Genomic DNA, 121,432 nt, shown 5'->3' on the forward strand with positions numbered 1-121,432 from the left:
CCTTACTAAGAAATTGAACCCTTGTGTAGCGGGTGGCTTCAAAAACTTTGAAGTCACATGCACAAAGACACCCAACACCAAGACTCAAGACGGGCATTCGTGGGTCACACAAACGCTTGTCCAGCGCGGGGGTCGAAGCCGCAACACGTTGCGCACTATGAGTTTTAGCTAAATTTGGTTATTTATACTTCTTCTATAAAATCTCATAAATCGAAAATAACATAATTCTTAAATAAGGCGATATTACACAAACAATCATATTCATTACTAACCTGTAACATAAGCAAAACAAATACATAAAGCAAAAAACATAAGATAGATCAATATCAGCAAGACTTGCCCAAATAAACAAGGCGAAACAAGTGTGGCTAGCAACGGGGAATCTTCCCTTAATATAATCGATTAAAGATGTTATTGCACAAGTTTCAGTTACCTTATTGATAGAGTTGCCAAAGTAATTCCAGCAGACAGCCGTATTCAATATTCTCAAGGAAAATAAATATTATTACAACGTTTCTTATTAAGTTAAGCTTACTTTACAGTTTGTTGTTTAAGTTATTGATTTGCTGTTATATGACTGAATTTAAGTTTTTTAAACAATAAACTTGTGACTCGTTTATTTTAGTACCCCTTCATAGCAATTAACAGCATTAATGATGTTTTGCCACATTATCTGTCATCTCTGTCTCCAGTCAGAAACTACTGCGACGTTATTTTCGAAAATTTCGAACAGCGTTAAGCAATATAGTCTAAAATCTATGAATTAAGTTAATATTTCAATCTAGATTCTAATTAAATAAAATATAAAGAACTACACATTGACTTTAAAAGATTTTAAAATTAACGTTGTATCTAGTTCGTCCTCTAAAAATACGTAAATCATTACTCAAACACACTCACTATCTTGCAAGACTTCACTTCAACTTTATTTACTTACAACATAATATTATCTTGAACAATTTCCCGTCCAGACATTCTTCAAAGTTTAACATTCTCTTCATACCGATAGAATCTTCAACAACCTGCACAAAAAATACTCACAGCGTTAATAAAGTTTTTACTCGAGTTTATTATGTTTACATAGAATATTATTACGCGATATAATATTGGCAGTCCTCTCACGACTGTAGTGAGGAGCATTGGCAAACAGCTTAGCTCTCGACACATAGCTCGGCAAACATAATTAATGGCGAGCCTTCACGTTATTACGTTAAGATAAACTTTGGGCAAATTCTGTAAAAAATTGATTCGTGAAATCAGTTTTGAAAAGAAATCGGGCCGAGACAAAGGGATTAGTCGCCAATAGTATTCCGGGTACTGTCGCCAATCATGACTGCCTAATCGTCTTGAAGGAAATGGCTTCGGTGCATTTCATCGGTCGCTCTAAAGAATTTCTCTTTTTAATATGAGCATCGATTCCAATTACAAAAGATCAAAGAATCGCCGCGCGCGGCCCACTTCGTCTTTGTTCAAACGAAAGATGAATTATTCAGAGACCTGGAAACGTTTCAATTGGCCAGCTATAAAAAAGGAAACGGTTCGTTGCCTCTTTCACTAAATTAAAATTCTTTATTTTCGTTTTTAATAAATGTTTTGTACGATTTGGGTCTGCGACGTTTTTAATTGCACTATAACTAATCATTATCGTAGCAATGCGAAAATGCTGGTCTTTATAACCAGTTAATATTTTAATCTTACATGATTGATAGATAACACTTAAAACCTTTATAAGTAATTTATAATTAATTTATTATCCACGTGGCGCTTTTATATTGACTAAAACTGTTTACATATCTGAAATTGGACTTAAAACGATGTAATTACACACCTAGCACGTGTATAGACGTAACGATTACTGTAGTAATTACCTGCTGTCTACAACAAGCGATATTAATTAGCATTTGTTATAGCTTAGTTTATAACACTACCAGTGAAGTCTTGTAATTTTTAAACAGCCTGGATTTATGGGTGCGACACCCGGCCAGCCTTATGATTGAGAGAGCTGGCAGGCCGTACGGGAAATTATTAAAGCGTAATTTATGCTCGCAATTTGTACGTTACTTGAATTTATTTCTTGTGTCATTCATCACTGCGAGCACCGAGATTAATTTTAACAATCATCTGTTAAAACCTTTTTGCCGACTACACACATTATTTGATTATGCGAACGGTTTTGATTAATGGCAACGATTGTCATGTAACTACGTGGTAACAATTTGATATAAAAAAAGACAGATTCTGCCTATAACATATACTAGCTGTTGCCCGCGACTTCGTCCCCGTGGGTAGAAGATATAAGTTATGATTTAGGTATACCTGCCTGTTTTTTTTTCACATTTTCCATTATATTTTAGCTCCTATTAGTCGCAGCGATGAGTGATGGTTTATAGCCTAAAGCCTTCCTCGATTAATGGTCTATTCAACACAAAAAGAATTTTTCAATTTGGACCAGTAGTTCCTGAGATTAGCGCGTTCAAACAAACAAACAAACAAACAAACTCTTCAGCTTTATATATTAGTAAGTATAGAGTATAGATTAGGCGCAATGTCATGTGAAAAACAACCTTACAAGGTTGCATTTATTTAATCTTCAATAAATACACTGCCATCCCCAAACAGCACAGTTACAAAAATATACCACACCCATATGAACATACTAAACAACTTTCAAAACAGCCTTATCGGATTCATACAACAGGAAAAGCAAGACCAATAAATATGCTGGCAGTGACTTGTAAACGTACCAAATTTAACGTGAAAACTTTATTAAGATTCGGCTGTAGATATAGATAAGTTTTCCGTCAGTGACGGCGCGTCCGCTTCCTGGCGACGCCTTCCGCCGGGGAAGCCCCCTCGTTAATTTTATTTTTGTAACGCTTCACTTAATCCATTACCGGTTACGGAATGCCCTCAAACTCGGAGCCAGTCGTACCCAATAGAATAAAAAGTATAAAAACTCATTTATTCCATAATACTGTCCTACAGTTACAAACATCTTTTATTAAATCCTCAGACTTTTTCGAATACACTTGCAACTTTAAGTACCTCGTTGCCATAACCTAGCACCGGCTTGTGTACAATAAAACCTAATTATAATTCAAATCAAGCCCCCTTTTGTTCATTCATGGACTGCAATAAAAATTAAATTATACCAAATTTTATTATCTTCCTCTTCGGACCCATAACTCAGCGAAAATATTCATGAAGAAACTTTTTAACTAGAGATTTGTAATTGTTCTGCAGTTTTTTGTGGGCGTAATTTCACATTGTTGAATAAAATTATAACGGTAAGCAAGAAGTCTTTGTATCTGTGTGAAGGTTTGTTTCAAGTCCTATTATAACTTTTATGCTACGGAACACGAGAAACATGATTATAATGTATGAAAAGTGGATACAATCTCTGTAGATCTCTAAAAATATAGATTTAATAATAGAAACAAACAGTGATTACACATGAAATTGGTTGTTGATCGGTTTGTCTGGAAACATCACTAAGTAGGATCACAATGGTTTTGACAGGTTAACGTCGAAAACGGCGCAGACTGTTGAGAAATTTTAACTCGAAGTTATCCCCTCGACATTAAATGGCGTAGGTACAACATCGGATAGGAATTAAGTATCTTCGAACGGTTCATTTATATTTGGACAAAATTACTATCAATCTGATTGTTTTCGAACCTTTTCGAACAAATGATAAGCAAGTAAAAGTAAAAATATATATTTCTAATGAATCCGATATTTTCCTTTACGTTTCTAAATCAAAAGTTGTATGTATGTACGAGTATGTATGCATGTATGCATGTAAAACATGTGCAAATAAAATACTGTGCGTGAGGTAAAATTGAACTGTGTTATGAATATTCCACCTACATACTCAATGAATAGAAACCATAGGCAAATGATGACATAATTACAGCTAATTAATCTAAATCATTTAATTACCTAGTAATCATGATGTCAACATAATACGACACCACTTTAAAACCGCAACTCGCGTATACCGCAGCAATTTGTGTAATTAATTTCTATTCAAGTTACTGATTAGCTGCTGTCTGTGTTTTGCTAGCAATGATGGTACAAATAGGTGTGTCGGATGTGTTACTACATTACTGGTACTCAATACTGACATTTTAGCATAAATAAATATATTTTTTTATCATGCTCCTGCCCTAGTCAAGAAGAAACTATTTTTAGAAAATAATGATAAAAACGAAAAGAGGTTTATTATAGGTACTAATAAAATCAAAAGGCAGGACGGATTTTTTTCCTACATAGATTTATTTTCTTAGACGAAATCATTTTGGACAGCAATTTTCACTTTCAATAGAGCGACTTCAAAAATCGACAAATCCGACTAAGTCCTTCCTAACTAACGGTTTTAATTTAGTTTAATCACATTTACGAAAGTCAACAATAACATAAACTTTACTCATTTTGCTAAATAATATCTCATCTCATCCGGATTCATATAATTCAGTTGTATTATCACTCTAATTAGCATTTCCCTAACAATAGGCGCGACATTACGCGTTGATTCAATTGGTAAATGAAGTCTCAATAGATACCAATCAGTATGTATTAGCCCAATTAAGTACGAAGACGCCTACGTCTACGCAGTCTAAGAACTTCTACCTAGATAGTGATAGGTAACAGGATTTCTATACTTAGGTACATTCGAAGTGTTTTTTAAGAAGGTCACCAATAAGGTTATGTTGAAAGAAGCTTGCGTAGATTATATCACCCGCTTACCGAAATGCTTAAGGGAGTTATAATAATAGTATATACCATTTTCGAAATCATGTAATAAGTTTTTAATTACGTGTAATTTCCATTTAAATATAAACAAATTGGTTGCATGCGAATCACTATAACTGTCTACGTCATAAGGTAGACAGCCTCTTTTTGTTCACGCGTTCTAAAAAGAAAGGAGTGATGTTGTTTATTTTATTCTAGACAATGAAATCTATTTTGCTTTAGCAATACGAAAACGAAACGGGACTGAGGCGTAGGCGTGATTTTAATCAACAATCGTCTGCAAAACCTTTGCTTCGCACATGCTTTGCCTGTAAAAGATTCCAAGAAGGTAGAAAACATGTAGGTTTTGTAACAGAGGTATACTAATAGCTCACTTATTGTAATATATTTAATTATTTCCTTTAAATTCCAGAACAGGATATGAATTGTTTCTTACTTCAGTTAATACAAACGGATCCGAAGTTCGGGAAGAAAAGTTATTGATTTTGCACTGAATGGTTAACTTTGTATTTGGTACATAAGATGTTACCGTTGAGTTTCAAAATTCATCTTAACACGTCACTTAATATGAATAGACCTGTCATTAGATTTATACTTTTAATTATCTTATATTGTGTCATCGCTACCTTTATTTACATGAATTAGCTTTAAGATAGTGTGAAAATTTAATAATTTGATTTTTGTAGTTTCAACTTGTGTACTTTTTTGTCCAATTACTTTGAAAGCTAATTTAATTAATTCAGAATGACAACTTCAGACAAACAAAGTCAAATATAATTAGTCTTGGCACTCCTTTAAATAAATAATTTTAATTAAGAGAAAATATTATGAATACAATTAAATAAATAAGGTAAACAAAGCAGTACTCACATCTACATCAACTATTTTCGCATCACGCATTAATGAAATGTAAATATAATTTTAATAAAAGCAGTCCTTTAAACAAACATGCAACATAGAAAAGACACCACGACTCATTGCGGTTAAGATACTAAAATGAAAAGCAAAAATATAAAATAATATTTTACAACATAATACAGAAAGTAAAATAAAAAATAAGCACATTAACGGCTAAATTAAGACTTAAATCTAACACTTTTAATTCGATTCAAAAGGCTAAGTTAAGTCAAGGTTCGGTTAACACCCCAAAACGGTGAAAATTTTCCAATCAGCCCCTGTAAATTGGAAAACTTTTATATGCGTTCAAAAGTCCAGGTGTATTTCTATCGTTCGCAAGTCCTCGCCAAGTTTTTGTTCGAATGCTGTCTAAAAAAACGGTTTAATTAGTCTCGATTGAAATTTGTAACTGTAAAACTGAAACTCATTTAGACGTTCACAAATTACATTTGGTTTTTGTTGAGATTTTCTATAAAAATTGAGTAGACTTGGTTTTCTTGAGATGTATTGTATAATTATTTTTCTTTGAACTGAGCAGTGTTTAGTCTCGTGTAGGCAGACTTCGTAGGTGTTTCGAGGGTTGAATGTAACATAGTAAGCAGGTTTATCCATTACGTCCCACTTAAGATTGTCGGTTGGAATCACTGATCTTTAACAAATTTTGCTGCTGTTCTGCACTTTAGTATTTAACTTTGTCTTATAATAATGGACCAAAGTTAAATCCGCTGAAACAAAATTGATTATAACATTTTATATGTTTTAATATATACCTATCCCTGTTTAATGCAAATATATAGGACAAAATACCTACAGTTCAACTGAACTACTTGGATACTAGAAGTACCAGGAGAGCAGTGTAACAGGGAGGTGTGACATCGTCCTGATGAACACAACAACGTTGTTATTAGTGTCGCAAATTGGTTTTTGGCTCAGTTCGGTCCGCGACCGCACCGACCTCGCGGTCATTAGCCATTTTGGCAGCTACATGAGGCTGACTTATGACTTTATGAGATTCCAACGCTTTCTAAATTGCTTTTCATATACGGTATTACGATATTAAATGTGATATTAAAACCGGATAATCTTGGATGTGCTTTTTTAGATTCGTATCATATTTTGCATTTTCTACAGAAAAAAATAGCTATTAAAACTTATTTCATCCTACGTAAGTATTTATTGTGAAATGATAATATATATGTATTAAAAAAAGTTTTATTACAAAGTGTTACCTTAGTACCTACATTAATAAAATATAATATAAGCCTAAATCTACCAGCTACAGGCAAAGGCCTTCGTCTTTTCACTCTTATTTTCCGATGGCTAAATGAAAATTGTATTTTAATATATTTTCTTTATAGTTACGACCGCAGAACTATGATATCCATAGCCATTTAGTTAGTTGATTGGCAGAGTACATTATTAATGGGCGCTCCGCAGTCGATCAAGCGCCACACTAACAACATTTACCCAAGTCGATTTACTTTAGATTGAAATGCACAGTTGGAATACATAACTATACCTAGCGACTGCTTGCCCAATAATTGATTTATTTAGTGATGGAGGAGCAAAATAAACCTTACATCCATTGCAATTACTATCAGGATATAAATAAATTTCAATGACTTTATACAATGTAGCCAGCACCGGAACAGTGTAACAAATGAACAGTTAAATATCTAAAAAAACTCTTATCGGATGTGAAACTTCGTTTAGTATCAATTAAAGAGGGATTTAAATATTACATTGCAATACTTTAAATGTAAAATTTTTATTTACCTACAAGTAATTGTAGCAAGCTCACATAAGCCACTCTCTCAGCAGACTTAAAAAAAACAAGCATTGATATCAATAAAATATATAGACCTGTGTCTGAAAACTGATTATTAAATAAATAAACGGGTAGCCTAGTGGTTATCACGCCAAATGCACTGAGCGCGACGTGTCGCGGGTTCGATCCTCACGTCTGACAAGCATTTGTGTGATCCACGAATGCTTGTTCTGAATTTGGGTATCTTTGTGCAGTTGAAATCCCGCGACACACAAGGCTTATTCCTAAATTCGGGGATCGTTCTGGAAAAAAACTGATTTTCACTTATTTACTTTAATGTGGATAGATGATATACTCCGAATACTCCTATTCATTTTAATTTAGGTATCAGTCTACTCTCAACTCCTCCAAAACCCTCGCGGCACTAGCTAGTAGCTACTCGTATAAATGCAATGCAAGGCTACACAATAAATACTAACGAAGCAAGTCTCAACTGCGGTTCGCACCTACGATGAGTATTTTTAGAGCTAATCAACATTCCCGGCACACTCAGCGCCATCTCTCATTAGCACACCTTTGTCTTTAATTAACAATGTGGCACTAATTGTTACACCCACAATAATTATAAGCCAGTATGCACGGATTATGCGGCTTCCGTATCAGTAATCTGAAACTCGAATAATGCAACATGGTTTACGCATCACCATTTTTGAAGTCAAGAAAAAAGTTCATAGTTTAGCTACACATTTAAATTGTAATAATTGTGTGTTGGTAAGAGTTAGAAGTACATACCTTAATAAGTTTCGTATAAAAACGTAGCTGAATTAAGTCGAGTATCAAATATCTTAATTACATTTGACACTTATAGCCGAAAAAAAATATATATAAGAAAATCTTAAAAGGATGGAGAAAAGAATAGAATGAACTGGTCGGAAAATAGAAAGCTGTAGCTTATGCCTGCTTTTATTATGAAAAAACATAATTCAAATTGTCTAAAATATTTTTTATTTATTGCAAACAGTATTGATGTGAACTGTTTACGCCGACTTCATTTTATAAACAGGTAAGTTACTCAACGTCATGTAGAGCACCGTTCAAGTCGCTGAGTAGTCCTTAAGCGTGCGGCTTTCACAACTTTTTCATTTATTTTTGCTTTCTTTAAAAAATGTCGTCAAGAGGTTCCTTAGCAATCCTCATTAGTAGAAAATAATGAGTTACCCATACATAAGTAGCTACGCTGACGGAAATAAATTTAAATTCTGTATTTTGACAAGCGTTGCGTTATTTTTAGGTCGCTATGTTAAGGACCGCAATTTGAACAAAGATTTAGTAAATTAAATACTAAACATACGGCTAAGGTTTGTAACTTCAGTTAAAAAATATATTAGCAAAATACTTTAAACATTTATTATTTAAATATCCCCTTGGATTTACTCCAAAACATTTCAAAGTGCAGGGCGTAGAGGATTATGCAGTTGAAGATCTCAATATAATTGATCCCACCTAAAACTGCAATCGATACAGTTCATGGAAGCACATTATAATAAGAATGGTCAATTAAAATCCCCTCTGGGTAGAATTCATTGCTACTCTAAGTCCACATCACTCGAAAGTGTAGAATATTTAGAGCAGTAATATTATAAATTCGGAATATAAGTGCTCTCACTGAATTCAGAGTGTGTACTTCAGAAAATTACGGGAAGGCGGTCTTATCCACTTCAACTGCCACTCCCAAAGGTTTGAACTCAAATTATTATCTGCATAGCTCTTGTACAAAATCGTGCTACAATCATATCAGCCACTGATTTCCTCTTTTAATACTTTAAGCCACCAGTAGGTACTTTAAGCGGCTTGTGTTTATTATTTACTGGGAAGAAATAATTCTGATGTTTTGATAAATATTGAAAATAATATACAACGTGTAAAGAAAGTAAGACACAAAACATGTGGAGCAAGACATAAGTCGAGGGTTTTAACTTAGTCTGTTGAGAACGACTGAATAAAGAATATGGTTAGCTAAGAGTAAGAGAACAATTATTCCAATGTAAAAATTCATTAAGATCATTAAACTTAAATAAACATTAAAAGAAGTGAAAACTTAGCGAAACCGAGAGCGGTGCGACATGGCGATAATTATTCAAATCGCCTCTCTCTATATTTTTATTCGGATGTTATAATAAAAATTTAATTTCGCGTAATTTAATTCTTATCTTCAACGGCAAGACCATATCTCTGAAGAAAATTCGTAAATTATTCATGAGGAAAGTTTTAACGGGGACATGATTTTAAAACCGACATTTGTAAGCTCCGCGAGGCAATAACTCGGTAGGATTTAAAACGTTTACGAACTATCACACGGTATTACTACATGTTATGTGATTTGATCTCTTTTATGTATAGCAACTTAAATCGTTACGCGTTCCTAGCGTTTTAGTCGTGATGGAGATTTTATAGGACTTCCTTCGTTTATTGATGGCATCATTACTTCAAAAATATATTTGTCCAAAATGAGTAACGTAACTAAATTTCCTATGCAAGAACTTCACGACAAAAGTTTAAGTTATTATTTAATTTCATCAAATGCCCTGATGAAACGTCTTGAAATATTTATTTAATAATAGCGAAGGTTTATAAATAAAGTATGAGGGTTTATAAACAAAAATATTTTTCGGTAATAAGGCTGGCAAATATTTTAACGTTACACGGCGCTATTTTTTTATGCAGCTGACTTAAGCCGCTAGACAGAGCTCTAGTGTAAAAAGTCAACTGTGACGTGCACGGAAACGGGGTTAGTAATTATTAAGGAAAATGTTTTTAGGTGAAATTTTGAGCTGCTTTTGTTTCCCTAAAACAATTTTTTTACGTTATTTATCATTTAATATAACAATATTTAATCATAAAAAATACTGTTAAGATAAAAAATTGAAATTGAAATTAAAAATAACTGCTTGAACAAACCTAGAACTAAAATAACCGACTACGAATTTGTTAGACCATCAAACTAAGTTACAGACGTAAACATTTGAGCAAAGACTTAACAATGCTTCCATAATAATAATGACTTAAGAAAACTTGAACACAGTTCTTAGTCACACAAAATCTTGAGAACTAAATATCATACGCTAGCAATCCGCTAAGACGTTCATCAAGAAATTAAGTCAGCTATGAGTCGGCTGAAACTTTAGCGTGTGCTTTGTTATAACAAATTTACAAAGCGAAATAAGAAAGCAAACAAGTAAATGGAGAGTTGGGAGTCATCGTTTACTTATACACGAACGTTGTAGTGTAAACAGTTAGCTGGAATACGCTTACAACGGCGTCGAGTTGAGAAGTTAGTTTTCAGTACAAATAGCTGCCAGCAAGCCCCTACCTACGTATTAGGATTTTCGCAATAATGCCTTATTATTACTTTTTAACTTTAATTTTGTTGTGCTTTAATTATTAATTTTGGGATTGGCACCATTTAGAGAATCGCTGCAAAAGTTGCACAGGTTTACTTTCATTTCAAAATACATGTTAAAGTCATACACGTAGTACAAGAGGACAAAATCCTGAACCAGAGGTAGTTTTTTTTTATAACAATCTCATAATAAGACTCAACATAAGCAAGTAAAACAAAAAGAAATGTATATTGAAATCCCACAATAAAAACAAAACAAAAGAAAAATGATTTAAAATTGACGCGAGATGAATACATGACACGGTTCCTAATCGCTGAAGCCAGAAATCACGCACAATTCATATGTGCGGTGATTTATATGCAAATGTGCTTATGGTACAAGCGATGCCTATTGGAGCAGCTGCCGGCGTCAATTGAAGACTAATTTGCGCGCCAATCAAATTTCTGTTAATTATGACGCTTTAATTACGTATGTCTCACTGTTTGTGCATTTCTAATCTAAAGACTAATTTACAATGGATGGGGTAATTTATTGAGTTCTTGTTCTTGTGGTAAGTTACCCGGTAGATAATAATGTTTATTCAATAATTGTGTTATTAATTTACATTTTAGATACTCTAACTGCTGTATTAAATATTACTTTAAAGTGTATATGTTAAATTATTTTGTACTGTAACGGCCACATTCACAGATTTATAGAGTTACATCTTTGTCAATGTCAACAATAGAGATTTAAGAAAAGCAAGTCGTTTGATAATCAGACAGATCAACACATTCATTTTTAAATTAGATTAATATTAAACTCAAAGAATATAAGTAAATTAATAATTATAATTTATGTCAGATAAACAACGAATTAATTGTTTAAGATACTTCATTAAAGAAAGTTCTGTTTTCTCGTAAACTTTTGGAGTAACGCAAACAGTGTCGAATATCCCCAATGTTATGTTTCTCTCTGTTCTATTTACATACCACTGAAGTTAGTGATCCTTTCGGATAACTTTAATAATACATCACAATTATAATGTAATAATACCAGCCTATAGTAACTGTGTGAATTGTTTGATATGCTGAAGAGAATATGTTATGGATTTGGTATTGATCTGGTAGGGAGTTGGTTTTTGGGTGTCATTCCATTTAAGCAGACAATCGACACTTCGCGCAACGATATTGTGTTCTTTTTTTTTTAATAATAACGAAAGCTTTATACTTTAGAAGTTATTAATTTATTTATTCATTTAAACACTATAGAAATACATGTTCCATGGCTATATCCCTATAACAGAATAATATGCAGTTTTGAAAAATTGTAGAGGTAAACAGATATGGCCTTTGAGTGGGACGACGGCACAGATTGAACGCTCCTGTCACTGTAATTTTCCGTGTCTCACACTTTCAGATCATGATGTTCGTCTTAAAACGTTTAACTAATAATATTAAATACCCATCTAGAAGAAGTGAATATTTCACTTTTTTTCATTTACATACGTGTGTATTTTACAACTACCTACGAAATTATACTTATTTAAAAATAACCACAATATGCAATTATTTACTAATGCTACAGTAAAAAGTTTAATCTCTGAACAAGACTCGAAGCTGAGACTTCTGTATTTACCCTGAATGATGTCACTTGCCTTTAAATTGGTATCTGTTCATGCATTGTGATACTTATTATGATATATTGTAATTAATTGCAAATATTATTTGCTGCATTTTGTATGTATTAAAATATTAAAAATATCATTCTAATGTCTTTATTTCTCCATGTAAATTGACTCCCATCACCAAAAACCATTTAATTATTTTCAACAAAACTATTTTTACCTACAACACGTTTTTTCTTAAGTTAAAATCAAATACGGCAGGTGTTAGTCATCGAATACGGTGTTTATTCAACAGCAAACGTAGAACTACAGACAGCAGTTGTATAAACGGCCGATTGGATTTGAAACAAAGCTAACGAACCGTTGAATCATGTAAACAGGGGCCAAGACAACCGTCTTGTTTATCCAAAGAGCCTTTGCTTCATTAGGATCCAATTTACTGTCAACAAATTAATCCCCTTTCAGTATTGTATAACCGATACCGTTTTGCTGTTATCTGACGATAAACAATCGAGGAGGCAGTTTAATTTCAGGTTATTTGAAATGAGAGAAGGATTTAGTCGGTTAGCTACGCGTGAACTCCTTTTTTTCTTTATTTTGTATGGGGTAAGAAGGACACGTATGAGATCAAAATCAAAGGCTCTATTTTAAGTGCGTTGTTTTAAGGGACTTTTAAAACGGTGTAGTAATGACTCTAGCTGCACGGTTCCAAAAATTTCATATTTATACCTTAATGATAGCGTGATCTTTAAGACCTGCTACACTAAATTAATGTATGTGTTACCTACATGGCGTATTTGCTTGTATTCGTTGAATGTTTTGAAGTAAATGTGTTGTCCGCGCCAATACTAAATATTTGTACATAGATTTGAGAATAAGCATGTAATTATTTATTGTTATTTGCTAAGGGCACAATTTCTTTTTCATTTAATGTAGTAATAATATAGTAAAAAATAAAAGTATATATATAGTAAAGAGCAAGGTTTGCTAGCAATCAATTTATGATTGCTAGCAAACCTTGCTAATCTCTTGAACAAAGGCGTCTTTCACCAGCTAAATACTAACAACACAAAATAGTTATATCTATTGTATTCAACAAAAACGAATCACCATTATAATTAAGTCGCGCGACTCTACGATTAAACTCCTTTAATATTCTCCACAGTAAAACAGCCTAAAGCCCTTTAAACTTAATGAATAACGACACGCCAAAATCTCAAAGAAACGGACTTCCAATAACAACTCCAACTTCAACATACTATGAGCAAATTAAATAAACAAAACTGAACAAGACCATTCTCGTTTTCAATAGTCGGCTAATAAAGGAAATCATTGAATAAGGCGAGTTCAAGAAAGCAACCGGCTAAAGCGAGACACAATGCATCACAACCGGGAACTTTTCTATTGTTGGCTTAAAATTAATTGCTTTTCACTGAATTTATAAATAGAAGTTAAGAAGGAATGTCTGCCTCACAAAGTGTGCAATCGGCAAAATGGAATTTCAAAACTACTGTGAAATTAATTACTTAAACATCTTTGTAGGGATGCTCCTGCTGTTCTTTGTTCGATTTTTTTTTTGTGTCTGGTCCAGGGTTTAAAAGCAAATGGTTTTTTTTAATTGCTGCTTTAATTCTAAATTAATGTTTGAGGTACACAGGTGAGATACACAAACTATTTTGCAACGGGCGCTATTGGTTAAACAATACACGAATAGTCAAATGTTTTCAGCATTTCTTAAAGGGTAAAAGGAGTTTGAAGAATTGTAAAATGAACTTAAATTTCAAATTTAATTACTTATATTGATAAAACTACTTAATTCTTATCCAAATAAAATGAGCGCGATATAAATACGTTTTCTTTAATACGAATACTTATCGTCAATGCAGCTCTGCAATACCATGTTTACCATTAAAAACGTTTTTAAACCAAATAGATATGGGCCATTCATGTAAAACATAAACAAAACCATAAAATTAATTTAAAGACCGTAAAACTGAAAGTCGACGCTGCCATAGATTAAAAAATCTTGAAGAATTTAGTACCAGAAAATCTGTTGATGTTATGTTAGATCACATTTAAATTTATCTTCTTTTTCGAGTTACACACCACTCACCAACGCACCGCTACTATGTATAATGTTCCTAAAACAACATTTTATTTTAATCTGGTGTTTACCTTTACGTTTATCATTACAATTGTTCCCCAGGCATGCAATAAACGGTGATAACTAATTAATTTAATAAATCAGGCGTTGTACGGTGATATTAAAGATGCTTTGCACGTACCTGGTCAGTGCAGGAGGATCTGTTTAGAAGCAATAATACGTGTATTCTTAAGGGATTTAACGCTCTAACTTATTCACCGATAATTGTGATATATTATAACCTATTAGGCATCATTTTGTTTGAATTATGATCATTGTATCATACTTTAGTATAAAACCGTGCAAGTACATAAGTCTATAAAATTAACACGGCTACTGTTTAGTCATCTGTCAGAGATGTTAGAAGCCACTGATAATAAATACAAAACACTCAAAACAGCGATTTAGCGCCTTGAAGTAGCGTTGAGCATATTTTTTAGTTAACATAATTTGTTAGCACTTTTTTCTAACTCTAAAGAAATTATAATACTTACCTTAAACTTGTTATAGAAAAAAATCTAGTTGCATTTAAAGATTCAACAAAAAGAAACCATTTAAAATTATAATCTCTACGAATTAAACTAATCAAACCGCTGTTGCTAAGCTAAAAAGATTTAAAAAGCGTTTACTTAACACTCGTAGAAAGATGTAATTACATTCTGTATTTACAAATTAATTTAAAATACGTGAGCGTTGAGTAAAACAGACTTGTTTGCAGTACCTGCAATAAATTGCAATTAGGAAAGCTGTTGTGTCTTGTTATCGAGTTAGCTTCAAGCATCTCGTCGCTTCAGGAACACTTCAGTATGGCAGCCCTGAACGAATTAATAGCTAACATTGTTATTACGTCGATTTCTATACGTAGAATAAATAATAACCTTCATTAGGCTTTGGTGTTTTGAGTTTTGGCTCCTAAGGGATCTAATGGTACCTTGTGTTATTTTGGGTTTTTGAGTTGAAAAGTTTCTGCTTTACTTCATGTTTAAAAAAATAATACCGATAGCCTCAGTGTGGAAACTTTAATACGAGATGAATTAATGGAGCTATCATTTTTTTTCGTCGGTGGTTGGAAAATTTATCAATATTATCAATTTTTCATTTCGGGTTGTCCATAGACTCGCGCACTAACATAAAACATTGTATTGTAGGACAACATGATTACAATCATTAATCGAATGTAATTAAATCATTACATTACCAATACTTTTGCGTGATTTAAATTTATTTTTTCCTCATAGAAATGTTTGACTCAGCGATTTTGTTTTCCTACTCATGACAACATAAATCAAAATAAATATAAACAAAAGAGATCGCGCAATATCATTTAAGGGCTCCTCAAAAAAAGAATGATGGGAATTGGTTAGCCCAAACATGACAAGTCCGTTATAAATCATAACATTCTTTGCGATATTAAATTTGTATTCAACGTTCCTGCAATCAAAGTTGCCTTCCTCAAGAATGGAAGAGTCACAGATAAAATAAACGCCGAATCTTTCGTCGTAAATCTGTCAGCAAAACAATTCGTACCCTTTCACGAGCAATAAAATGCTACCAAGAAGAGAGGCAAAGAAAAAAGTATCATAAATATAAGATTCATTTATATTCGTTCAGCCGACCCTTGAGGGGGAAACCGAGACCGCTAGTATCGAAAAACAATGTGATCAACACTTACGTCAATAGTATAAAAAAATACTACATATTCTTGCTGAATAGAGTGGAAAAGTCCAACGATAGAGGAAAGATTTAACTGAATTTCTAAATATAGTTGGGATATGGACATTTTTGTCAAGAGTTTCGTAAGCACTGGTTGTACTAATTCACTTGAATTGTAATTCTACTTACATCTCAACTCTGCACTAATTTTGACTTATAGTTACTTATTATAGTAGACTAGACTGCGAATACTTTTAGTTGGCATTTTAGTCTACCTAGATATATTTTAATAAAAAGCAGGTCTTACAAATCATATAACATACTCGTAAAACACGAATCCATTCGCATTGTTTCGCGTGTATGGAAATAAAGTCAGGAGTCATGAACAATTATTATTTAGGCAGCAACATTAATTAAAAGCTTCTGTCGATGCTTTCAAATCGAAACCGACGTAAAGGAAAGTAATTTTAAATTAAAATCCAACAAAAACCCCAATCCCTTTCTGACCACCGATCAATTGAATGTTTTCGGCTCTTTACCTCATTGATTTTTTATGTCCTTTGATCTTTTCTAATTCATCCGAGTGTTTTAAGTCGAGTTACATTGAACTATTTTAGGTATTGAAAGAAGGCTTAGTATAGAAAGACTAGTAAAGGTCTTCTAATGTTCTTTTAGTATTCATGAATACTAATAAAAAAAAAATTGAAAATGTTTTCAGATTCCGGACTACGGGAGAGCATGAATAAAAAGTTTTCGACTTTACTCTGATTTTAATTTCGATCTCTTGTACAAAACTACATTCAAATATGAGGCAGAATATTTTTTTACTTAGCTCTAATATGCATAGAATGCCTATGTGCTTTTTAGCAGAAAATTGATAGGTAAACTTGCATATGTTTAAATATTATAATACAAATCATATTTACGAACGTACGAATTACATTAACACGAATATTATATTCGTTTATATTTATTTTAATTTAAGTTCATTATAAAAAGGAAGTCGTCTGACTAGTTTCGAACCTAAAGTCCTCAATCGCGAGTTTTTCAGACTAATTTCAGTTAAAGCTTTTAATTTTTTAGGCAAATTTAATTTTTATAGTTTACTGTCAAAAAACAAACAGAAATTAATCAAGTTCATAATTAACAAGCCTATATTCCTAATAGAGTAGTATGCTACGAGGTAGGAATTCTACGCAGCAACAAGCTAGCAACCTCACTACCAGCGCTTATACTAAAACTTCAAATTGAGTAAGCGAGACAGCACACTGCAAGGGGTAGAGTGACGTCTCTTTTCCACACTTGCAATAATCTTACTTTAATTGGTAGAATGCCCGCAGGTACGCACGCAAGTCTACTAGCAACTCCTCGTATAAAATTACGTCCGCTACGGCGCTCCTGATGCGACAACATAACAGATGAGGGAACAAATCCGCTGTTAATTACCCATTCGTGTGTAATCTTTTAATTAACTAAGTGTAAACTTATTCGCGTCGCTGACAGCATTCCCTTTATGTTTCTTAGCTCCGGTTCTGTTGCCTACCGGCTTTAACTGGCTTTAACATCTGAGACTAGTAACTATATTTTTAAAATAATTATGTTTAAATTCTTCAGACGTTTAGCATTTTATCTGATTGTGACATGAAATTTATAAGTTTGATGTATTAATATTGAACGCAGCATTCAAATTTGTTTAGACAAATATATTACAACAATAACAAATGAATACTACACAAACAATTGCTCTCGACTCGTCGTCAGGAAACTGATACGTCTATTTTAATTTCCCTAACAACATGCTCTACAAACGAAATACAATCGTCTATTATTACATCCGTCTTGTGTGAATAGCAAACGTCGTTGGTTTATTGGCTTTCCGTACAATATAATGCTCTTTGCTAGGCCCGGTACGAATGCTAGGTACTATAGGTGCGGCAGGAGGTCCACACAAAGAGAATCCGCATGTCACAGCCCACGGTCAGGTGGTGCCAACAGATTCATGTGATAGCCTTTGCTCGTTGTCCGTCGTGTAAGTGCATAATTGACATTGGTATGTTCGGTAGCACTATAGATGAATAGCTGTTAAGGTAAAGGGTATTGATCTCGGATGTTTGAAATATGATCTAAGTCACATGGTATTGTTAGGGTACCTAATCAAATCATTTACTTGCATAAAACTTGGTAGGTAACAAGATGTTTAATAAAATATGTGTAGAGCATGTTTTGCCGTGACAATAAAAAATCCTAATTTCATATTTTTAAATTTTTTGAACGTCCATTGGTTACTCGTCACCTTATCTGGAACTAAAACTAGCCAACTCATGCAAGTATTCGTAAAAATTACAAAAAAAAACATCTAAGACATTTATTAAATATCGTCATAAAACTATTAGTCACTTTACAATGTCGCTTCGTTGTCGATAGCGATGTTTCGAAACTGACGTGTATTCGATATCTGAGCGGGGTCATTACCAACTGGCAATTTATAGCCGGGTCACGCTCGCCCCCATCGCCTCGCCTTACTTGCCGTCTAGACACACCCTCTTAATTTCATCAAAATAAATATCGCGAGTAATTATGAATGATCTGTTAACGAGCTGTATAGCTTTAGAGAGTTAAGTAGTCAGCACGTACTTGCTTTGGTGCATCAGTGTGTGTAATTGTACCGAAAATTACATTCGGAGTTTTTTGTGATAAGTTTTCTGAAGTTCGAGTTCAAATTTTCTTTATGTTTGTTTAGCAAGTATAACGATTGGATGTTAAGAATAGTTAACCAATTTTTTTGCAACAATTTGTCCGTCTTTTCTACTAAACTTTTAAGTATTTCCATTCTTAAACTTTCGTTATTCCCTGGTAATATAGGGACGACTCGGTGTAAACACAAACCATAAAGTAAAAATCCGATTTCATATTCATAAAAGATAAAGAAGTTCTGAACACAGTATTCAATAGCAAAAAAGTTTGAAATTGATTTTTATTCTACAAGACTTCCTTACTGAAATGAATTTTTATTTAAATTAGAAAAACTAAAGAATCTCCGTTTCCTCGTCTGAATAGAATAAAAAAGTGAGCGAAATGCATAAACGCGTTTAAGCTCAATTGGCTGGCCGAGGAGAGGAAATCGTGCCTCCGATGTTCATTTTAGTTTTATTGCTTTGACTACTAGGCATTTAAGACCAAAAGTTTTGCTCTTCATATGCGGGTAATTTTATAATGTAATCTTTTATTCATTCTCTCCTATTTTAGTTTCTTCTACAGAAGAATGCATAACACCGATGAGATTGGAAGCAAAATTGATTAGTCAGGCAAACTACACTCAACTGGTAAAATGTTTTTTTTTTACTTTTATTTATGTTTTTCATTTTACTTTGAAGTTTGAGACAGTATACCTTACACCTGTGGCACCTTACCAATGTGTTAGTATCATAAAGAGTAAAATTAAAATCATAAAATTTCACACTAAGATTCGATGTCATAAATTACCCCGATATTTCTCACGTTAATAAACCATATAACAGCATTAGATTAAGCACCGAAATCCAAATAAGAGCTTACAAAACATTCGCATTTCGCTTCACATGTTCACAGTAGAGTCCTAATTTGTCGGAGACTTGCAGAGATCCCGGGGTTCGCTTACCCGTTTTACTACCGACATCAGGGGGTCTACCACAATCTCTTGGAGTAAAACTGGTCCATACGTGGGAGTGAGACAGTGCATACACGTTATAGAGCGACGTTTCACTTCTATACCTGTGTTCTTAGTTTGAGAAGTCGTGGTATACCCCCAGACTACACGTCATCGGTTTATTGTCTTTGAACTACACTTTAAATACTACGAGCTATAAAGCTTTTAAGTATTCTGATCTGATTTAATATAGAGAGTAAAGCTATAAGAGATTATGTTCGGTATTAAAAAAAAATAGCTCTTTGTAAGATTATGAAAGTTGTGTTACTTTTTACAAATCATATTGTATAATATAGAAATAGTTTTCAAAAAACGCCATCTAGTTTATAATTAACCGAAACTTGTATTATGAGTACTAGAAAAGCGATAAGCATACTTAGATATTACGAAATACATCCATACTATACGTAAATAACACCCAGACACAGAGGAAATTATCCTACTCATCACATAAAAATGACATAGGAGCGAATCGAAGTCACGACCTCTGGTATAGCAGTCGGTCAGGGACCAACAGGTCTGTAAAAAAATCCTATAACATAACTAAATATAAACTTTTTTCTTAATTCTAAATTACGGTTGCGTGTCTTAGATCAATTACTTTGGATTACACAAAAACAAATTAAAGAAAAGGCTACAATAAAATTGATGAAAAAGTTATACGAGTCTAATTAGCTTCTAAGTAAATTATGCTACGATGCCCATTTATACGCACAACCTGCTAGATATAGATAGACAATACTGATCAATTTACATATTTAGGTAAATGAAATAAATGTCTCTATTGTCAAAACATAGTTGCATACTTTGATTTAAAATCTTACATAATTTCGCCTTCAAATAAACTCAACGTTAAAATACGTGGTTCTTCTAAATTGCAGTGAGTAATAAACTAAAGAGGTTTACATAAATACTAACTATCCTGTGGGGAACCTTCTCATTCAGAGAAAGAACTATACTTACATAGATACTGATAAATATTATTCACGCAAGAACCTTCTTGCAGTGTTAAAAGCTGTTTTGAACTTACAACCTCCCGCCTTCATGCCTTCGAGCAAAAAGCAACAGAGTTTTAAAAACAGGAAGCCAACACTTTAAAGAAGTTAAGTGGGAAGTTAGCGGTCTCGGTTTTATTTATAAACTGTTTAGTAGTAGCTGCGGTCACTACGGCACAACACAAACTTTTTATAATTGAGAAACGAGAATCATGGGTTTGAAATATGAACTGTAGTGTCGGTAGTGCGGCATGTATTTTGTGGAAACCATACGTTTAAAGAACACAACATCGTTAAAGAGTAAACTGCATTTAATAAATAAGTAAGTCATGTCTGATTCTTATTCCTAAGAGGTTGGTAATCCTGTGCTCTTTGCTCCAAATTTCAAAGTATTGTTTAAATCCGTTGACGACAAAAATCATCAAATATGCCCGGAACGTCGCACAAAATCTATAAGAAAAAACAATTTTCTTCATGATAAATTGAATATAATAATTTTATAGGCTCTTTAAACTCTGTGAGAACTGCTGTTAAAAGTAGGGCGAACACGTTTTATCGGAAAACGCAGAAGCGATGATAATGGTCGCTCATAAAGAACTGGCGAGCGATAGATTTCGCAAGTTACCAACTTTTCGGGCACCTACACCCATTAGAGGGGCACTAATGCGGTTGCCCTCTCAACTGCCCCAAGACCACATTGCCGATGTCATTACGATTTTGTAGCCGTATATACCTACCTACAATGTATACACTTTTTGCGGCGACTAAATGTGTTTCGTTTTAAGTGTAATTTGTTTGTAACTGTTCTTTTTACTGCTAGGGAGTGCCTGCGAACAGGCAAGATACATAAAACTTAACTACCAGCTTTTAATATCGATGAATAAATGGACAATTTACACATTAAAACAACAAAAGTCTACCTTTATTAAATTTATCTCATAAAGCTGTAATTCTAACAAACAAAGCAAACATCTTAATAAAACAAGATGTTCAATGTGAACTCAGAACAAGTGAAGTATTACAATAATACGACATAAAACTTTAGATAGCTAACATAAAACTCAGTTTTGCATTACTCAGTCGTTGCGAATAGTACCAACAAAATGTAACAATCTCATCTGATCCATTCAAATTTCCGTTTTCTAGCGACGCAAAGAAGAACATCCGTCCGCTTTGATTCTGTGAACGTATTAGCATTGGATTTGAATAGAACAAACAAAGGGTTTGCTCGAGACAGTGTGCTTTCGTAGGCGATTGTAAATTCAGCGTATCGTAAAAATCCCAGCTTCACTCACTACCCTTCTCCGTCTATGGCTAAATACATATTCGTTAGCATTTTGTTTTTATAACAGGACAGTCAGGCGTAAAAACATTTCAGCATTTTTTCAGCTTAATGGTTACAAATGAAAATGCTTAGAAATCTGCTCTAAAATTTGTCATCGCATTATGGCGTAAAGAAGCTGATTTATGAAATAAAAACCCCGCATCCAGCTGCAGCTTCACAAATAACAACAATGGAAAAAATGTGAAATAGGTGTTTGCCATCCCTAAATTGCGACATTTAGGAGACAAACTATACTGTGGATGGATGAGTTGTGAAATTAATTATTTTGACGTGCAGTACTTGCTTAAAAGAACGAAAAAGAATTTGTTACGTTTTATAATTAAGTAGACATCAAATAACTAGACTTGACAATAAAGATTTTTTGCTGGAAGCTTAATTACTATTTCTTAGAAAATGTTTCTTAGAATATAATGATTGGATGTTTTCTTAAAAGAAAATAACAAACTTATAAACATCTTTTTCATCCTTCAAAAACTCAGCAAGCTCCGAAATCTGATCTAAAATTTATCATTACATCACGAAGAAGTTTTCTTTAACCAGTCCTTTATCAAATTTTGCTAGTTGACCCACTTCTCTCTTTCCAATTTAGCTGAAATTGACAAGATCATTTATATTGCTTGACAATGCAATATAATAGTGATATGGAAGTGATCTGAAGCTGGAACTGGAAGGTGGCCATATGAGGTCCACAAAAATGGCACAACGATTTGTATGTATATACGTTCTAGTTGAGACGAATCGTATAATCATCGTGCCGTTGTGTCAGTTTCAAAATTTTGGATTTTTATTTAAGGTGAATTGCAAGTTCATTTGTTTTTTGATTTTCAGATAGTTTCTTAAAAATGAAGATCATTCAAACCTACTTCTAAATACATACATTCCTTTCTACTACCTAGGACTAAGTTTAAGATGAGAAGCAATCTTGTAATCAAAAACAAATATCCACAAATCTTCCCGGTGGTATCTATGCACATTTTACTAGTCGTAGTATTGGCGCAGCCGGATCCACCGCCCATATTGATAAATCCTCACGATCGTTCTGGCTTTGCGAATTGCACGCCGCCGGTGCAACTTCTGCCTTGTATTACATTCTCTTTCGTGCCTTCTATTGCCAATGTTGTGAAAGCAAATGTTAGGCTTCCTTGGCTTTGCATAAGACTTTATGTATTTATCGATGTTATTGAGTTTTGCTTGTTATTCCTCAGGACGAACCTTTTGAAAGGTTGTTGGTTACTATAATTAGCAAATCATAACTAAGTACTGTAATTAGATTACGTTCTAATGTAAGTAAGATGGAAACATTAAGGATAGTGCGATTTCTATTTCGAATTTTATTCATCGAATTTATTGAAAGCCTCATGACGAAATTGTTTGCTTTTCCCAATAAAAAAGGTACAATAGTTTCTTCAAACTAAAGGTAAATAAAGACAGAATCTGCCAGACGTTGGTTAAAAAAGAAATCTTCGGGTGAAGATCTTTACGTGATTATACCTCTGGTGACGGTTTCATAGTCCGGGAGTCAATGGGGAGTTTAACAAAAGTATCACGTACTAACGAAACGGGCATTCGGTCACACGCCCTCTCACCTTTCAAGTGCCTCCGGGGAACACCGGCGATCTTCACCAGACGCTTAAGATCTCAACTTATTTTCCTTTATAAAGGCATCAGGATTACTTGTAAACAATTAGTAGTTAGTAAGTTTGCCTGTCAAACACTGATCACCGCTTTTTTTTAATTCTGTCATGTATAATGTGCTCTTTGCTTTAAATAATGAAATACATTTACAAAAAAGTGATAGAGCTTTTGAAATTACTGAAAATCCCAAAATCCTAATCTGTTAAGGATATATTTTGTTTTGTACGTTAGAGCTACTGCAAACAAATAATGGAGGAAGTCCAAATGTATGTCAATGACAATATATTGAGTATAATCCCTTTGCCAAGTCACTCAGTCATAGTAATGTATTAGATCAGATACATTAAACTGTCCCACTGAGTTTTGGTTCTGTCAAATTTTTACTCCACTTTCAAGGTTCTTTAAGACTCTCCTGTATATTGACATACTGTTAATAATTACATTATAACTTTGAAAAAGTACTTGATCGTAATATAATCGGTTGAAATAAGTCTAATAGGTATCATATTTTATTTAAAAAGTATCTATTTAGGTACGTTCGGAAAGTTGTGCGACAGAACGGCAGGAGTTGGACAGTTTACACACATTAGAAGGCTTTGTGTCTCGCAAAATGGGTTACGTGACTCCAATGTCTCACTTGAGCAGGTTGCGTCTCGAGTTTTGTGCCTCTAAATTATAGGCAACCAGTACTAAGTACTTAATAGTTAGCAGTTACCGTTTATAATATTAATGACGTACCCGCAAGTTTAGATATAAGTGATTGGACGGGAAGGACATAATCTCAATATAGGTATCGTGGCAATAGTCCGTGAAATGATAGGCAGAAGTGGGGCCGGTGCTATGCTGACGTTAACTAATAGATGTATATCCCCTTCGGTTTAGATGAGATTTTATCGGTAATTTTAAGTCTAATTTTTTCATTAACCAACCATCCCATTTCCAACTAAATAGGTGAATAAAACATGTCCCGAAAAGATACGCACAACGTTTAGGTATAAAAAAATTGCGAAAATAGATTACTGACTTTTGTTACAGATATAAAAAGATTCCACATACGCCATCTAGATTCTTTCAGCTCTTACCATAGAATTAAATTAAAAACATGCTCTAATTAACTTTAGTACTGTATAGTGTCTGTCAAAACATGCCTCGAGAGATTAGCGGCATAGCTCGGATAGATGAAACCCAGCGGCCGACCGCTTGTCACTTCGGGTATCAAATTTACATTGCACGCATATTTGCGGCGTCTGCACTGAGCCCACTTCGCAAGCAATGTCTGACATCTCGGAACCTGCGTTGTATGATCCGGCCCGTAGTATTCCTACCTCACATTGTTAGGTGAATAACTATTTTGTTGGTTATCAAAATATGAAATGTTAGAACAATGGATTTGAGAATTTGAAATGCTGTTTCTTTATGTAAACTTTATGCTTTACTTTTTCAATTCCTCTCTCTTTTCCAAGATTTTATTTTGTTTCACCTGTCCCGTTGTCAGTTTCTATGTAAACTTGCAAGTTTTTTTTTTCGTTTTCCAGTATTTGGTAGAGCTGAAATTTTGACAGTATGTAAGTATATACCACCTGACAATACAATATTATGACATGACATTTAAAAGCTGATCTGTTGCTGGACCTGGAAGGCGGCTATGGGAGCTAACACAAAAAACGCTTAAATTACTTTGATTCCAAAATAGGAAGCTCGAGATCTTATTGATTTTTTCTAATATCAAAGTTGTTATTAAAAATCTTGTAACCAAACCAATGAAAATCTATTAAATATCCATCGTTTTCAGGCCTTTTGATTCTAAAATTAACATTTACAAAACTTAGGTTAACTAATTTAGAGTAGGTACTTAATTGAAGTCACCATCTGGTACTAATGTCACAACTAAAATGTGTATTATTGTATAAAATTAGTAATCAATCTATTCTTGATCAAACATAAACCTAATATAGACCGCTCAGCACGTGTCCCAAAGTTACGCTAACCTCCTTAACCCTAGTTCCCAAATCAAAACACGGCTTACGTGAACTAATTACACAATTAACCAATGTTTATTCAATTAGTCGTTTATGAACACATATGTACACAATATAATGTACTACTTATATAACAAACACGCGCTTATACACGAGTCTCACAGGGGAAGGCAATGTTAATGGAGATGCTGATTTGCATAAACACATTTGCTACGATTTTGACACCCGCACTATGCTTGACATTTGAAATCTCTGACATGAATATTGCTCGGAACTCCTAACGAATTACCATCACGTTTTGACATATACGTAACGACTGCCTTGTTCTTAACGTTTAAACATTAATAAGTTATCTCTCGTTTGTAAATTCACATGAAACCCTCGTGAGAAAACATCTCCGGGCGTTAATTTTGATGTATTTTCTTTTGAAGGGTTGCTTCGCGTCTTCCTGAGTTGTGCCAAACATGGCAAAAATAGTTAATTATTTTTTTATTAATATTCTATTTATGATTTTTTATTTTTACCATGAACAAAAAAAATGCCTGCAGTAGTTATAAAGTTCTATATACTCTATATATCTGATACACTACCTCTAATTCCCATGTTCGAACTCATCATCATCAATTCGGATTAAATAAATACGAAATTAAAAGCACCTACAAACGAAAGTAATATTCCTGTGGGCGACTTCATTAGAAAAGTTTGTTACCCTCAAAGCCTAAGTCCCCACCGGTATTAATAAAGTTTTGTTACCAAGTCCGTTGGAAAAGAAACGTGTTAATTATCTGTAGCGAGTGCGGCCCTGCCATCTGTCACGTTGCAACCCTACGGGACCAGGCCAGCCGTTTCATTGTGCTCACTATCCAGTTGCCTGCCACCTCCTATTAAAGTAAAACTGTTGCAATACCGTATTAAACAGAAAAAAAAACACAGTTTCAGATTTCCAAAATGATTGGATAAAATCTCGTGTGACGTCACTTGTTGTACTTACCAGTACAATTTTTAGTAGCAAGTGTTGTTTCTCGTTTCAAATATTTCATCGTCTTGAATGCTTTTAATCTTCCTAACTTTCTAACGATATGTAAAACGGAATATAATAAATATAAGAAATCTGTCTTACGGGATTATCGGATATTTTGTAGAAGGGAGACAATACTACAGTGCGAAGACTGACGTCTTACCCTCACAACCACAAGAGTCTTATTTTGGCGGTATCGTTAGAGCCACGATAATTTTAGAATGTAAGTAATTTATTTCTATTTACATCGGTGCGTACGTGAGTATGTGAGTTATTTCAGGAAAATACCTAATCAGTAGTTATTGTTCTGATCGGTTGATAGCAAATAATAATATATTTATCGATCTATTCCCGATTCATCCGGATAAATTTGATTAAATATTGAAATACCTATGATATTTTCCCCATTCATCCGAAGAGTAAATGGTATGTCCGATTCATCCGAGAGTTTTAAAGATAGTTATTAATAAAAAAAGTGATGGAGGGTTGACAAATAAAACAAATATTTTAATTATGTAAATATATATTATTTCTTTGTAAAACTTTAAATAGTAAGATGTAACATATAATATAACACCAGTAATACAGTACCATAAAAATCAACTTAAGGACTTATCTATTATTCTTCCTGTATAGGTTTGACACATATAAATCTGGATATACAACTATTTGTTAATTCTTTTTTAAGCTGTAAACAGTAACAAATACAATATTTAAATTACTACATTAGTAATAAAGTGTTACAAAATCAACTTTAATGCCTATTGCCCTTTTTGTAAGTATAGGTTTGATACATACAGATTTGGATAATAATATTTTTTAACTAATACACTCAAAAATCAACTTTAGGACTTATCTATTATTCTTCCTGTATAGGTTTGATACATATAAATCGAAAGCCTATGATGTATAAATTTCAGACTTTAATATTAATAACTACGTTAAGTTGCAAATTTTTTCTAAGCAATGACCCAAGGTAATTTCACAGTTTTGATGCTGCGTAATTATATGAGCGAGACGTTTATCAAAATCTATGACATTTTTGTTTCTATATGAAATTGGAATACCCTGTTCAAATTGTTTTATTTTGAGATCAAATTCTTTTATATTTTTCAATAGGAGATCTAAAAATTTAATAAATGACGGTTTTGCATTCGATATTCCTTTATTTAACTTTGAATGCCACCCTTCTAAATGATTTGTGGTCCTGAATCTTTCACCGTAGAATGACCATTTTCCGAAAAAACTAGATTCAATCCAGGCGTTCACAAAGTAGTCATTAAAAGCTAATATTTGCCCGTTATTGGAACAATCTTCCATTATATATAAATAACCATCACTGATTAAGTGTTGTGGCAGAAGTGATAAAGCGCCACAGATTGCAACGTGAGCTTTATGTACGGGATTTTTATTTAATTTTAATTCTTTTGCTTTTTTTCTTAGAGCACTTTTAAAATGAAAATAACAACCTACAATTTTACAATTAGGCATTATTTTTTGCATTGCGTTCATAGCTGCTGCCTCGTAATCAGATTGACATTTTTTTGGATTCCAATCCGGCACTTGCGACTTTATTATTTGAAAAAGGATTTCATAAGTAGCCTGTTTCTTATTTAATAATAACGCGTATACCAGCGGGACAACGTTAGATGTTTCTTCGGAACTACCCAAATCTCCATGGATTGTGTAAAGTTGGTAGAAGGGCTTAGGACATATTTTAAACGTACCATCTGCAAAAATATGTTCAACTGTTGCTAGTAAGTGCTTCGCATTATGTGTTCCAAATACTATGATTCTGTTCCTTTGGTCTGTATAGTCAGCCAGCAATATTTTGTCTTTATATGCATCTGGGATTTCAACGGCAGAAGCAGTTTGAAATGTGGTTCTTTTCACTCCCAGTGCTTTATTTCTGGAATGGTATAAACTGTTCTTTATTGATGTAAACTTCGGTATTGTTGCTACTAGGTCGAGGCCAAAATCAGCGAGCGAAGACATCTCATTGTTGAATAACGTTGGTATTGGGTCTGATTTCGTTGCAGCTAATTTTCGGCATTGGTTCAGTTGTTTCTTTATTATGTTGGCAGCAAAATTTGGTTGGCATGTATGAGGATCATCACTCACAACTAGATTGTTTTTTGTGACTACACGTCCACGACATTTCCGAGTTTGCCACTTCACACAACACCAAACAGTTGTACCGTTTTTGTTTTCGCGTTTTTTGTTATGCTGATAGCCACCACGCAATAAAAGAAGTCCTCCTCGTTCTGATTGCTCAAAAACTAATTGAGTCTGACTGGAACTACTAGGTTCACAAGTAGAATCCATGATAAACTAATCCAAATCGTAGGCAAAACAACAAATCCGATCACGAGCAAGGGTCAAATGTTCAGAAAGTGATTACAGTAAGTGATAGTAGAGATGTTTCCTGATCGCGAGCGAAAAGTCAACTAAATTTTCATTTATGCAAAATATGTGACATAATTTTTAAAAAGAAGGGTGGTTTTGCGTTATGATGCCGACAAAAGCAAAGTTAAAAACTTTTTACATTGTCTTTTTAAAATTAACAATTACATTTAAATAACAATATTTTAACAAATACTAATCCATTCCGAAAACTCTCACCAGTGTTATCTATCCCATCATAAAACCCCTTTTATGCAATATAGAGCTCGTATTTTTAAATACCTACCTGACGCTCTGTAGCCCTTTTGTTCGGTTGCCGACTGCAAAATTCTCGTAATAAGAACAATTGGTTAGGCACACTTATTAACATTTTTTTGTTAATATATAATGGAAGAAGGGAAAAGGTATTATAAAAATATGGTATCTACCTATATATATATATATATATATATATATATATATATTTTTTTTTTACAGGTTGGTCGTGTCACCTGACCGACGACAAATAAAAGATTTGAATATTAGAAGATATTATTTTTGTAGTAAGTAGGTAATGTTTTTCTTTTTAGTTTTTTTTTGGGCATTTTAGATAATGTAGGAATAGATTCGTACAGTTTATCTTATAAAAATAAATTTAAAAAAAACCGACTTCCAAAAGGTAAAAATAATAAACCTTCCCGACTTCTAATACGTACTTAGAAGTCGGACAGGTATATTCAATTCACTTTTTAGTGTTGTAAGAAGGGTACAACACGAAATTTCAAGCGAGAATTCGTTACGTATGTAGGTACTTCTTCTTCTTTTAAAAGTCGGTTAGTCTCTATCTACATTCGTATGCAAAGTTACAACACGATACGTGCAGTAGAAGTTAGTGTACATCGTCTCGCAAGTTCGAGAAATCGACCGATTGTCTCCGCCTGGAAACTACTGGATCGATTTCAAATATTCTTGAAATGGGCCCACTCGGAATATATTTCGGGTCGAATGTAAAAAGAATCACATCAATCGGTCAACGCGTTTGGGCGCTATCGATGTACAAACACACAAAAAAACACAACTCGGCAGTTGAGACCCTCCTCCTTTTTGGGAAGTCAGTTAAAAAGTGAAAAAATATTGTAAAAAAGTGAGTACTTGTATTTATACATACATATAATTTGTAATACCTAATACAGTATATTAAAAATATGAGTTAATATATTTTAAAATATTTTTTCTGCTATCTATACTTTTTCTTGTCTTATTTAAGGATATTTTCATGCCGGATGAAAAGGGAATATTTTTTCGGATGAATTGGTAATTATATAATTATAATTTGGATTTCGGATGAATCGGGAATATTTTTTCGGATGAATCGGGAACTAAAATAATTCGGATGAGTTTTGCGGATGAATCGGTAATAGATCTATTTATCAGCTACCTATCTGTACTCCCACGAATGCCCTCAATATCATAATACTAGCTGTTGCCCTCGGGCCTGCCTGATACAAATCGAAAATGATCTCACGGGAACATTAAATACGGGATAAAAACTGTAACTAAATCTTGTGTGTGAATCCTGATTATAAAGTTTCTTCTAAATCCGTTCAGTGGTTTTTTGCGTGAAAGAGGTACAAACATCCATACATATTAACTTTCGCGTTTATAATATTAGTAAGTAGTAGGATTATAATATTAGTAGAGTTCTCCTTTTGAAGTAAAATTACAATTCAATTAACTTGTTTCTATGTGAACCTTATACGGAAATAATGAACTATTAACGTTTGTATTTTGCAAAAGCATATGCGTACTTGAAATAGATTACAGTCAAGTTGTAACATCCTGAGTATAGGAATATCATTGTACAGAATAATATATAATACAATGTAATATACATTAAATTTGGAATGATTGTTTGTTATTTGGCTGATTGTTGGAGAGCTTTAATTGATTACCTACAGCCAGTAAACTTATCCCGACTAATCATCGCGTTTTTTGTGTGCACGGTTTTTGCTCTACCACGCTCAAACGGCTGGACCTATTTTGATAACATTTTACATCACGGACCTCAATTTCGGAGCGCAGCTAGTCATTCTATTAACGTAATTAATAATCTGAGTAATCATTCTCTGCCATACTCATTACCAACATGAAGAAATATATCATTCCGTTGAAAATGTAAGTATCAGGGTGTTAAATGACAACGGTAAGGTATTCACAGGTGATAAATTTCATTGTTAATACCGAGCCAAAAATGAAGCAATTTGTTTTCGAAATAAGAGGAGATGAAAAACATTATTTAACGGAACGTTTATTAAGTTAGTCAGAGAAGTCAAGGTAGGTACAAGAAGAACCGATGTGCTTTTGTCTTTTATGGTAAAGTTAAGCATGTCTGAAGCTGTTCATAGCCAGCTTTATGTTTGCAAGTGTCAAATTTAGAAATGAATATTTTTTTGCAGTTTTGCCTTGTTACTGGCAACTAAAGTTTGGTTAAAACTATCAAAATTTTGGTTATTCATTTTTTAATTATCTGTAAATTGGTAATTACACAATAAGGTTTAAAATTATAATTTTACCGTTCTTTTCTATTCAATAAATAAATTTAAACCATAATGGTTTCAATTATCCATTAATTTTACTAACAGAATATTAAACCATATTTCTTCTATTAAAAAAAACTGATTTAATTACAAAACAGATGTAACAAAATATCGTATAATTATAAAATACACTGCTCTCCCAAAACGGAATATAAGTAAGTTCAATCAATTAAAGACAGCAAGCTATGTTTGACAGGTAGCTTCGATTGCTTCGTAGAGAGATGAATACCCGCCGGCGTAGCTTTACAAACAACGGGAAATTACGGCCTGTTGTTTCTATTACAACAAACGTCAAACGAATTGATTTTGCACAGTCCACTGAGCCCGTGGACCATTTATAGACAGTTTAAGGGCTATTTCACATTTATAGGAATATATTATTTAGATGAGAAATATGATTTACGTAAAAGCTGTTTGAAGCAAATAAATATTGCCCAAGTTGACAAAACGAGTTATTTTGCAACGTCTTACTGTGAGGCACATTTAATTAGGTAAGATTCTTATACTACTAATATTATAAAATATTATAAATGCGAAAGTAACTCTGCCTGTCTGTCTGTCTATTACGCTTTCACGTCTAAACCACTGAACCGATTTTAATGAAATTTGATACAGAGATAGAGTTGACCTTGAGAAAGAAAATAGGATAGTTTTTATCCTGGACTTTTGAAGCGTTCTCTTGAAAACGCGATATAACAGACATCGACGCGAGCAAAGCCGCGGGTGAAAAGCTAGTGCTCTATAAAAACGACAAGTTTTTGACAAAACACACAACATTTTTATAGTTTTTCGGACCAAAAGTTTAAAAACGGAGCCCTATTGGTTTCGCTGTAAGTTCTTCCGTCACTACTCCTGTATCTCATGAAGCGTAGTACTAATTTTCACAAATGTTCGCTGTAGAACAGTTATAAAAAGTAAATTGAGGTTAACAAATGATTGGTATGGTCACAAATTCTGTTTTGTTCTACCTTATTGTATTGAACCTGCGTCGCAATTCGGACTCTCATACATTATGACCAGTTTTTTTAAAGCTAAACTTATAACGCTATCATTTATCCTACTTGCCCTACCGACATTTTAATTACTAGATCAAATACGTGGTCCTTAGTAATTTAAGAACATTATAAACAAATAGGCTTAATGCCAGATAGCAACAAAACAATACTGACGCAGTAAGGCCCTTACCGGTATCTACCTATTGTTTATTACCTTCTCTAGAACAGAGAGTAATATCTTTAATGTTAAATTAAATCAGTCAAATTAAGTTTCTGGAAACGTTTGAAACAAGGTTTTCGATTTCTTATAAAATTCAATTTTAAGTAGGTACTGGTACCTAATGTAAATTTATAAAAATCTTACATTTATACATAAACTAGCTGTTGCCTGCGACTTCGTCTGCGTGGTTAGAAGATATAAGTTATGACTTTTTCTTCGCTCGCGATTTTTAATTTCTCGCGCGGAGATTTTAATATTACGATAACTCATTACCTATTAACTTTGTGGGTGTAGTGTAATAGGCAATTTTGTTCTATATTACATGCATAATATATCTAACTTATTTATTTGGATAAGGATTATTACTGTATTGTTAAAAATAGGTTCGTAAATAACCCATAATTTTACTGTATTAAGAAAACACATAAAAATGGTTATTGTGGGTTATCCTTGGAAGATAGACATATACCACCGCGGATTTTTTTGTAGATCTATTAAAGAGGTACAAAACCGCCATACATTGTTTTGTTGTAACTCAAAAGGTTTTGGCAGCGTTCTCGAGGAAAGCTCTCGAATGGCTTAATTTTTTCCGACATGTTTAACTAATATCGTTGTAATATCGTCAGTTTACACAAAACCTAAACTTATTACACACTAAAACCTTCCTCAAGAATTGCTCTATCTATTGTTGAAAACCGCATAAAAATCCGTTCAGTACTTTTCTAGTTTATCGCGGGCAGACAGACAGACGCGGCGGGGGACTTTGTTTTATAATATGTAAGGATGTTAACAACGACTTAACAAATTAGTTTGATAAGCGCGATTTGTCAAAGTTATAACAAATATCATTTTAAGATGGTAATGACTATGTATTTATTGGCCGATTGAAATGCTTATTAAGTACTAGGTACTAAAACTCAGATAAGCGTAATTGCGGTATTTTATTTAACAGGGGCTTCAATATTATCTGGAGACAATAGATGCTTTGGCTTTGATATATACTTTTAGAAAATAAATCTGATTAAAAGAAACATTCTCTATGAATTAAATAAATCCTCGAATTTTTGCTGTTAACAATCAGTAAGTCCTTAATAAAATAAACGTAAAAATACGCTCAAATTTAGGTAAGTAGCTGAGGAATAGGAGCGCTACGTATAATTTTTACTAAGCTAGCAGGAACGAAAGAAATTGTTGTAATTTAGTTAAGCGTAACGCTGGCTCAGGTGAGCGAGGCATTTCGACCAGCCGGTGCACTGATGACTGTAATCAAAGAAAACACGCTAATTAAGTTTCGTACCTCGAAATATTTCTTACGGGACAACTGCGCGATCGTACCTTTACCTTTTTACGACAACACTGGAAGGTAAGTAACAAAGTAAGCGATTGTACGTTTCATTTTCAGAGGTGCGGTGTTTCGAGATTTCTGTCAACCTGTGTGTGTTATCGTAGCTCTCGAAAAGATGTACCGATTTCGATTATTTTTTTGTGTACACAGCTCTTTTATCAATGTTTTTTTTTAATATTTTAACTAAGTGTCTCCATTAACAATGTATGTAAATTTTTTTCAAATAAAGTCGTCCGTTCCAAAATATAGTTTAAAGCGTTACTTGAAAAAAACACCATAAATAAATTTCGTTAATCCGGTAAACTTTAAAGTATTTTAAAATAGAACAGCTTCAAAAACATTTGGTTTTAGAGCGCTATGCACCAATATATTGAGATGCGGGCTGCTCTCCGGCTACGGCAGTGTTTGCTCTCAAATCAGTCGTTTAAATAAAACTGTTTCTTTTTTTTCTCTCGCCTCTGCCAATTCAATTCCCGTAGCACCTGAAAGGACGTTCTACGTTTACATTACATTAGAATGATTTAAAATAATTGTCTTTAAATACGTTCTGTATTAAGGTGGACAGGATATTTTCAGAACTTTCGTTTTATGATTTATCCTCTTAAATATGGTTTTGAATAAAATGACTGATGACCTACTTGTAATCACAATATTTTTTGTTTGTGATATATAACTTAGTTCCCAAAGTTAAACTGTTCGACTTTTTATTTACAAATCACCGCATTTTATAATTATGAAAGCGTAAAAATAACTTTGCAATCAATACCTAAAACACGAACAGACAGTGATAATTAAAACACTAAAATGTCATATCACCTTGCCTGACACCGTTGTTAAATAAATTCATATTTGCATGTAATGAAACAGTGGAATATAATGACTTATTTCACCGCAGTCCTAAAAAAATTGAGACACTTACCATGCTAGTTCTTGGATAGATTTATTCATAGTTAATATCAGGTAAAAAATACGACATGTATTTTATCTGTTTATTATCAACAAAACAACAAATACCTGAATAAGACACCGTAATCCGCAAATATAAAATAATCACACAAAAAAATCTCAACCATACTTGCAAAGCAAAGAATTTCTTTTCCGCGTTTATTCACGTTTTTCGTAAAAGTAATCGTGTCAATCCGTTGTAATCCGTGAGAGATGGCTTGAGATTATTAAGGCGTCATTTGCAAACTCTCGTACAGAAGATTAACTTACGAAATCTCCGCACTTAATACTTGTTCATGTTGGCATGACATGGATTTATTTATCGATAATATTTGTCACATGTTTGGGTATTAAATTGTATGTTATGATTTACACGTGTTTTAGATAAAGCTTATAAACAAGCGCCAGTTATTTAGAACAACAGGAGATCTTTACTGATTTTGGTTCATTACTACGTAAATACACACATACTCATACTTAAATAGTGATAAAATTAAAGCACATTACAGACAAGCACAATACAAGATTCTGGGAAGATAACGTAAGGAATCCTTTAGAATATATTATATAAATTAATAATTAATATTAAAAAAATACATAAGTTCAGTGCGGCTTACCTACTTGCGACCGATAGCTCGAAAATCTGCACTTTAACATTTCTGTTAGCTAAGAAAGTCTTAAAAATATTCGTCATAGTAATCCAACTTAAAAATAATGTCATAACTTCTTGAACTCAATAACACACTATTTTTACGACACTACTTTCCAATTGAACCCCAATGGTAAAAAAAAGTGAAAGCATAGATCAGAAACCCTGATATTCCAACGAAAATTCATTACCTCAGCGTTGTATACACAGAAAATAATTCCGGTGCTACATAAATTAGGGCATATCTACATGATCAACATACGGCTGTGTAGCGTGCACATGATTGCATGTTGACGTGGCTTCGAAAGAGCCTGATATCAAAGCGCAGCGCTGCGAACGGCTTTAAAAACCGAGGCCCGGTCCCTTTGCCATGTCCACGGAAATAGACAGCCGCTACATAAACACATTTTGCTGCGAAATCCCTTTTAAAAAACATGTTGTATTTTAAAACAATTACGCAACCAAAACCTCTGTAGAGTGGACATTGATTTTAGACTTTGTTGAAATTAAATAATTCTATTATGATTATGATTAGATATTCCCATTTAGGGTGGTGCTGATTTGTTATTTATTTTTGAAATGCGCATGAAAAATCGTGACTGCTCACATTTTATGACAACAACAAATTGGTTAATACGGACCGACATTGTGAAAAATACACATCAATCTAAAAGCGACCCCACACTAGTAGCGTAAATTGCCAAAATAATAAAAAAATCCTATCAATCGAGGAACTAATTTCGTCTTGATAATCGTGATAAAGCAACAAAATAGCAATTTGCTCTACCATAAAAATAATTGAGTTCAAACTGCGTTCAGGCAATAAAAAGCGTGAAAGCAGGCCCAATAACCTTTAGCAGGGGAAACGTGGGAAAACAGGCAGCTGGCAAATAGTGAGGAATAGAGAGGAGGGCTATTAGGTGCTCACACCACGTGAGGCAATGTAACGACCTGCGCCGTTTCGGATGCTCCATTACTAGGATTTAAAAAAAGAATGATTGCCAGTCTCCCGTTTCTCTTTTCATGGGAATAATGAAATCCTGTTCAGAGAATTAAAGCAGAATGGGTTATTGAAAATGCGGACTGCTCAAGTGCTGAAATCAATTTTGTTATTGCGTCTATTTAAAGGATTGGAAAACTTTTCTGTGTGATATTTTAGGGTGTACAGAAATTCCCCGATCTGAACTAATAATAGTTTGTATGAAAAAAAAAGAACAAAAAAGGATCCTTAAAAGCTTACATCATTGCCAGCTCAGCAACATGCCTAATAAGTAAATTCTGGTGTCTATTAATTACAAATCGTAATAACTGCAAATAGCGACGTCAATCAATGTCTTCTAGCATTTAAACGACTCGCGTTCAACAGATAGCATTATGATATAAGCTTAAGTTCAAAATGACAGATTCATTACTTAGCTATTGTCTGCCTACGATTAACATACATTTATTATTGATGCGAAAATGCAAATCAATTAATTTGATTGTTTTAATTATTTAACCTAGTGCTTCATTTAAATATTAAGGGTTTACTGAATTAAATTATTGGAACCAAATATTCACTACTGAATAATAATACTTGAAAAACATAATGTTGACTGTCTTTTTAATTACCAATAATATTTTTTTATTTTATAAAAAAAATACATTACGCATATTTCTGCCAAGCTCTTGTTTCAGAAAAAAAGTGTTAACTAGTTCTTTGTTCCTCAATTGTCTCATCAGATTAATTTCGCATCGAGATCGGGATCGGGAAGTTACGCAAATCGATTCCCCAGGACACACCGAGCTTATTGCTTCGAGAGGTTTTTCTTTGTTTGTAGAGAGGTTCCCTGGATACAGCGATGCAGTGGATTTTTTGTCCTGAATTAACTGAGTCTTTCATGTCTACTATTCACATTGTCGGCTGTCTCGTTTTTAACGCGCGTACAAAAATGAATGTCTAGTATTATGATGCCTTAAAACACATTTACAATGACAATAGACAATGTAAATCATATTTTAAGTCTCTTCAGTATGCACAGTCAATCCCCTTGGGAATGAAGAGACTTAAAATATTATTGACATTAAAAATATAATTATCATTTCTGTTTTAAATATCACATAAAACATGCGGTATTTAAAGCGTCCACCAAGTGCATTACGTGTACAACGCTCCATTGTAGATGTTGTTGCAGATAAGGTCCATATTTTTAAGTGAACTGACTTTACAAAGCTTATTTCGACTATAAAATTCGAAGCAAAGACAAATGCAGCGCTCCCACTAGAAAATGAAGACTAGTGTTAAGGGCATCTTTACAGTACGCTAGGGAGACGGCTAACCGTGAATTATGACGGCATTTTCTCCTCCCTTATGAGGAAATACGACAGTTTCAACGCCGAGACGGCGAGGGTCGGACTATGATTGCCCAAAGTTAAGCTAGGTGACCGTACTCTATAAACATGCCTATTTTTGCGTTGCGTGCCCAAATTGGAAAATAATACGCGTGTCATCAATTGTAATTTCTTATCTCTTTTTCCCTTTTCGTTAGATGTTTGCCAGTTTTACCAAACCAAATGTAGATAAGAATTGTAGAAATACTTTACCTATATTATTATTAATTTGTAAAACTGAAAATGTTATTAATAGCCCTCCTCCAAATTCTTATTTTTGTTATACCCGACAGGGCCCACAATGCTCCAAAACTAATGTATCTTATGTACCTACCACCTAAGTTCACATTGTGGAATGCAATAAATGTATTGAGTATTGAGTATTGAGTTTTGGTTGTAGAGTTACTTATGCTCATAAACACTACTGAGATAATGTTTTGTTGTTTGCCGGGAAAATTTAGGATTATTGAGCATGTAGGAAGGCACTTACTGTCAGAGTAAATCCGAACATTAAGCGGATGAAATATTCAAACAAATTGTCGTTTCGTCGCACCCATCTCGATTGACTTTGTGTGCAAGCCAATTAAAGGGACCGTAAACAATGGAGTATTTATTGAAGAACCATCCTAGCATTTCGTCCTCCAGCAATATACCCCTACACTTTAGACGCGAGAGGTAGAGTCTGCAAAAAAGGTGTTTAAATTGAGAGGAGGCTACGATACGAGACGCGCTCGCTGTAGATACTCTCATTATGCGTCGTGTGTCGTCCGTACTTAACAACACTTCGCCGACACTTTTATTGTTACACTTAAAATGCAGACACGGATTACGAATCAATTTTCTACAGGAATACTTACACTTAGTTGTAAATATTAGGATGTAGTATTTAAAAAACTACCTTTTGATTCAATCCACGAAATGAAAAATTATAATAGTAGTCCAAATACGTCCCTAAACTGGGCATAGACCTCGTCCCGTATGGAAAGATTTGAGCTTTGATCACCACGCTAGGTACTGCAGACTGCAGAATTTCGGATTCTTCTGTGTCTAACGGTGGCATCCCAGCTCCTGAACGGATTAAGCGATTTTAATTTAGTTTGTTTTGCAAACAATTTTGTTGGAGAACAATCGGTCGAGCTATTTAAAAGTTTCCACTTTCGCGAGTTTTTTTTACATTTGTATAATGAGGCCTACACCTATAGTTGACAGCTTTAACTAATACCGAAACATAAGGCAACACTACAGACAGTGGTCTTATTTCTTACCGGTCTCAGAGGATCCCACCTTACGATAAACGTTAATGTTCGTAAGGAGCAACACTAGAAACTGTAGAAAGCAATTACTGAGGCGCGCATTGCTTCGGTTGCAATATCGAGGCGAGTATAGGCTGGACCATGATCTAATATTCATCGCCGACAGACGTGCCTGTCTACATGGCAAAGCATAATACGTAATTAGATACAGCAAATGCTCCCAGGGTCTGTGCCTGTACGCCAACATGCATTATGCACGAATCTAAATTGAATGTGCAGTTAGTTGCGTGGATTAGAGCCAGACATACGCCACATGACCATTGCATTTTAGTTAATGCTCTTTTTATAAACGGTTTGTTAATTTAAATTGTGACTCTTTGTTTTTATGCGAGAGGTCTGTAAATAAATTCTCTTAAAGCTGTCCGTTATAGAGTTTTCATGCAAATGTGTTAGATAAATGGTTTACGTAATAGTTCACAAAAGTGATAGCGCTTTGAATATTGTATTTCGACCAGAAACCTAAACAAAAGAGATACGATTTCAATGCCAAACACAAATCTGACAAAGATCACAATACTGACGTCATAATACTGAAAAATCCCAAATACATACAGTTAAGTAACTTCTTAGCTTCGGAAGCTAAACATATTATAAAACTCGTCCCAAACACAGGTTTATTTTGGATCGACTTAACGAACGTATAAAAATTCAATAACATGTAAATTGGTGTGTCTGTACGGAAACTTTTCAAAGGAAGTTCTTGACAAAAGCAAGTTGATTGAGCAGCTTAGGAGCACGGAAAGTCAATATAAACGTGTAAAAGTATTGAATCGGCCAATAACCTGCAGATATCCGATGTATTTATGATGTTAATCTTTTGTTATTTATTGTTCATTCAACAAACATTGTTTGTAACAATGTTATTTGTGTTTAGATAAATGTAATGGTGATTTTAATTGCAAATGTTTACGCAACTGAAGCATGGATGTATTAAATGATGCACATATTCGACAGTTAATAAAAAAAAGTGTTTGTGTCCGTATATCACTTTTGATGTTTCTAAATATGACCATTCTACCACTTCTCTGCATGGATAGAGGATACACATCCTTCTCCAAATTTAGAATCCAAAATTTTTTTAAATACTCCCGTACAAATTACATTAAAAATACTTTTAGTATGTCGGCCCGATTTATTTACATGATGAAAATTAAGTTTATTTAAGAATTTCATTTAAAGAATAAGGTCACCTAAAACATTTAGCAATTTACTAGGAAACCTTCATATAAACTAGTCTGTCTAAAAATAAAACTTTCTCCAGAACCTTTGACTAAATCAAAATACTTTTAAAAAACGTAATTTCTCAGAGTAAGGACGATGAAAGTATTTACAAAAGCGCGTTCGGTCAATAAAAGCATCAAAGCGTCCGTTCAGATTTACCTTGATGTCATTTTCCTGTTTCTGATATCGTCTACTTGGAATTGATTCTTTTGTTTTGTCTCATTGTTCACAATATAAAAGGCCATTTAATAAAGTTCTTAAGTTTCTGTAAATTTCGAGCTCTAAAAGCTTATAAGGTTTTAAATTTATTTAATATTATTTCGTGCTTCCTCCCAAGGCATGTAAACTTGTTAAAAAGCGGCGTGTGTCTTAAATGTTGCAGTTTTCATTTTTGTGATACCTATCACTCACATTAAATATTCTATACACTATCAATCAATCGCACTTATGATTCTATCTCAAGTAATCGTCGATGTAGATTCTCCTCTGATTACCTTCGTTGACGACCAACCGCATCAATTGATAACAAACTTATCGATAAAAAGTGTCCTTAAAATGAGGGTTCTCCGGCAAAAGTTATGTCATAATAAGCATTTGATTCAATCAGCTCGAGAGAGGTTACGATGAAAATTTTCACACTGATTTTTTGCTGTTTGCGACGAACAAGAAATGTTGTTAAGTACCTAACTAATTATTTAATTACATCATATTTTTGATATTTCAAAAGTTGAATGCTACTTTTTTAATTTAGTTATTGGCTTAAAAAGAAGAATTGGTCATCAATAACATTACACATACTACCAAAACAGTGCAAGACCGAAAATAAATAATTGATATCAACAATTTAGTGGTAACCGCGACCGGCCTCAGGCTTTCTAAATATCCGCAATCTTAGCATCCTCGCAGCGTAGTCGGTGCAGTATTTTCTCATAGACGCCAACAAGATTGAACCAGAGTAAAGCTATCATAACTCACGGTTAAACGTGGCCTGGTGTAATCTGGGAGCGTGGACGTCGTAATAATCCCAAGCCGTCCATTTTATAGGTGATCCTTGTAATTTTTATACGTTTACCAAACAACTATTTACAACGTCTAATGGGTTCGGGGATTCACGGGTTCCTGATAGTTACGACCTGTTAGAATTATGTCTTTTGTTTCTTCGGTACGGAAATATTGGGTATCCGTAGGTACCTATGTACGTGTGATTCATAAATATACCTACTGCTTAGGGAATTGGAATCTCGAATACTTCGCATTATGAAAGTGACTTAGGTCAAATAAAACGTGATTTAGAACATTTTTTTGCTTTCGTGCTTTGATTGCACATCGAACAAGAAAACTAACTAATGCTTACAAGAGTTAATTAAAAAAAAACAATTACTAAACAAAACTCAGAAATCGGAATGCAAATTTAAAAAAAAGTCTCGTTTCGTGATGTACGAAATTGAACTCCTCCGAATCGGCTTGACCAATTCTCAAGAGACTCTCTGTGCATGTTGCTTAGGTCTGACAATTGGACAACATCTCAATTTCAAACCCCTTTTTTTGGATCCGTAGAACCTCTTTTGTATGGCAAAACTGCCTTTAGACTTTCCTGTTGGAAAAGGAAAACACGTATAACATTATTACACGTATAGGTACCTCAATAATCAGTGGGTATCTCATTGTTATTGATTTGTGGTATTAACATGCCACTGCGTAACCATTAAATTGAGCACGTAACATTTATGAATATATTAATTGTAATTATGCCTCAGCAATTAAATACAATTTCGTGTATTATACAGAATTAAATAACCAGTCATGTTCGATTCAGGCTCGCGACGGCTTTGGCTCGGACGTTCGGCACAAATAGACTAAAGAAAACAAATCGGTGATGAATCAATTTGAAGGTTATTCCAAGAAATTTATGACCGTAACAACTATTGCTTAACCCAGCAATGCCTATCGTTTTTATACCCGCGTAATTTATTCACTCACTTTTCTTGTTAGTTTCTTTGTCGTTCCGGTTGGATTTTTTCAACTCAATTTTGAGGCACTTCCCGGTAAGCTAGCAGCCTAAAATTTTCAGAGTAGCTTCAAACCCGACGACAACGCAATTTATAACTATAAAAACGGCTTTACCGATTTTGATAGAATTTGAATGATGAATTTTAATCTATTAAAAAATCCCACCTTTTCTATGCACTCACTTTTTATGTCTGTTCTTATACCTAATTAAAACAGAAATACGGTAAAAAAAAGCAAAGATCTAGCTTTCTTGGTTCATATACAGATACAGACTGACGGACAAAGGGACAGATGAGGCAATCTCAGCAATAGGCATAACATTATTTTTACCACTCTGGTACGATATCCTCAAACTGTAACTATGTAAATAATATCTAGTAATTTCCATCAAATCATGTTTTGTATCTGGAAATTAAGTTTAAGCTTAAAAATAGATCTACAATAGGATATTCGACGAAATGGATTTAAAAACTTTTTGTAGTATCCTAAGAGATTGGTCAGCGCCGTAGGATACGTCGATAGCCCGATGCCTGCAATAATAATGAAAGCAAAGCAACATGTTCAGAATTTATTTTCCAATTCAAAGTTCATTCAGAATTAAGTTCCGTGCAAAAGAAGCCGCCTCCAGCTAAATGGAATTGCGTTCCTGCATCTAGACTGGCAGCCTGGCACCGTCTTACGAGAGTATCCGATTAACTGAATAATATCTTTGTGTAAATCTATATCCTTCAATCTCCGATTTACAAATAACGAATTATAGAACTAGATAAGTATTCACATTGATCATTGACATTGATTTACATGATCATAAAATTACGGCATGATCAATTTGAAATTATTTAATTAACTTAATCGTTTTATCTATAAATTAGTATGTAAAATTAAAAACGGACAGGCAAACTATTCAAAGAGAGAACAAACTGTTCTGCGTTATAAACCATACATATAGAAAATGTAAATATGTATTTACGATCATATCATTTACATAATTATTAAGTGACCAATATTTAAAATCAATATTTGATTCATGCAAACACTTCGTGTGAGAATCGAACCGTAAGTATCAAGCCTCCATGCAGTTAAAATATTCATATGCACTTGATTACACTATAAAGCCGACCCGGATATTCTGGGAAAGGCTATGCTAATGATAATACTATATCTGGGGCCTATTAATTAAGTTCACGACCACGTGCAGGCAGAGGAACATAAGCCCAATTTATGGATAAACACCTAATGATCGCCTCTTTGACGCAAATCTAACGACCCGTGTCTACAAAGTCATTGAACCTACAGCAGTACTATAACCAATTGTTAGACACCTCTCACATCTCTGACATCTAAAGTAAATGAAATTAATGTTTTTTAATAAACAAAGCAGCTGAAGATTTTAATCCCTGTATCGCACATCTAAGTTTTGCACTTATGCAAAGACAACCAACTCTGAAAAAACCTTCGTGGAACCCACGACCCGTCGAGCAAATGAGATCTGTATGGTGACCTAAGGTACTGGTTATACGTACAGGCAGGATTTTAGGAAAGTATTTTTAAACTGCACGTAAAATGTTCTAAAGATTTAACTGTGACGTGTGTTTGTTTCTAACAACTGATCTTACATAAATAAAACACTAGCTGCTACTGTAGGCATGCTTCCATTTGCGCGTCGAGGTTTTGTATTCACTGTGAAAAGTGCCCGTGAAAATACACTGTTCCTGTGTATCTGTTACAAATGTCATTTAAATCCGTGTAGACGGAGATACGTTTTTGTATTCGCTTTCTCCATTAAACACGAACGAATAAAGTGGTATTCTATCCTACAAGTGCCTAGATTACGATATAAACATACACTTGTATAAATTTATCTACAGATCCCTGATACACAATCAATTATTAATTGAAGTGGCTGTAGGTTTTATCGTCGACAACTTAGTGCGATAGTCGTTAATTATAGTCGAATAACACTCGGCACGGGATTTAAAACGCTGCTGCGATCGTCCGCACTCTTGGAACACTTTTATCTGGAGTAACGCTTAATGGTGCAACAATTTCGCTGGATTCTCGCGACGCGACGCCTTTGTTAAAATATGCAGCATGTCACCACCGGTGACGTCACTCTACTATACTCAAAATATTATAACGTTCGCCCGTTAGCATAATAAAACGAGCAACGCTACAGCGCCGCATTAAGCTGCACTAACGAGGTGTGCGAGGGAATCAAATGTCATTCACTTTGTTTTATAGTTTACCCTCAAATACCTTGCTTTTGTGCCAGCTTTGGTCATTTATGCTTTTAGTTTTTATGTTTAATACAATTTGCTGGACAATTAGACTGACGAGTTTTCCTTTTTGTTTTATCTTTCGAAGCAACTGTTTTTTCTTGCGATAAGAGTTTGGTAATTTAGTATAAAAAAAAAACAAATACACCATCATCAATATCATCACAACAGGTCTAAAGCAAAATTGCAACAAAAGTTGATTGTCTACAAACTAAAGAGAAACAAAAGTTTTGTTAGGAATCAATTCGCCGTCATCATTTCGGAAGTGACAGGATCATTGAGAAAAAATCGTCAGGAGATGTATTCGACCCGGCGGATGTGTTTGACAGTCGGGCCACATCGCGACCTGAACGATTTACATATTACGTGACACTTTTACGGAACTCGCCATTGACTCTAGCCTGATAGACTGAGACATGAAGGCGATATTGTTTTTCCAATGTAGCGCCCCATTCCGCCAGCCCTTCAGAACAGAACTGTTTTTTTATTGATACTGAAAATTCTATGAATGTCTTACACCCTTATGCTCACGAACGAATTACACTTTTACCTCTCGCGTTTTGTGAAATAAATTGAGTTACGTTAGTCAAAGATTATTGATTAAATTATGTGAAAACATGTTGCGCTCGACGCCAGCGGTGAGATTAAATTATTTAACATAAAACGAGCACAAGACGAGATTTGCACCTTTGAGACGGCGTGCGTATGTCATTACAAACATAATTTTATCCCAGCTATTCATCTCGAGCCTTTGATGTCATTATACAAGTATTATTAAACTATAAATAGGTATATGTCAGCAAATGTTTGATCTAATCGTGCCACCACTAACGACCTTTGAAAATATTTCCCTGGATATTCGCCTCAATACCCCACATAACCAAGTAAGTTTCGTTAATAAACATGCATTGTATAAGTAAACATAAAGTATCAATCAGACCGTTTCGTATAGGAAGCAGTATTCGATTTAAAACTTAATCTTATTAAAAGTTGCGAAGGCGAAGTCGGAGCGAGTGTATTACAACAAGCTACGGCTATGCATTCCGGCTGCATTTGCTTAAAACTTGTAAATATTAAGCGAAAATTCTAGCCTAATTGGCTAGCGGCTGTACTGCAACTGAGGAGAGTTTGTAGTCCCACTTGTTCGTAATACAATCGAGAGCTTATTGGCTGTTGATTTATAAAGGCATAAGTTTGAATAACATTTAAACAACCTTGTTGCTTTGTTATTCGAATAGTGTATCTTTTTAATTGGCTATAGTGATTAGAAATCCTTCCCTCAATTTTTAAAACATCCGTATATCTAATCATGATCGCAATAAATATTTTTAAGTTTGGAGATTGAAAAACTATTTTAATTCCTTGAAATACGTGTTAAACCTTTACACAATACTTCAACACTATTGCTTCTATTCTCAGTGAGTTTACAACTACATGTCTAAGGAGTATTGTGTCATACGTGCAAATAAAAGTAGGTAAGGCAGTAATTTAAAAAGCATAAAATACTTTAACACTCATTGACTGAGTCTTGACACCGGTGATTTTCTGAACATAAAATAAAGATTTATTCCTTAGAAGATCAAGTCTAGACTATTCTTTTGTTGTTTGTGTAATAACAACCTAACTATATTTTATTTAAATCTTATAAAAGCCTAACTGGTTCAAAGTTAAGTCCTAGTGATTATTAAGTAAATACAATAGACAAAATAAACATATCGCACAAAAATCGAAAACTATGTTGCCACAAAAGCAAACAAGAAAATTACCCATGCACACGTGTCACGCGTGTACGACAAAAACAAAACGACATCGGTGCAATATAAGTACAATTGATTGCGCCTATTCGATATATTTTAACTATGGCCAAAAAACATCACGGCCCGCAACCAATTTAGAACGTGACACCGTACCGATACGTGAACAGATGACTTGTCCATTTGTTGCAGTGATGTCCTGAACATATCGGCTTCGTTTAATTGAGCTATTTGTGTTAGTCCGCCGTGACAACGCCGCAATGTAACTTTATAACGTCCCGTTGTTTACCTGTGATTTATTCGCTTTACTCATTGGCCTGATGACGTGTCCTAGCTGCTTGCTTTCCATAAATTCAATCGCTTCTGCCGATGACGTCACGGGTCAATATTTAATGGTTTTTGTATGCGGTCTTACATAAATATCGCGCTTATTAATGAACAAGGTTAAGTACACACTCGCACACCTATTAATATCTACTTGAGTCGATACACAGACGGTATTCATTAACCATAATTAAAACATTTATCGGCAGACGGACTAATTACGTTCAGTTTATTTTCAAACAGTATTTACCTGTAACCTAATAACCTTCAAATCGATATGACACCCAGTTTCCTTCGAAACGATTGCTTCAGTAATTCTGTAGATAAAGTTAACTTCTATTTATAGCTTCTAAATGATAGCAGTTGCACCTTCATTTATTTCGTCTAGCGAAAGCCAACTATTTGAAGTTCGACGAAGGAAGACGTCGGGAGTCCTCTCCTGCTGTCTGAAACTTCCTGTTCATTTGCTCTGAGCTTCGATAGTTTTCCGCCTGATTTCGGATTGTTGCAAATTTAACACAGACTCAAAGCAAGCACTTCTGATCGCAAAGGCACTAAATTAGCTGTCAGTTCAGAAACTGTCCGGTGAGCTAGAATTATTTAGAATGTTATAACTAGTAATATTTAGATAGTAATACTTGGATACTTGTGGGGTTTGAAGATTCTTGGTCGTTGGACTAGAGCAACTTCTTGTTAATTATACCTCTCTTTTTAAGCGTGTTAATCAACTGCAATAAATTAAGTATATTTTTATATTTTTGTATCAGTGACAACACTTAAGTAGATAAGTGGATACAATGTCATTTTTTTCTTTATGACATTCGTGTATTTAAGCAGTTATAACTATTTTGGCACGTTCATATTATTGGGACAATTTTCTACCAATATGTACCTAAATCGAAATATCTTATACCGATAATTCACAAGTAGGTATTTAAATAAATATTAATGTTAACTGGTAGATTCTTACTATTTTACGGTTCAATGCAACTTTAGTTCAGTTTAATTACCAGTGATATAAAAAATTGTATTTTATTATTATTATTTATTTATCTTTAAACAAATAGGTAGGTAACTTATTAACTAAGCCCCACAAAACCGTTGCAATGGTTTGACTGTGGGGTCGATGAGTCTCTAGACATAGTTACTATCTTACTTAAATGTACTTATTACTAAATATATATAATAAAAACATAAATGAGTCACACACATGTGCACCACATACACATAGACACACACAAAATATAGACACATACATACATACGTACAAATATATGCGTGTACATACACATACACATACATACACGCATACGCATATGCACACGCATATATATACACACATATACACACATAAACATACAGTACACATATGTACGACTCATAATATTTCTAAATAATATAATTTTAATTTACGTTTAAATCTATTTGTGTTTGTTTCATTCCTTATGTCTGCTGGCAGATTGTTCAATAGATACGGTATTCTCTTATTTAGTGTTTGTATACATCCGCTAGACCAAAAAAAAAATTGTAATAATAATTAGTTTAAAATTATATTTACTTGTTATTCAATATGCATGAAGTGCTAGTGTTCGTTTTTAATTGCTATTGCGTATTATGTAATCTATTTTTTAACAGTATCAACATTTCTTAATAATCCTACAATACTACAATAAATAAATAAAAGTCAGATTTTATTTAAAGATCTTATGACACGTGAACAGATTTAATTGATGTTTAGCCTACTATAATGCTTATAGCCGGGTTCACACAAATCGTTTGTTGTTAAAGACAAGCGCTGTTCAATGAATATCCAAATACCGATCATGTTTACAAAGTGACTAATTTAATTTATTATATTCTGGTGATTAATCAAATACTCGTAATATTGAAAAAGCGGTGCCTTTATCACTAGTCGTATTCATATACTAATAAAAATGGTTAAGAGCGAGTTGGAGTCGCAACAGGATTCCTTACAATTTGGCTAAATAAAGGCTAAATAAATTGCAACGTAAACTGGTCACCCGTCAAATTTACAACCGTTTCAAAGGTTGATTAACCACGATTTTTTTGTTTCTTTGTTGGTATAGCCACAGCGGTAATACATAATATTAACTGTCTAGCCATGAGGCCAGGGTTCATGATATACAGCCTGTTGACAAACGTGCGGATAGACGGACAGACAGCGTAAATAAAAACATCAATATCGTAATTCTAAAGATTCTTTAATTAATTATATAATGTTTTGTTTTGTGGTATGTCACAATTCAGTTTAGTTTTCATAAGCATTTTATAAAACACGTCGTTGTAAACATAGCACTATTCAAGAGAGCAAAAGGTATGAAATAAATAATATGTTTGTAGTATTCAGTAGAAACGCGAAAGGGGCTATTACAGTGTCAAGGGTAGGCGACAGTGAGGTTTAGAACGGGGTTTTAGGCGCCCGTGTTCGGGGCACCGGGGAAAAGTGGACATGTTTATAATAAATATAATTAATTATAATAATATATTTCACATCTGATTTCGTTTTTTAGGTATCGTTTTGCAACATTAATATTGTCAAAATTAGGTCTTCCACAGAGTTAAAGTTTTTTATTCGATTTAATTTTTACCATCCATGAAATCGGGGTTTTACCTTAAAGTAAGTATTTTCACCACTGTTTTATATAATCGAACTCCTTTTGTAATAGATCTATGATTATTTAACGATACACTCCCGACTATTTTCGGAACCAACCAAAGGCCTTAACTTATCAAGGAACTAGTCGGGCAAACCCGATAAATACGCGTGAAACATCATTTAATGATTAGTCATCCTCACAAAAGTTACTACAAAAATATCTATAATGAAAAAAGAACGCTTGAGCGAAACATCTCGTCAAAACATTGCGGTTGGTGATTTCAGATATTGAATATTCATAAATACGAACTTAGTTATGTTTTTGATTAATGTCTGACTTTTCGTCTATAAACTTAAAACAGACAAAGATTCAAACATCTAATTTAGGGATAATCTAAAGATTACACAAGATAATCACTTTAATACAATCCCGAAAGATTTATCGGCACCCAACATAGTCTAGAAGCAATAATTCTCTTCTAAAGGGGAACTAACAAGGATTGTAAGGAGTGTTTCATTTAGTGTCGCTCCACCCTACGCAGGACAGGTGTCTCGCTCTCCGCCACAATAAATAGCTATTTACCAGCGAGTGCGGCCTGCGGTCCTTGGCGCCGGAAGGTGTTCTCAATTTGTCGCCCGGAATGAGATTGTCGCCGCTTTCAGTATTAGGTAAGTGGCTTTTACATTTCACTTTATACGACCAACATTGATTTTGATTTTCTGGACTAATGCCCACTGACGGCTGGAGTACAGGTGCAATTTAGGAAATGTGTATGTTATTCTATTTTGGAATTTAGATAAATTCTGGTAGAACTAACAACGATTTCACCTATTTAGAGTACTTTTGATGTCTTGAATTTATCAATAAAAGGTAGGCAATTTTTTACATTTTTGTGGGTACTTCCAAAATACCTTACATCTTTTATGAAAGTACTTCTCGGTGTTTTTGTAAAGGTTTTTCATAGTCGGTAAAACCTGCCTGTTGTTAGTAGGTAACAATACATTTAATTACAGAAATCTTAATTATGATTTAGTTAATGGCAATAAAAGGTATTTATAAAACTAAATAGTTACGCGGGACTTTTGTTTACGACCTCAGAAAATAAAACATTAACCCCAGTTTCACCTCCAGACTAAGTGCTTATTTTGAAAGATATCGACGTTGGCATTCTACGTAAACTAATACCTATTTTGTAAAGCGATGGGCCGCGACAGCCCTGGTAGCAATGACTTTTTAAATTATACCCTTCAACGTGCTTCAATCGTGTTTTGTTTTTGCGAGTATTACGTATGGAATATCCTGTTTTAACAGAACAACATGAACCGGTTTCGCGTCTGCCAATCATGATCATTTTCTGTGAAACAAATGATCAAAGATAGACGTTATGCGAGCTCTATAAAACATTAGTTTCATTGAATATGAATTTTAATGAAATGAAGTGTTTAGTGTTAGTGTTTTGTGCTATTTCCTTAATAAATATTGTGTGTTGTGCACCCGGATATCAAAATGTCAAAGGTTAGTTGTCAACTACTAATATTGACTGTTTCAATAAAGTGAGAGGTTTTTGAACTTTGTAAACGATGTCATGTTATTGATAATGGATGCTAAACGTTTGTCCTGTCGATAATTATAATTATGAAGTGAACATTCATGCATATTTATAAATTTGTAGCTCATAATGCATCTTTTATTTATAATTTAGCATATAACTAGCTGACCCAGCAAAAGTGGTTTTGCCGAATATATTTTTTCTAGTTGATTGTATTTTAATGCCACATGATAAAAAAAATCGGTCGAACCGTTTCGGAGGAGTACGGTAACTAACATCGTGACACGGGAACTTTATATATTAGAAGATAATTAATTATGCCTTGATTTAATGAGTTGATTTACTGATTATTTTTATTTGAATAAAAACATGTTAATGTGGTTTTTGGTTCATTTGTTTCAACGTTATTACTATACTAACGTTCATAACAAATATTGAACAATCTATGAGTTAATGACGGCTTTTAAGACGATTAGATTAGTTAGATGTTATTCTCAAGCGTACGAAATAATAATATATTGTTTTTTATCATTCCATGAGTACGTTCAATGTTATAATATAGTAGTAAATAAATATGAAAATAACTTTCAGATGTTCAATATAAGATTTACCTAATATTTTTTTGCGATAAACTTACTTATTCTTTGCTCACCAGAATCCGAAACAAATAGAGAAGGGGCAAACATTGGCAATAATGTTGTTCCGAAATCATCAGACGAACCACCTCACCAATTTCAACTAAACCCACAAGAAAATCAAGAACCTATTCCGTATCAGCACCATGGAGGGCCATATCCCAATGGGTATAATGGGGGTCTATACCTAGGAGGCCATCTGAGGCCTTTTGATAGACCACCGCCACCACCACACCATGATTTCTCACCACCACATTATGGCGTATCACCATCCCACGAGAGAAGAATTCGTCAAGATATTGGACCACAACCTTCTCCCCGTTACGGTAGACCTCCACGCTTTTACGGCAGACCTTATCCACCACCATTTCGTGGTGGACCCCAACCACCACATTTTGGTGGACCACCACCCCACCATGGTCGAGGTCCTCGCCAACGTGGGCCACCACACCGCAGGGGTGGACCGCCATGCCATGCAGGTCCCCCCTACGGCAGGCCTCCACACCATGGCGGGCCACCGTACAATGGCGGACTACCGTACCATGGCGGGCCACCACACCACGGAGGACCACCGCCCCACGGCGGCCCACCGCACCATGGCGGGCCACCACATCATGGTGGACCACCACACCATGGTGGACCACCACACAATGGTGAGACACCATACAGCAATGAAGAAGATACTTATGATAAAACAAATGACAATAACAATAATCAAGATAACGACAAGCAGCCGAATACAAATGGAAATCAAAATCAGACACAAAATAAACCAAGTACCACCACGACCAAACCTTCCACTTCTACTACTGAAAACGTGAAGGATGATGAATATGATCTGGACATAAGGTTTGGAGATACAACTCAGAAGCCTAAGACTAAGAACTTTATACGATCACTATCTCATGTTTATTTTCAAGCCAGTGCTGTTACACCCCAATACTGATGAGAAAAATTGAGGCAATTAAATTTGTAGTATGAAATATTTACTAGTTGAATTTTTACTAGGTAAATATATTTAAAATACAGACAGCAACTGGATATAGTTAAATTATTACAACAAAGATATTGCTAATGCATACTTTAAAGTAAAGAAGTTGTTGAATTCTATAATAATCATATGATCAAATTGTAACCATAACCACTTTGTGGTTACCTACTTAACTGAGAGACAAGTGTTGCTATAAATTCTTTCTAGAGTTTTTCTGTCTCGAACACTCGTATTATTTATATCCATTATTAATAATTATCTCAAAAAACTAATAATAAACGTTTCACATTTACGGATTTGTACTTATTTCAAGTTATTTTAAACCCAGTTACTGTTTAAATCTGTATGAGTCATCTTTATGTTCTGTACTTTACAAATGACGTCATTAGTAAATTTGCTTTAACTACTTATTATTGTTAATGTTTTTATAATATAATATGATCTCAAAAACAATACTAACTGTCTATCTAAGCATGAACAATAGATTTATATAATTATTTAAAATCTTTGATCGTTACATCTTTCCATAAAAGAAAGAACCTGATACATAGATAAATAAAGCAATGCCCAATACGTCTAATTTTATATTTTGACAGATTACACTTCTTATTAACACATATTATAGAACACTTAAACAGAAGAAGAAAATTCTAAACGTTAATGCTTAATAATTATAAACAGTTACAAACATGTCGTTAAACATTAAAAACACGTAAACATTATCCAAAGGTGGGTTTGCATCTTCCATCGGCAGTTCTCATGTAGCCGGCGAGACAGCCACCAGAAAAGTTTTCTCGGCCCTTGTCATCTTTGTCTACAGTCGTAGTGGCATTTTTGGCCTCAGTTGGTACACTAGCCTGAGTACTTGTATTAATTATAGATCCAGGAGTCACATCCACAGGTTTATTCCCCCGAGCCGCACCAGCTGTTTCACCATTATCTTCCACAAATACAATGTTTGATGACTCCTTATTCCCCGCAGATTTGTCACTCGGATTGAAAAAACTCTTCACATCTTGCCTAATTTTATTTGCCGATGAATTAATCGATCCTCGTACATTACTAAACAGTTCCTTTAGGTTTCCATTAGCACAGTTGTATTGAGAAATTAGAATCAAACAAAATAAAATATTAATTGCTAATTTCATTTTGTAATCCGGATTGTCTCACGTCTTCTAAGATAATTTTCTCGAAACTGAAGTCTTGAGGTTGACTATAGTACATAAGATAACTTCATTGACCTTATATTTATTATCTTCGCTGTAATATATTCCAAGTATCGATAAAAAAGCGACGTTAAAAACGTCCAATAAATTTAAATCATTAAATGTTGTTATTTTTCCTATATAGGTCTTGTTTTCATATTGAAGTTTCAAATTGCGTACATTGTGACACCACCTGAAAATAATTGGAATTAGCTAGCTATAGCTTTCAATAAAACTTTTACCTTTCTATATGTTATTTAAAATTAAAATTTATTTTAAAATCTAATCAATATGTTTTATTACTTTTTACATTTTTGATAAAATGCAAACATATCAAAATCAAGTTGGTAATAGAAATAGATCGTGAACTCATCTCACAGGTCATGGCCTACATCGTTATTGATAAGCAAATCACAAGGTATGAATAGACACATAAATAACTCATTGAACAAAATAATAAAACATAAATTACCTCTAAAGTCTCATTCTGCAGTTTCCTAGTAGATCACGTTTCTGGCCGTAGGGGCATCTCAGTTCCGGTACTCTTATAATTTGTCCTGCTTTTGTCAAGTTTTCAGGCTGCTCCGTAGACGTCGCCATTCGAATTTTTTCGTGAAAATTGAACACAACACGTGCTTCAGCTAGGAAACACATACTCAGCACAGTTACAGTAACAAGCAACACAAATTTCGCGTCCATTTTAATGTAATGCATTGAGCATACTACGTCGCAATTATACTTATATATAGTTTATACGACGGTCACCATGGTTGTCTACACACGCCGTTAATATCCATGACTGTACCGCTGCTACACCTCTCCGCGTTAGGCGGTACGTCAATCATTTTAGTGTCCGACTTGCCACCATCTGACTCGCCTGAATTTTTCTCCCGCTCACTTTTAACTGTTGTTGTTTCTGGTGAATGTATAAATGTGTCTTCAAGGTCTTTGATAGGGTTCCGGAATATCTCGAGTAAAGTCTGTCCCGTAAACGATTTGGTGGCAGCACAAGCCAACAAGTTGACCAGGAAACTAAACACAATAAAACGTGTCGACACCGAAGTCATTTTTCAATACTAAAACATATCGTTGCTCGCTGTGCGTTTATCAGCCAACAATTACCAGGCGGCTATTACCGATACGATAACGTCCGCAAACATGATTTTAATTATTATTTATCTCTATTGAATTCGTTTATTATATTTGTTTCCAAACTCATTGGCTCATTAGAATTCCGACGAACTTTTAGTCACTTGTAATTCCGTGTGCTTAAAACAGTTGCCACTATTTGCCGATCAAATAGAACTGATGTAACACGCACGATCCGCCAGCAGCGTACATGAACTGATCTGATTCTAGTCATCAATTGTCGGAATGTGGGCCATTTCTAAACTACCGCTTGGCCTTGGTGATTTTCATCACTGTAGAATAGAATAATTTAAATATATTACTTGATAATTATGTCTATGTAATTCTGTCACATTTTAGAATCTCCAGAAACGTATTGTATTGAATAAATTGTTTTTTTTTTGTATTTGCATATACGCACTATTTAACACCTTCGATCTACAGATTTAAGTATGGCCGTACTTTCTGTAATTCTTCATTTAACTTGCTGCTATCACAATCTGGATGCATTTCACAATACAGATGAAGCCATCGCACCATCTGCTTAGTCTTGTCGACGCGATGAATCAACAAATTAGAATCGATGTCAACCAACTTCGACTTTATTATCACATACTTGTGGTACTCGTCATTGTCAAGTAATGTTTCAAAGTACGAGGTATCTTTTGGCACGAGCAAGACATATACTAAATCTGTCTTTTCTTCGGATTTTTTCATGAAATCTAAATCTGGTTGCTTTTCAAATCCCTCAGTAGGATCAACTTTATACAAATTCATCACATCTTGGAAGCCTCTTCGTAAAACAAGCCCATGACTATGAGCAGCAAAATATAAAATTACAATCGTAAATAAAATTTTCTCCATCACTATTTCTTTAACGTCTGTCTAGCAACTGTGAGAGAACATGAATATCTGAGTCTGTTGACAATCAATACAATTCTCGCCGCAAAATATGTCCGTCGCAAATAGGCCACTTGATCTTATTGCGCCAATTGACTTCCATCAATTCTTCTATTACCAATTGAGTATAAAAAAGTATGGCTACAATTGTTGTTGTATAATAGCATACTGTCTGGTAGTTATTATATGACACGCGTATACGTTCCTATGTCTGATGATCAATCTTCTAGTCTATCAAGACAATTAACCCTAGTTTATACCCAAATTATGAAAAACAGACAGAGCATTCACGTCTCTTGTGAATATTCCACAACGATTACAGGTTATTCCAAAATGTGTAAATCCCGAAAGAGTCCTGATAAAGTTAAAGCATCAACATTATTATAAAACAAACAGGTCCGTGATTTGAGTAGCTATGTAATAACTACCTAATTGATGATTACGCTGGCCGAATAAAGGGCTCTCATAGTTCATCATGCTGAAATCCTCGTTAGCCGCTCCCGCAATACAAATTCGCTTCAGCGATTTCATTCGTTTTCGTTTCGTTTCGGTACAAGATAGACCTATTTTTTGCTGGGAAACTGACCATTTGTACTGTGAAGTTTGAGTCCTTTGATTTGAGTAAGACGACCTTTTTACTGTTCACAACAAAGCAGCTTTTAAAATTATTTTGCAGTTTTAAAACCTTTTTGTAACCCTGGAAGGATTGTATGAAGCTATTTGTTTAATTGTTTTTTTATATAAAAACGAGCTGTTTTTATTATATGTAGGTATTTGTTAACATTTCAAAAGGATTTTAACTTTTGTATATTATTCAAATTAAGATCTTTAATTATCAAACGTTGAAGTCCATTTCAAATATTGTCCTTAAAAATGCTTTGTAGAGTTGTTATATGAATATAGTTCGAGTCAATACATGAGTGTTTAACAAAGGCCCGTACAAACGCTAGCTGGCAACATCGGACACAATATAAAAGAATATGCCATGTCCTTTGTGCCATAACTGACGCCGTTGAGTGAAAAATGCCACTCACTGGTTTGCACATAAAGGCATTTCGTGATTAAAATACCTACCTCTGGGTATAATATTTTAATTAAACGTAACACGTTTACATTTATACAAAATCATACAAAAGTTAGTTTGACGCTAGCGATATTGTGACGTTGATAATAATAACGTTTACGTTGTTAATAAATTAATAATAAATTCAATGAATAGCAACAAAGAGAATGATAGCTAGTAATAGTACATTGTGTTGCATTTTGTAATACAAACAAAAGTGTATCTAATTTATAGAATACTGATAAACGGATCACAATTATCTATATTAATTAAATAAAGTACTTCTGTATTCTATTGAAATGCAAGTTTAGCAGTATCATAATTGATTTAACACAAATTTTATGCCAATAATTTAAAATGTTTTACTTTTTGACAAACCTTCTTACATATTTTTTTATATTCCCATGTAATTTCACAACAAAAAGAGGATTTTTTAATTGCTTATATAACCAGTGTGTGCTTAGACTAGCTTTAGATAAAGATTAGCAGGAAACAGGTTACACTATTTTGATGTATATTTATTACATAGATAATAAACTTTGTACACAAAACTTTTAATAATAAAAATGTAATTTAGCACCGAGGTTCGCTTAGAGAAGTCAATAAAACAATTAATAACCAACAATTTTTATTAATACATTTACATAGGTAATATCATTAATATGTCACAATGAATCTTGTTAACTAACACTTAGGGTCTACAATCGATGCACCTCATACAACACAGTGTTCAAATTTTAGTTCTTTACGCCGCTACAACCTCTCTTCAAGTGTTTGGACTTCTTACCCTGAAACAATAATAATTAAATGAATACAGTTATTTTGTTTGCAGGTAATGGTTCTAGGGTTCGGTACTAAAGGGGAAACACGGAATACTGTTACGGAAGCACGGCTGTCTGTCGGTTATCGGGTATCTCATAAACCGTGATAGCTTCAAGTTATATTTTTCTTAGTTCATGTATTCCTAATGCAACAAATACTCAAAATAAGATTTGTGTGGCGTCCAGTCTTGTATGCCAATTTGGTGATTGTCATATTTGTACAAAACTTTTTAAGTATACTGTGTGCGCTTACATAAATGTTTTGTAAGCAAACTAATTTTAAAACAAAATTACAAAATTTTAAGTTTTGTTTGACTTGTAATTCAAAAAAACAACTTATGTATTGTTTATAAACTAATGAGTAATTTAATATTTACTGCTTTCCCGCAATCATTGCTGTTGTCGTCTTCCGATGAAGATGATGATGATGATGACGACGAAGAAGAATCTTTATTCTTACTCTGAAACAAAAATGTTTGCTACAAAATCAATTCTAATAGAGAACCATTATAATACCTAATTCAGAAGCATCGCTATTAAATCACATTAAAAACATAAATCGATAAAAGTTTGTGTCGCAGTAAAACAAGACGAATTTAATACCTGTTAAAGTGTAAATAAAACGCGGTGAAAGTTAGGGAACAGTTTCATCATTATTGCTCATTAGAGCCGCAATTGAACCTCGCTCCAAGAAACTTATAACTGTAGCATTCTGCTAACAAATTGAAGTAGGTAGCTAATGTAGGTATTTCGTTCCCAAAGCTTAAAAGGATTAACATTAATACGTGTAAAGGCAAGATTTTATTACGTTCTAGCTGTTTTAATCCTCGCTATTTTTACGCTGCGTTTTTTAACGGTTTTGCCTAATTATTCATACTGCAAATTCTGATTTCCCCTAGGATGTAGCTTAGTATGTTGGCTTATACCACGGACTGAATACTTACGAAACTATGTCACCGCGCTATTTTCTTTTTGCCCGTAATGAGGAATATTGTCATGATTTTTACATTGTTGACTGTATACCCCATATTGAAAAAAAAACTTCGCCCGCTTTAAAGAATGTAATTTTTGTGTCACACAAATTCTTGTCCTACGCGGGGTTGACCGGAATGCATTACTTGCTAAACACAAAATGTAACCTGGACCTTTTTATACTATAAAAAATAATCGTATCAAATGCAATGTGTTCGAAACTGGTATTATTTCCATTAACATCTTACTTAATAATTCTAAAGATATGTCTGTACAACGCAACACGTCACAAATAGACAAGAAAATCATAAAGATGAAACCAAATTAAGGATATAGCTATGAGAATCAATAATTTACGTAGTTCATTTGTTTTCCCTATGCAATAAAACAGATATTACTTGCATAATAACAACATAAACATGTTATAACAACGTAGGTAATAATTGTGTTTACCATTTGACGTCACCTTGTGGTCAAACGTCATTGGGTCGTTAGACGCATAGTTCATTCATTGACATCGTAAAAAATACCCGTCATTATTTGACCTACTTCATTGAAATATATAAGAGTAATATAATTTACTTGGTTAATAAACTTCTGTTTATTTTGCTAAAGAAGCATATTTTTTGTCAGTACCCTCACTATGAGAGTAAGTTGCGTTTGATTTTTCTGGGTTAAAGTATCAAGCACTGTTCAATTTGGAAATCCTTCAACTAATACTAATCGGGTAAAATAGAATTAACCTTTTTGTGACTTTCACAGTCACTTTGAGCGAAATCATCTTTTTCAGGTTATGTAGCCAAAAATTCTTTTGAATTCATCATATCTGTCCGTCAGTCGGTACAACCACTTTTTTCCAAAACTATGCTATCGAAAATCAATAAAACTTATAACCGAAATCCCATTGTTTTCACCCATTCCCATTATTGTGGCTTATCTATAGATAGGTCTTCAAAAATTAGATTGAGGTTTCAAGAAGCACTTAGAATGTGGTAAAAGGTTCCTCGTATCTTTATAAAGGAGAGAATGAAAAACCACCATCCACCGAAAATTAGTTTTTTAAATTACAAAAATTACTTTATAAACCGTAACTACTTGCTTGCATCGTCGAATCTAATAAATAACTTATATGTAACTTACGTTGCCACATGTGTTGCTGTCTTCTTCTGATGATGATGATGATGATGATGAGGATGATGATGATGAACTGGAGTCACTGTCCTTACAACCTTTTTTTCTTTGCTAAAAATAAAAATACAAAATTGTTTTCAAATTACTTAGATTGGCCTTGTTGTCTAGTGGTACACCCAGGGTAATTGTAAGTTTATGTGAGCAAGACCGTGCCTGGATGTAATTTACATGCAATATGTACCTTTGTGTTTAGAAATATATTACTATGTCTAACAGTTATCTAATACTCATATTCAAAAGTTTTACGTAATTTAAAAGAAGAAGAGATAGTTGAGGAATGTGTTATATGTATTATTGAAGAGGTAGCATGCAAGCTACACTCTCTGTGGTCTCGTAAAGATACTCAAGTGTGCAGGGTTCGATCCACCACCTTATAAAGTAACATTCACAGACTAATGTGGAAGGAAGGGCCTTGCTTCAACCACGTTAAAAGTCTAAGACTCAAAGCGATACCGCACCCATATGGCTAAGATATGATGCAGCACTGGCATATATAACTGATTTTAATTATGTGATTAACTTACACTACTACACTTGTTGCCGTCTTCCTCAGATGATGATGATGACGATGATGAGGAACTGGAGTCATCGCCTCGACAACCTTTTCTTCTTTTCTGTAAGAATGAACAGACTAAACATTAAACAATATTAAGTTTACTCCCTACTTAATATTTGCAAGTCACACTTAACGATACTAGATTTATAATTATCTACTATAAATAATATTGATTATGATAATAACATACACTGCTACACTTTTTGCCACTCTCCTCAGATGATGAAGATGACGATGACGACGAAGAGCTGGAGTCATCACCACATTTCTGTGAAAATGAGTTTTATGTTCCGTTAGCTTTGTCCGTGCTTATGTATAATCTTTGGCTCTCGATACCAAAATAAATGGAACGAATGGAAAACAAGCTTCTTCTTGAAGTCGATTAAAAATTGCTATTAAACTCACATTGCCACAACGGTTGTCGTCTTCTTCTGATGACGATGATGATGATGATGAAGAGGAGCTGGAGTCATCACAATTGTTCTTTTTCTATAAAAAATAAAGTTAACTGAAGTACGTCTATGTATGTATGTGTGTTTCTGTAAAAGCTCGAACTACGGTAAATCCTTAGATTTTCTAGTAAATCCCAAGTGTTGGCAAATGTTAAAGGTCCAAACCGTTACATGATCATCGATTATTGCAGACTTTTGCCACCATTCAGTTGGCAAATTTTAGTATTTAACTCAAACCGTCACTGGTTACATATAACGACAATTTTATTGCTTTTTAACATGTACCAAATTAAATACTTTGCATGCTCACTCATGTTGGTAAACCCTAAGCCTTACTAGTAAAATCTAAGAAGTATTGTTTTTATACTTTACATACTTGTCAAATAGAAAACTAAACCAAAGCCATTCCGGATAAACCATAGTTTAAATTAATAACTATAATAGTTTGTGCAACTATATTAAAATTTTAATTAAACTTTAGACGGAAATCGCATTCTGAACCTCAAGTTTACAACTCTTTACGCGTGACTGAACGACATTATAATCTAGAGAGTAAATAAACAAAACATATTTATCCTTAAACTTAATTCATTTTTAAGTTTCATCGACACGTAGGATTTAAAAAAACTAACTAAAAATTAACATTTACTTAATCAGGCATCTTATCTAAATTCAAATAAAACATGTTCGTATGTCTAACGGTATATGCAAAAAATAACAGAATTATCCCTAAATTTCCGCGTGAATCTATCTGACTATTTGATGGATTCTGTATTATATTAAAACTATAAATATTGCATAAACATGATACCAACTCAGATGGTTTGTGGGTTACAATAACACGGTCGCGTAATTTAATGATAGCATACACTAACAAATCCTTCACCCGCGATCTGCTCTGAATATAACTCCTAAACATAACTTTTGATAACCGATTATTCATTACTGTTTATCACAAACTGCTTATTATTGAATAAATTATGGCTTGTATAACTGGCTAAAAAATAGAATGATTGAAATTCGCTTTTAAAGCAGAGTTTCTTATTGAAGGCTCACATTAGAGAAATCTTTTAGAATTGTGAATATAAATATGGCTTTAACTAAAAAGACGAACAATCTTAAGTGAATACAGAAGTATTGTTTTATCAAACTTATATTATAAATGTGAAAGTATTTGAGTGTGTTTGTACGTATGCGTCTCTTCACGCCCAAAAGGCTGGACCGAGTTCGATGAAATTTGCTATGGAAGTAGCTATAACTTTGTTTCAACACATGGGGTAGTTTTATCTGACTTCGTCAAATGAGGTAAATTTTTGAATCTATATAATCTATATATATACTAATATATAAAGCTGAAGAGTTTGTTTGAACGCGCTAATCTCAGGAACTACTGGTTCAAATTGAAAAATTGTTTTTGTGTTGAATGACCATTCACCGAGGAAAGTTTTAGGCTATAAACCATCTCGCTGCGACTAATAGGAGCGAAGATACAATGGAAAATGTAGAAAAAACAGGGCAGGTATAAATCATAACTTATTTCTTCTAACCCCGCTTACGAAGTCGCGAGCAACAGCTAGTATATAACCGAATAATCGAACCTGAAAATCGAATAAATATGTATAACCGAAATCCTAGCGAGTTGCTAGCGTCAGAGAGAAAGTAAAAAGTAATTAGTCTAATGGTCTATTAAATGTGTAAAGTGAGTCGGAATTGCGAAAAATGAGTAAGCAAACTTAAAAAATCATTACTATTTATTACAAAGGGGCAAACACGTACGATCATTTGGCGAGTTGGCGTCATAGACGTAATATTAGGTGTATTTTCTGGTTTCTATTTTCATTCAAATAACTATAAATGATTTAAATACATCTTTTCGTCCAAACGAGAAATGAAGGAATAAAAATATCGTAATTCGTAACTTTTTGCCTTATCTTTTAAAATTATTTGCTGTTTTCCAAGCTCGCTTTTATTTCACACTATTTTACTTAATTAAACATACATTTCAGTATTTAAATGAACTTACATCGTTGTCGCACCGCGAACGTTCGAGATTGCTGAAAAATAACACAATAATTTTAATATTTACAAACATCAAGTTTACTTATTCATAATTAGTTATTTATAAAATACAAAAATAAGATTGTACGCATGTACAAAAATAAGATTAAAAATAATAAGCAATAGATTACTCGGAAATGTCAATCTTTTCAGGTTAAGGTCACCATAGTGATAATTAATATAACAAACGTATTTTCCTTAAGATAACATCATCTGTTAGTATAAAAAGAACAGGGCTCTTCTACTTCACTTAAAAAACCTTAAGCCTTGTAAAAATCCAAATACATTAGGAAACAAGCACATCACCCATTATTAGGTACAATTCCAATTTGGATCGAAAACTTCGAAACAACACATAAAGAAACCCAATTACAGTTCGGTCGAAGTGGGAATTAGATCCAGACCTGTAGGATAGTGGGATAGCGCCTGTGTTAGACCCAGACGGTCGTACGGTCGGTCGGTAAACTCGGTCCTAAATACCGACCGTTAATAATGCGTGAAACACTTACCATGATCTGGCTTCGGTAATGGACAGTATGGCGAGCGAGACCAGAAGTGTAGACGCTAGGAGTAATAAGGTTTTATTCATCTTGATGCTTGAAGGTCTGCAAACATACGAATGTTGTTTAAAAAAATGATCAGTTTGATTTATTCCCTTCTTTACAGTTTGCGTCAATTAAATATTTAAGGGCTAACGTTATCCTTATCTTATTAATACAAAACTAAACACCGTTTTTTTTAAGACTGAACGTTTTCTCTTCTCACAATCTATTAAGGTATTATTGTTATTTAAACGAGGTAAGTACAAAAATAATAGACTTTTTATTTTACTCTAAAATATCATTTAAAACATCAGATCTGAAAGGATTCCTTACAAAATATGTTGGACAAATGGGTAAAAGTGAAACAGCGTAATGTTTTAATTATTGTCAAAACTGGGTATCGAAGAACGAAAGTTCGAGTCGAGGTAATGGACATAGAACCAAGTAGCTAAATGGTCCACAATAAAACTAGCATTCAATTCAGAAACCAACATTTCGTAGTCTGCAATTAACTGTTTTATGATTAATTTCTGATTATTTCAGATCACCAAACAAGGATCAAGTTTAAAAGTTTAATTAACATGATAAATGTACAAGGAATTAGAATACGAAATAAATTATCATCGTTGCATTCCTAAAATTTTTGAGAACAAATTTCAACATAGCAACATAGCTTTATCCTCATAAAGCTAGTTCGATAGCCTTTAAAGATTTCTATTGGAAGAGTTTTCAAAACAAAATGATTCGGTTCCTACTTAAAAAAATGTTGTTATTCAAGATACATAAATGTATTAATAACACATCGATACTTACTTTTTACTTCCTTAACTTGGATACGAACACTAGATTTAAGATTTGCACAAAACTTCACTTTGATTCCGAAACCTTTAGTTGTCGTATCTAGCTGATTGAACAGACTGAACTTTTGTATTTATCACTCGATATATTTTAAAATCAGGTCAAATTTACTTAACTTTAGGGCTAAGAACTAAGGTCAGTTCGATAACGCTGATCTTTGCTAAGTTACGCGCAATCAACAACTGTTTCAGGGGACAAAATATTATAATATTTATACTTAATTATATAAGACGTAGTAATATCTTAGTGATTTAAAGTCTTGCGTTATCGAATGATAGGTTATATTCGTAAATAATAATGTTTTTTTCCTTAATCATTCTTAATGTAAGGTCAAAATAAACAGAATCAAAATTGTGATAATGTTTTATTTTGTTCATCACAGAGTAATGTTTAAAACGAGTATTTTGTTACTGTATATATTAAAAGGATACAAAAAATGAATAGAAAAATAATGCAAAAATATATTTTATCAATTAACGAAATGGCCAATTTAACATAGCTTGCATACATACCCTTTGTTTGGAGATCAGAGAGATCAAAAATGCCGAAACATGAATGTTTATTATTTCATATCTTTGTACTTATTCTATGACAATGTATTGTGTCCGCTCAATTCACTCAGCTTTATCAGGATTATTCGATAAACATTCCACAGTCAGCGAGAAAACAAGCTTCTTACACAAATAGGGGATTTTAATATCCTTAAGTAGTGATGATACTGGCCTCTCGTAGAAAAGACTTGCAAAGTAATCCGCGGCGGGCGCAGATATCGTGAATCTGCTTGAGTCATCGCATCCTTTTCAGATAAATAGGGTCCGAGAGACGTCTGAAAGCAAGCTTTTATTTTTTATCCATAATTCAATTGGGGAATAGAATTTTACGTGTTATGTTGATGTCTTCCTAATGTTGTTTATAAGATAAGTGATGTGGCGGTTAAGAGATTTGAGTCATCGGTTTAAAGAAAAATGGTACAATAAGAGGATTACCGAAAACTGTAATAAAACGATAGTTTTGTTTACTAGCAACCTAATAGAGTAAAACATTAAATTATTGTTATTGAATAAAATCAGTTGCGGGTTTTACTCAATAGCCCTTGAAATATCAGCTTCGATACGGTTCTGTAAAAAATTGCATAAATAAAGGGAGATGGTGTGATATTTCCACCAGGATAAATCATTTCAACCCCTTCCAACGATTCAGATACGGAAACAGTCATTTGGAAAATTCAGCAAAACAGGAAGCTCATTCGTCACATTAGCCGCGGCTTTCACAAAGAAGAATGCCACGGTTTGTTCTTTTTGCCGCCGCTCCATGGAAACCAATATAAACGTAACCAACAAACTTCATAAATCGTTCTCATATACGTAAAGTTTTATTGAATTTATTCATACCTTACCGAATGCTAAACGTTACGTACTTCCAAGTAAAATTATGAACCGGTTTAAAACTTCTCGATGAAGTGGAGTTCGAAAATAGCATTATAAATTCACCGGTTTACAATCACAGCGCTACTTGGCAAAGGCAAAAAACCTTGGCGGGAAACTCGTTCTAACTTTTCCTATTTTTCTGCGTTAATTTCACCTGAACCCATTACACTTTGCAACAATTCTTAGTGAGAACGTTTCTATTAGGCTGTTCAAATTGCATTTTAAATGACTTCGGAAGACTTTGGAAATGACATCTTGGATCACTTTCATACCTGATAATGTCATCTCGGTTGGAAAGAAAACGAAACTTTTTATCCAATTCTGTTATAGTCGAAAGAAAAGTTTGGGTTCCAAAAAAATCGACTTCTTTAACTACCAATCTCAATAAGATGTTAAATAAAAAAATCATGTGAAAAAGCCTTGTCTGTAATGCCACCCATCTTAAAACTTTTAGAAAACAAAAAAAGCATTGGTAAAATAAAAATAAAAGCTAATAAAACGGAATCAACTCAAAGCGCGGGTTCAACTTTATTAGCGAACCGAAGTCAATACCAAGATAAGAAAGAGGTGCAGGTCGCAAAGTATTTATAATGCAAATTCAAGGGTAGGACTTAACGACAGGTAATCATACCGTACCCATAAGGATGAGACGTGGAAAGTACCTAAAGCGTAAAAGTAGTATCCAAGTTGAGCAATGAAATGTTAAGGATGAATAAGTTAATTGGCCCCCGGGGCGTATCGGCGGGCCCTCCTGTGGCACAGAGGAATGCATTTAAATTGGATTTTAAGAGTAGAAATCACCGGCGTTCTCTCCGCCTCTCCCAGCCTTGTTAGAGCCAATCTCAAAGTTTACGTAAACGAATAAACCTCCACCGTGAAACCGAATTTATCGGTATCCATTCAAACTATATTTATCTATAATCGTTTCCCCATTTAAACGAATTGCTAAACGTTGCGGTTTTCGAGAGGCTATTAAATAATACAGCAGAATAATTTTGAATTTGCATCCAATAAGTTTCCACTAACGAATGGAAAGTTTATATACCTAAGTGGGTTCATTTAAAATCTGGGAGGTTTATTTTGTTGGGCTTCTGTTAGTTCAGAGTTAATTATATTATCCGTAGTCCATTCTATATTATTTTGTCCTGTGTGACGAAGTTCCAGGTAACTTACAGGATAACGTTAGCCAACACAAAACTGTTTTTGAAATACTATCCAAGTCTGTTTAATTAAAACGCTTAATTGGGAGTCATTCCTAAAATTTAAACTATGTTCGTTGATACCAAGAATACAGATTTCGTTTGCTAAATGATTAAACTTCTTAGTTAACACTGCTTTACGAACAACATTTAAATGAGTTAATAAACGTGGAGTTAGCAAAAAACCTTCAACGAAGTTGGATAAAAACCGTAATTCAAAAGCCATTTATACACGAGCGATAATTGTATAATTTTGCCAACATTTAATTACTTCTGCAGCAAATATTGAAATAGTTAAGCGTTGAGAAAATTAAACGAGCTCTCGTCACACAGCGTTTTGTGTGGAGGACTGTGCGAGCTTGTATTTACTCTTAATCAGGACAAATCAGGTTAAGTGGCTTAATATATTGTAGATACAACCTTAAAATACGTTTTATACTTTTACCCTTGCTTTTTAAAATACTAACATTTGCATTCCTTAGAAATGACAATACCTTGTATCGAAAGAAACATTACGTTGCACAAATTATCTTAACTCATTGCATTTAGGTCGTGATCAAAACCCTATAAAATAAAAATAAATATTCTTATTTATGTTTAACATATACATTTAAAGACGTTTTGTTAACTATTGTCGTTTGTATGTATATACAAATACGGGTACACGTCTTGAAGGAGCTTTAAGTCGAATTAATGAACGTATCCCCATTCTACATAATTAACATTTGCGAGACATTATTCAAGTGACCTCGCCGTCTATAAATCTCGGCAAGGTTCTATCTCTCAGTTAGAGAAATAGTATTTTTAAGTATTTTGTGTTGTTTTACAAACCTTTATTATGCAATAAGTATGTTTCTTTCTCTGGTGAATTTGTATGATTTTTTTTTACAAATTAATAGTTTTTGTTCTATTTCCGTTTAAAAGGTGATCAAGTGCGAGTTGGTCTCGCAAAACGAAGTTTATTGATTAGCAGATAAAACAGTATTAAATATAGAACCTATGCCTACTATACTATTCATATTTTCCGTTATAAGAGTACATGTTAAATAATGGTAACGAGGAGTGTATTAGGTTACGGATCAATGCGATGCTTTTGGAAAGTGGCTAAAACTAAACAGGATTTCAATAACTTAATGATAACTAACGAACGTTATCGTATTCTGCGCGAAACATAAAGTACCTCAAATAGACATTTTGAATGATTGCGGATCCATCAGCAAAGCCGCCTGGGATATTGCGTCAGTTAAGAAAAAAACATGTAGTAATAATATCTGTTCATTTATTTAATGCTTATAAGTTAATTACACGATCACATCGCTGGCCATCTCTCAGTCGCGGGCACATTACGTTAACGACCGACATCGGCCTTACGTTAGCTGTACCTATTACACATTTGCCCGATTCGCACCTCACCCGCCTATTATGTTTAATTAGCAATTATTTTTCGGAGATAATATCGTTGGACAGGTAATCTGTTCGATGTTTTGCCGGATGTTTTTGATTGGTCCCATTTGGGTTATCGATTTCTGGACCTTGACTACTTTCATATACATATAAACATATAGGTATACATGCAATAAATGATCAAGCTTATTCTATACAAGAATTCAATTTTCGTTCATAACTTCGTCATTTTGAGTCAGAAGAAAAGGGTCATACAATTTAAGAAGAAAATATCTTACATGGAGGAATACTTGTTCCGTTTCAACAGTTTTTGTTAGTAACGTACTGTCAATAATTCAATACAACTATTGATCACGGATCGACGTATCCAGTCGACATCTGTTTAGCTTATTATGGAGACGGCTGAGGAGCGGTCTCAGGAGAAATTCAATGGTATTGTTGAATTTTCGCAAATGGCCTGCGCCATCCACGGCGCACGCCACACTGTGACAGCCAAGGGATCTGGGACACTATTACTTGTCTCATGAATACTTGCTGCGCTAGATATGTACTCCGGCTGGTTCCTCGTCTAAATGTACATATTTTTGATGTGTGAGCTTTTGGAGGTGTTTGAAGTTGTATGCTTCAAAGGGTGAATTTTATCTCATGGTATTGACTTATTGTGGAGATTAACTCATTGCAAAAGTGTATATCAACCATTTCAAAAAACAGAAGTTAAATAAAACTATGCTAAAATTATGTTGAGTAAATCCAAATCTCACTAACAATCCTCGTTACACATAAATAACTTGTAACCCATTATTCTGCATCAATCTCAAAGCATAATAAGAGATTCTACCCCACACATGTGTCTGACCTTTCATGATACGATATTCCGATTTGTGTTCAACCCCCTGAATTTTTGTTACTCATCCACTAACCTGACCGGGGCCTGTCCACTTAACTTGAATAATGATGTGCGAGGAAAAAGGATCGGTGAGTCGAACCGGGAAAATGCGAACCTTGGTACAATCCGGGCGCACCGCGCGCCGTCCGCCCGCCGCCGGCCGCTACCGAAAGGACCGCCGATTGAAAAACTACTTAATGCACAACTTTCCTTTTAATCTTTGATAGTGTTTTTATGTAAACTGCTTTCAATATTCCTTCCAACCCTGTTTATTTACATGGCGTGTTTCGCCTGCACACCTAATTAAAAATGAAATCTCGTATGACATAAAATCTGGATGAGGCCTAATAATAAAATGTAAGCAGAAGGCGGTGATGTAGTTGCGGTGCGTAACCCCGTGGAAAGAAAACGGCTTTCTTTACGAGCTATTCCGCTGAGCCAATATTTCTCCGCGACAGTGCTCGGCATCATAAAATAAAACGAAAAATTCCAGCGCAGTGCCTCGGGCAGCCATGAAATCATAAGAGGCGAGATTTTATGCCCTATCGGCGGGCAACATACTTTGTCAGGTGATTAATATCATAAATAATACATGTGTTTCTATTGTTCCCGTTATTTTTCTACTTTTATCACTTGTTGGTCATTCATGGACGACATTTCATGCCACACACATTATTTGACAAGGAAAATCTTCCAATATCACAACGGTATGTTTGGAAAAGGAAATAATTAGGGTAAAGTAGAGTAGAGTTGATGTGTGTAAGTAATACAGCCTCCTGTTGTTCTTTCGACTAAGCAAATGGGCGTGTGGAGTGCACTTATTATGTTGTGCGCTCGAGTCTCGTACGACAACCGCTTGACAAAATACTCTGCCAATTGTGTCGGAGTACCGCCCTCAATTGTTCCACATGAAAAATGGCCTATTCGGATTGTTCCCGAACAAATGCGTGCCGTGCGGGTCATTACGCTTTGTTTTAGGTATAAGTACGACAAAAAATTCACGGTGAAAAGCTGAAATTTTCGCTTCCGCCCTCTTCAGTTGCGAGCGAGCAGTGTTTAAACTAAGGCCAATTGTTTTGTCTTGAAAAATTATTTCCACACCACAGGGCAAACATACACTCGCTTTTATTTAAAGAGGAATGGAAGTTTCATAAACACATGTCCATTAGGATTGTAGTTGAAGTTTTTATTACGAGAAGACGTTTGTGAAATTGGAAAAATAATATTTAAAGATGAAAGTCGGCGATGGGAATCATAACAGAGATTTTACTGCCCGACGAGCGATCGGAACGAGAATGCCAAAGATTGTTTCAGAGCAGGGGCAGGATTGAGGCGATAATAACAATGTCGTCACTTCCTCAATCTAACTTCTTCAATATTTCCTGTCGAACCGATTCGCTATAAATTTTTATCCGTCTGGAATATTTCGTCGCCCTTTGACTTTCGTTTAAGTTTGAAAATGTAATTTTGTTTGGTTATAAAATTTTGAAAATCGTCTTATCACATAGTGAATAATGTCTATGCTAGTGAAGGTTGTTTTACAACTAGTAAACAATTGATTATTTACTTTGGATATAACTCCATTTTAGTACATACAGTAGCAGTACAGTGGATAAGTTAAATATGTAAAAAAATTATAACATGGAAAGCAATTTCATTTAAAAATATTAAAGTGTCTTTATTCCTTATTAATGTGAAAATTTAGGTTGTTAAATATAATGTGAATTTGTTCAAATTCTTTGTTTTCACTTTGTAGTTATTTTTATTAATATATTTATAAAAATATATAGAATATAGTAAACATAGAGCACTACTTTTATTTATGAACGTTTTGAAACGAAGAAAGTTGAAAATAATATTCATTTATTTAATAATTTCTAAAACCAAATAATACTCAAGTTACGATAGTAATTGTGATTAATTAAACACTTTTAATTAGGCCCTATCAAATACAACAGTCGTGACATACTTACAACGCAATTAAGTTTATGAATCTAATCGTATTTGTAAATATTATGTCAAATTAAATTAACGTATATATACATAATACTTAACTGGAAGCAAAAATCTATATATCTATATGTTACCCCAAAACAAAGTACGGTGATTTTAAAAACCTTGACAAGCTAAAATGTATGAAATAGTTACTATATTAGATTTCCAAAATAATTTATAAGTAAGAACTTTTGAAGCTAGAAAACCTGATAAAGGTCCAAACGTTTCTAAAGTTTAACGTGAACTCTGGGAACTTAATCGAATACTCACTTAACTTTATCTCAAACTTGAACACCCCACTCGTAACCAGTGCAATAATATCATCAAATGAAACACTTTTTTTATATTTAATTTAATTCCAAAATGAGATCGCTCAAATGTGCATCGGACCCGCGAAACAGAGGGCGTAAAAAAAAAGCAAATTGCAAAATAAACATGCCATCCATCATATATTTTATGTCCTTAGCATCGTTGCTAACGTCGATTTTTTTTAAGAAAAAGAAATCTTTGTCTTCTTGGTAGTGTATACTATTTAGCTTTCATGAGACATGACCCAGTGACAACCAGACGAACAGCCAGCAGAGCTTTAATAATGTTATCGCGGTTTTCGTTTCCGATACGGAACCCTAAGAACATAATAAACGAGAACATAATTCCAGCGACGAGTCCGAAGATATCGAACCGATAAGCGCAGTTCTTCTCAACTTACTTAACACCTGTAAGGATTACAAACATGTTAATTAACAGAACATCGGATACAAGTGAAACAAGTTTAAATTTATCGCTTCAGACTTATCGGCGGAATGAATGGTCATTAATTAATTAATGTGAACCCTTTGCGATGTGTCCCTGTGGAGCCATTACTTAATTAGCATCAGGCTGGTCTCGTGCTTCAGGACTAGATAAGATAAATTACTGTTAACCTTTATACCTGTTTCGGAAGGGTATGGTAGGCTATCCGCTTTGTTTTACTCGTTTTTTTTCACTGACGGAGATTAATTTTGGTCAAAATTTGACGCCTGAAGACTTAGCCATTACTTTAACACGCATTTAAAGTAGAAAATTGTTTGTACGAATCGTACCTGTAGCACATCACGCACGGATATTGGTGTGAAGACCACTCTGCTGAGCACGATGCTTGAGACTCCAATTATGTCTGTAACTAGTCGATTCCGATTAAAACTGCGAGTGAACTGTCATCATAATAAACTTATATGACTTCTCCTAAACTTACGAAAGACCGTTCGAATTTTTAGGAAGAGTGGAGAAAAAATAGCAGACCATTGAACAATTACTACTGTGAACAAAAACTTACCTCTTTCGTAGCTTACCCCAAATTTTCACCAAGAACCAAGAATAACAGTAATACTACAAGCTACAAACTTTTTAAATAATAAATAGGTTCACAGTAAGTCCAAGAAAACTTTTTAGTATTGTATCTAAGGATAAAAGACATTAAGACGTAGAGCGGACACTATCATAACGGTTTATGCGAAGCTCTACATGCTTACGTGCTCATCGAGTATTTATTTTTAAACTTCAGGGGACCGTAACTGGTAACGTATGACCTTGCTTTATACTGCTATTTCCCTCACAGGAAAGAACGGCGCAGGCATTATTCAAAGCCAGACTTTACTAATGCATTTTATGGTCGTGGGTAATATTTACGAGGCCCAGGTGAACGCAAAAAACGTAGGTAAGCACCTCATCGGGGCCGATTTTATTAGTTTAACAGAATATTACCACAGAACTCATCCCCAGCTTAAAATTAAACTTAAACCTATGAATAAACAAAAATAAATAAATTTGAATTTAAGACCCGGACTAACGCAAAAAGAGGAAAGCCAAGTAGTTATATATCGTTATCACCGCATCCTAATTGCTTGTTATCTTTCTTTTAGCACCCAGGACTTAAGAAGCCATTCTATAATCCCAGTATTAAGAGTTATACGTGGCGTGGGATTTGAAACGTGTTTTTCCCTATTTTCTGAGGCCAAGTCGCGTCCCGCTTTCCCTAGGGATTTCATTCCGAAAAACCTCCATAAATATTTCTTACAGTATTTGTATCTTCCTTGGAGTATCGTTAGCACAATGTTCCCTTTTTTTCCTTGGAATACAGTAAGCATCTGCTCCCACAAACTAGATTGTCTACACACCACCTACACACGGTGCGGGGCGAACTCGGTCGAGTAATAAACTGAAACTATTATTAGCACCACCGACGAAAACACCAACATTTTGTATCAATTAGTCCGCTGTCAGGGAAAAATATAAAACAATTTATATCTATAACAAAAGAAGTCATTTGTTTTGGTTACCACCTACTCTAATAAACAGTGTAGGCACAGAGACAAACGATTCGTAAATATAAAAATACATACAAAAGAAACTGATAAGGGAATGTTATTATTTTGTTTGCATGGCCAAGATAATAAGTAACTTGGAATTTTAAATACAGATTACTTAGAAAACGAGTACCGGAGCACTTATGATACGTCGCAAGGACTTAACCTGACAAACAAAAACACTTTAATACATTTGCTCCAACATCATTACAGTTTATCGGTACTTGGGCGCGAACCCGAAATAAATAGCCGCTATCAAACAGCGATTACACAAACTGTTCACAAGCTCATAAAAAGACAAACATTACGAAATCTCTGATGTCAAAGAAAAATAAATCGGTAATAAAGTTTAACAGCTCAACAATAACCTTATAATGGTTGTAACTTAACCAATATTTTATAATATTGACCCTTAAATTTATGCGTAAAGTAAAACTGTTTTAATATTTTGTGATGCCGTGACTCCTTGTTGTTATTTTTCAGATCTCAACATGATATATATTGCCTATGTGTGCCGTGCAATTTGACTTTGAATACACTATCTAACCCTCCCGTGGGTATCGTAAAAGAAAACTTAGAAAATGTATCAAAAGACCAACTAGGTACAGTATTCTTTTATTAATAACGTACAGTTGCGGAGAACAAAATACTCCGTATGTAGTTTGGGTTTTTTGGCTATCGACATGAAGAAAACTCAGCATCATTTTCTTTTGTACATAATTATTTCTTTCTACATCTAGAAACTACAGTTTTTTAGTAATCTATTTAAAATACAAGTGAGGATGTCAAATGAACTCTGCGGACCACTGCATCATCGCAATCTGTGAAGACAGCCATCTTTTCTCTAATCAATGCAGTAAGTAGGTAATACTACGACCCTCTACTCATAGCCCAATGATCAGCCTAGTACGTTCTAATAAGCAAACAGAACGTCTGTATAATTCAACGTAATTCTCCCTTTAATCAGTAATGCGAAATTGTAACAAGGTTAGGTTTGAGTTAAATCAGAGGCGGTTCTTGTACAATCGATGTTAATCACATTAGGCGGCCATTGTCATATTATTATGGACCTCTCTGGGGTGAATGTTTGGACTCCGCAGGTTTTTGTTGCAATTGAGCTTAGACCTCAAAAAAATGTTTAAAACTCGTCAGCGTTAGATACTTAAATAAACGTTTATGTTTGTTTTACGTGTCACATATCTGAGTGACGTCATTTATCTACTTTCACAATAGGTTTTGTTCCGAAGTGGTAATATAAATTTTATTGCATATATTTTGAAGGTATCGAAACTCAAGCTTAATTGCAATTCACGCCATTCCCGTTTATGTGCTTGGCAAAAACATCTGGCCCCTTGATTGCTTACGTTTTTATGTGCACTTAGGAACTCAAACACCACTCCCGGGGAAAATGTATCCAGGTACCTAAATAATGCAATCACAAAGCTCACATTTATTGCCATATCGTAACTTATATTTAAATTGCGAGTTAAACCTTTTTGAATGAAATGATGACGTAAACAGGAAACGTGACAATTTTTAAGCTTCAATCTCATGATCTCGATTGTTCAGAGGTTCGGTCACCGAGTTCCAGATTGCGATCTTGGTAGACTCCGCGCCGCCTTACCTAACTCCATTAGCAAATTACCTGTATTTCGGATTACATTAATGTCCCAGCCCAATAGCTTTTCATCATGTTTGCGGCGGTAATTTTGAGACCTGATGTATGTTTTCAAAATAATTTAATTAGGATAAAATCCTTGCTGAAAAGTGGCAACTGCTACCTCTTTTTATTTCCGAGCTCATTTATACTTTTGTCTATAACGTATATGTTAAAAGTTAGTATTTCTGATAATGCTCTCGTGAAAGCGAAACCGTGTTATTCGATCCTTTGGGGATTTTAAGTAACCACATCGTAAGGGTCAACTGAAAGGTTTGACCATACTACAAGCATTTGGATTTGGAACAATGGTTGTAGACAGAGACCCCACTCGCAAAGGGGAAAACGCCACGGTGAATGAAATGGAGAAAGCTTAATTGATATATTATTATGTTCCCTTCGTATATCCTTTTATTTTTTCTCATATGGGAAGTCAGAGAAAAGGCGACGCAGTGGAAATAAATCCAAAATATCCGGTCTCTGACATTGAGATAACTCTTTGCATTTCAGTTTCAGCAGACAAACAGTATGACATATAAATTTTTGGAGTGAGGACAAAAAGTTAGTGAGACTATAAATTCATTTTTACGACATCCACTAAATAAGTTAGCTGTACAATATGCCGTTAGTTATAAACAGAATGCAGACAGATGGTCACTCGCTGCGCCTATGTGTATGTGGCGACTGTTTTACCACAAAAAAATGGTTTCACTCTTTTCAGTTATGATGTCAACATGTATATGGGATAGAACACGCAAAAGCAGTAATGCTATAACTTATTTATTATTTGTTATAAACTCTATTATACCTTTAACAGACTTTACTGAGCTTCAAATGTTCAACCGTTCTATGAATTCAACCAAATAACTCAAACAAATTTTGGCTACATTACGCAAATAGTTCCCCAAACTAAAATAATAAGATGTTGAAGTGTAACAACAGCCGGACACGGGATAAGGGCATTTGAATAGCCCCTAGGTGCGTTAGTTATTCAGCCCGTGACGCGCTGGGCCGCCGCCGCGCGCTCGTAAATCAAACTCGCCATTCGCTTATGCATTATACAGTTTTATTTGTGCGAGTCCGCTGAATAGGTAATAAACTATGGCAGGTGAAACGTTCTGCGTGTTCGAATGCGCCGAGAATTTGAAACGTAGGCAAATATACGTCTGTTTACTACGCCCACGCCGGAACAACATATAGTCTATGGTAATTGGATTACCTACGTTTGTGTTTTGGGTGACATTTCGATTTTTCGCTATCAAAACAAGAACGATGTGTGGTCGTAATTGATTGGCCGATTTTAGAGGTTCCAGGAACGAATTTATGTATGTAGTTTCCAGTAAGTTTTAGGCGTAGTGTTTAGTGGAAAGTTACTTACTGGAATTTACATTTACTGTTCTTATAATTAACTTTGAAAAGCCACGTGAAAAATCAACAAAAACGTTAACAAAGACAAAAGTGTACGGGACGAAAAATGTAATACACGTACGAGTACACAACCTGGTCTAAACTGCGACGTAAAATTCAACACGGTCCATAAACTGTCAGCCTACTAATTAAAAGCACCATCTCATTTGCTGGTAAACAGGCCACGTTATTAGGCGTTTTCCGAAGGCCCATCTCGTGGCGCGACGGAGCAGAAAATACACTGCGGTCCTCATTCCACACGGGGCTGCATACATCTGAGGCCAAACCTCGACCGCTCGCTCTAATCCTCTTACTAATTTCATTATTTTAGCATCAACTTTTTGCATTTTTTATTCATTCAATTTAAAGCTTTTTACCCACTGCGAAATGAAATGATAAATTTGTAACATAACAATAATTTAATTAAACTTTGTCTCATGTGATCTTTATTGTTTCTGCTGTTTAGGAAATTATGATACATGCTATAATAGGAACTTTTATATTTCATCAAGGACTTAGAATAGCACAGATGACAACCATAAATCCAAAGATAATACCTACCAGAAGTCAGAACAAATAACTGTCAGAATCTGATGTGCTTAGCAAAAACTTTGCGATTCTGAAAAATTCTTAGCAATTCTGAAAAACAAACAGAATAAACGAAATGAAAACATTAATGTTGGCTATATTGATTTTATTATCATTACACAACAAATACAATCCCGGACGCCGATCAGCGTTCATGTTAATGAAATGGCAAGTAAAATGATCGTAATTACGGCAACGTTTTTACAGCATTATTGGGTGGCCCGTCGCCGAATCACCTGGCATTACCGTTGTGACAATATTTCCTACAAATGGCCCATTTATTCGAGTACCAGACATAATAACTTTTGTAATTACAATATCAACATTTACAACGCTGCATACCCTCGTTTGTCATGTCAAACCACCCTTCAAGGAGGGGATGTCTGGCATACATTTTTGCAGCAAACATATCACGATTATAAAGACAGAACATGAATCAACTTCGTGTGTATCAATTTTACGAAAGCAGCGTTTCTTTTCTGTTGACATTGTTTTAATTATAAAATAAAAAAATAACATAAAAAATGGGTCTTAAATTGACAAGTGAAATGTTTTGCTGGTTTTGCTTCTGTGTTCTGGAAAATTCCGATTAAAGCAGCAAAACCGCTATTGCATGCGCTTTCAGAACACTGACAAACCTCAAACAATTACAATCAGCAGATGACAATGCGATGAAACCTGAAATCTTCAAACAAGAGAAATGAATATACAAACAAGTCTACCAACTGCGGTTTACTGATGGACCCTCATCCTTCATTTTCTGATTTTCCGATCCGATCTTTCCCTAAATCATTAGTGGAAAATGTGATGATGAGTGATGAAAAAACCTCTTCACAAAACTACAGCCTTCTCTCGGTTCACGCCTTTACACAACCAATACAAGTATAAGTTGATACTAGATTGAAAATAATTATAAATGGTTTAATATCAGATTATCAAAAGATCACATTAATTAGCAACCGATTTGCCGGTAGTTATATTCAACTTGCGTTTTCTGATATGCCTTTTGGCATCAATTATAATTATCATGTACAGTCAAATGCACAGTATTGCTATCGGCAGCACCTTAACTTTAAAGCCATTAGGTTGATTATCGCAGTCACTAGGTTTTGACTGGTTTACTCTACTAAGCAAGCATTATCAGGAAGATATCATTATGATCAATGCCGTTGACAGGTAGACAGATCAAAAGGATTTAATTGAATTTCACTTGGATGCCTACATGCTAATACACACCCGAATTAGACTAATTTTGAGAATAAGCGATGCTTTGTGTGTTGTCTCTGTCATATTGGTAAATGTTAAGTCAAATTGGTATTGATACAAATAACAAAGCCAGAAATTGTTAAAATTGAGAATCGTATGATGTTATTATGTGGTATTTTATAAAAGTTTGTTTCGATAGTTTAACTCGTATGGCTACTCGTAGTGAAATATTATATTTATATACGTATTTAAACGACTGTCGTTTATCTAGAGAACTTTGTTGAATTTCTATTGTAAAGTATTTTGAGGGTTAAGAACTCAAGAATTAAAACGGAACCCAATTAACCAATAAGGCTCCGCTGTCTGTCCATCCATCAGCCACTAGGCTGTATCCTATGAACCTCGATAGCTGGGCACATAATTTCCACAGATGATATATTTCTAGGGCCACTAAAACCACAAACACAAAAAAATTAAACTGAGGCAAAGCGATGTTTATAACCCAAACGATTTTTTTTCTTTAGCCGCTTTGCACGGAAAGTTTGAAAGAAAGTAAGAAATATTTTTAATAATTAATTTCACTTCTATTGCAACGCATGTTTTCTAAACTTCTCCGTAACTTATCTATGGTACAGACACGAATAGTCATTACGTAATCATTACTTCGTTCACAGGTAACATGTATCGACTATCACCAAACATTCGTGTAACTGGCAGTAAATAACTATTTACATTATTCAGACCCTCATATTTTCCAAGATAGTCCTACGATTACGTGCCTTAACAAAAAAGCAAACAATTTAACATGGATAAAGCGTGTACACATTTCATAAAACAAGCTTGGGCCCAGTCAGCCCCAGTCGGTATATTGAGTGAGGTTTATATTGAAAGTTTGCACCGGCACGCCACGCGCGCGCCCTAAGGACACACATTCTACTTTGTTCTTACACCAAACTTTAAGAAGTTGCTTAACAGATGTTCCGCCTGACTTTTGTCTCCGAGTAAGTCATGTCTTGTATCTGTAACATACGTTTTATGTGCGAGGGAAATATTGCCCTCTGCCGATGTTGTGTCTGTGCAAATCAATATTTATTGCTTTCGTAAGTACTAAATACTATTTATTACATTTAAACAGAGAATTTTACGATGTTCGTTATGCACACAAGTCAAATTAAAGTTCCTTTTTATACATTCTGTAGAAAATTGATATATCTTAAAGATACAGATCATTGCCAGCTTATCTATACTTCTGTTGAAAAACATAAGAAGGTTACTGAGATTAAAGTAAGATTGAAAGAACGCACCGCGCATTTTAATGTCTCATTAAAAACGTAGTGAATAGGGGTTGAGCCCTCCTTAGCATAAAATAATATTTGTTATACTTTTAAACGATATAATAAAAAATATCTACTACCTCAAAAACTTACACAAAAAATTATAGCTTTCTGCTCTATTCTACAGCTGACCTCTTGAGGGTAATTACGTTATAACACATGTCATCACGGATGTCACATATAATTATTAATTTGTGAGCCCTAGTTCTAAGCTTTCCACAAAACCTTTGATAATGTCTGCCTAGCCATTGAGCTTTTTCATCATCAGAAGGAATCAACAATGTCTGTTTTTAATTTTTCTTGCAATATTTCTCCTTTCTTCGCCCTATCTTCCCACACGCTAAGTTAGAAGGTGACTGCCCCACGCAGTCATGCCCAGCACATAAGTTCGTGTGTTCTGATCTTCCAAAATCCAGCTAATACACTTATAACATTATTGCAAAAGTTTCCTTCATAAAAGCCAGTTGGTAATCGCTTCACATGAAACAAAATGAAACATTGTCTAGCGATATTATAACTGAGCATTTTTTTTTATAAAATAATGTTTATATTCTCCATAGCGACAGTATAGTAATGGTTGGTAAGGACAACTCATCTCGAAGATCGACATGAAGTTAAAAATAAAATTTCTTAATACAAGTTTCTTGGTGTTGCTTGACAAAGTATATTCTTAGACAAAACCACCTCATTGAGTACAGACGAGAGCAACGTAGGAGCTCAAAATACTAGCTAAACGTGACTTGGCGATATTGCATCATTTGTACCACATCCGACAACATGTGCACGTTCCCCTGATCTTGAACGCCGCCGCACAGTATTGTTCGCAACACATGTACGTACACTACAATACTTTGTCATTCCTCCTCCACAATGGAACTGAATGGAGAACGGAATTAATTATGTTATTGAATTGACTAGTCGGACCTAATGACAATAAAGGCCAATAAATAGACCGTCAGACGCTGCCGACTGTAATTGATTATTGTGCTAGGCTAGGACATTATGTAGGATAGGACCGCTGGAATAATCTAAGAGATCAAGGTTAGGAATTTAGTTCATTCAGTTATTTTTAAGGAAAAATCAACACTTGCCAAATTAAGAACTTTATTTAACCGTTTCAGATAATTTATCAAGCCATTTCCTTAGCCCAACATACTTTAATCTAGTGTAAAGTCTCAAATTTTCGGAAAGCAAAGACCTCTTCGAAAAACTCTCTCGTGTAATGGAAATCGTGCCCCTCGGCCCCCAGGGCATCGCGGATTCTCTGCACAAAAGGCCCAACAAAAAGGTCCTGCCGTCACATGAACATTGTAAAACTCGGCCTCGTATTCACGTTCTCACTTACAAACCAATAGCGTCTTAAAAACTTTGCATGTAAGATTCAATTTTGTTCCACCAGGATTGTTTTGTAACAGTTTTTTCCAATCCGATAATGCGACCTTAGCGCCGGGATCATGGTTTACTACAAATTGTATTAGAGTAGTAGATTTAACTATTTACGCGGTGTACGGTCCGGTCGCGTGACTCGCCCGTACCTTGTGGAATGCTGATTCTTTTGTTATCATACACATTGCATACATTCTTAAGACAACTTTGTGCCCGAGAAGCTAAAAATAATTTTCATTTACCATGACATGATATGAAAATTTCAGAACATAAATAGAGTCCTACATAAATTATAATGCACTCTGATAGGAGTTCATGCAGTGAATTGAATAAATATATTTATATCAAAGTCCAAAATATCAAATACAGACAGACTCTGTGAAACTCCTTGAAATATTAGTATCAAGGCTATCACGCTACATGCATGGTGAAATAGTACATGAGCACAGGATACTCAGCGTAGCTTCATCTGAAGTGCACCTCTCACGATCACGGGAGCTTTTGCCTCTAAGGAATCGATTATCTGTAGCCGTCTCGCATTCCTCAGATATCGTCTTCATCTCGACGCGGACTATATGACGAGCTGCATTAAAGTATCGATAAATCTAGAATCGAGAAGCAATAATGATCCAATGTTTTTAAGAATACGAAAAGAATTGTGTATTTGTTGTAGATTAGAAATAAACTAATAATAATATATAATTAATATTCCGACTTTGTTTATGATAAACATAGTAAGTTCAAAATATGGCACGTAATCGCGAGAAACAGAACTAATATTTAAGTTAACCACGTTTTTTTATTGTCACCAGCACATACATACCTATTTTCATGTCAATAAGGAAATTAACTAGTACTACTAGTTAATTTAATAACTGTATTTGTTTTTGTACATGATTATATAATTGTGACATGAATATAAATGTGTGCTTTAGGTCATTTTTTTGCTGTGTAAATATTTATTTCCAATGCAGCTAGTGTCGAAAAGAAAAGTCCGTTTTTTGGAAATTCAATCAGCGGATAACATTACTTTTATGATCAGACAATTTCCTTCTATGAAAATTACTTTTTTTAGTTATTTTTCTGCATGCACTTAAGCTATAGTCAAAATATAACTACAAAAATTAAGCAATTTATAGATTTTCTCCAAGTTCTTTTTTTTGTAAAGCTAACAAATTGACCTAATGTTCACCAAAAAAATTTGCGCTTGAATAGTTGATCCTCATAAGCCAAACAATAATTATTGTTACAGAAACACCTTCCTGATCTTTTTAGATTTCATTTACCACACACTTAATTTTCAAAATCAGAAGCAAGAAACTAACTGTACGTACAACAGTACAGTAACATATGTATAGCGCTTAGTTTTCTGTATATGTTGGGACAATACGACCTCGCAAACTGAGTGCGTACAAGATGCTTTGAGTCTAGTAAACATAAAGCCATGGAAAACACAACAACAAGCATTATCTCACCAAAATCCTTGTATCGAGTTTTGGAATCGTTTCGCATTGTTGTCTTTTGTGTTCGCGTTCGCATTCGTTTTCCATCGTACACCATTATTCACATTAAGTGGACAGATCTCGGGTCAGATCCAGGCACAAGAAAAGCACAAAAAGTGCCCGCTTTATCCGAGCATGATAAATCTACTTCAAATCCGAGAATAGCGTCTTTTATGAACGAAATTGAAATAAACCGACCGTGCGGATAACGGCTAAGTAAGAAGATCGAGATCCTTTTAGAATATATTGGTGAATCATTTTCATTCATCAAGCCTACTTAGAATGCCGGCTATCTGCGTTGGTGGGCCTTTAAAAGTAGTTTTCCTAAACGGGTTTAATTAATTGGACGAGTAGGTACCTACTGTTTTATTTAGAGTATAGAAAATCCTTTAATTTAAATTTATTTCACAAACAATTTATAATCGCTGATTTTAGTTGGACTAAAATTTATTTTTTCATGGACAGAAAGAATTGATATCCTTGTGCAAGGACAGGCATCAGTTCAAATGAATAAATGTAAGATGTTTTTTTTATCTTCTTTCAAAAAGTTAGATGAACACAAGTGTATGTTAATGCTATAACAAAACTATCAGGAGTTCGTCAGATAGATAATTAAAAATATTATACACGTATTTTTGCCTATATTATATTTAAATTAATTTAAACATAGTTTTAGACTGCTTTTTTTCTTTATACGAAATGTTATTAGGAAAAATCCAGCATTATTGTGAGAATAAAAGTAAATAAATTAAATTCTTAAATAAATTTTCAAACTCAAATCTAAAGAATCTTTAAAATGCGATTAGTTGCATAAAGTGTAGTCTTGGTAATATCGACTCGATTTCATTTCTAATCTTGTTCGACACTATTCCGTATAACATTTATTTTCGTTTTCTCTTATTCCACATAATAGATCGTTCGGAAGATATGTCCCTATTTTTAGTGGTGGAGATGAAATCGAGCGTGAAATGGTTACCACACGAAGCGGTTGTCTCGCGAACAAACGAATACCGGATCGCCGTTTGCCGCCGGGGCGTTTGCCGGAAAATTGGCTGGCGCACCACTATGCTCCAGCTTAATAATAACAATGTATTGAATGTCTGCCCGTGATAGGTAACTATGTTATACACTGTTCCGACAAGAGTGCGACAGAGATCTATTTTGTTGTTCACATAACTTAAATTGGATTTCCAACACTAAAAAATTGGTAACATCTTGTAAGGCTTTTTTTGAATGAGGATGAGGTATTTGTATGAACCTATTTAGGTACACTGATACAAAAAGGACATGTAATAAACAACATATACTAAATATATCACCTACTTTTTACATCTGTTGCTACGAGATCGTCTCTGCCTCCAAGAAAAGTCAACTTAGCCTTTATATGACTTATCAGTTGACGTTTGAATTTTGATAAATGTATACTTTTACATTTTTTATCGATTTTTATAACTGTAAACTAACTTTTAGGATTCACGATTAAATTTAAATGTATCACAAATACGTCAAAATTTTAACGTTTAGTATTTTTAACGGTTAATAGCGAAGTTTACAAAGATGAGTGACGATGAAACTGGCACTGAGGAAATGCGTGATGCTTTAAGTGCTATCGCACAAGAAATGCAGAAGTACGTACGAAGTTTTTTTTATTTGATTACATTGAGAGGCACTGCCCTTACACTCTTGAAATGGATAAATTATTATAAGTAGGTACCTACCATAAACTTTGGCATCGACCGTAGTACTTTCTTAACGACAGGCTCAGCGTTTAGTTTGCAATTGAAGCTCAAAATTAAGTGGCATACGCTTCAATCGATTAAAATAATATGTATATAAAATATGTTGCTATCTAATATAATAATGATTCATACAAAAAAATATATATTCCAACCTGTGAACCTGACAGCATGCTGAGAGATGTCACCCGTTCAAACAAAAATATACAATTTGTTTTCAGTTTTCACAGCGAACCCTTGTCTTCCAGTCCAACCAAAACATGCGAAAGTGCAGAAATGTTGGGTAAACTAATAAAATATAAAAGTACACTAGGCTTGAGGAGAGTACAAGTAAAAAAATTACGACAAAATCTAAAAACTGCATGCCGTAAGTACCTCTTCCAAATATGTTATTATTTTTTTATGTTTTATTTACTTTATTTATCATTTCAGAAGTTGCCAGAACGATGTCCACAGCTAAGGCATCAGAAACTGCATCGCTCAACAGTCACTTAAATTTTGCAAGAACTCAATATTTAGATCTATATCAACAACAAAATGAAAAGATTGAACAAATCAATAAACTTACAGCAGAAAATCAAACGCTTTGTGATCAATTGCAATGTTTTAACAACATAATTCAACTTGGATATAATGAGTTACAAAAAATACGCAGTGAGCCCAAAGAAAACGTATCCACACTTGAACAATTAAAACATATAATTGTTTGTTGTGGACAATATTACGCAGATCACTGCAACGAACAGGAACGATGTAATCGTCTAGAACACAAGAATCGATTTCTTAACAACAGGATTTTAATCATGGAAAACCACTTACAAGTAGCTTTGGATGAACTTCGGAATGTAAGGATTACCTTAAAACACCATAATCACAAAAACGAAATTGTCCCGAAAACAGGACATTGTATTGGTGTAGTATGCTCTGAGTATCACGCTGGCCCCAATGAAACGAATTACAGTAATCTTACTATGACAAAAATTGAACTAAATCATCAATCGCTACAAACAAATAATATTAATATGACAGATTTAGATCTAACGACTCATCTGAAAACAGTAAAAAAGCTTCTTCACGACCAAGAAAATCTGATAAGAGATTTGAGGTGTATTTCGAGTGTTCTAATTACCGAAGAATCTTTTTTTGATTAAAAAATTATGATTTTTGAGGCTAGAATGTGGCTAGTGAAATGTTGTGAGAAAGGAGTAAATACATTCATTGAAACAAAAATGTTTAATTAACAGCTAAATAATAATCATGGTAATATAGTTAACGTATATTTTTCTTTTTTCTTTTTGCGCAGCAGCTCCCTATGTTTAGTTACAATTTTCGCCGGCAGAATCAGTGATTATTATTTTTTCTTTAACTCTTTGCCAAATATCGTGGAAGTTCCATAAAACAACATTAACGTAACGGTACGTACATGTTGAAAGTTGGAAAGCAATAGAGCAGAGTAGGCGAACCTATGGACGCATGCCATTGATGGCACGCGACACAATACTTTAGGCACGTCGCAGAATTAGGTATTTTAAGACAAAATTATTTGATGGCACTCGAATGACTCCATTAAACTTTTTTTTAGAAAAAATGGCACGTTGTTGCATAAAGGTTCGCCTACCCTGCAATAGGGCAAAATCAATATTTTTACTGGTAATACTTCTGCAGATAATGTCACGTCATGTCAGTGTTATGTCAAAATACAATCACAAAGACCGCGGTCAAAAACTGTCGCACGTGTTTATAGCATACATAGTATATCTGCAGTGTTGACTGCGGTAAAGTTATTTATACTGTAAAACATAGCTACACCGAACATACTATAATCCTACTACAACTTATAGCATTCATCTAATAATAACACTGATGCATGTTGCTAAAAGTCTATGCTGCGACGGTATTGAAACACAGTGTTATAGTTAGGAAGTTGTGCCGGTTATATAGTAGTAGTGTAAAAATGTCGCTAGAACAAGCAAAACAAGTTGCCGCATACCGGGCGGTTGACGAGTTTGTAACTAATGGCTGCATCTTTGGCGTCGGAAGTGGATCAACTGTCGTATATGCCGTTCAGCGGTTAGCTGAACGCGTTGAAACGGAAAACTTGAAGGTGACCTGCGTCCCTACATCTTTTCAAGCCAAACAGCTGATTGTAAAACATAACCTGACGTTAGGAGAACTTGATACAAGTCCTGTGATTGATGTCACAATCGATGGAGCTGATGAAGTGGACTCGCACATGACGCTGATTAAGGGTGGTGGTGGGTGCTTACTCCAGGAGAAAATAGTGGCTTCCTGCTCTAAGAAACTCATTGTTATTGCTGACTACACCAAAGATTCCGTCAAACTCGGGGACAGGTACAAAAAAGGGATACCAATTGAAGTAGTTCCCCTAGCATATGTTCCTATTCAAAAGAAGATTGAGGCAATGTATGGAGGGGAAGTAAAATTACGTAAAGCTGTAGCCAAGGCTGGGCCAGTAGTGACTGATAATGGTAACTTCATTTTGGACTGGCTGTTCACTAACCAAGACTTAGACTGGGATAAAGTTAGTAATGTAATTAAGATGATTCCGGGAGTGGTTGAGACTGGCTTGTTTGTTAAGATGTGCCACAAAGCTTATTTTGGGCAGCCAGAAGGCAATGTTGTAGAGAGGCAATAATCCTCCTTTATCAATTTATAGTTATAAGTGAAATTGTAATTCTGGTTATTCTCTTAAAGTTGACTCTAGATGATCTGTCGTGTAAATTGTAGGTAGTTGTAAAATTCTACATCATTTATTCTTGAAATTTTAAAAGCATATCCTGATAAATGTAATTTTAAAAGAGTTACATTGTGAGAATAAATTGTTCAGGTAGTAATTTTTTTGTCTTCTTTATATTGGTGAGACACATATCAAGAATCCATGACTAGGAAAGGTAATCTCCAAGGAGTTTGATATTTAAAAATTGTGTGGTTATCCATTTTAAAGATCTGAGATCATCATGAACAGATATTATAGGCAAGCATTAATCAGATTCCAGTGTACATTCAATACTAATTCTGATAAAAAAGTGTTGAGAATTTGAATGGTCATAAATAATGAATTTGATAAGTAATGACTGATAAAGCATACAAGTTCAATCAGGTTAACTTCTAAGCATTTTTTATAACTTTATCAACAATATGATGCAATCTTTTTATAAAATGTATACATTTGATTTGCTTATGAAGGTATTTAGAATATTATTATTAGTATGTGTGCCAGAAGTGTAGGAAAGATAACAAAAAAAAAACTGGTCATTCTAATTTGTGTAAAACAAAGTTTGCTAAGAATATAGTTTGATTTAATCAAGTAAGAATCTATAACAAAATATTATATTTTTGGCAAGTAGTGGTGATTTTTAAATAAAACAAAATGTTAGAGGTAGAACATTCAAAATGCAGTAAATTGATTGTTTATTAGGCCTTAGCTTAAAACCTATACTTATTATAAACTTAACTTACATTATAAGATCCATGTGAACAAGTGTTTACTTAAAAATAAAATTATCACTGAAAGTAAATTATAAGATCAAAACAGATAATAATATACATCTATTCTTAGGTATAACTAAATTTATTATTCCTGTTTTATTGTTTGTAAAAGAGACTATATATATATATTTGGAATAAAATAAAGTAAAATATTAAAATCAGTCATGTGTGTCTTATTGTAATGATGTAAGATAATAGTTACACCATTATTTTTGGTTTTATTGCACTCTTTATATTTCTGGTTAATTAGGACAACAAAATAATGATAATAACAAATAATTCTAAAACTTGTGCCTTACATTTTAGCTACAGACAAACCACATACTTGCATCTACAAGCAGTGAGGACAAACAATAAGCTAAAATACTAACATTAAAAACAAATGCAAAAGATCGAGCACAGAACATTTTAGAGACAGGATCCGACTTGTTTGGGTACTACAGCAACAGTTGGTCTTTTGGCATACACATAGTAGTTTGTTTCTCCTTATGCTTGAACATATAACTTCTCTTCTATAAGTACAACAAACCAACATGCACCTACATCTACACAAATAGATCATTAAAACTGGCCTAATATTAACTACATGTATATTTTTGCCTATCTACATAATTTGCTCAGGTAATACTGTGTAACTAAGTACATTTAGAATGACAGAAGCTCTGTATTTTATACAAGTATCTCGTCATTGAATTAGGTGGTTGTCTATTTGTTTATGCACCATACTTGGCAGATAAAGCTGCAGGAATATCTAATAGAGGCTGGTTTTCTTCATGATGCGTAGAAATTCTTCTTGATTTATTTCACCGTCACCATCTCGGTCAGCTTCATCAATCATCTCATGAAGCTCTTCATCTGTCAGGTTTTCACCTAGTTCCTTTGCTACCCGCTTCAAGTTTTTAAATGATATCTTACCTGTAACATATTGAGTGTGATTTTAATTTAATTTATTAGGTTATCAGACAATCTTTTATTCCCATATTTTCATAAATTACAATGATTTATTAAGTCAAACAGGATTATAGAATGAATTTTAAGGAGTATTTTTCAGCTAAGAGAAATCAGTATTTCCTAATTATCTTTCCTTGGAACCAATTTCAGTACCACCTCAATCAGTACTTTTAGACATGATCTTAACTAAAAATAATAAGACACACTCACCAGTCTCGTCATCATCAAATAGTTTAAATGCTTTCATTATCTCTTCTTTTGTATCTTTTTCTGCCATCTTCACAGTCATTAATTCTAAGAAGTCTTCAAAAGATACTTTGCCATCACCTTTATCAATTTCAGCTACCATCTTTTTGATTTCTTCCTTTTTGGGCTCAAAGCCGAGCGCGCGAATAGCTACCTTCAATTCTTTAGTGTCTATTTTTCCTGAATTTTCTGTATCAAAGAGATCAAAAGCTTCTTTTATATCTCTTCTCTGTTCCTCGGTTAACTCAAACTTGGGTCCCGACTTCTTGCGAACTCCGCCAGTATTGTTTGAGCCCACATTTTTTTTCTGTACGTTAGCTACAGCTGTCGCCTGAAATAATAAAAATATTCATAATTATAAAAGCGACTAAAAGAGAACAACCCTTTTAATTATTACAGGCTCCCGCAGTTGTAAATAATAAACTATTCCACAATACTTTTGTGATTACCATGTGTTCATAAAAATAAACAAGAAGCGACAGGTTTGCAATAAAACTAATCAATAAGCAGATCTAACATCCGTTACACTTACCATTCTGGATTAAAATAAGCCTTTTAGTTTAACAAAGAATACTTGTTTACAAGGTATGTAACATTTCATTAATTCAATCTTAGGAGAAATCTATCGATCCAACTTCTATTTTTATTTCTCAATTTCAATAAACCATAACATTGAATAATTTATCGTTCCGAACCCTTTTGACAGTGACAATTGACTAATGCCACAGACAAATTTAGAAATCTCGAGCAACGAACCACAGGTTATAAATAAATATGTATACAGCATGTAGCGCAATCATCAAAAGAGTTTTATTCACAGAGTAAATACAAAGAGGAGATGGCCTAAGCAACTGTGCACTGTGATTCTCAACTAGGTCCTGACGTCATCATGTGGGCGTGGCTTTAGTCAGTGTATTGTTGGCGTTTGTCCTGTGCACAACTTTGTGAACGTTCCCATTTTACAGCATTGTTCGCCCTAGACGAAAAAAAAATGAAGTGTTGTGTTTTGTCTTGTAAAAATTACTCGGATAGACGTTCTGATGCTATGGATGGCATCACATTTCATTTGTAAGTAATTTTATGCGTAATTTATTAAAATAGTTCTAGAAAAATCTCCTAGCGTCGGCGTCACCAAACATAATCCTACCCCACACTAGATGGCGGCACTTGGTCTCATGGAAACTACAAATATTTAGGTATGTAGAGCCCAGAACTAACATATTTTAATACTGAAATTTATTCAACATTCATTCCTAAAGACCCTTTAATGGCCAAAATGTTATTTTTGTAGTTTTCATATATCATTTTGTAAACAGGCTGCCATCTATCGTCAACTATGAAAAACAAACATAGACAACAAAAAGACAGGGCAGTAATTAGAAATCAATTATTTTACTATTTTACTGAATGTCCTGCGGCTGTCTCATAAATGGAAAGTACCTACTTAAAACATTAAATACGCTGGACATAAAAATACAATCTCCTATAAATTAAATATTCTATCTACAGTTATTTTATTTATTTAAAGTACTTAAAGCCCACCCAGTTTATTTAGTTGAATTTTAAATGATGTATGTTTTAGATTTCCATCCGAAGATAATCTAAGGCAGCAATGGATTACAAAAATTAATAGACAAGACTGGTCTCCGACTAAATATACGAAAATTTGTTCTTGCCATTTTAATGATGAAGACTTCATAGTGACAAAAAAAGGCCTTAGAAAATTAAAGAAGGGAACTTTGCCTTGTTTAAAACTGGATATATTATCGGTTCGTTTTAATGCATTTAAATTTTGTTTTAGTATTTACCAGTTAAAATTCATTCGGGAAAATTCGTAAACTTCGTATTTATTGTTTTATCTTTTATATTACAGCTTAAAAGAAAATTTACAGACCCAACCACAAAGGACCCAACAATGTCATCACCTAAGCCTACCACACCTACAAGTAATTTAAATGAATTTCTGATACTGCATGATACGCCGAGAAAGAAGAAGTTAAAGCATGAAATAGCACAACTTCGATGGAAAGCAAGAGCAGATAGATTAAAGATCAGAAGACTTCATATGAAAGTTAAGCGTTTGAAGAAGAAGGTACCTGTCTAGTGGCGTTATTTTCACTTCACGCAGTGCCTTAAGATGATATTTTTCTAAATAAAATACTTTTTCATATTTTGTTTCAGGTTCAAAATTTAAGTGCCTTAATTAAAGAATTGGAAAGCAAAAGTCTTCTGTTAGGAGAGGAATCAGAAATTTTAACATCAATAAATGTTAAGTTGAGGGACTTGGTTGGGCGTCATTTGGCAAAAAATAAAAAAAAACCCATTGACGAAGCAGTATTCTCCAGCTCTCCGATCATTCGCTTTGACACTACATTATTTTTCGCCAAATGCTTACTCATACGTCAGAAAAACTTTCGATACTTGCTTACCGCATCTGAGAACTATTTCTAAATGGTATGAAAGTGTCAATGGTGAAGCTGGATTTACAGCTGAAGCTTTTAACATATTAAAGCACAAAACTAACTCCTCAGGCAAACGCGCTTTGTGCAGTCTTATGATGGACGAGATGGCAATTAGGAAGCACGTCGAATGGGATGGAACAAAATATCACGGTTATGTTGATCTCGGCCTTAATGACGTACAAAACGATAATTCGGATCAAGCTTCTCAGGCTTTAGTCCTGTTGCTTGTATGTCAAACTGAACGCTGGAAATTACCTGTGGGTTTCTTTCTTATTCGTTCTATGACCGGGGAACAACGCGCTTCAATAGTTCAACAATGCCTCTACAAATGCCAAGAAAATGGTGTAAACGTTGTTTCACTTACAATGGATGGCTGCGCTGCAAACATTGCTATGCTTAAAAAGTTAGGATGTTCGTTAGAATCTCAGAATATGAAAACTACTTTCAAACACCCTAGTACAGACTACGAAGTGGCAGTATTCCTTGACGCATGTCATATGCTAAAACTTGTGCGCAACGCATTTGAAAATAAAAAGAAGTTTCTTGATTATCAGGGTAATCTTATTGAATGGTCTTATCTCGTCAAGCTCAATAACTTACAAAAGTCAGAAGGCCTCCACCTTGGGAACAAGTTAAAAGAGAAACACATAAATTTTCAGCGACAAAAAATGAAAGTAAAATTAGCCAGTCAACTTTTTAGTAATAGCGTAGCAGATGCACTCCAAGTTTGTGAAAAATATAATGTTGAATTCAAAAATGTGGCGGCTACAATTACTTTTATCCGTTTAATAAACAACATCTTTGACATTCTCAATTCACGAAACATGCGTCAGTTTGAGTACAAAAAACCCTTATTTGAAAAAAATATTTTGAAAACAAGGGAGTATTTAGAATATGCTAAACATTATATAATGTTTATAGTAGCTCCTGATGAAGAGAAGCTTGTTATCGCCACGAATCGTAAAACTGGTTTTATGGGCCTTTTAACATGCATTAATAGTACACTTTTCTTGTATAACCGCCTAGTTGAAAAAGAAAAGGTCCTCAAGTATTTAACTATGTACAAATTTTCGCAGGATCATTTGGAACTATTTTTTGGGGTATTAAGAGCTCATGGGAGGGCCAATAATAATCCAACATCACGTCAGTTGAAATCAGCTTACAAAAAAACCCTGATAAACACAGAACTGAAAGAGGGTTTCAGAGGAAATTGTATTCCTTTAGAGGATATTTCTATTTTAAAAGAATCCTCTGTAAACAAAATAAATATTACTACAGAACGTTATCGAATTTTGCAAAATGACTTGATCGAGGCATCATTGGATGACGAACCCATGCCTGATGATTTGTTGTTAGAATTTGATGAGCAGTTAAATACAACGATAGGTGATTATTTGCGCCGTCAAATAGTTGCATATATTTCTGGGTTTGTTGTCAATTATTTACATTCCAAAATCAAATGTGAGAGCTGCCTTCATGAATTATATGCTGATAATTACGATGATGATGACCTTTATTTGATAAAAACTAAAAATAAAGGTGGGCTTACTTTCCCGTCTAAAGATGTCATAAATATATGTATACGAACCGAATGCAGCATCCGTTGTGTTAAATCGCAATCTTTGAATTCTCCTAATTTCCGTAAACATAAAATTATAACGAATACACTAAAATCCCTTATTGGACAAAATTATTTCGAAAAATCGGTGAACCATATGTTTGATCAATCACCGACTGATAATCATATTACTCTTCTGACTAAAGCCATAGCCGAGAAATATATAGATATTCGTTTTAAGCATTTTGCAACCATAGAAAACGATAGAGCAACGAATCGACAACAACTAACCAAAGCAGTTATTTTTTCAGGAAATTGAATTTTGCAAATACATTTTTTTCGTTATAATTTTTGTGTATTATTTATATTTCCACTGTTTGTTTTACCTACTTGACCATATCAATAAACGGGAGGTGTTTTTTTTTTTCAAAAATACTGGCTTCGTAAACCATCTTGATAAATCTTTTTAACAAAATAAGTCATTTAAATATACAACATTATTCTTGATTTACACTAAACCTGAAAAGTCGCGAAAATAAATGAGCTGTTCCCTACATTTTGACGAGTATAAGTGTAGGGAACAGCTGATTTTTTTCGCGATTTTAGGGTTGGTCCCATAGAAAAAGATGTTCAAATTGGTGAGTAGGTACAAAGACCCCTTTTCGGGTTTAGTGTAAACAAAAAATAATTTTGTATAAAGGAAAATCTAATAATCTTCATTCGTCATTCATCAGAAACCTTTTTTTTTCATAATAATATCACAATTTAAATTTAAAAAATACGCATCAAGATGGTTCGCAAAATTAATTTAAAATAAAACAGTGCTCCCCGGTACGAAAATTCCGAGTACGACCCTGTTGCATCCTGTACTTAGTGACATCTAGTGTGAGATAGTTACGTAACTATAAAACAAAATCGACAGAACGAGCGAATAGTTTTGCTTTTGACCGATAGATGGAAAATAAAGAAGTGGGCGGGATCTAGCACCCCCTCACCCCGCAAAGTGTCACGCGTTGTTTTCTAAGGAAATCTAATTAGGCCATCTCCTCTTTGTATTTACTCCGTGGTTTTATTTTTATTTATTTATTTATTAGATTCACCAACATTTAGTTAATGCTGATAGTTGATGCTGAAGTTGATTTTTTGGGTTTATTTCGTGTTATAGTTGAAGGCCGTTTTAAATAATTTGGTAGTAGGACGTGAGCAGATTACAAATATTGGCCACAAATAGTACCTTTGTTACCTTATTTATCAAAACTTCAAAATGATAATCGATCTTTTGCCAGCATGCAAGTACCGGGAGTCTATGGCTACACAGGAAGCCGGTTGTGGCAGGGGACCGGTATAGTACTGGGCCATCTGAATAAGTTTAGTCATCGCAAGCCGTCACTTCAATTCTTAACATAAAGGATGTAAGTACGCAATAGGAGTTTAATCCTTATTTTGCGGGGAGATATACATTCAAATGACATACATTTATTATAGACATTGAAACTAGAACCGTACTCCCAAATAAATCATTTTTAGAAAAAGACAAACTTCTTAGAAAATACTTTATTCATCAATATGATTTAAATCACGTTACACGTTTGCCATATTAGCAGTAAAACTGAATAAATATTTAATTTGACAGGCGGCATCATCCAAACTTGCATACAGTGGAAAAACGAAAAAACATAGTCAAAAACCTCATATAAAACAATTTATTACATTGCGAATGAATTTGATTCAGTATAATAATGGATAATGGATACATATTTATAAAAGTTAGCCTAAATTACGTCTAAGGTGCTGTGGGCATGGTTCCTATGGACTTCATGAGATGGTAGCAGTGCGGCAGGCGACTGCGATGGCCTATCTTCTGCAGCGTGGCGGCGGCCTGCGCCAGCATTCCCGCCCGCTCGCCCGGCGCGGCCAGTACTGCGGCGGGGAGGTGCTTGCAGGCCATGTAGAGAGCTACTGCGCGCTCGCCATCGCCGCCACCGCCCTCTAGTGCGCGTTCTGCAATTTAAATTGTTTGTAATATAACTGCTGGTGAAAATGAGGTGTAGACCGTAAAACAAGTTTCAGAATTCTTAGAAGTAAATTGTAGCAATGACGAGCGAAAGTTTCCACATGTAGTGCATTTTTTTTAAAGATTCTCGCATTAACGACTTCAGTCCTTGTGTTGCTGGGGGATTTCACAAACATTCAAGTCACATGCACCCAGACACCCAGACTCAGAACAAGCATTCATAGATCGAGCCCGCGGCACGCCGCGCTCTGTGGGATTGACGTAGTCACTAGGGGTTGGTCACCTCAACCACTTGGCTATCTGCAGTCACGTCATTAATTGTGAATGGCATAATAAAATAGGATCATGTGGGATTCTAGTATTAGCTTTAGCTTGGTACTTAGTTAGTTTGTACCTTTCCCGCAGATGATGGAGGAGCGGTTGAACCGGGGCCGCAGACTGCCGTCCAGCAGCTGCTGCGTGCGACGCGGGGCCGCGCCCGCCATCATGCGACACACCGCCGACTGCAGGAACACGCGGGATGTCACCCACTGCAAGCAAAAGGTACCATGGTAAACACAACATAATATTTTCAGTCGTTATATTGTAATTGGGTATTCAAGAATTTGACATAACATGCTTTTTGAATCTGATTTTAATATGACATTCCAAGTAATATACTTGAGAATTTTCGCCTGAATCGCCTCACACACTGTAGTTTACCGCTGTTCGCTTGCTTATAATTTGATATCAACAGCAACTAATTTGTATGAAACCATTTACCAACTGAAAATAACACTCAACGTTATCCTCGACTTGAATACTCTCGCCAAATTACAGAATACGGCATACTACTAAAATTCAAAATATACAAAATATCCAATGCAAGGCGGTGTACCTATGAGAAGAGTCCTAGAAGCGGGTCGTTGTACAGGCTGGTAAAAGTTTACCTACACAGTTTAAAAGATGTTTATAATAAGTAGGTCTCTATAACTTATTTAAAACAGACTGATATAGACTTACCGGTAAGTTCTGTGATATCCTCCTCAAGGAATGCAAGTCCCTTTGGAAGGCCCTGAGCTGCGCGTGCGGCGCGGGCCCGCAGTAGGCGTCGGGCCCCGCCGCGCCCGCGCGGTCCGCGCTCGCCTCCCACACGCCCGCGCGGACCTCCAGCACCCAGTCGCAGCACAGGACTTGCATCAACTGCCGGGAGTGTACACTCTTAATGATGTAAGCGTTATTTGAAGGGATTGTGAGCACAATGTAGGCGAAAAACGAAAATTAATTTATACATGACAGATGGACGGACAGCAAACGCTTAATAGTGTAATTTATAGTGTGCGCGTAAGTGCTGGTCACCTCCATTTTTGCGACTTCCTTCGCGGTGTGAAAGGCAAAGGCGCCCTGAACTCTTACTGACTAAAGCCGTTAGAATAGTTCTCCTAGTCGGGGGCAGAACGGGAATGCTTTTGCTGAATACCAAAATTACTAGTCACCACCGGTAGGACACAACTACACAAGAAGTAGACAAAAGACAATCACGACGTCTTTGTGTATTCCCCCATCTAAACCCTCTTATTTCTTAGAAACAGCAAATACTTACGCGCTCTTTAGCACAATATCGAACCCTAATATACACACTGATCGAAAAAGTGTCAAAGAAAAATGCGTTTGCTGTCTCACAACAGGTGTGACAGTTCTATAAAATTAGTTTAGTCACCACAGTTGAGTATTATGAAAATATCTGTCATGTCATACCAGTACAATGCCCAAGCGGGTGTGGCTTATCTTGTTATATTTTTCTAATATTAAACAAAGCAACATACTATAGCTTAGCGAGTAGTATTACGATCAAGTTACAGAATAAGGGGATACTAGAATGACATCTGACTACATGAAAGAGAAGGGTTCTTTCTAAATAAGCAAGTACATAAATCATAAACTAAATGCTACTTACAAAAAATAAGCTCAAATAATAATAAAACAATAAAAAACCATACATAAGACCTCCGATGCGATGTGTGTAACTAATGCGAGATTTGCCTTGTAGTAATATTGCACAACTCATTAAATCCAGTGCAATGCAACTACAATGCACTCCCGTAATAGTCATATCTTGAGGATTCTTCATGCCAACAATTCAAATAAAAGAATACTGAAATAAGCATTAAAATGACAAGCAAATAATAAAAATAACAGTGAAATATCGGTAAAAATAAAAATATAAATAAATCATAAATGGTTTTTATTATAATGTACGAATACTTACCAGCATAAGCTGTGTTGGTTTTCGGCAGCAATAGTACGCCAAAGAATCAGCTAACCTGGTTCCAGCGATGTCACAAACCTGAAAACATTTGATATTTATTTAAAAATAAAACCGATAAGAGGTGTGCTTGAAGAAGCTAAACTAAATTCATTTTAGATCTTGATTACTTCACAATTTAAACATTTTCTTTTTAAATTAACGATAATCAAAAAATAACAATTACAGAAAGTTAATGCTACATATTAAATCAAGGGTCTAGTCCAAAATTGATAATAGCTACCACACCATATCTAAGCATTTTAAACATGATTAATTAAAAATCATCAAATCAATTAAAATTTCACAGGTTTAATCATCGGCTTTAGTTGTAACACTCAAAATTTCACCTTATGCTATCACACACTAATACTATTATCGATCGATATTGCACACACCTTGAGAATGGTCTCCGCAGTCCTCTCGAACGAACGTTCATCTCGACACTGAGCGAGGCTCAATAGCCCGCGCCTGCTTTTGTACGCCATATGCAATGCCCTACGAATAATAGTACAATAGCTATATTTTCATCAGCTCATGTTTATGCTATGAAAGACAATAGTTATTAATACAACAACTATAAACTATACACTTTTGTTTTATAAACACCAGTGCGACTAGAATTTCTAAGTTTTCGCATGTATGAGAATCTTCTCATTGTTAATTAGACTGCTGTTGAATAATAATTTATTTTAATTTATATGTTATTGACCCGCATTTAATATATGGGTAACTTAGGTATTTGTAAAAGCAGTGTAAAAATGTATAGTTGTGTTTAAAATACAGCATTTATAAAATGTAGGAATTTATTCTTCATTATGGAAATGTGGTTATTTCAGGGGAAGTGTCATTAAAGGCAAGTACAGACTTGAACTTGTATGCATTTGATCTCTTTATTTTTTTCTTTTTATTTCTAGGGTAGGGTGTTTGTCAAATACCATAGGTTTAGCAAGAACTACTTGTTTTCTGTATGACAAGTTTTTTTGTAACTTAATAACTAGGGGAACATTCGAAGTCATAACGAACGAACTACGAGTTCTCGGTGTAAATGTTCCTATCATACATATATTTTTATGATGCGGAAATCAAGCCCTCTGCAATTGCCCAATTGACTTAACACATCGCAATCTAACTGCACCTGTTGCCTGTAGCAAAATGGTATGGCACATTGCGCGACGTGTCGCGGGTTCGATTCGCGCATAGGACAATCATATCTTTGTGTAATTCACGAATGCTTATCGTGAGTCTGAGTGTCTTGTGAGTGTGACTTGAATGTCAGTGTAACACCCGCGATGCAGGGGTAATTGCTTAGTGAGGGTAATAAGAGGAGTGTATGTCTTACCCAGGCAAGGGGTCTTCACAATTGGCTAGTGGTTCAGGTAGCATGTTCAGACGGTCACCAATTTCAACAGCTTTCCCAGTGTCGGCCAACAACCAAGTTGCAGCCACGCCCACTATGTTTGCCCACCATTCCATTACGGGATCCCAGCAGCCTGCAGGGGTTTTAGGGATATTTATATTAAGGACGTACGATTAATGTTTTAAATATTTTACTTATAATAGTAGTAATTTTAGCTAAAAATGTTTTTGTTGTATATACTAAGTACTCAATTCATTTGCGGCCAGTTAGAATTTTTTGATCTATTCTTAAACTATTTAAAATTCCTTATTTAAATGATGATTAAAAATCACATCTAAGCATAATTTGAAGCTTTCATGCTATTGAATCCTTAAATTGTGCTTTTTAATCAATGATCTTGCTTTCAATCTGAAGGCACAAAACAAATGATCATGCTCATCATACAAACATTTGTCCTGGGTGGGAAACGAACCCACGACCTCCGGCATACCAGTCAGGGTCACTAACAACTAGACCAACCGGTCAGTCTAATATTACCTGTATGGTGTGGAGCGTCAGTCGAGACATCATCAGTGATCAGTTTGATAAGTTCGAGCACGTCGCGCGTGTTGCTTCGCTCGTCAGCACACAACAGCATCTGCAGACTCTTTTGTAGAAGCTCCAGATGATATGCCTGGGTGCGAATGTTGCAAGTTAAAGCAAATGTCATCGCTAAACTATGGAAAACAAATTTAAATGTAGAAGAAAGGAATGTGGGTACAGGCCAAATTTTTAGACGTGGTTTAATTTTTGTGGAAGTCCATTATTCACAACATGTCTAATTCGGATATTATGGATAAAGCAGTCATACACATCTAACAATGAATTAATTTTTGGAAAATTAAAGTAGTCGTGTCAGCTTCTTACACGGCTAAACAGCTCGACCGAATTTGATATAATTTTGATGAGATGATAAGTTGAAGTTGACAAATAAATCAGTTCATACCTACCCAAACTAATTTGTTAGTTACTTATCAACAAATTTATGACAGCAACAAATATTGCCTATCAGACTGTAGAAATCTGTGAAAATTTCAATTTCCGACTAGCTATAAGGTTTTATGAGATACACCTCAAAGACGGACAGCGGAGTAATAGGGTTCCGAAATCCGTTTTTAGCCCCTAGGTAAGAAACCCTGAAAATACTCCATCAATCGTGTATCTATATAAATATAGTAAAATAATTATGTAATCAATTATGGTGGTATTAAGTCATGTCATAATATTGTTAATGATTGTTACAGAACTATGCAGATTAGTTTGAGTCATCAGCAAGTATTGTAACGGTAAGGTTGTTTAACTAGTTATGATTATGTAATATCAGCTGTAGCATGTAGGTGATAGTAACGAAGTAATCTTAGACTGCATGAAAGTGTTTATCCATAACTGTGTCTACATGATTTTGTCTTGAATAAGGTATAATTTTGCATCTTCGTAATGTAGTTTTCTGTCCGCTTTATTGGGATGTGTATAATTGTATTTTTTTTTTTCGTTCAGCTTAAGTTCATGAGATAGACTTCTATACATATGAAGGTCTTACGGACGGTCAGTAAAGAAATAAGCAAAGCATGAAAGCTCAAAACTATGCAGTATAATATACATTATTTTGAACAGGATTATCATTTGTGTCATTTCTTGCCAAAATAAAAATTAATATTCAGATTCATAAGTATAAAAAAAAATACTCATTTTACGAAGGTGTTCTAATGTGTGTATCTAAATAGTATAATACCACCTACGATATTTTGGCTTAGGCCCATGTTTGTATTGATGACTGTTACTTTATAAAACATGACTAACAACAGCATACTAAAACAATACGCTCTAATATTTATTCGACTGCTTAGCTTATTTACCAAACATTAGCCTTGTGACAATAGTCAATAGCGATTCTTATATCAACAAGAACGACACACCGAAAGAAACGAAAGTCAATTAGATACCAGTGCTAAATTTCACAATTTTAGACCAGTCGAATCAGACGTATAGTCAGCCAATGTGTTTTTGGAGCGATCTAGGTTCACTGACGCTAAGTAAGCAGGCTTACTGCGTTCCAACGTGACAACGAGTGATAGTCGCTTAGGTGTGAACAAAAAGTGAATTACATGTAAGTAAATTAAATATTGCAACGCCTGCTTGTCATTGACGCCTGATAATAAAGTTGTTTTGAACGCGGTTTCAAAATGAGTATTCACACTTCACATTAATAAAGGAACCAGAAATCTGGCTGAACAGTGGATGCCATTGAAACTATTATATGCCACACGCCGTAAAAGAAAAGGATGTTACATTAAACTCAAAAGTTTAATAATGTCTATTCCTTTAGGATCCTTAAGTTTGGTGGATCAGCGGCAGTTGAAAAATGAAAACTGGTAATCAAGTGCATAATAAAGGTGGTGTAAAGTTACCCTCATAGCGTAGGCGAGCGGGTCGGCGGGGTCGGGCAGGCGGCAGAAGAGCGCGGCGGGCGGCGGGCAGCGCTCGTAGCTCCAGCGGCGCGCGCGCAGGAAGCGGGCGCCGCGCGCGCTGCCCACCCAGCGCAGCCGCACGCCCCACTCCGACAGCCCGTCCGCGCACCACCACACGCACAGCCGCAGGTAGTAGCTGCACACCACACGTAATATACAGGTGCAGCTCGTCAGGGGCGCGAGGATCCGAAACATACGGAAATTTACAAGTATCCAGACTCGAAAAAGTTAGGGGTGCTCTTTAAACAACCACCCCTTCGGAACCACGGTAATGATCGAGGTCCCCTGAAGCCGCGCAGTTAATGCGCGATTACAATCTCGTGACTCCTCAGTAAGGAGGAACGGGATTGGGGTGTTGCATTCGGAATAAGTCCAAAATATTGTCACGCTACAACGGGAAGGTGTACAGGTGCAAACGACATATGCAGCGCATCTAGATACAGTTTTCACTATTACTGCATTACACATATCACGCTGTCACAAGACAAGTGTTGTGACAAAAGAAAGTTTTCTTTCTATAAAAAAAAACAACTCACCCACATAACCAGTTCCCGATCTTCGGCATATTATCCTTGAACACTAAAGCTGCAGTAACATAGGTGTCAGCCAGTAGATGTCTGTTGCCCGTCACCTCGGCTAAGTTCACCGCTTGGAGGGCTAATAGAATCCGTTCACTGCGTCCACTGTGACTTGATAATATCTCCAGTTGAGCGAGGCGATGAGACACAGCCGATACTTCTGCAGCCCAGTGTTGCGTTGCCCTTCTTGCAGGACTGTAGAAATAATAATATATTAAAAAGAACTAAGTTTTGCGTGATCTTGAATAACGTATATAGGTAACCTATTTTATAGTCACTTTAGTGAGGATGTTTCATTATTAAATGATGCAATGGTTTACACACTGGGTCGCGAGCCCTTCGCCGCTTCAACTCATGATTAAAGACCGGTTGGGTTACTATTGCGGAAATCCCGATAATACACAAGAATAAATCATTAAATATTATGTGATCCGAGATTTTTACTAGACAATAACAGAAAGTTCTTTCTTTTGGAGTGAGTATTTTTTACGGTAAACTTTTTTCTTAAAAGTACCCTATCTATATACCGTCAGAGTCGAATGTTAAGGCATATTACCTATCGCTCCACAAATCGCCAGCGCGCCGAGCAAGGAAGGATCCGAAGGGTAGTCTCTGCAGCATCTGCCGGAGCACAGCGGCGGCCACAGCGGAATACTTCGCGTGACCTTGACCTCCTGCCTGCACACTCTTCCCGCAGACTGCTAGACTCCGATGTAACTCTAACCTTGCGTTATCTAAGTCATCCTGCACAACAAATATAAATTATGTCGTGTTTTATGTTTTTACTTCAAACTGACTGCATCTTTCCCTTGCCATCCCGCACCCTTTTCCTTTTTCCACGCTTTTTAGTTATTTTAGTACTGAAACCTTATCAAAGCCTAAAACTAGTTAAATAATTGAGTAGTTTTTGACTGAAAAGCTTATAACAGAAACATGTATATTAATGTCAGACTAAGTTGTCGACTGACTTTAATTCTCTCTCCTAATATTTTCGTGCCCGACAGGGTCCACAATTGCTACTTAGTTATATTTAAGACCTTTACACATTGTGGAGCGAAATAAAGTATTGAGTAGGTATTGAGTTAAGAGTTAGAGCTATGATGATCAAAAACGAATGAGCAAATAGGCTGCTCTTTTAATAATAACATGATTATAGCACAATATTAAAAAAATCTGCAAAAGTGGACTGGTTGTTTTTAAAATAAAAAGACAGCAAGTATGTAAGGTTTAAAATGACTAAGCAAAACGAGTACCAACCTTTTTCAAATAATTTTCAGCTTGCCGTTTGTGTTTGTAAAAAAGTCCAGCTTCTTTAGATTGTGACTTGGGTACAGAATCTCCATAAACAAGTAATTTTATCAGACAGCCTCCCAGTATAAAGAAATTTATTAGATATATGAAGAACATACTAAACAGCCATGTTCCCCATGATGTGCCAGTAGGACCTGGAATCACAAATAGAAATTTAATTCTCACGTAAATAACACAATACAGTACAATTTCAAAGGTAAGGACACTTTGGTACGTAAAATACAAAAATTATACAAAATAGAATAAATATTACCAAAATCATCAGTATCTGCCAATATTTTTCTTTGATCCACTCTCGCTGAGAAGTCTGTTACAGAAGATTCGAGCATAAAGTTTCCAAAGAACGCACTGAAGGGGTTGAATGCTATCAAACCAACCATGAAGGCGCATAACGCCAGTCGGGAGTGATCGCCCATTCCCATAACGATTTTCGAATTTGAATATTTGTCTTCCACCTGAAAAAGTTTAAATAAAAAAATACTTAGGATAAAATACAAGAGTTTATAACAGTTTTGAAGCACTTTTTTAATCAAATAAGTTTATTTAAGACCCTCAATCAGAATCTAGTTGGATATCTTATCAGACCATAGATTTCTATGTTAGATTGACAGTTATAATGAAGTGTTAAGAAGTAAGATTCTTAGCAGAAGTTTTACTATTCAGCTTATTTTAGACATACAAAAGACTGTGGAAGAGGATGATTACCAGTCCAGAATTGCCTTTGTCAATACCTATAGCAAAAGAGATGCTTGTAAGAACAAAAACAACTGACCTTGTATTCAGGTGATGATGGAGAATCACTATCAAATCCATGTTGAGAGCTTGATGGTGAAGAGATATCACTTCGTGGAGGTGTGTAGGTCACATCAAACTGTGGTTCTTTCACTCCAGACTTCTGGAATGCCAGTTTCAAGGCCACATTCTCTTGCTTGAGACGAGTATTCTGATTCTGCAGGTACTTGATATATTCTATCGTCTTTCTTAATATAGCTGATTTGTTCAACTAGAATATTGAATATATATTTAGGTACAGAAAGGTATTAAGAAAATCATTTTGAGATAAATCATATTATTTAGGGGAACAAGAACAAGATATAAATATTGCCTATAGAACATCTTTTCAATCATTTTCTTTTTAATAATAGTAACAAATTAAGCAGAATATAAGTTTTCATCACTCCAACATCCTCTTAATAAATCTTATTAGATTCATATTATAATTATCCAAAATATTTACATGTCCCTTACACATGCATAGTTTTTACTACTATTACAATAAATTTACTAAGCAAAGCATCATTGGAATAACTCTGTAAAAACCTGCATGAGATTTTTTTCATTAATACACAGATTGTTTATCATACGACAATGACACATGGTGTTGTTATTGCATCATCTGATAAACATGACTAATCTATAAAATTCGAAAAACTGAAAAAACCCCATAATACTTACTTTAGCTTCCTCTCCAACTAGCATATTCTTTAATTCTACAATTCTATCATTTATACTTGTTCTATAACGTCTCTCGATAGCATTGTGCGCACTTCTTTTGACTTCCTTTACTTTTGGTACTCCCATATTGGGGGCATGGCTTAGAGTTATCTTTTCTCCCTCTAAGACAACTGGGATCCCTGTTAGGAGAGTCGGTCCATTGTTGCTGGTGAAAAATGTATGGATAGGCTTGCTCTCTATATTCGATTTCGTGTTTGTGATGATAGGAGTCGCTCCTAGAAAATTAATAAAATCATTTTGTAAACAAAATTTTACTCAAATGTTTAATTAACTGTTGTATCACATATTCAAGTTGAATCAAATAAAAGAAAAACTTACTTTGCACAGGAGCACTGGTATACATGAAAGTTTGCGTTTCTGGGTTGAATATATTAGACTGTAACACAACTGGAGAAAAACTTGCATCAGAAGTTTTTAAAATAAGAGGTGTTACTCCTTTGGTATTGTTTTGGATTAACAAAGGCTGGTTAGGCGGCTTTGCCTTGTTTACATGGTTGATTTGTGTAGCCCCATCTATTTGCATCACTGATGGTCTAGTTTCAGGCAGGGGTTGGACATTTGGAGCCAAATTCACATAGAGAGGGCTCTGAACCACCTGCTGTACAATCATGGGACTTGGTGCTGGTGGCCTACTGTGTCCGTGCTGCGTAACATCAGGCAATGGTGGACCATCATGAATAGACAAATTGTAACTCTCTTCTCTGGCATAAACCCCTTGCACCGGACTGCTTTTCGCTTTTGGAGTTGCTAATGACTGTGCCTTCGCTCTGTGAGTGTACTGAGACACCATAGGGTTTCCAGTAGGGTTATAGCTAGGGGAAACTTGCGGTTGCACCGCAACTTCCGTCTTAACTTTAGTGTCAACACTGAGTAATAAAGGATCATTATCCACTCGAGCCAGTTCATCTTCAAGCGTCTTCATAAAATCTCCATCACAACCACTGAGAAAGTCTGAAATTATACAATCATTACTCATATTACTCATACATTTACGATCGTCAATCTGCACAACCAGATAATTTTACTTTTTATCTATGTTACCTTCTATTTCAGCGATGTCATGGACGTTAAACACGTCGGAGTTTATGAATTGATCGTCCTGCTCCATTTTAGTATCCATTTTCAGCAAATTAATTCAAGAAACACGATTTTCTAAAATAATAATACACATATTTACGTTTTTCGCCATTTGACATTTGTCTGATGATATAATTCAACCAATCAAAAGAACGAATAGAAGTGGTGTGATGTGAGCGCAGTGACGTCACAACGGGGTGTGTTTGCAAACTAAACGTAGGAGACTATCGCTTATTTGCAATATTCTTGCTTTCTACTTTTTTATCTCAATTTTTATGAGTATAATGTGTTTTAATTAAATCTTTATAAAATACGATTCTAAAATTCGATATGCGAAAAGTGTTTTTTTCCTTATTCGTAAAAAATATAAAAATAAATGGTGCGGTGTTTTACGACACAAATCCAATTGTTTTATACAAATAATCGTTAGATGTAACTATGGTATGTACAATGAGAGCAAATTCTATTTTGCAACGAAATCGATTCTCTATTTTTTTGTTATTGATACCTTGTTGATAACAGGGTCTGTTATAAATTGGCCGACTCCATAATCAAATGAACAATAGTCAACAATAGTATCATAGTCTATGGTCGGAATAGGACTGTCAAATTTGACAGATGACAGTAGATCGAAAGTAATTTTACGCGCGGGTTTTAGTTGTTACTATTATGATTTCTGTTCATTCATGGAAAATAAATTGTATCAATCAACCAAAAGTCTTTATTATTCACGTAAACATAAAAACAGGAAATCATATACTCCAAAAAACCGCTTATTAACCTATTGCATTCACTATTTTATATTTCTAGAGTGGAAGTCTACTTCTCCAACTAAATGGTAAGTTTAAGAATATAAAACACCTTTTTATATTAATTATTCGTATATATCAATTACTTTAAAAACATAATTGAGGTAGTGCTTACAGGCCTTAAAATTTCCAAATAAAATTGGATTTAATGCTGCATGATAGGACAAACTTGAAATAAATATTTATTTGAAATGTAAAATGTCCTATAAATTATTTTAAGGAATTAAAATATAACCTGTTAATTTTGACCTTAATGCAGATTCAGTACCAATATCAGTAATATATCACTAAACGATCATACGTATATCAAGAAACAAGACTTTATCAACCCGTGTGACGATAAATCGAACTATTTCGCCCGTTGTTTTTTAAACGTCTCCGATGTCATCCACTAGATGCCGCTAGTGTAGGTTCCCAAAGTCTGGAATTTTACATTTTTCAACTTCTACAATTACTTTTATCAAAATAGATAGGCAATATGATATACAATTTAACAGTTAACTTAAGTTTTAAGGTTGATACACTTGTCACAAACGCTACTTTGAAAATTAATTAGGTATCTTAGGTCGATTTACTCATCGAAGCATACAAATACAAATATGATACAAAACGTTTTAGACATGTCTGAAATTAAATTAAGTGTCTGTTTACGATGCGACTCAACGGTTTTCTTTGCACAAATTATTTTACTAGTCTGTAAGCGACATTGAAGTAGTGGGAATAAGGGGTCGGATTCTCAAATAAATATTCTTATTCGGGAAAATAATCGCGGACTTCGGAAGTACCCAAAAATGTAAAACTTTATTTTCGGACTAAGATAATTATCAAAGAAGAACATATTCTGCAGGGGACACATTAAGTCGCCTGTCCAACTAGATTCTCATAACGCACCTGCATCCTGCATGTATCAGAAATGGGAGTAAGAAGTCAGACAATACAATTTCGTGAGTGATGTACTGCAATGCATTGAAACACACCGACAAGGTTAGATTTAGAGTAAGCAAGCGTTACCTTATCCGCTTCCTTACTAAAGAGGCGAATTAAGAGGCTTGCCCCCTGCGTAAAAATACATAATATCGCTATGAACTCATTTCCATGATTTTTCGAATCTATTACATATTTCATGATATTATTTTGGTGTCCGTAATTGGTACACATTCGAGGCCGACAACTGCGGATCGATTTCAAAATAATTCAATTTATTTGCATTCCATAATGTGGTATATGTCCATCACCAAAGTGACACGCTACTACTTACCTAAAACTCAGTTTGTATTATAATTTATTGTGTTCTAGACTTAAGAAGCAATTAGCAAAAATATATTATGTAGGTAGATGCAGTTATTTTATACCAGAAGGCAGAAGGAAGGTGTTGGCAATGGAAAAATAAAAAAAAAAGATTGATATTAAACGTTTAATTTATATTTGTAACATTATATTATCTGTAAATATAGAGTTCTTACTATAATAATATGTAGTTACGAGATAAACAAACTCGATCTTATATAACTTAAATGTATACATACAGTAGGTACCAACTACATATTAAAGTACGTACAATATTTTTAAATCCCAACTTAATTCTTGAACTATAGTGCAACAACATCATACTTAATAACATATATTTATAGGCACAAAAGTGGATATATAATAATTACAATATAACATTCGATTTAACAAAAAAGTGAGGTATTTAATGTTATGGCAGACTGGATATATATTAGTATCCGGTTGAAAGTCCTACGCCTGTTGTCTTACCGCAAAACACATGAGTGCATAAGGTACATCTACTGGAATGTCCTAACATATATTATGTTTAATTACAACAAACAAAGGCACAAAATAGTGAACCTACCAAAGTGTAGCTTCTACACACACCATCCGTGATTCAACTTAATTAATTACACATTGCGTCTGCAAAAATAAGGTAGATAGTTACATTCGTAGATATCTATGGCATTTTCAAACTAGACTAAAGTAACAAATCAGTCTTCCAATTAATTACCAAATAATAAGTAATGTATTAATTAACTTAAGAATTTAATAGATGTTATATATTTACTCTTAGGACTTTAATATACATAGGTACTTAAGAAATCAAGTTTTAGAAGATGTGATAATTACACGCACAGTACAGGTTACTGAGAATTTGCAAACGTGCAGCTTTGTACATTTACATAAATTTCTAATTAGAATTAGAGTTTAATAAAACACACGTTACATTCGTAGGTGTAGTACGATTGACTAACTAGACATATTTACGTATAACAACGCATCGCGACGTTTTCTTCTTTACCACAAACCTAATAATAACATTGAGCATTCTTAACTAAGTGTTTATGAAATCTATTAACTCTAATATGAACCACCGTGCTTGTGCAAAACATTTTATTTTGAGGATTTAGTGAGCACAATTACATTTAACAACAAACATTTATGGCAATCGACGAACAAATTAATAAATAAGTCTAACCCGTAACGTAAGGAAACAATATAGAATACATTAGTATGTAGATACGCCGCTATCTGCGGTGACAAGAGCGTCGCACTCAATGATCAACTTCAAGATGCTTGGTTGCGTTAAGGCAGAATATCTTAATAACTGTTTAACGTGGTTAATATTATGGCATAGTGCGACGCGGTGGACTAGAGTATAAGCTGTGGCGAGCGTGAGGTAGTCGCGGCATTTCAGTCTATAAACATCACAGTCGCAGACAACAAATTGCACAATAACTTGTCTGGGCATATCTGCCCGAGGCGCGGCGGCGTGGCCGGCACTGCCTGCTTGCCCTTCGGCCCTATAAAGTTACCAGTCCAACTAAACCAAAATTACATTCTAATTAAAGCTAACTTATTCTGCTATTTATTAACAAAGACGTAAATGTTATAAACAAAAAAAACGAATGAAGAAAATAAACAAACATAAAATCACAATAGGGCTTCATCTAGCATCAAACGGAAATTTTATTTCGTTTGAGCTTTGATGGCGCTTTGAAATAAATAGAGAAGAAGAGAGGTAGAAGAAAAGTGGCCGCGGGGCCCATTGCAATCGCCCGGCCGGGGCGCCCGGTCATCGGCGGCGTGCGCACGCGGCACGGCCTACCAGTTAGCCTACCAATTAGTGCCTTACTTCTAACTTTGTACGCCTAAGTCAGTCTTTTCGAATGTACATTGAAAACTGTATTATTCAATCTCTTTCGCTACCACAATCAAGTGCGAAATTACGTGGTGGTACTATGACACCTGGTGGCTGATCCAAATCACGTCGTCGAGGTACTGACAAATCTTCAACATGATCGTCGTCTTGAATAGGTGATCGTGGTGATTGCGGCGGTGACCGAGGTGGCGTACGCGGAGCAAGAGCGGCGTGTGCGGCTGCAGCTAACGCCATTGCATGTAGAGCCTCTCGCCCCCCATCTCTTGTCGCTCCTTCTAATGCTTGTTGTAGGAATGAAGGATCAATAAGCGGAGTAGACGGGTTTCCATCCTCACCTCCGCCTCCCGTGCCACTTAAACCATAAGGGAATGCAGCACCATTTGACTCTCTTTTGACCCCGCGGCTCATAGGCCTGCTAGTAGTAATTCCTAATTTCTTGACTTTATCGTACAATGTGCGCGAGGGTACGCCGTATTTACGTGATGCTTGTAAAGCGCTCATTCCATTACGTACGCATTCGATAGCAGATAAAATATCTGATCTTGTGTATTGTTTATACCGCTTCCATTCAGGTTTTTGTTGCGGTGGGACGTACGGCGCGAGTCCGGCTCTGACGTCTTGTTGGAAATTAGTTGGAGGAGGGGACGGATGGAAAGTACGTTGACTTTCGTCTTCAAAAGATCTCTCAGTGTAAGGAGAATGCGCATCTTCTGAACGGTCAGATCTATTGTAATGAGGCGACGAAGCGCGTGACGAAAGCCTACGCGGACGGTAGTCAAATGCGCGATGTGGGCTAGCAGCGCGTTCGGACTCGTGAGCTGATCCGTTAGAGTGCAGACGGGGCGGTGCATGTTGACTTACGGGATGGCAAACAAGCGACATTGGTTGCGAAGAATCCACTGGCGATGTTTGGGCCAGGACATTTCTCAATATTGGTGTGTCGCGCGTAGCCAGCATACTAGACAGCTTCTTACGTTTGAGAGGGTTCATATCAGCCGAATCATAAGCGGCAGAGAGCGCGGGTGCGGCAGGAGGAAGTGCCCAGCGTGATGGAGGCGCTGGTGCCGGTGGGGACACACTTGAAGGCGCAGCAGGCACGACACGCGGGGGCGACGCTGCTGGCGTACGCTCTGTACTACCTGGTCGTCGCCGAAGCTCAGTCATGTCGAACAAACCCTTAACTTCCAACTGCTCGGCTACCTTCATAATGTGAGGAATATGAGCTTGCGTCACGTTTACCTCACCTGTGTACATGTACTCTAGAAGGGCGCGCATCTCAAAATCCTTAACACCAGGAAATAGAATACTGCAATGGTCCATAGGGACGTCAGCTAATATTGATTGAAAGTATGGAGAGTTAGCGGCCAATACGACTCGGTGCGCTTTGAACGTCACCTGATCGTCTACCACTAATGTGCAGTCCACATAAGTCTCGCCCTTTATCAATGCTTCCAAGATTTCAACTAAGTTGGTTTTGTGATGATTCCATTTCAAACAAAACGTTTGTGGTCCTTCGGTACTCCCCATTTTTCTGAGTTGTGATTCTGTAAACGAAAAACGAACTATGAATATTTTTGCTGACGTAAAATTTTTAAAATAATACTTGCCAAGAAGTCAAATTATTATAATAACTTTCGTGAGGTGGATCTAATTATGAATCCGCCGCATCAGCGTACGAATAAGGACTGGTTGGTTCCGAAACTAGTTGGGGTTGACCCGATAAATATGCGGTGAGTAAACCGTCAATATTAACGCTAACCTTATAAACACTATTTTGATTTAATATACTTAACAAAAATAAAAAAGAAAATAGTAAGCTACTAAAATCTAGTCCCATAAAACTACACAACAGCAAACTAAAATCTAAGAAACTAAAAAATAAATTAAACAATAGTTTACATTGAACACAAAAATCACATAAATAATAACACTCTGATTCAATAAAAAATACCTGGTAATATTTCGTTATTGGTAGAGCCGGGATACATTGTGGAGAAATTATCCAAGTCACGCACTTGTGGGTTAAAACTGATAAATCCTTGCGTACACAGAGTTCGTGCAACCTGTATGCGATGCGCATGGCACAACGACCAGCACTGACTGACGACGTATGTCGCGGCAAAGCGCGATCGCCCGACTGCACCGCCCTTCCCCATTTACATATTACGCTCTATAGCCCTTCCACACTGGCAAATTGACTTTTTACCTTTTATTCGGCAGGTATAATCGAAGTTAGGGGACCGATGAAAGCAGTTACCGGATTCCCTCCTGTTGTATTCCCCACAAAATTTGCACGAACTTAGTTTACGGACTATAATCCTTATGGAATTTGGAATTGCATTTAAAATTCGCTGGCAATAATAGAAAAAAACTTACAGTAAATACAAACCTTGAGCATTATACGCGCTGTTATCAGCCAGTAAGAAAAAACAAAATAGAAAAAATATAAACAAAACCAAAACTCACCAGAAAATATTTATCCGGCGTCAGAATGTCAACAGGATGTTGAAAATGTTTTAGGAAAAACTCATGAGAAAATGTCTACACTTGCACTTAACAAAGTTCGTAGCACGTTCGGGGTTGTTTCGCGCGAGTAAAGAAGTGTCGGCTACGCCCTGAGTGTGGGGGCGGCGTGCTCTTGCGAGCGTCTGGCAGTGACTGTGTTGGTGGAAGGCGGCCGGTCGCGGCAAGCCTGTGTTCGCCTCCTCCCCGCACCTCTTGTGTGCGCTTTTTACGCACGCAGCGCAGCATGCCGGAGTGCAGTGCAATTGCGTGCGGGCGGGAGGGCGCGGGGCGCGGAGACGGCGCGCCCGACGAATTGCAGCGCGCTGAGGAGGGCTGGCTGGTATGTGTGCGTGAGTGCGCGCGCGCACGAATTCAGAAACGTTGTCGGTGTGCGTCGCGAGCCGCGCAGCGTCAACACGATAAAATAAAGCCGAAATCAGCTTATAAAAAATTAAAGCCGCGCCTCGCTGCTCCTTTGTATGTTAGCGTTTAACTAGGCGATATGTTTGCTTTCTGAAACTGAGAATTGTCCTATTATTTTACCTACAAGTAATTCTTAAACATTTATACTCTACTTTTATACTCGTAAACATCTTGTTATACGCTTACCAAATTAAAACGATAGTTTAAAAATATGTAGTCTTGTTATTATGTCGCTGTCCTTCAATTAGTCCTAATTTTAACAATTTTAAATACTAAATAAAACAAAACGCATAAAAACTAAAATACGTCATAGACCGAACCATGACCTACGTACCTAGTTCTCTATAAATTATATTTAACATTTAACAACATAAAATTCTGTGGAGAGCATGAACTTGCTGAAAACATTCCTATTTTATGGTTTATAACGCACGAAATTCCGCTGCGTAATAGTTAACATTTCGATACAACATGACGGTCCTAAAAATTCCCAAAAGTGAGTGAACAACGCTTCCAAACGGGGTCATTGACACATTGCTTGCGTAGGGAACGCCAAAATAGCGCGAAATGCACTCAAAAATAGACCAAGCTCTGTGTGCAATATTTTTTGTTAAGCGAGCCTTGTCTTCCGCCAAACTTAGGGGAGCTCATCTTTAGTTCTCTTAATTTCGATCAATTTTATTCGGCCACACTTCGGAATTTCTCTCATTTGTTCCTCATTATTAGAAAGCAATATTTAATTAAATACGTAGGTGTTATAGTATAACTTTTAACCGCTGTTGAAGTAGGTATAATAGTAGACAGTATTTAAGTATTCAAGAAGTTATCTCCGGTTCAATATATGCTTGATTCAATAAATTTTATGTTTTTCCACATAAATAAATATGAGTTATAGAACTACAATAATAAAAAACGTACTCGATTCCCACTACGAAATGCAAGACCCATTAATGGAATAAAACGTCAATCTTCATGATCGGGGTTAAATATCACACAATCAAGATGATACGGGATGAGAGAACTTCCCTATTATACTTCGGATAAAAGTGAGGGAAAAATAAATTCACTAATGCTATTAGTTTTGCCATTTGTCATGAATGAGATGTAGCAGATAATATAGTGGACAACTTGAAAGAAATAAGACAATATATTTAATGAAGTCATAAAGGCTTGAAAAATAGATTGGTTATTAAAAGATTATCATAAATGTTTTTTTAGCTTTATAACCTAAAGTCTTCGAAAAAGCTCTGCATGTATAGAGTTAGACAACTTATGTTTCTCCTATTCATCTTGTTATATTATTATAATATAAACAGGAAACAAAAAGGCTAGATTGTATCTATCAAAAGAAAAGCGGTACTTGCAATATTGATTTTAGATCCAAGAAGCCCAAATATATTTACAACTGAAAAATTATTACAAGAACTATCATGTACCTACCACTTAAATATAAGTCGAGTACTTCTTTATTAAATACCTTTCCCACGAATCCATGCAAAACACGAATTTCTTAGTCTAAACAATGGCTGTAAATGTCAGAGCAATTCTCTCATATCAATGGTGAAGTGTTGAGTGCACTTGATACCTTTCAACCATTTGCATATCGATATTGGCCTCGGTTTTAAGCACCAATTATTAATTCGATTACGTACGCGAATGTGGGAATGTTTGGTACTTTGAGTAATATTGTGGAGCGTATTAAGAGTCGGTTTATGTTTAAACGTAATGTTTGGTTGCATATCTGCTTGAGGCCTCATCGAAACAACTTGCTTTAATTATTACACATTTTGTTACATTTATAAAATTCTATCGGGCCACTGAAAAACAAAGTAATATAAGGTCATAATTTCTTCCAAAACTCCTTTAAATTAAATAAATAATTAAAATTTATTTGCAGAAATTATAGATTGTATAAAATAACATAACGTTCATTTTAAAGAACATCATTAACAACCAATCCAATAATTATTGCGAGCAATGGCTTGCACAAGCAAAATTCATAAAAAAACTTGTTGTAACGTCAGCGGTCAACCACACGACCGTTAAAATTTCACGATAATTTGGCTATTGCTCCGGAAACACGAATGCAAATGTGCCATTGTCAATACTAAACAGTTATGACCTTTGATTCGGACGTTGAGCGTCAGCGTCAGCGTCAGTAATTAGTTTAGCGATTCGCGGAAGATATCTCATACATAAAGTATCGCCGAGGTTAATACACTTTATAAAGGTTGACATTTGCAATTCGAAAAGACTCACGACAGATATTTATGTTTTAGCGACAATTGGTAAACAATGCATTAGCGAGGGATAAAAGTGCATTATGCTAATACCAGCATAAAGAGAAACGCATCGCGACCTATCCCACGAACACACGCGTAACAAAAACTGCGAGACGGGGGATAGAAAAAGCTAATAAAAAAGCAATAATGCGATCCCGCATGGTGGCTTGTTGAGATCCGAAATTGACGAGACTGATGAACCGTAAGGGACAATATTGATGTATGAACGATAACCTACTCTAAAATACATAGAGCGTAAACATCTAGCGAATTATGTAATATTTAATTAGTGTATATTCTTCAAAAGAATATTATTTGTTAACAATTGATAAAACTCTTGGCAATTTCCAGTCGTTAGCAAAACGCACATTTGCAGTTTCAAAAGATCACGTTCTTAATCGTAAGAGCTAACGATGTAAATATTATACTTACATTAACTTATTAAAATTAATACACACATTGTTACAATTAATGCGTTAAGTTTGCATAATGAGCAAAGGGTTGGCCGGCATAAAGAGATAATTGTAATTTCACGCGGCCTCATCATTTGTCACCAGCATCCTGCCACGCGCCCTGGCTGAATTTATTATTTTATATTATCTGGGGTGCTCTTACCCTTATCTAAAATGTTAACTATTAAATAATAGACTCTATACAATCCCTCATTTCGCACACTTCATTTTTTTCTTTATTATTATCCTGTTTACCTTTTTAGTTATTAGAAATAAAACTACTGGATCTCTTTTGCTCTTTTTTTCTCTTTCATACGTTTATATTGTAGATATGTAGTTTTGTGTCACTTTATCTAGCTGTTAAAGCATTGCTATGTGTGATACAGTTGTTGAGATATTGTAATGTATTGGTCTTCGTCAGTATTACTCAACATTTTGCCTCTTACTAATTACATTACATTAAAGAAATTTATATCTGCTTATAACTGAAGTAATAGCACAAGAGTCGTCCCCGATGATATCAGGGACATGATGGTATACCTAATTATATTCAGTTTGGGACTGTAATCGGCGTCGTCCACGCCCGGCGACCCCGGATGAGGTTCATTGTAGCGAAACTCCCCGGACCCTAGGTGAAACAATACACTCTTTCCTTCTATTGTCTATTGCCCGCCCGCACAAGCATTCCTATTCATATTTTTATGTGTAATTTTATACATAAGTATAATGCAAAATTATATTTTAAGTTATCTTATTTTCGTGGTAAAACATCCACTACCTACAACATGGCCAATTTTAATATGTTATTTCGTTATTGTCTTGATTAATACTACATTTAGAAAGATATAATCAAATTAAGCACCCCAAAATATAATAAACATAATTCAAGTTAGAATAACGAAAATGTCATTTTTTTATTAAGATAACGTCGGTTTGTTTAAAAACGGGTCAAGTGGGTATAGAAAAAAGGGTATTAAATTAAAAAAATGGGCGGTTCTGCTAAGTATCGTTGTCAAAATATCGGCGAGCACCTGCCCAGACAGGGCGGCGCGTAACGAACTTACGAATCTATATTCCAATAATGATATGAATTGAGAAATTCTTGTAAAAACATTGAAGTCGTTATATAATATTGACTCTACATCACTATGAAATCAGTTTTTTTACTTAACTCAAAGACTTTTAAATTACCGTGTATATACATCAAGCAATCAAAAGATGCGCCTAACCCAAAGCTTTGCCTATCTCGCACTTTACGATACTTAAGCTTCATTTATCCGGTACGGCGTGATAAGCATCTTATAAAGTATATCCAGAGATAATTCGCTTCTCTCGCGGCCATGTTGCCACGGACCGCAGCTTGATAAAATAAAACAACCGCGAGCTCGCTTCTTTTTTACTTTTTTTATACAGGATCATTTTTCTTGCCGACTCGACCAAGGGATTATCTATGATGCATGTCGATGTAAACTAGCCCTTATATGTCACAGTAATAAGGTTGTATGGTATTCGGAGGCTGTAGAGTGGACGTCCTTGGGCGGACTCGATCTGCTAGCCGAGAGATCGTCCCATTTCTACGCGCTGGTCGTTGCACCGAAACTATACTTTTAAAATGCATTGGAAAGTAGAAAACGTATTCCAGTGATATTTTCGAGAAACTTCTGCTCAATTACAAGTTTACGAAGCTCGGAGTAGTTATATATGTATTTATATATCATTTATAAACAATTATGGAGACTTTTAATTTAGACACTTAACGTGCGATCAAGAATAAAACATCTGATCTGTGTTACTTACTTACTAAAGTATGTCATATGGATCTTATTTAATGGAGAAGTGGTTTTACCCGTGACATTTACTAATGTGTGATTTTACATTATTTTAAGCAGTAGTAAATAATCGGGAGAACATTTTGTAACTAGCGCAGTTCGCGTTTAGGTTAGACGCACCCATCACTAATGAGTCAAAATGTGTTGCCTTCGAATTTACGGCTTGGCGATGTCGCTAAATGTTGAAAAAAGTCGACTTATGGCGTAACTCTGAACGAAACTGACGTCGTCTGGGTGGCTATCTGCTGTCTTAAAAACAACTTTCGCAACTCACTTTGTTAAAATGCTTGAAAAACGCAGAAAATGTTACGTTGGCCATTAACCGCCAAAACTGCATAGTTTATGGACGTCGTTACGTCACTAACTTGAGTAAATGTGAACGTGTTTAGAGATAGTCGTTTTACTTGATGTTTTAATAACTATCTTGAGAAACTTTAAGTAATAAATATCTGGATATCATTTAAACACTTAGGCTTGCTTGAGAAAATTTTGAGAACTGGTTTGCTGTAAACAGAAATGCTATATCAAATATGCTGTACCTCCATACCAATATTGTTTCGTAAACTATGGGTTCTATACAAAAATGCAATTACAGTGTCGTCACCTAATTACTTGTTATTAAAAACAAGTTTCATAAACTACAACAGTAATTCCAGTTCTAAATTACGTCAACAAATAGTCAAAAGGGGCATAAAGAAACATGCTAACTGTCAAGTATAGGGTAGTAAGCAGTGTGTTTTAGCAAAATCAATAGTATTATGGGCTTCCGTTATTTCCGTCGCGTATAATAACTGTGCATGAACAGCGACGGTGCGAATAGATGGACACTGCGATATGTGGTTGTGGGGACTAATTGCAGGTATCATTTGCAATAAACTCGTCCACTGTCCACCCCTCACTATGAACATAAATGGTAGTATGCGAAAATAGAACTAGTCCACATGAAATACTGGTTTTATGAAAGTAAATTTGCTTGGCTACGGATTGTAAAAATATATTGACAACTGTATGATTATATTTCGATTAGTGTTGCTTTTAACTTAACATAGAACTATTAAAATCAGGGTATAGGCAATAAACAACAATCAATAAGTAGGTAACATTTCACTTTGCATGAAGATAGCAACGCGTAGCACGCAGATTTAGGTTTAGACAGTAAGAGTCTGACGCTACTCGCTTCTCTGAGGAAGTAGGTGTCCATGAGGATTCCCCGCCTAACCAACAAAAAAGTTAACATTTCACTTAAATTGACTCTACTTTTACGTAGAGTTTCGTACTTCGCTTCGTATTATAAGGGTATTTTCGTAGAAATATAATTTTATAGTAAAAAAATGCATCATAATTGCATTATAAGTCTCTGTTTTTATTTTTAATTCTACACATATATTCATTATCTTGTCTTATTCATACGACAAACTAACTTGTATCAAAACACCTATCAAGCATCAATAACGTATGTCAATACTAAACCCTACAATGTTTAGGGGTTTTATGCTCGCTTTATTCGCAAACACCCCTCGCTAGCGTTGCCATGGGGTTGTGGTCAAAATTGTATTTTTATTATAATTGCTCCGTTTTATAGAGAGCCCGTCGGCTAGGGTAAACATTGTACTATTACTAAAGTTCCAGTTATAACAAACTAGAACGAGTGGATATCGTATAATTAGTAGTAATATTATCCTCTAGTTATGACTGTGGTATTAATATTTTAATATCTTCCTGTAAATTGTAAAGAAATTCGTTTTAGTTTGTATTACAGGCAAACTGATGTTTCCAGTTTTAGAACCTATTAAAAACGAAGCATACCATTTCTTTTCAGAAATCTTTAACATAATTATCTCTTGAATTAAATGGTGTCATCGTTTCTATATTGTGGAAAATAAGTAAAGGCTAATAAGTATTACTATTCTCAATACATAAAACCGATGCGCAGCAAAAATTCATAACACGAAAAACAAAATAATAAATATCGTTTAAGCGTAAGATAACATTGACAGTTTTACTATTCAAATAATAGCAAAAAAAGCGAATACGTCCGCCTGTCCATACTCAATTGGACCCGCATCAAAGGGCTTAGTATAAACCCCTTTTCTCATTTTTATATCACGAAAAGATTGCCCATGACTATTTTGTTGGCAAATATGACTTGATCCTATTGTCCGTAAGAAAACTATTCGTGTCGAATGTAAATGTCGTGGTAAAATTACTGCTGAATATAAAATAAAGATGGTATCGTTGTTTAGATAGCTATTACACCTACGTTCTATTATTATTTATACACGTGCTTCAAATATATTGTGTTTTCATAAATGACTGATGGTAATATTAGACTTGCAAGTAATAAATATGTTATTTTCTTTATTAATTTTCTTTACACGTGTAAACATTGTACATATATCCATTCTGGTGCTAATTCCTCTATGTACCATGCAAGGGTTCATTCGAAAGCCGCGTGTACCAATTTCACCATCGATATTGCAATTTGTCATTTCGTTATCATCTAGGTATTATCGCAATGCATTAGTTTCTGAGTACAGATAGTGTTATCTTTAACTAGAATTCGCCCAGCTTGATTACAGAATGAAGGCGCAACACATGTAATGCTGATTTCTATGCTCAAATGTTTATACTATAAACATTTTGACATTTTAAAACTTTTGTTTAGGATTTTTTGCATATGGGATATTTTTTTTGTAAGATAATGGACAAAAGAAACATTGGAATAAGTATGCCAGTATTTTATCTAGTTTTTGGGGCGCATCATTTAGTTTAACTTCAGTTGTGTCGTTATGTCCATCGAACGTGTACTCTAAATTAACTAAGATTGCACACCGTTTTATAATGCATTAAAGGTGTACGTTTGCAATCAATTACAATAAAATATCAATTTTCTGAAGTATGCCATAAACATTTTGCAACACGACTAATTGGTTTGGTAATAAAGTTCGACTGAATAGTTCAATCATTATTCGTTTTCGATTGTCCATATTAATTCTCTCCTATATAATTACATTGTTAACGTTTATTTTATTAGAATAACATGTTCAGCGGTCAATATCTATAATGCTATTAGTCAACGTGCAACTATGCCTCATATCATCAGTTTCACATGTGCGTTACGCATGGATTTCACAATCAATCTCACGTATTGTGAATTCTATAAAAAATTGGTAATTCGTTTGCGAAAGTGGCATTTTTATGCAACGCACATATGTAGCTGGAACGTGTGACGCGACCAAGTGCGTATCGCGCGAAACGCAGCCGCACGCACGATTCTACGCGCAGATACAATGCGTACGCCCGATAACGCAAGCCTGCCGCGATAACACACTGTCCGTGTTCATACTGCATATTAATTTGCTCACACAAATACTCCGATGGACTTTCACCCGCTTTATCTGTGTTAATTTCAATTTGAATCAATCGTGTTGAATTTGATACATACCGAAACTCGTTAAAAGATTAATGTACTGTTGATTCTGATCTACATACATGCCGCGCCTACCATCTGTCTATGTATTTCATATACGAACACGGATTCACACATGCAAATATTCCTACGCATACATTTGCGACGATTATATCAACAAGGACAAAGCTGTCTAGAGAGATTCGCAAAACTCATGAATGAGGGGGTATCCCCGACCTACAAAGGAATGCAAGCTCGCATAAATAATGCGCAGTCCACTTTTGTAGTGCACTCACCGTAA

At 34.8% G+C, this 121,432-nt stretch overlaps 9 protein-coding genes across 13 annotated transcripts; 4 read left to right on the forward strand and 5 right to left on the reverse strand.

Annotated features, from left to right (window-relative positions):
- Positions 1 to 48,682: 48,682 nt before the first annotated feature.
- LOC113508338 (formin-like protein 20) lies at positions 48,683 to 53,366 on the forward strand. 2 transcript variants are annotated; one of them, XM_026891312.1, is made up of 2 exons: positions 48,683 to 50,567; positions 52,104 to 53,366. In XM_026891312.1, the coding sequence occupies exons 1-2, from the start codon at positions 50,540 to 50,542 to the stop codon at positions 53,027 to 53,029; spliced, it is 954 nt and encodes a 317-aa protein (XP_026747113.1). In that variant the 5' UTR covers positions 48,683 to 50,539; the 3' UTR covers positions 53,030 to 53,366. The 2 variants fall into 2 exon arrangements, with proteins under 2 accessions (XP_026747113.1, XP_026747112.1); XM_026891311.1 differs by lacking the exon at positions 48,683 to 50,567 and adding an exon at positions 50,580 to 51,414.
- Positions 53,367 to 53,645: 279 nt separating this feature from the next.
- LOC113508346 (plasmatocyte-spreading peptide-like) lies at positions 53,646 to 55,165 on the reverse strand. The gene is made up of 2 exons (XM_026891323.1): positions 54,752 to 55,165; positions 53,646 to 54,472 (listed from the first exon to the last, which is right to left on the reverse strand). Exon 2 carries the CDS (start codon positions 54,220 to 54,222, stop codon positions 53,794 to 53,796), a length of 429 nt encoding a protein of 142 aa, XP_026747124.1. The 5' UTR covers positions 54,223 to 54,472; positions 54,752 to 55,165; the 3' UTR covers positions 53,646 to 53,793.
- A 2,820-nt stretch (positions 55,166 to 57,985) lies between these two features.
- LOC113508344 (suppressor protein SRP40-like) lies at positions 57,986 to 65,288 on the reverse strand. The gene is made up of 9 exons (XM_026891321.1): positions 64,776 to 65,288; positions 63,930 to 64,025; positions 63,386 to 63,416; positions 61,316 to 61,399; positions 61,101 to 61,178; positions 60,879 to 60,968; positions 60,304 to 60,405; positions 58,569 to 58,652; positions 57,986 to 58,158 (listed from the first exon to the last, which is right to left on the reverse strand). The coding sequence occupies exons 2-9, from the start codon at positions 64,007 to 64,009 to the stop codon at positions 58,108 to 58,110; spliced, it is 600 nt and encodes a 199-aa protein (XP_026747122.1). The 5' UTR covers positions 64,010 to 64,025; positions 64,776 to 65,288; the 3' UTR covers positions 57,986 to 58,107.
- An 18,628-nt stretch (positions 65,289 to 83,916) lies between these two features.
- On the forward strand, positions 83,917 to 86,169 carry LOC113508340. Of its 3 annotated transcripts, none has more exons than XM_026891315.1 (3): positions 83,917 to 84,784; positions 85,114 to 85,259; positions 85,325 to 86,169. In XM_026891315.1, exons 1-3 carry the CDS (start codon positions 84,714 to 84,716, stop codon positions 86,041 to 86,043), a joined length of 936 nt encoding a protein of 311 aa, XP_026747116.1. In that variant the 5' UTR covers positions 83,917 to 84,713; the 3' UTR covers positions 86,044 to 86,169. The 3 variants fall into 3 exon arrangements, with proteins under 3 accessions (XP_026747116.1, XP_026747117.1, XP_026747118.1); XM_026891316.1 differs by having other exon boundaries at positions 85,328 to 86,169; XM_026891317.1 differs by lacking the exon at positions 83,917 to 84,784 and adding an exon at positions 84,837 to 84,862.
- A 416-nt stretch (positions 86,170 to 86,585) lies between these two features.
- On the forward strand, positions 86,586 to 87,748 carry LOC113508342 (ribose-5-phosphate isomerase). Its single transcript, XM_026891318.1, has one exon. The coding sequence runs from the start codon at positions 86,760 to 86,762 to the stop codon at positions 87,546 to 87,548; it is 789 nt and encodes a 262-aa protein (XP_026747119.1). The 5' UTR covers positions 86,586 to 86,759; the 3' UTR covers positions 87,549 to 87,748.
- Positions 87,749 to 88,600: 852 nt separating this feature from the next.
- On the reverse strand, positions 88,601 to 90,297 carry LOC113508345 (caltractin). Its single transcript, XM_026891322.1, has 3 exons — positions 90,132 to 90,297; positions 89,564 to 89,930; positions 88,601 to 89,317 (listed from the first exon to the last, which is right to left on the reverse strand). The coding sequence occupies exons 1-3, from the start codon at positions 90,132 to 90,134 to the stop codon at positions 89,154 to 89,156; spliced, it is 534 nt and encodes a 177-aa protein (XP_026747123.1). The 5' UTR covers positions 90,135 to 90,297; the 3' UTR covers positions 88,601 to 89,153.
- A 97-nt stretch (positions 90,298 to 90,394) lies between these two features.
- LOC113508343 (THAP domain-containing protein 1-like) lies at positions 90,395 to 93,208 on the forward strand. Its single transcript, XM_026891319.1, has 4 exons — positions 90,395 to 90,667; positions 91,182 to 91,368; positions 91,473 to 91,691; positions 91,781 to 93,208. The coding sequence occupies exons 1-4, from the start codon at positions 90,591 to 90,593 to the stop codon at positions 92,048 to 92,050; spliced, it is 753 nt and encodes a 250-aa protein (XP_026747120.1). The 5' UTR covers positions 90,395 to 90,590; the 3' UTR covers positions 92,051 to 93,208.
- A 2,098-nt stretch (positions 93,209 to 95,306) lies between these two features.
- LOC113508333 (sterol regulatory element-binding protein 1) lies at positions 95,307 to 106,398 on the reverse strand. The gene is made up of 16 exons (XM_026891302.1): positions 106,230 to 106,398; positions 105,507 to 106,139; positions 105,129 to 105,403; positions 104,446 to 104,676; positions 103,927 to 104,128; positions 103,620 to 103,807; positions 102,919 to 103,106; positions 102,321 to 102,557; positions 101,725 to 101,920; positions 99,815 to 99,950; positions 99,260 to 99,410; positions 98,316 to 98,415; positions 97,882 to 97,959; positions 96,636 to 96,815; positions 96,028 to 96,163; positions 95,307 to 95,620 (listed from the first exon to the last, which is right to left on the reverse strand). The coding sequence occupies exons 1-16, from the start codon at positions 106,306 to 106,308 to the stop codon at positions 95,403 to 95,405; spliced, it is 3,228 nt and encodes a 1,075-aa protein (XP_026747103.1). The 5' UTR covers positions 106,309 to 106,398; the 3' UTR covers positions 95,307 to 95,402.
- Positions 106,399 to 108,542: 2,144 nt separating this feature from the next.
- LOC113508336 (protein bric-a-brac 1) lies at positions 108,543 to 112,758 on the reverse strand. Of its 2 annotated transcripts, none has more exons than XM_026891305.1 (2): positions 112,183 to 112,457; positions 108,543 to 111,775 (listed from the first exon to the last, which is right to left on the reverse strand). In XM_026891305.1, the coding sequence occupies exons 1-2, from the start codon at positions 112,385 to 112,387 to the stop codon at positions 110,262 to 110,264; spliced, it is 1,719 nt and encodes a 572-aa protein (XP_026747106.1). In that variant the 5' UTR covers positions 112,388 to 112,457; the 3' UTR covers positions 108,543 to 110,261. The 2 variants fall into 2 exon arrangements, with proteins under 2 accessions (XP_026747106.1, XP_026747107.1); XM_026891306.1 differs by lacking the exon at positions 112,183 to 112,457 and adding an exon at positions 112,698 to 112,758 and having other exon boundaries at positions 108,544 to 111,775.
- Between the last annotated feature and the right edge of the window lie 8,674 nt (positions 112,759 to 121,432).

The sequence above is a fragment of the Trichoplusia ni genome, chromosome 2 (assembly GCF_003590095.1).
Source record: "Trichoplusia ni isolate ovarian cell line Hi5 chromosome 2, tn1, whole genome shotgun sequence".
NCBI classification, from domain to species: domain Eukaryota; kingdom Metazoa; phylum Arthropoda; class Insecta; order Lepidoptera; family Noctuidae; genus Trichoplusia; species Trichoplusia ni.

Excerpts from the sequence above, each read along its gene's own strand:
- LOC113508338 (XM_026891311.1), top strand. The coding sequence starts at position 51,318 with ATGAATTTTAATGAAATGAAGTGTTTAGTGTTAGTGTTTTGTGCTATT. Across the intron at positions 51,415-52,103 it reads CGGATATCAAAATGTCAAAG|AATCCGAAACAAATAGAGAA; the intron begins GTTAGTTGTCAA and ends TTTGCTCACCAG.
- LOC113508346 (XM_026891323.1), bottom strand. The coding sequence starts at position 54,222 with ATGAAATTAGCAATTAATATTTTATTTTGTTTGATTCTAATTTCTCAA.
- LOC113508344 (XM_026891321.1), bottom strand. The coding sequence starts at position 64,009 with ATGAATAAAACCTTATTACTCCTAGCGTCTACACTTCTGGTCTCGCTC. Across the intron at positions 61,179-61,315 it reads ACGACAACCGTTGTGGCAAT|AAATGTGGTGATGACTCCAG; the intron begins GTGAGTTTAATA and ends TCATTTTCACAG. Across the intron at positions 60,406-60,878 it reads ACGGCAACAAGTGTAGTAGT|CAAAGAAAAAAAGGTTGTAA; the intron begins GTAAGTTAATCA and ends TTTTATTTTTAG.
- LOC113508340 (XM_026891315.1), top strand. The coding sequence starts at position 84,714 with ATGAGTGACGATGAAACTGGCACTGAGGAAATGCGTGATGCTTTAAGT. Across the intron at positions 84,785-85,113 it reads ATCGCACAAGAAATGCAGAA|TTTTCACAGCGAACCCTTGT; the intron begins GTACGTACGAAG and ends ATTTGTTTTCAG. Across the intron at positions 85,260-85,324 it reads AAATCTAAAAACTGCATGCC|AAGTTGCCAGAACGATGTCC; the intron begins GTAAGTACCTCT and ends TTATCATTTCAG.
- LOC113508342 (XM_026891318.1), top strand. The coding sequence starts at position 86,760 with ATGTTGCTAAAAGTCTATGCTGCGACGGTATTGAAACACAGTGTTATA.
- LOC113508345 (XM_026891322.1), bottom strand. Across the intron at positions 89,318-89,563 it reads ATTTGATGATGACGAGACTG|GTAAGATATCATTTAAAAAC; the intron begins GTGAGTGTGTCT and ends AATATGTTACAG.
- LOC113508343 (XM_026891319.1), top strand. The coding sequence starts at position 90,591 with ATGAAGTGTTGTGTTTTGTCTTGTAAAAATTACTCGGATAGACGTTCT. Across the intron at positions 90,668-91,181 it reads GATGGCATCACATTTCATTT|ATTTCCATCCGAAGATAATC; the intron begins GTAAGTAATTTT and ends TGTATGTTTTAG. Across the intron at positions 91,692-91,780 it reads TTAAGCGTTTGAAGAAGAAG|GTTCAAAATTTAAGTGCCTT; the intron begins GTACCTGTCTAG and ends ATTTTGTTTCAG.
- LOC113508333 (XM_026891302.1), bottom strand. The coding sequence starts at position 106,308 with ATGGATACTAAAATGGAGCAGGACGATCAATTCATAAACTCCGACGTG. Across the intron at positions 104,677-105,128 it reads TAGTTGGAGAGGAAGCTAAA|TTGAACAAATCAGCTATATT; the intron begins GTAAGTATTATG and ends TCAATATTCTAG. Across the intron at positions 97,960-98,315 it reads CTGCGGAGACCATTCTCAAG|GTTTGTGACATCGCTGGAAC; the intron begins GTGTGTGCAATA and ends AAATGTTTTCAG.
- LOC113508336 (XM_026891305.1), bottom strand. The coding sequence starts at position 112,387 with ATGGGGAAGGGCGGTGCAGTCGGGCGATCGCGCTTTGCCGCGACATAC. Across the intron at positions 111,776-112,182 it reads CAATAACGAAATATTACCAG|AATCACAACTCAGAAAAATG; the intron begins GTATTTTTTATT and ends TTTCGTTTACAG.